Source organism: Balaenoptera acutorostrata, chromosome 8 (genome assembly GCF_949987535.1).
Source record: "Balaenoptera acutorostrata chromosome 8, mBalAcu1.1, whole genome shotgun sequence".
Classification (NCBI taxonomy): domain Eukaryota; kingdom Metazoa; phylum Chordata; class Mammalia; order Artiodactyla; family Balaenopteridae; genus Balaenoptera; species Balaenoptera acutorostrata.
In genome coordinates this window covers 65333544-65477722 of record NC_080071.1, presented here as the reverse complement: position 1 = coordinate 65477722, position 144179 = coordinate 65333544, and the positions used below count along the sequence as shown (strand labels likewise).

General features: G+C 40.8%; 2 protein-coding genes across 7 annotated transcripts; one reads left to right on the top strand and one right to left on the bottom strand.

The window, feature by feature from the left end:
* Positions 1–30449: 30449 nt before the first annotated feature.
* Positions 30450–31814, bottom strand: LOC130708699 (uncharacterized). Its single transcript, XM_057551356.1, has 2 exons — positions 31454–31814; positions 30450–31204 (listed from the first exon to the last, which is right to left on the bottom strand). The coding sequence occupies exons 1-2, from the start codon at positions 31812–31814 to the stop codon at positions 30774–30776; spliced, it is 792 nt and encodes a 263-aa protein (XP_057407339.1). The 3' UTR covers positions 30450–30773.
* A 215-nt stretch (positions 31815–32029) lies between these two features.
* KLF7 (KLF transcription factor 7) lies at positions 32030–143746 on the top strand. Of its 6 annotated transcripts, none has more exons than XR_009008987.1 (5): positions 32038–32588; positions 72683–73316; positions 125630–125753; positions 137502–137965; positions 139052–143746. XR_009008987.1 is itself a non-coding variant. In XM_057551072.1 (5 exons), the coding sequence occupies exons 2-5, from the start codon at positions 32487–32489 to the stop codon at positions 137551–137553; spliced, it is 912 nt and encodes a 303-aa protein (XP_057407055.1). In that variant the 5' UTR covers positions 32038–32141; positions 32349–32486; the 3' UTR covers positions 137554–143746. The 6 variants fall into 6 exon arrangements, 4 of the variants coding, with proteins under 4 accessions (XP_007190664.1, XP_057407055.1, XP_007190665.1 ...); XR_451778.2 differs by having other exon boundaries at positions 138580–143746; XM_057551072.1 differs by having other exon boundaries at positions 32038–32141; positions 32349–32588; positions 137502–143746.
* Positions 143747–144179: the final 433 nt, after the last annotated feature.

The following is a 144179-nucleotide window of genomic DNA, read 5'->3' as shown; positions in this document are numbered from 1 at the left end:
CTGATGGGAAAGGCATTTATTGAATGCCCACTGTGTACCAAGAAATAACAGTGGGAACTACGAATGATACCAAAAAATTAATACAGTAGGTTTGTGCCCCCATGGAATTTATAATATAATCAGAAAGAAGGCATTCATAGAATGATCAAAGAATATAATTACAAAACTAGTAACAGGAAGTGCCTAAATAAGATATAGTTGTGTCACAAACAGTGCAATAGCTATATTCTTGAAAAGATGAATGGGTACTAAATCTTGTGAAGTGCTGAAAAAAAACAGCTATTTATAGGAGTCCTTTATGGTAAAGTGATTTTTTTCATAGTCTAACTTATTGATATTAAAATTTCTAAAGTGTATGAATGGGTTCCTTGATGTGGGTTTTATACTTTGGGCTCCTGGGCCAGGAAAAACACCAAGTTTAGGAGTAACCTTAGAAAGTTTCCTCAATTAAATGAATTTTAAATGAGATGTTGAAAATGAAGGACATGAGTTGGTAGTGATTTTAGAGAAGGCCAACTCTCCTACATGCTCAAAGTAGAAAAACATAGCATCAAGTCTCTATTTCCTTCCTGAGTGGATATTGCATGGCATAGGGAGAGCTGGTGCTAAGATGCTCGTGTTATTTACAGTGGAGTTTTATAACTGGTATAGGAGTACTTTCTTGAACATCCCTTCCTGAACTGCATTCTGATATATTCTGTATTCAGCACATCAACGGCTGGAGATCTTGTGTGTACATATAGACACTTAGCGGCCCTCTGACCCCACATCTGGACTCCTAGAGGAGAAGCAGGTACTCTCAGGGCATCCCAGGTTATTATGGTCAATGGGACACTGAGTGCAAGGACCAGAGAGTCTCATTCATTATGGAAATTCTTTTGTTCCCATGACTCCTCTCTCTGACGGTCTTAAAAAATGGCAGAAATGCAGGAAAGTTCACTTTATTGAGATCTCCATTTTGAAAAGCGATGATCTGGATGGACAAAGTTCCTCCTAATTCCTTCCTAAAAACTCTTAAAATGTCCCTTGAGTTTGTACCTCCCTTCAATTCTCAAACTCCCCTGGCTGTTTGGATTTTCTTTGCCAGATAGATAGATAGATAGATAGATAGACAGACAGATAGATAGCAACAACCTCTTAGATGTTTATTCTAATTTTCGCCTCTCTTTGGTCCAACTCTTTCTAAAACCTGCTGGAATGCAACTGTCCTCAAGTGCAGAAACCATCATGTTACTCCTCTGATCAAGAATTTCCTATTGCTTACAATAAAGGTCCACATTCTTCACTTTAATATCAAGGTCCCTAACAAATGCCCTCTCACTGCAAGTAAACCCCTATCTCTACCCCTCTCTTTAATCATCAACATTTCTCCTTCCTCTCTACTCTCCGCTATCTCCTAAGTAAAGTTCGTTTCTTCCTCTTCTGTGGTTTTCCATGAGATATCCCACTGCTCGAAAGCCCTATCACGTCTCCCTTCCAAGCCACACCTTTCAAAGCGTAGGTTTTTTAGATTATAAATTTAATGTGGTTGAAAGAACTAGCTATGCACTTAGACACCTTGTTTCCCTGGGACAATGGCTCCAGCGCCTGACAAGGAGGGATCATGGAGGACTGAGGAATGCTTGTGTAGGAGCCCCAGACATGGCAACAATGGAGCCCAATGTCCAACCCTTGCCCGCACCACCCCCTCCTTGGCAGGGAGCCGGTGTTGGCCAAATGCAGACATTAGTTCTGCAGGGCTGAGAAGGAATAGAGGATACTTTCCTCAGACAAGACCAAAAGCTGAGAACCATGAGCAGGGGAGCAATTTAAGCTAAAAAGGTACAGGAAAAGCCTATGCTCAAGCCCCAGAAACACCATATCCCAACAACCAGTTCTGAGGTCAGAGGGCAAGGGTCACACAGCTGAGAGGTGTGAGGCGAGAGTCAGTCAGCAACAAAGAGTCCCTGGGAGCTGATGGTGTCTTTTAATGGTGGTGGTGGGGGTGGAAGGTATGTGGTGTGGGACAACCCCCAGCCCCTTCCCAAGGGCAGTGACAGGGAGCACAGTGACAGGAGGCTCCCTTCACGCTCTTGGCCTCTGGGGACTAGAGTGCTCCCTTGACATAGACAACCCTTTAGTCGGCCAGGTAAACATTTATAACAGGGATTATTCCATCTACCTGATAAGGGAGCTTAGCTCTGTGAGACTACAGGCCAGATCTGTCTTATTCACCACCGTGTCCCCAGAGTCGAGCAGGCTGCCTGGTACCATTTCTAATCAGTTTGTAGCTGCTGAGTGGGTAAGGTAGTTGAGAAAATTAAATGAAATCATATAGGGAAAGGTGCTATGGGCTGAATGTTTATGTCCCCTTAAAATTCATGTGTTGAAGCTCTAATTCCCAATGTGATGGTATTTGAAGATGGGGCCTTTGGGAGGTGATAAGGTTTGGATGAGGTCATAGGGGTGGAGTTCCCATGATGGGATTAGTGCCCTTATAAAGGGAAGAAGAGACCAGATGCCTGTCAGTCTCTTTCTCCTTGGCCATGTGAGGGTACAGTAAGAATGCAGCTGTCTACAAACCAGGAAGCAGGCTCTCACCAGATACCAGATCTGCTGGTAGCTTGATCTTGAACTTCCGAGCCTCCAGAACTATGAGACATAAATGTTTGTTGTTTTAAGCCACCAGTCCATGGTATTTATATTATAGCAGTGTAAACCGGCTAAGAACAAAGGGCTTAGCCAAAAGTGAATCACATATTTTGAAAGGCTAGTTTAATGACATTAATCTGTGAACAGATCTAACTTGAAATCCCACATCCATATCTCAACAATGGGTAATATTTTTGCTATAATGTGATATATGTACTCCTAAAAAAGAACTTGTGTTCTGTAAAAGCCCATACCCAAAATAGCAGCACTTTTGGGAAAAATAAGATTGAGGCAGACCGACTAACACTGAGGTAACATTGTAAACAAAGTACTAATAAAACAGTAATTTCAATCAAATTTTAGTATTTTATAAATCAGTCATACTGTTTTCTTAATAAATATGCACTACAGCAAATATAAGACTTTAAAAATGAAGGTGGCTTGACGAAATGGATGTTCAAGGAAGTATTGAGTCTGTAGATAATGGTACAAGGCCAAAATACAAAAAGATTGGGGAAAACTGTGTAAATAATTTTTTTTTGCTCTGTCTTAGAAGTCAGTAATCACTTCTAAGACAGAGCAGGGTGGACGGACCACTACTGTATTCCTCTGTGACTTGTTGCATTGAGCTAGGCTAATATACTTTGCATCCAGCTGCCATTACTGTGTGACACAAAACATTAATGTGCTGGCAGAAAACTCTGTGAAAAATCAGTGTGTCACTTATGTTCTATTAACACAGTTCCCTTATTTACCACTCTTTTACATTCTGAAAACATGTTTTAAAGCAGAACAGACAAGATTTTCACATTTTGAATAAACGTGGACTGGAGAATTATTTCTCTTGACCATCATGAGTTTTACATTGAAGAAGGTTCATAATGGCTTATAGAAGTCTTTTGTGTGGCCTACAAAATATTTTTAAAAGTTTTGAATTGGTATGTCCAATATTCAAACATTTAGAGATTTTATGTAAGAAAGTGGATTTGCTGCCCCTTATTCCTATGCGGCAATAATTTGGCAGCCTGGGTAGAGGCTGCCTCCATTTAAAGAGTAGCTCTATTCATGTATTTTATTTTACCTGCATGGTGCTGTAGGCATCGGGGTTGGCAAGACTGGTTATACCTTTTATTCTCCAGGTCTCTGCTCATATGCATGTGTGTTCATAAGTTGGATATTTGTAATTTAAGGAATGCCCGCATTTTATTTATATCCACAGTCCTTTCGTAGATTTTTCGTTACACTAAGATATATACTCTTTAATTTAAAAGTGACCCAGATCCATACTAAACAGGTCACAGGTAAGTGAGATAAATGAATCCCAGAAATAGAAAAAGAAATAATGAGTTTTATAGGCAAATCAAACATTATCCTCCTAATTATCACAGTTAGATGCTTAAGAAAGATCTGTTGATCACCTTTGAGCAGTGAGTATTTTAGTGTATTCTTTTACATTTAATTTGACTTGATTGCTGTTATTCTTGTGGAAAGACAAGTGTATATAATGGCAATGTAGTTTTATTAGTTGCCTCCCACACAATTGCTTTAAAATAAGCTAATTCTTCATTGCTACACCTTAAGGTTCTGTTATTATTATTATAAACACACACAGAGCATAAAGCCTTTAATTTTTGTGCAACAACTGTCTAATAATTATTTTTACTGTTGATCTTGTTATTGAGATGAAATCAATACACATTTACATAATTAGTTTTTATTTTTCAAACAAGACGATGAACACTTCTCTATATTAATCTAGAAGATAAAAACTGGCACTGGGCTACTTCTCAATATAATTCTTATGTTTAAAATGTTTTGCCTTGGAGTTTGGCATTTCTTTATATGTGATTCTTTTTTTTTTTTAATTAATTAATTTAATTTATTTATTTTTGGCTGCGTTGGGTCTTTGCTGCACGCGGGCTTTCTCTAGTTGCGGCTAGTGGGTGCTACTCTTCGTTGCAGTATGCAGGCTTCTCATTGCGGTGGCTTCTCTTGTTGTGGGGCATGGGCTCTAGGCGCGCGGGCTTCGGTAGTTGTGGCTCGTGGGCTCAGTAGTTGTGGCTCGCGGGCTCTAGAGCGCAGGCTCAGTAGTTGTGGCGCACGGGCTTCGTCGCTCCGCGGCATGTGGGATCTTCCCGGACTCGAACCCATGTCCCCTGCATTGGCAGGCAGATTCTTAACCACTGCGCCACCAGGGAAGCCTATATGTGATTCTTATGGTATGTAAACCACCCCTCTTCTCCGCCACCAAATAGAATGAATAATCAAGAGCCCTGTTTCTGTGTTTGACCATGGAAGGGTTTGTATTATGTTTAAGCCTTATTTAAAACAGTTCCTATTCCTTGACTTGAATTTAATGGATGTGTGTTCACTGCATTAAATTCACCTTGTTCTTTTCCAACAATGATTGACAGCCTTAAGACCAGTAAGTTAAAGGCAGGTTGCTCAAAGATGGCCACTATTCCCTATCAGGATGTCAATGGTCTATAGAAGATATACAATCCATAACCTTGGTTGTAGCTTTTCAAACGAAGAGAGGAAATAAAGAGAGCATAAAAATATAAATATATTAAAATATTAATGTAGCAGGTTCTTTTCTCCTTCTGATTTTCTTTGGTTAAAAGATTATTGACACCAATTTGAGCAGTCATCTAGCATGAGATAATTAAGTGGATTATAACTGAATTTTTGCAAGTCATTATTAATTTAATACCCTACCAGACCTGGAAGCTCAACTTACTCTTCCTTTTGGTGTTATTGCTAATTAGTTGTGTTTTCAGGGTCAGAAATAGTCAATGCAGTTTTTTTCTGTCCTTCCACCACTGAAGTGTTATATAGATAAATATTTTTATAGAGTTTAGTTGTTGATTCTATAGGATAGTTGATTTACAAGGTTGTGTTAATTTCTACTGTACAGCAAAATGATTCAGTTCAGTCTTATATATATATATATATATATTTTCATAATCTTTTCCATTATGGCTTATCACAGATATTGAATATAGTTCCCTGTGCTATACAGTAGCACCTTGTTGTTTATCCATTCTATATATAATAGTTTACATCTGTTAATCCTAAACTCCCAATCTATCCCTCCTCCAACCCGCCCCCTCCACACACACACACACACACACACCCTTGGTAACCACAAGTCTGTTCTCTCTGTTGGTGAGTCTGTTCTAACAAGAATTTCTACTCTCACCTTTGGTAATTTTATTCATGATTATTAAATAAGTTCTTGAATAGATACATGACTTGCCAGTAAAACATTAAAAGTAATCACTTTCAAGGAATTTCCAGCTGGGAAGGAAGCCTGTAAGCGTGCACAGTACGCTGCTCACTACTGCAAGTCTTCACGACCGCAGGGACACAGCAGACACTGTCAGTAACCACGAAGTTACCGTGAACCCCAGGCTTCTGACACGCTAGCCTCTTCGGAGAGAACACTTGCACTGGGGGTTAGGAGAGCTGTTCTGCCCTTTACAGTGTAAATATTTAGTCCCCCGCCTCTTACCACAAATGGTTTGGGACAACTTACAACAATATTGCAACAATAATAAAGCCATAAATAGAAATAGTAAGTCAGGACAAATGAAAAGAAAAGAGAACCAGAAATGTGCCAAGTCTGGGGTTAGCAGAGTGGCTGTTGTTGAACTTGAAGTCAGAAGGACAAGGTTACCACCTAGGGTCCATCCACATCCTGGTGGCCTTGAGCAAGATGCTACATCTCTTTGCACTGTGACTTCCTCAACTAGAAAGTATAGGGATTACAATTCTTAGATGATTTGTGAACTATCATCCAGCTTTAAAATTCCAGGTTTCTAGGATTTAGGGCTTTCATGAATCATTCAGCTGAATATAAAGAAAAAAATGATTTTAGGGCTGAGGGTGTATCTTGTAAGTCTAGACAGTTATCTTGCAGATGAGGGTACTGTTGTTTGTGGTGTAGACAGTGCAGGAGAATGCAGAAGTGTGGACCCTGTCTCCCCTGGTTGGGGGAGGGCCTCAAAGCTGACCATGCTTTCATTTCCACAGGGATAGCCTGTGCAGTTAACCCCAAAAGAACAATGTCCTCTGCTTTGCTCTGATCTGCAAAGTCTCCTTTCAATTTTAGATGCAACTGATTTTTCAGATTTATTTATTCGTTGACTTAGATATGAATATCTGACATTTCTTTTAAACGAAAACTCCTTTATAGTTTTTATACAATGTACATAATGTTTTTATATTACAAAGATATTGTAAGTGATACGGAAGAGTAAAGGCAGAAAGTAAAAACAAAAAAAGGAAACAAGCAAAGAAAAACCACACTAAATCTCATAACCCAGAAATCAGAATCATTGATTGCTCAGGTAAAGATACTCTGAGAATAGATAAATAGAAATGTTTTTATAACGCTGGGTCATATTATACTTACTATTTTAAACAGGAAGAATCAATTTTAATTTAATTCAAATTTAATACAAATGAAAAGAAACTGAAGTGAAACAAAGGGAATTACTGAACTTAAAAATGAATGCTTACTCCCAAATATTTGTTGTGGGGAGGAGACCTCTGCCCTAGTTTATCCCACACATCTACGTTCACTTATAAGGAGGTACAGAGACCAAAACATTTAATGCTGAACTCGTTCCCATCACTTGATTATTTTCTTCTACTGTGATATTTCAGTGCAACCCATGACTATACCTTAGAGTATAATTCCAGTTAAACTTGTGTATTTGGACCACTGGTACCATGGGGAAAGCTACCAGCGAGCCAAAAGGAAAGAAAGCCCATGTGTTTGTGTTTAATGTCTGACCCTCAGGGAGTTTCTAGAGAGATGATATGGTGACCCTGAGTATAAGCAGTGCCTGGCACGTGCTCCTTTGCACAAACAAAGTTATTTACTTCCGAAAACTGGCGAGAGGCAGTGTGATCAAACAGATGTGCTGAAGGGAGCCCGAGGATCTGCCCCCCGTGGGGCTCTGCCCGATCTGCCCCACTCAATAATTCAGTGGTTTCCAAGGCAGAGAGGACACAGGAAAATCTGTGACAAGAAGACGAATGTTGAAGTCATTCTTACAAAATCTCTATTTTTAGTGCATGCTTTACAATGTACGTAATATATTACTGCAGTGAAACAAGTATATATCACTTACAAAGAAATGAATAAAAAGATATACTTCAAGGGTGCAGGCTTAAAATTTTCTTTGAGGTAGGTGTGCCCAGTCAAGGCCCCTGCATTAAATGGTGGGAGCAGTGCCAGTCTTTCTTTGCACCTCTGTCTCCTGATTTGTAAACGGAAGCTCTTCTCCCTTTTCTTTCTGCCCCCTCCCTTGCAGAGAAGTTGGGAGAGCCAAGGAGAGCACTGTTGCCCTAAAGAGCAAAAATTCCATAAACATTCTGCATTAACTGGGGTAATTTAATTCAGATTAAAAAATTGTTTTACAGCACTTATTTTAGTTCATATGTTAATGGTCTCCATTTCCTATGTTTAATTCATGTTTGTGGGCATTATCCCAAATATATATTCTGAGTTCAGTTAAGAAGCCAAAAAAAATGTCTAGGAGAGACTTTTCACTGTACCCGACAGATTCGTATTAAATCCCTGTGTCTTAATATATGATTTAAGGGGAATAACATAAATGGACTCTGAATTTCTCCCATGTAGCTCATTTACAAAAGTACCTCGGCTTGCTAAGAATTCGCCTCTTGTTGGCCATTAGAACACTTACTAGAATATTTATTAGTTATTAACACAGAAAGTGTGTTTGCATGTGTGTGTGTGTGTGTGTGTGTGCACGCACATACTGAGAGAAACATAGCTCTCTAGGCACTTATTGGTGGGGCTAGCTTAGACTGTAATAGGTAATAGATGAATTTTTAAAAATAACTAAATTCAAGAGTGAATTGATGTGAGAGTCCGGAGTAGAGCTGATTGGTTGACTGGGGCAAAAGCGGAGAGAACCACCATGCCTAACATATCCTGTGTTTCTGGGATTCAGAGATGCAATCCCCAAGTAAATCCAAGCTGTAGAACTAGTTATGCCTGACACCATGGCTGTATCAGTTTGCTTGGGCCCCATACAATGCACAACACACCGGGTGGCTTAAACAACAGAAATAATTTTCTCATAGTTCTGGAGCCTGGAGGTCTGAGATCAAGGTGTCAATAATGTTGTTTTCCTCTGATGTCTCTCTCCTTGTCTTGTAGATGACTACCTTCTCCCTGTGTCTTCACATGGTCTTCCCTCTGTGTGTGTCTATATCCTAATCTTCTCTTCTTTTAAGGACATATTATAAGAACATATACAATGTAAGGACATACAAGTCATATTGTAATAGGGTCCATCCTAGTGATTTCATTTCAACTCTCATTTTACCTCTTTAAAGACCCTATCTCCAAACATAGTAATTCTGAGATACTGGGAGTTAGGACTTCAACATATAAGTTTTGGGGGGACACAATTCAACTCATAAATAGTGGCCAAGGTCAGCTCAACAGCATTCCAGATAAGTTACAGATAAATTCACACTGAATAGTAGCATTTTTGGCCAGGACTATCTTTATACACCATTGTGAAATGCTTTATTGTGTGCTGTTAAATCAAGTTTGTTGCTCACCATGCCAGAAGTGGCCCTACTCCAGAAATGAATGAAATGTTTCCTGTGTCTTTTCTGTAATGAGAGATAGAGAGAAAAGAAAATTGGGGATAGTGCTGTCAGGTGCTATTATGAGGTATTTAAGAGTGCCAGTTTTAATTTATTTGTAGGTTTCATTTTCATGGAAAGAATTTGATTTCTACTTTAACATAAATTTGGTTTATTTTCCTCCTGAACTTGAACTCTTTAGAATACAGAGAAGAGGGTCAAAATACAATTGGTTTGCTAAGCTCTCACACAGATTCTCTTGCTAACATTTGCAGTATTTTCCTTGACTGACCAAGCACTTTTCTCCCTGGAAAGTAAACAGCAAACAGCTATCTATGAAATGGGTCAGAGCAAATATATTTGGTCAGGTGCAGGATAAATAGATCGTAGATTGACTAAAATAGCCCTAAGCAAAACAGAACAAATCTCTAAGCCACACACATCCAACCTGAAGACTTTCAAAGGCAAAACAAACAAACAAAACAAAAACATCTAGTGTATTCATGACTAGTGCATATTTCTATTTAAAGTATGTTTCTTAAAGTTTTTTTCTCACAACTGTAGATGACCAGACTAGCAACCTACCAACCCAAAACCATGAGCCTGACAGAATTCTTACAAACTCTGATATCCCATGATGTCACAGACCAGAGAGGTGGTCTAGAGATTCTGGAACCCTCAAAATCACAGAGAACGTAATGGAGTGATTGCTGCCTCAAGAGATAGGAGGAGAATAGGAGAGGTTGATAACTGAGTCTGGCATTTCAGATAATGATGAGTATTCTTTTAATAACCAGGAAAGAATTTGAGAAAATATATGGACAGAATGTATAGAGAAAGAAAATACTAACTTGTAAAGCAAAACAAACAAAATCTGTCACCTCCACCAAAGATGAAACAAAAAATTCTTTATTTTGTGCTTGCAAAGACAATTAGAAACTTAACAAATCTGTTAGGTATCAACTTCCAAAAACCTTTGGATTTTTACCATTCTATTTCAATTGTATCAGTTTCTTAGCAAAACCTGATATCATTACAACTGTCAACTGGGATCATAGAATTCTAGAATTCAGTGGGAAGTTAGCAATTATCCTTCCTTGAAACTCCCTTGGTTTTGATGGTATCAGTCTATCTTGGCTTTTCTTCCACCTTTCTGGTTGATTTTTCTCAGTCTTCTGTGCAGCCTCTTCCTTCTCTGTCCATCCTCAGATGTCAGTGGTTCAGTCCTTCTAACTCTCTCTGGGTGATCTTATTCACTCCCATGTCTTCTGCTATCATCTTTTTGCTGATGACTCATTGTGCACATCTCTCTTCTGATTCACGACCCAGAAGTCCAGCTCTCTACTGCCCATCCCCACCTTGATAGTGCTTGATAAGTACTTTATATTCAAAACTGAACATCCAGACTGAAGTTTTCAGGGGTAGCCAAGCCACAAGATGACCCCTCATGATTCCCACCTCTTGATTTTTATCTTGTACCCCTTTCCACACTGGTTAGGGCTGACCTGTGTAACCAAAAGAACATTGTGGAAATGATGAAGAGTGCCTTCTGAGGCTTAGTCATAAAAGACATTGTGGCTTCTTTCTTGCTCTCTCTTGATTATTTGCTCTAGAGGGAGCTTGCTACTATGCTTGCTACTATGTCATGAGGACACTTTGAGACAGGCTGGGACCTGGGACCCTTTGCTGTGGTGCTGCAATGCTTGTACCTGGACAAACCTCTCCTCCAGCAACAAAATACAAAGAAACTCTATGGGACTAAAAATAACTGCATGCATGCCCAGTTGGGGCAAATTCTGGACAAAAGATACAAAAAGACCAAAAAACCCCAACTACCACTTCTGAAGAGCCAGGAGCAAAAACAGGGTGTTGGGAGCAAAAGCAGGGTACTGAGCATGCCCCCTGCACTCAACACCACCAGAGGGGGTGGGCAAAACACCTAAGCCACCCCTCCGGCCCGACCCCTGGACACACCCCTACCCTCACTCCATATAAGGAACAAGCTTGTCCCCCCACCCCACCCCAAGCGAGCAAGCAAGGGAAACTGTTATTTGTTCTCACTCCCCCCTGCTGCAGCAGGGGTCCCAGTAAAGCCTTGCCTGAATTTCTTGTCTGGCCTCTAGTCAATTACTATTGATTGGGGAAGGCCAAGAACCCTGGTTGGTATCAACTCAACCTCCCCATGGAGAGGACTGTGAGGTACGAAAGATGCCCCCTACCAACAACCAGCAGCAACTTGCCAGGCATGTGAGGGAGCCAAGCTGGAAGCAGATCTCCAGTCCCAGTCAAGCCTTCAGATGACTGCAGCCCCAACCAACATTTTGACTGTAATCCCATGAGAGAACCTGAATCAGAACCATCTAGCAAAGCCACTCTCAAACCTTGTGTCACAGAAACTATGTGAAATAATGTTTATTGTTGTTTGGGGACACTAAGTTTGGGGTCATGCAGCAAGTGTATAACCAATATTCCAACAAAGCCTAAAACTCCTCCTGTGTCCCCTTCTTCAGACATGTACACCACATTCTAATTTCAATAACTCACATAAGAAATAATGAGGACCCTGTTTAAAATAGTGGCAATAGATGTGGCAGAAAATGAAAGGACTAAATAGAAATTAAGGAAGTATATGATAGACTTGGTGATAGGCGGTGAGGAGGTAGAGAGTGACAGGAGTTTAGGATGAGAGGTTTGTTCATCGGTTTGTGTTTTACTATGCTCAATTCCAAAAGGAATGAAAGAAAAATACAGCCAAATAACCTTTAATGAGCTAGGTCTTCATACCTCACTTTGCACAATTTCTTCACAGGAATCAGATTTTAAATATCATGATTGAAGAGGGAAAATAGCAAGAGGGGCTTACCTTTAGGGTAGATCAACAATAATCTTTCATGCTTTCATAGTTCTGTTCCTACCCTTGAAATTTCCCTTATACGCATTATCTCATTTGCTGCTTACAACAATATTGTGTATTAGCTCAATCAGTCTTTATGCAAATATGCGAAATATTGTGACAGAAGACCCAAATCAAACTGGCTTAAGCTGAAAAGGAATTTTATTACTAAAAGTGTAGGAATAGGTACAGCTTCGGGTCAGTATGATTCAGTCCTCAACAAAGCTGCCATAAGGATCCCTTTCTTGGCTCTGCTTCATTGATTCCTCTGGGCTGGCTCATTGTTAGCCTCTATGTGATATGGCTCAGTGGCCTTTGGCTCCCAGTATGACAACACTCAACACTCAGATTGATTAAGCTAGAGCAAGTCTCTTCAGGTAGCTTCTAGGGAAGTCCTGAGATTCAGTTCACATAATCCAGGGAAATATGAAATTCTGATGGGCCACACTTAATTCACATGCTTCAGCTCTGGAGCTGAGAATGAATGAAGTGCATCCTGAAGCTCATGGGCTATGACTGGAAAAGAGGTAGTTCTCAGAGGAAAATCAGAGTAGGATTACCTATGCAGACAACTTAGGATGCTAGAGGACCAAAAATCAATAGCTGGCCTCTAGAACCATTATATGTAAATGCAGGGAGCATATACCTGATGCACAGTCATTATCAAGAAACAATGTTGTTAGGTCTAAATGTGAAAACCGCAGCAAAAAAAGCACCTAAGCTAGAGTTAAAACCCAGAGAGCCTGCGTGTTAGATTGATTCGTGCCGCTTCTACCCTGCCCCTGCTAAGGTGGGAGGTTAACACTCTCACGGGTTGCAGATAGTGGATGCTTGCCCTCCCATCTCCACCCCATCTACCTTCTCGTTTCAGGGCTGGTTTGAATCATCCTGTATTCTAAATGCTGACAGTGGAGGTCATGGCCATGCCCATATACTGTTATCTCTGAGCCTCCTGTGACTGCAAAGATCCCTGAGACTTGCAGAATAGAAGCAAAGTTGAAGGTGGGGAGTTGGCTCCAATGAATCAGGCAGCAACCTGGCGAGAAGGGACACCTCCACCCGAGCACAGGGATCGGAACGGATGGCTGAGCAATGGATATATTGCGCATCCTTCATTAGTACTGAGACTACTTCTAGCTTTGAGTCCCAGGGAAGGGAAACTTCCTTCTAATCCCACAGCGGGGAGCACAGTGTCAAGCGGGGATACTGCAGCAGAGTTGCAGCAAAAACTCTGAAGTCGTGTGGGAAAGTATGTTTCCAAGGAGGGGCCAAAATGATTCTTCATAAGCGAGTGCTGGGAAAATATGAGTAAGAGGTGGATGAAGCAGGCAAGGCATGATCACTTAGTCATAGCATCACAAGAACTCTACTCAGAGTCCTTACAAGATTATCCAGTAAATGCCCTGGCTCAGGTGGGTCAGCTTTGAAACCATCCAAAATACCCAGTCTTCCATGCTATGGTTAAAGGAATTTGGAAAGGAAGATTCCCTAATTTGGAAACGTGTTCTAATGCTGAAGGACTCTTTCAATTGAAAATTCTTTCTTACATATTACTGTACTCCATTTCCTGTCTTTAAAGAGAGCTAAATAATTTGAATACAGGAAGTGAATTGAAGGATCAATTTTTCATGACTGTTTGACCTCACATTTTGTTATCTGGTTTTTTAGTGCCCTGACTTTTGCATCTATAAATCAGAAATCATAAGTCACCTCCTTTATGGGAAGATAATGATGAGAAGATATGCTATAAAAAAGTATATTGAGCCTGAAAGACAGAAAGTACTATTTAAACATGTGTATTATTAAAATCTCCATTATTACTAATAATCACAGTTATAGTAACACTCTTATATGCAGGAAGAAGAGAGTAATTTCTAGTTTGAGCAAAAATGTACATACACACAAATTAAGAAAAGATGAGTAGTAACACTTAGCTGTCACTGGATTTTGCATTTGTTATAAGGAAACAATTGAGAATTTCTATCTTTTGGAGTGTGTATTTGTGTGTGTGTGGGGGGGACTGTACAAAGAATTTGAAAAAGAATAGATACATGTATATGTATAACTAAATCACTTTGCAGTACACCTGAAACTATCACAACATTGTTAATCAACTATACTCCAATATAAAATAAAAAGTTAAAAAAAAGAATAAGCAATATTTTGCATTCAAGGCCAAAGCCGGAAATTGGGGTGACTTCAAGTTTTGTTCATTAATTTTCATACCTTTCTTACAATAGCCCCCAGGTTATTATGAGAGGTTAAAACTAATCTTTTATTGTCTAATTTGGGAGCACTTTCTGGTGTGGATGATCATAAATCTCTCAAAAGGAGTATTGCTCACTTCTTTTAAGAATTAATGGTGATTCCTAGGTGGGACCAAGATAGTCATGCATCATACCCACAAGCATTAGGTTTTTCCCAGCAGAGACGCTCAAAAGAAGTCTGGCAACTTTTGTAGTTGCCAGCAATTTCACGGTTACTGTCTGAAGCAGAAAGGGTACATCATCAGATTCTTCCTTCTAATGCAATCTTGTCTTCCTGGGATTTGTAATATTTTTCTACTACGGATAGGGAATATTTTTTGAGAGTGCACAGTCATGTTAAAGTAAATACCCTGGAGAAATACTTTCAATTAAAATTCAGAAGGTTTAAAAATCCAGGCTAGAAAGGATTTCCCTGACCTACAAAGCCTAATAAGATTTTTCCTTTCCATTTCTCCCTCCTCATCCTCTCTAAGTGTGTGGAGCCGTCCTGCTTTCTTACCTGGTGGCCCCATTTAGCTCTGCCCTCTAGACATTTAAGTCAGAAAATGGCTTTAAGGAATGTTTTGAGAAAACCTGACATACTGATCTACTCTGAAACTCAATGAATTTTTTTTTTTAAGCTGGAAAAGAGTAAGAAACCACAAAAGCAAAGCAATAGTAAAATCTTTTAGTCAAGGAAGAAAAATCTGACCAGGAGATGAAGAGGTAGAACTTGTGGTGATTAAGGGGATTAAAACAAGAAAAGCTTGGAAAGCATGGATTTTGAGGCCTGAAGAGGGCGCAGGTAGCAGGTGCAGCTGTGGCACTCCTGTTGGGGTGGCCCTATCTTCTGTGGGGCTCGGGGCAAGTCATTTACTGTCTCTGGGACTCATCTACCAGATGGGATATGGATGCCTAGACTGTAGAATTTCTTAGTGTGTTACACATAGTACACTACACAGCTTGGGCACATAGGTACTCACTTATTTGGAGTTATCATTGTAAAAAATTAAATGCCTGGGTAGGAAGGAAAGAAAATATCTTTTTCTGTAATTGTGTTCTTATCAGGATTATGGTGAAAAGTATAACTATTCAACTGAAATTAATAAAACATACAGTTTAGAAGCAAAAAGCAGACATGTAGCAACTGAAATGAATTTAAGGGGGTAATAGTCCATTAGAGATCATTCTTGCTCGGAGGCAGGGCTGGGACGAGGGTGAGGCAGGAGACAAGCCCAGGGCAAACATTAAGAGGTGCTGACCCTGCACTGCCTGGTGCTGAGTGTAAGCGCCTCCTTAAATTTTCCCCCCGAGTTTCCCCTCCTGCCTTATTCTAGTCCTTGTCTTCGGAGACATCCGCCTGGCTTGTTGGTAACTGCACCTTGCCCTCTCCCCAGTGCTTTCTTTCACACTTTCAGTATCTGGAGAAACAACAGTCACTGCTGTCAGACTTCTTTAACTTCCCCAAGAATTCCAAAAGAGATCATTACAGGATGTGGCGTGTGAAAGGGAACAGAGGTGCAGTTAAGACTATAAATTTTAACTGCAGAGATGATCTCATGTTCAGTCGTCAAAGAAGTACATGGAGGGACTTGCTAAAATTTCCACTGTTGAGGGTTACAAGTCATGACCTCATTTCTCACCCTAGAGCCTTAGTATAAGCGCTAAGAATAGCAAGCAGGATCTTTTTTATTGGCTTGTCAAGAACACCACTCGGGGCTGGAAGACCCAGTCACCTTCCAGAACAAGCAACAAAAGGGAGTTGGATGGCAGTTGGTGGACAGCCTCCAACATACGTATTTTTCTTAGACATTGTTTTCCAGAATGTCTGCAAAGTTACGGTACTTTCATTATTCAATTCAGTCAACCCTGTTTTCAATATAATCATTCGTAAACATAGCTTGATAATAACTAGCAGTTTGACTCTGGATTAATTGGTATTATTTGATAAAATCACATAAAGCCAGTTCTTGGAAAATGTGATATAATAGGATGTGTTTAGCTATAAATAACAGAAAACCTGCTACAAGGACTTTTAGCATAGGGGTTGATTTGTCTCATGCAACAAGATGAAGAGTCAAGCAGCTCCTAATGTTGGTTCAATTCCTTAGTTCTCTTGGTTTTTTGCCCTTAATCCCAATAAGGCTGGGCAGCTCCAGCCACTGAGACAGTGTATAAGGCAGAAAGAAGGAAGGACAGTGGAAAGATGGCACGCTGTGGCCGTCCCCTTTTATGGGGAAAGCAAAGTCTTCTCCAGAAGCCCATACTCTCCCCATGTTAGGGTTGAATTGTGTCCCCTTAAACAAGGTATGTTGAAGTACTAACCCCAAGTACCTCAGAATGTGACCTTATTTAGAGATAGGGTCTTTACAGAGGTAACCAAGTTAAAATGGGTCATTAGGGTGGGCTCTAGCCCAATGTGACTGATGTCTTTATGAAAAGAGGAAATTTGAACACAAAGATGCGCTTACAGGGAGAACAACATGTGAACAGGAAGGCAGCCAACGCCAAACCAAGGAGAGATACCTGGAACTGATACTTCCTTCATAGCCCTTGGAAGGAACCAACCTGGCCAACACCTTGATTTCAGACTTCTAGCCTCCAAAGCAGTGAGATAATATATTTCTGTTGTTTAAGCCACCCAGTTTGTGGTGTTTTGTTATGGCAGCCCCAGCAAACTAATACATTCCACAAGACTTCTATTTACATCTTATTGGCCAGAAGTGTGCCCCTGGCCACCCCTAGGTACAAGGGAGGCTGGGCAAATATGTATGTAGCTGAACATGGTCCACCCAAAGCATTAGGATTCCGGCAGCAAATTTAAAAAGGAAGTTGGGCATTGGGTAGATAAGCCAGAGCATTTTCCATAGGTGAGAGAGTATTTGCTTGGTGGTGCTAAGATGGGTAGCTCTCCCTCCAACACAGCTCAGAGATTTGAATTAATGCTTTGGCGAGCTGACCGAGCAGTGGCAAGAATACAAGGGGTCTGCACACTAGCACTGACGTTGCCACTACTTGCTATATGGTTTCAAGTTGCTTTAGTAACTAAGCTTCAGCTTTTTTATCTGACAAATGGGAATAATAACCTATATTCTGAGCATTTTAATGCTAGATAGAACTGTTGTGAGGACCAAGTAAAATAGCAGATATGAAAGTACCTTTGAACTTACATATAGTATGTTGTAAATAGTCTGTTCAGATATAAAAGGATAATTAAGGAGGAGGTAGTTCAGCTTCTATGTCTTGGAAATGAAGGAAAGTTGAAACAAAACAGACTTCTCTTAGAAGTTAGAGGAAGTGAAAGGGGAATGGTGGTTCCTCTAAATCTAATTCTTACCAAAAAGAAGGCACCAATTGATGAAGTGGCAGTGACACCACAGGAAACAACCCCATTATCTCAGAGTAAATAGGAGTCAGGCAGGTGGGTGTAGCCAGACGGTACTGGCTCTAGGCTTCAGGAAGCCATTTTTAACAAGTTCAGAAAAAGAGAGGTGATGAGTCCTTGGCCTATAACAGTGCTTCTCAAACTTTACATGCACACAAATCACCTGGGGATTTTGTTAAAATGCAGATTGCAATTCAGTAGGTCTGGGGTATGGCTTGCCCTTCTGCACGTCTCAGGTGTTGTCAGTGCTAGTGGTCCAAGGATCACACTTTGAATAGCAAGATCTACATCACTGAAAAGGAAGCTGAACCCAAAAAGGTTAGGAATTTTTCAGAACTGAAATTCTGACAACATATTGATGAATGACTCTACTAAGGAAAAAATTGTAAGGAATCTAAAGATACTGCCTTGACTGTCTTAGGGTAGCTTCAATAAGCTCAGATTCTAAAAGAATGTGTAGAAGTTGGAAGGAGAGACATATAATCAAGGAAAATTATAAACAAATGGTATAGACTTGTCTAGAAGGCATTAGAACAGAGTGAGCTGTTATTTAAAAGTTATTTTAATGTTATTTTAAAATTAGTTAAATTTTAAAAAGCAATGCTAGTGTATCCAGGAGATAGACCCATAGCCAAGAATCCTGTTTTCCTTAGTACCATGTGTATCCTTATAACAATCTATTTGGGGGTTTACCAAAATCCCCTCCTGGGTCAGATTGTATGTTGAATCTTGACACCATTTCTTAGCAAAATTCTAGAATTAATTATTAAACCAATAATTTGTATGGACCCAAAAGGAGAAGCCACAATACCCCGGAACCACCATCTATGCCCCAAGATGGAGTCAGGCCAAATAGCCCAGTGTCCTTGTTTAAGTGATGACCTAGCCAGAGGTAGAGGGACTGTGGACATAGTACATCTATGCGAAGCAGCCAATGAAATCATTCATGGTATCCTCATGGACAAGATGAAAGATATGTGTGATAACCAGTCCACTGACTTTATAGGTCCCCTAAGTGGGCTCAACGTGGAGGGTAGTCTCTAAAGGGTTCAGCATCCTCATCTTGTCTGTATAAATTGCCCTCAGAGATTTGAGGGAGCAAAGCCCAGGGCAGTGACTAAGCATGCAGACTTAGGATTCAGATTTGGCCTATCACTTAGGAACTATGTGGTCCAGGGTTGGTTACTTAACCTCTCTGTACCTCCGGTTTTTCATGTATATAATGGGTATACAATTAGTACCTAATTCAGGGTATTATTATGAGCATGAAATAATACATGTAAAGCACCCAGAACAGTGCCTAGCACATGGGAAGCTTCCTATATGTTAGCTGTTATTATTAGGCCTATCCAATTTGTAGGTGAACATGGAATTGAGAGGAATAGCAAATGAGTTAGATTATAAAATCAAGACCCTTTTAGATTTAGATTTAGATTTTTTGACAGAAAGGAAACTTGAGCTGAATATAACAAAATTTTCCAGTGAATAACCATATATTCATCTAGATTCTACCATTACCATTTTGCTATACTTGTTTTGTTACATGTATATCTAAATATCACCTTTAAGTAGTACAAAACACATTTAAAAATTTTTATTGTGATATTGTCTTTAATGTACAGGATATCTAGTAGCATATTTCCTAATTTCCAAACACATGGGGACTTTACAGTTATCTTTTGCTGTTGATTTCTGGCTTAATTCCCACTATGGTAAGATACTCTATTCTGCATAGTTTTGCTCTTCGGAGTTTGCTGAGACTTGTGTATGGCACAACGTATGGTCTCTTTTGGTAAATGTTCCATACGCACTTGAAAATATGTTTTCTATAGGCGTTAATGCCATATTCTCTGTTTGACAATTAGACATCTTGTTGATCAAATTCTTTATACCCTTACTGATTTTTGTCTGTTTGTCCTATCAGTTACCAAGCAAAATTAAACTCTATCAGTATGATTATATATTTTTCTACTTTTCCTTTAATTTTTCCATTTTACTTTATCATTTTGAGACTATATCATTTTGAGCCTACATGAATAGCTTTAGAAGTGTTCTTTCTTTTTGGTGGACTCATAAACTATTCTTTTTATGTCTAGCTTATTAACTTAAAGTCTAATTTCTCTAATAGTCTCATATTTGTACTAATTATTCTCTTTTTTCTCTCCTTTCCTAGATGAATAATTTTATTCCTCCCCCTTTATTAGCTTGTTATTTAATATTCTTAAATTATTCTTTTAGTGGTTACCTTAGAAATTATAACATTTCTCTTTGATTTGTTAAAGTCGGATACACATTTGAACTTTTTACATGTCCTGGGACCATGCAAGGGGTATGAGAATATTTTAACTCCAATTACTTCCCTACTTTTGTGCTATTTTAATTCCACATAATTTAAAACCTCATAGACCTTATGATTATTGTTTTATAGAATCAATATTTATATTCACTCTTCCCCACCTCCCCATCTCCGTATCTTCATCTGGCACCATTATCTTTCTGCCTTCAGAACTCTCCTTAGTAATATTTTAGGGTTGGTCTGCCCCCAGCAATTTTTGAAGGACATTTTCACTGGGTATAGAAATCTAAATTGACAGTTATATTCTTTCAGTACTTTGAATATGTCATTCCATTGCCTTCTGTTTCCAATGTTTCTGTTGAGAATAAAGAGTTCAATCTTATTTTTGTACTCTTGAAAGTAAAATACCACTTACTTAAATGCTTTTCAGATTTTTTCTTTGGTTGTCAGCAGTTTTTCTATGAATTGCTTAGAAATAGTTTTGCTGTATTTATCCATCTTGGGGTCTATATCCCTTTGTAGTCCGTGGCTTTTGATGTCTTTTGTTTAATTTTGGAAAATTCTCAGTCATTATCCCCTTCTCTCCTGTTCTCTCTTTTCTCTTTTACAGAATCCAGTTATACATATGAGAGAATGTTTCATGTTGTCCCCTTGCCATTTGTGCTCTTTTTCCTTTTCACCATTTTTTGCATCCCCAGGCTTTTGCCTGAATATTTTCTTCTAACCAACTTCCAATTCTCTCTTTATCCATGTCTAATCTGTTGTTAAACTGTGGATTAGGGTTTTGTACAGAAACAGAACCAATAGGAGATATACATATAGATATCTATATCTATATCTATATATCTTGTCATTTAATTTCGTGATTATATTAATGGCAGTTATTTTAAAGTGTCAAAGGAAACCATGAACAAAATAAAAAGACAACCCATAGAATGGGAGAAAATATTTGCAAACGAAGTGACCGACAAGGGATTAATCTCCAAAATATACAAACAGCTCATGCAGCTCTATGTCAAAACAAAAACAAAATGAAACAAAAAAACCAAACAACCCAATCAAAAAATGGGCAGAAAATCTAAACAGACATTTCTCCAAAGAAGACATACAGATGGCCAAGAGGCACATGAAAAGATGCTCAACGTCACTAATTCTCAGAGAAATGCAAATCAAAACTACAATGAGGTATCAACTCACAGTGGTCAGAATGGCCATCATCAAAAAGTCTGCAAACAATCAATGCTGGAGAGGGTGTGGAGAAAAGGGAACCCTCCTACACTATTCATGGGAATGTAAATTGGTATAACCACTATGGAGAACAGTATGGAGGTTCCTTAAAAAACTTAAAATAGAACTACCATATGATCCAGCAAGCCCACTCCTGGGCATATATCTGGAGAAAACTGTAATTTGAAATGATACATGCACCCCAATGTTCACTGCAGCACTATTTACAATAGCCAAGAGATGGCAGTAACCTAAATGTCCATCAACAGAGGAATGGATAAAGAAGATGTGGTACATATATATAATGGAATATTACTCAGCCATAAGAAAGAATGAAATAATGCCATTTGCAGCAACATGAATGGACCTAGAGATTATCATGCTACGTGAAGTCAGACAGAGAAAGACAAATATCCTATGATATCACTCATATGTGGAATCTAATATTAAAAATGATACAAATGAAGTTATTTACAAAACAGAAACAGACTTACAGATTTTGAAAACAAACTTATGGTTACCAAAGGGGAAATGAGGGGTGGGAGGGATAAATTAGGAGCTTGGGATTAACATACACACACTACTGTATATAAAATAGATAATAAATAAGGACCTACTGTATAGAACAGGGAACCCTACTCAAAATTCTGTAATAACCTATATGGGTAAAGAATCTGGAAAAGAATGAATATATGTATATGTATAACTGAATCACTTTGCTGTACACCTGAAACTAACACAACATTGTAAATCAACTACACTCCAATAAAATTTTTAAGAAATTAAAGTGTATGTCTGATAGTGACAATGTCTGGATTTCTTATGGGTCAATTTCTACTATCTGATTTTTTAAATACTGGTTTTGGGGAAGTTTTACCTTTTTATGCCTCTTTCTTTTTAATTGAGTGCTGGACATTAAGTATAAAAAATTTTGTAGATTAGTTCAAGGTTCTGAATTATATTTTTGCAGAGAGGATTTACTCTTTTCTTCTGAAGGGAGCTTGACTAGGTGCAGACTACTTTACTCCAATCAAGTATTGTGATATGTCAAAGCCAGACTTCAGTCCTGGTAAGGTATAGCCTATTTCTGCCCTCCACACCTTCCCTCCCTCAACCTCCTGGTCAACTCTAAACTCTAAACTCTAATATTTATACTTCCAGCCTTTTGAATTTACTGAATCCTTTGCTCATCTTCCTTTTCAGTTGTGTTTTCTGCTCAGCTTCATAGCCTCTCAGCTTTCTCTTAGGTAATTACTTCCAGTGGGATACAACCATGCTGATTTTTTAGTTTATCTCTTTGGGTCTCCTTTCTTTCCAGGATCTAGGCTTGATGAGTTATTGCTGCATTGTTACTTCATAATATAATTTTTATATTTTGTCCAGATTTTCCAGGTGTTCTTTGGCATAGGGGAGGGCAGTGTTTATCCAATACCCGCTAGTCGACCTTTGCTGGAAGCACACATGATAATTTTTAAGCTCTTTCTAATATACAGCGAGTGCTGAGAATATTGAGTTTAAGAGTGCTCACTACCAGAAGTGATGTTGAATCTCACTTTCGCTTAGATTTTAGCTCAATAATTCCTTATTATCTTGTCAGCTCATCAAGACTTATATCCTAGCATTTTGGTTGTTTTTACATAGAGGGAGTCTGACCCAATAATCTAGTCTGCCATATTACTCATGTTACTTTTTATTTAAATCTCTCTTCACTTAACATGTTAGTTCCAGAAGGACAAGAATCATATCTCACTCATCCTTATAGTCCCATTCCCCAGCCTAGTGCTTGACAAAATAGGTACTCAATAATTGTTGAGTAAATGAAATGATGTGGTTTTAAATGAGACCACCTGGGCACATCTCAGTGGGTCCACCAGAACTGAAAAATATGAAGCTCAGTTTTGCCAGTTTAAAAACCAAATGACTACATTCACAGAAAGAAGATTCTCCGAATTTGTTCACGCTAGGCAAATTTACAAGGAAGTAGTTTATAAATAGCAACATACCTTGATCAGTGCTTAATGGGAGACACACCTGGAATGATAATGGATACCTTCTATATTTCTTCTTCCCTTATTCTTTGGTACTTCTGTCTTTTCTGTAAGGCTAATAGTTTTCTGTATTACGTTTCCTGTGTTTTAATGTCTTTATTCATACTTCTCCTCTGGAAGTAGAAGAAATAATAAACAAGTAGGTAAATAAATAAAATCGATACTACATGTTTACAAAGGGCAATCTTGTATAAGTCAGTCCACTCAGAAGACCAAATTATAGATCAGAAGGTTGCCATGGTAAAGACAAGTCAGAAAGGGGAAATTCAAGGTTGCCAAATAACTTACTTTCAAGCTACTAAAGTAGATCTCTTTCTATTCTAAGTGATCCTTAAAGGTCATTTAGCATCAGGACATCCTCTACCCCAGGTCATTATAAAAGAAACTCAAATTTAAAAAATTCTATTCTCCAGCTTCCTTTTTGCTAACCTTCCCAGAAAAGTCTGTTATTACATCACTTTGTGAAATGTTACAATATTCAAGATTACAGTCTCTCTTAAAATGTAACAAATGTAACAGTGGCTGTTTCCTGATAGACTATGTAGTACCTTATTTAAAAATATACATTATCTCTGAATCACTCTGTAAAGTGGGTTCTTTGACAACATATCTCATATACTTTATGTAGATTTTGGTATTTAAAAAAATTTTTTTTAATTTATTTTATTTAATTAATTAATTTATTTATTGGCTGCATTGGGTCTTTGTTGCTGGGCATGGGCTTTCTCTAGTTGCAGCAAGCTGAGGCTACTCTTTGTTGTGGTGCAAGGGCTTCTCATTGCAGTGCCTTCTCTTGTTGTGGAGCACAGGCTCTAGGCATGCAGGCTTCAGTAGTTGTGGCACATGGGCTCAGTAGTCATGGTGCACGGGCTTAGTTGCTCCGTGGCATGTGGGATCTTCCCGGATCAGGGCTCGAACCCATGTCCCCTGCATTGGCAGGCAGATTCTTAACCACTGTGCCACCAGGGAAGCCCAGATTTTGGTATTTTAATTACAGAGAATTTTGCCAGGAGCCTTAGATCTTCTTTTTTCTTTCAACCATATTTGACATCATTTGAGGTAATGCCATTTCCTCCTGCTTAGGTCAACCTAACAGAAGCCAGCACAAACAATAGTGTCCTAACAATACCGGAGAAGGAGTAATATTGTTTTTAAATTTTACTGAAAATATTTTGTATGATCTTTTTAAAGTTAGTTTTAAAAAAATTTGTGCTTATCATAACAGATACTAGATTCTCTATAGGGTGATCAGACACATGTTCCCTAAGAATTTATCATCTCAAAAGGGCAATGATGCACATGAACATGTGGAAAGGACAATAACACTTAAGAGGGGTTTAACAAGAGCATCCTCAAGATCAAGAATTGGTGTTGCAGAAAAGCAAAGGATAGGTTAACGTATGGCACAGAGGAGTTGGGTTGAATCTCACATTTGGGCAAATTGGGTGGAAGGAGTGAGCCTCTCTGAGTTATACTCACTGTTGGTCTTCATCAAATGGGATTTCCCTAGCTTCCCAGCAAAGCAGAGGAGCATGTCATACATGGGGACTAGCTTGGGCATGACCAAAATGTGATGACGCTGATGATTGCTTAGAACAATTTTTGAGCATTGCAAAACAGTAGGGGGAGATGATGAGAGCTGGGAGAGGGTTGTGAAGCATTCTGAGGTGGACACTGAGGAATTTCCTCTGCCCCCTCCCATTTGGACTGCATAAATGGAAGTTTAGGGCATTTGCCTTGTTTACGCCTGAGAAAAGCAGTAACCAGTATTAAAAACTATGACTCAGCTGACTCTTCTAACCATTCAGATAAGCATCCTTCTGGTAAAGCAAAGTTGGTGAAATTCAAATGAGCAACCAGTCAGCAAAAAGACTGCTGCTGACATTATTAATCTTCCAAACTACCCAGATCTATCATCCACATAAAAACTTATCATTGGGCACTTGTGGAATAGGTATCCCTCACTTAAAGGAATGGTCATTGTCAGCAAAATTAGCGGTCCAGACTTTCTATCAAATCAATCTTATTCTCTCATTGATTTCCATTACCAAATCTGAGATGCATTCTGCTGTTAAATCCCATTAAATGTGTACCAAACACTTTCGAAATGGCATGTGTAAAAGAAAAACGATAATATCCTGATAAAACATTGACAGTGATATTTATATATTAATAGTAATGCTGTGCTGTATTCACCATGTCACAATAAAAATTGTTCAGGATGAAACATAACACAATCCTACAAACTGCCTCACACACTGCAAAGGACAATAATCCCTAAAACATTAGCAACTTAATTTCTCACTAGCTTCACAACTGTCTTGGCATTTCTATCATTACATAGCCAAAGGAATTCTTCTTTTTATTATTTAAAATCTTTTCTCATCTTCTACCAGTCTCTTTTCCAAAATCCTTGTCCAGAAACCCCTGAATAGCTTGTGATGCTATTCTCAGATGGGGAAAATTAGCCAGCCAGACTCAGTCATAGTGGTTTATCCCAGTGCCTGCTGGGATTTCCCCATCATTGGAGCAACGGGGCATCTCCTGGAAGGAATATTGTTGAGGGAAGCAGTGGACCTGTGAAAGTAGGACTAGATACTTCAAATGCTTTTTCTAAGTTCTGAGATACAGCTCTACCATCTGACATTGTTTACAGTGGTAAACATGTCTGTGTTTACCATGCTATTTTCAACCTATGCACTTTGCATAATATATGTTAAATGACCAAATGTTTTGCATAATATATGCCGAATGACTGAATGTTTTGCATAATATATGTTGAATGACTGATTGAATTTAGATGATGATTTTGTTTTTCATTGGAGAATACTGACACTTCTAAGTGCTCGTAGCTCAGGCTGGAAAAGTGGCTACCGTCATTAATCTCCATAGGAATTATGCGCCATAGGTCATAATGGCATTAAACGTCCAATGTTCTAAGGTCTGGACAGGACATTCTTGACAGTGAACTTTTGCTGAATTCTTGAGTTCCTTACCTTTATCATTGCGGTGAGTCAATTTTTTATTAAGCAATAAATAGCCTGCCTTCTTGCATCAGAACAACATGCCCATCACTGTTGATGCACCCCAGGTATTCCCCTTAATCCTTTTAGCATAGCCCACTGCAATGCAAAGTCAACATTCAGGGTTGACTTTACCATCTGATTAAAAAAATAAATGTTTTTGTTAAACTATAACATACCCACAGAATTCTGAAGAGTCAGTGGCAAGATTGGGATGTTTTCTGGAGATCAGCAGGCTACGTGCCAAGAGTTTTTGGTTAATTCACTGAGAAAAGGGTTTTGCTGGTGGAGGTGTTTGTTTTTTTACCCATCATGTCCAGAAACCTCAACATGGAAGAATCTCAAAATTGAACACACCCAGGGAGTCAGACCCATGCTCACTGAACTCATGAGGAGCACACGTACAACTAAAAGGACTTTGTGTGAACAGAAACAACCAGAACTGTCACAATGACCACCAGGCTCCTGTGGTTGTAACCAGCACATTCTTTCCCTGCAGGCAGAACAAGTGGGAAGCCAAAGTATGAGCTGAAAGTAAGTAGAGAATGAAAACAAGAAGAGATGTGTATTCTCAAGGAATATTTTGTCCAGGACATGAGAGGCCTGAGGAAGCTGCCATTTTTTTTTTCAATCATGAAATAACTCTCTGGTTGTATGTATGTATGTATGCATGTCATTGTATGTATGGCCACATACCTTTCCTTTCAGATTCTAACTGTCTCTCAGAGAGTCTTCGGCATTCTTTGGCATCTCCATCTCCATCTCCTTGTCACTCTGATTTTCTCTGATACAAACAAAGCCTGCTCCCTAAGCTCACACTTTGTTCCACTATAGTAAGATTGTAAAGAGAAGCAAAAGTCAATGGTATATGAAAGTATTATTAATGACATGGCCACTTATAAATTAATCCCCCATTCAAACATCTCTTTTAAACACCTCCCCCACCCCACACACACAATGATGGTGAACATTTACAGCACAATGCATATACATTCAGTTCTACTGCAAATCTTGCAAAAGGTGTAAGGTCAGTGAAAGTGAGGTTGGTAAAACTGGCACATGAGGATCTATGGAGTTAAACACATGAAGGTAAAATCAACTGGGCTGATGACTATATTGATACTTCAGAAGAGAATAGTTTGAATATCAAAGAATTAATTGAGACCCTTGGGAAAACTGAAGAAACTCTGAAACATTTTTACAAAAAATGATCCTCTTTTTTATTATTCTCTGAAAGTCAAATATGAAATAAAGCATGTTGTAAGGTGCTTCACAATGCATAGGAGAAAATTAAGCCAACAATAATCATCTTGATTTATTATTTATTCATTCTATAACTAGCACATAGTTGTACTTATCAATTTTGTTCAATATAGGATAGAATAAATGTGTTTTAAAAATGTTGAGTTTTATTTTCAAGACAAGTCCCCAGCCAACCTTTTTTCACTAACTGCTCTGAAATTTGGTCTGTGTTTTAAGTAGATTTACTTTAAGGAGGCTTTCCCAGTGCTAATCACAATAGGATATTAAGGACTTCCCGTACTAATGACACAGAACTTTTCTAGTAGTAACAGTCTGATGTCTTGTTTCTATTTGCATATTGAATTTTTACTATTTTGTTCATAAAATATCCTCATTTGTTAGTTCTTGGGGGGTAACTTGTTATTTACTCTTAGGTGTTTCCTATAGGATCACTTCCAAAGGGTGATACTTTTAAAAGTATCATCAGTATCTTCTAAGGCAACACATGTGGAGGACATAGACTTTGGAGTCAACTTGGAGCCAGACCTATGTTTGAATCTGCTTTTGCCACTTAAGAGACATATGACAATGGGCAAATTATGTGCCCACTCTGAACTTTGGTATCTTCATCTGTGAAAATGGAGCAGTAATAGCTCCCTCACAAGATTGTGGTGAAGATTAGATGTGAACACGTGTAAAATGCCAGGTACAGAGAAAGCATTCAGTATGCAGTAGTTGTAGCAGTGCTCTTTATTTTTGGTTTGTTTGGCTGCCAAATTTCCCTTGTGATCTTAATTTGTTGATTATTTTGTACATTCGGATTCTTTCCATGTGCTTTGCAATGTGAACCTAGGGTCTCTAGGCTATTAAAAGTAGCTAAATATGACTAATACTGAAAATATGCCTTTAGGAGCGCCTTGTTACATAAATCTCTCAGAATGAGTTCTAATCTATAAAGCTTTGAAAAAACTCATAATGAGGTTTTTAGGATTTACATCGTAAAATTTTGGTTGAGTTCTTCTATAAGTTGGATGGCTGATATTTACATGTGAAAAACGTCAATGGAAGCCTCCCTCTCCACACCCAAGCAATTTTTTTTTTTTTTTTAAAGGATTTTCTTATTTATTTATTTATTTATTTTATTTTTGGCTGTGTTGGGTCTTCGGTTCCTGCGAGGGCTTTCTCCAGTTGCGGCAAGCGGGGGCCACTCTTCATCGCGGTGCGGGGACCGCTCTTCATCGCGGTGCGCGGGCCTTTCTCTATCGCGGCCCCTCCCGTCGCGGGGCACAGGCTCCAGATGCGCAGGCTCAGCAGCCGTGGCTCACGGGCCCAGCTGCTCCGTGGCATGTGGGATCTTCCCAGACCAGGGCTCGAACCCGTGTCCCCTGCATTGGCAGGCAGATTCTCAACCACTGCGCCACCAGGGAAGCCCCCAAGCAATTTTTATAAACAAGTCTTGACTTAAAACCAAGAAGCTCAAGTCTTTCACCTTGCAGAGAGCCCCATGCAGAGCACAGTCTTGGAAGTCAGGTGGTCCTGGATTTGAACCCCTGTTTGGCTGCTTCCTGGTTGTGTGACCTTGACCAACTTAGTATTTCCAAGCCTGGGTATCTCTATCCATAAAGTTGGGGATAATAAAAATACCTACCTTGGGGCTGTCATGAGGATGAAATGAGACACAGCATATAAAATGTTTATGTGCCCATACAGCTTGGCACATTGTGCTTAAAATCTTCAAAGTTAACAGGTATGTCATATTTTGTTGAAAATGGTAATAGTGTAACACACAAAAAAAACAAAAAACAAGTTCAGTTGAGTCTCAAATTATGTTCTTTGGTCTTGCTTTGCTTTTTGCCTCTTGCATTTCCTACATTTAAGATCCTTTCCCTCCCCTGGGTGGTGGTGGGATGAATTGGGAGACTGGGATTGACATGTATACACTAACATGTATAAAATAGGTAACTAATAAGAACCTGCTATATAACAGAATAAATAAAATAAAATTCAAAAAAAAATAAATAAGATCCTTTCCCTCCCCTATTACTCCTGAACATGTCTTCTGCCCCAGTACTTCTCAGTGGTCTCTTCCCCATCCCCACACACAATCAGCATAGCATGTTGGGTTGCAGGGGAAGACCTTATTCCAAACTGGCAAGAGGTTTCTACCTTCTTCTTCTCTAAGACTGGTATATCCCCCTACAAGTCTGATTGGTTCAGATATTATTTAATTTACTCAGCTAAAGTCAGGAGGTAATGATGGCTAACATTTAGTATTCACCTATTAGCACCAGATACACTATGCTAGGTGAGTTAACAAACATTATTTTATAACATTTTGACTGTTCATAACAATCAGGCAAGGCAGATACCACTTTTCCTGTGTCTGAGAAGGGTAGCCAGAAGGTCTGAGCCAGTAATTTGCTCAAAGTCACACAGTAGTAAGTGGCAGTCTCAATGGCCATAAGGATCAAGTTAATGCATTAATTGGTATGTGATGGCTCTAAATGGTTTTCTGCTTCTGGGAAAGGCCCACGCAGACTTCTCATACTGGCACTTATATGTGTGCTATCATAATATCACTTTAATCGTGTAGGACTTTTACCCTTTTCATACCATTTATCCCCTAGCACCACGAATGTGTATAATACATAATACTAAATGTACCAAGATCCTTGTACATTCCATGCACACACACTTACAGTACATTCACCAATTATACACATACGCTGGATGCTGGAGATCTGACCAACAGAATTCCAGACATCAAAAAGCAAATAAACTAGACTTTTCTCAACTCAATAATTCCCGTTTAATTTCCCCTGGCAAATACTGAATTTCAAACTGTGTTTGTTCTATAAAGTAGAACTTTCGAAATATTGTGATATGGAGTCCCACATAATCAGAAGGAGAGACAGTTGAGAAGGGCGATTAAGGTGGATGTGTTTCTTCCATTATGAATTGAATTTAAGTTTCTCATTTCAGAATAAGTACCAAATTCTGCAATGATTCCAAAAGTGGAAGTTCAGCTCACACTGCATTTTGGGGAAGCTTTAACCACACTAACCATTTAAGGTCAAGCAAACAAGCGGTCAACCCTCACAACGTGCGTAGTTCAGCTAAGAGGTAATAGGGTCTCTATCTATACATCTCTATATGTTAGCGCCATAACGCAATCCGGGTCCTCCTCTCACCACCGCAGCTAGGCAGACGGACACCCTCTCTCCAAGCCACATGGGAAGTCTCACGTTTAAGCCCCCAAGCAAGTTGCCGGCTCCTGCCTGCACCCCGCGTCTACAAGGATTCCCTTTATTGTCTTTAACACACTCTCCAGCAAAACGTCCAGATCCAATCATCTCTAACTGCGAGTGTGACCCCCGCCCGGTCCCCGGCGCCGGGTCAGAAGGCTGGGCGGGCGGGGCGGGGCGCGGCGGCACGCACAGGGGCGCCGGCGGGGCTGGGGGCGGGGACTGCGCGCGGCGCGCGAGGCGGGGGCAGGCCGCTGTTTTCGCGTATTCCCCTTTGTTCTGCTCCATTGTGTGGCGCTTCCTCCTCTGGCGCTTCTTCTCTGCACCCTGGCAGCCTGTGGGGAATTCGTGAAGGGGCTTTTGGTGACTTTTTCTTTCTTCCCCCCTCCCCCCAACCCCCCGGTTTATTTTTGAGGAAGTGAGGAACTCCTTTGCGCTGCCCCGCCCTCGCGGTTCCCTGCCCCCGGGCCTAGAAGGGAGGCGGAGTGGGAAGCGGCTTGCCCTCCTCCCCAAGCCGGCTTCCTCGTCCTCCCGCCTCGCTCTTCCTCCGGGAGGCGTCCTAACCCCACATTCTGGACTTTCACCTCCTGACCGGCCGCGTCCACGCCAGAACGGCGATACGCGACCCTCTCCCCTCTGAGGGGCGCAGGCTCCGGCCGCCTGGGGCTCCACCTGGCGCCCAAGGGAAGGTCGGAGGCCGGCGTGCGGCCCGAGCCCAGTCGCCTCGGCGTCCCGCGAGCCGGTGCAAGTGTCGCCGCTACCCTCCCAATCCCTCGCGCTCGCACTCCCCGGCCACCGCACGGCCTCTTCGGCCCCCTTATATAGCCCTCTAAAAATAGCTCGCCTCGCACCGCCTTGTAAGGCAGCAGGGAGATTCGCAGCGTGCCAATCCGCGCCCGCCGCCAGGGCCAAGCCCCGCCCCAGGCCCTGCTCCACGCTGCCCATTGGTCCTCAGTGACTTCATGAGCCCCCTGTTTACCATACATGGTCACACGCGGCCTAATGGACGCCCTCCTCCGAGATCCCACGGCTGCGCGGAGAGCCGGGCGGAGGGAGGGAGTTTGGGGAGGGGGAAGAGCAGGAGGAGGAGAAAAGGAGGAGGGGGGGTGGAGAGACTACAAACTAGCAAGGATGGGGGTGGGGGTGGGGAGGGAAGGAAAGGGGGGGAGAGAAGCGATCGCGAGAAAAAAAAAATGCCACCTCCCAAAATAAAGAGCAAAGATTGCATTAGGAGCGAACAGCGCTGCAGAAATAGATGGCAGCTTCGTGTCAGTGAGTTTGCATCCCCCTTCCTGATCCACGAGCTGGAGTGATTAGAGCCCTGGAAGGGAATTGTTACTCCCGTGAAGTCCCCTTTTCCTGGCAGCCGTCTGCACTGTACACGCTGGATGCCTCTCTCCATCCACCCCACTCAGTCTCTCCTCTCTCACCTCCTCTCTCCCTCTCTTCTGCATTGATTTTTTTTTTTTTCCTTTTTAGTTGACTGAAACAAAACAAAACAAAAGGGCCACTGGATGTCTGCCTCCTTGGGGGGTGAGCCAGACAGACTGACAAACAAACAGACCCAACTGTGTTCGGGGGAGGGTTTCTCCTCCCGTTTTGCCCGGCAGCAGCAGCATGGACGTGTTGGCTAGTTATAGTATATTCCAGGAGCTACAACTTGTCCACGACACCGGCTACTTCTCAGCTTTGCCATCCCTGGAGGAGACCTGGCAGCAGGTGAATGATTTAAATTACTTGTGTAAATCGTGTGGTGGCGGCGGAGACGCAGGGGCTGCGTTGGTGTGGGCTTGGGGTTGAATTTTGTTTGTTTGTTTGTTTAATTCCCCCCCCCTCCTTTTTGGCTGTCTGTTGTTTAAAATGTTTTTGGAAACAGTCATATGCTTACCTCTCCACCCACCCCCTAACCCCTTAGTGTGCTGAGCTGAGCGGCCGGTCCGAGCTGCCTGCGTTTCAGTCACCAACACACATCCTTGCGCACACGTTGTGCGGCTCACTGCCCCCCAGCAGAGACCTGCCTAACTTCTGGGGTTCGGAGGAGCCGGGTGGGAAGGTGGTTTGGGGCTTTACGAGCCATCACAGACAGGTACCGCGTCCCTACATGCAGGAGCTCTACCTCCTTGGTACCTTAAATCCGGTTCATCTCTTTCAACTGGTGCTAACGACCGTCAGATGGGGGGAGGGGGTAGGAGCAAAGCGGAGTGTTTTCCTAGTAATTAGCGAGTATCAGTAAAGAATAGGAACTTGATTTTGAGATTAGAAGGTGGGCAGGAGGAAGAGGAGCCCAGTGATAAAGGATACTCAAAGATATCTCGGAAGAGGATGGGAAGATGTATCTATCTCATGCTGACCGTGCATTGTAGGTTTCCCCAGTGCGGTGTCTTCGGAAGGAGAACACCCTCTGTGGGTGTCCTTGCTTCTCTTTCGTTTGGTGTGCCTCTCCACTTGCACAACCTCCGACAAAGGGTGGTGTGTGCTTCCATGCCTCTGACTTCGTTTTAGAGGACTAGTCAAGAAACTCCTAAGATGCTGAAGGGCACCGATGCCAAGTTGGCTAGGTGTCCCAGTGAGGGGGAAGCGGGGCTGGTGACAAGTTCACTGGGCTTTGTGAAGTGGAATAAAGAAAGTGCTGGTTAGTGGAAAGTGCTAGATCTGCTGCGGAAACAGTGGTTTTCTCAGTAAGGATTAGGAGCTGCTGAGGGGACATTCTGCAGGAAAGATGGTGGGTGGGGATGGAGGGACACGAACATTCTTTCAGAATTCTACAGTGTGCATCATGGAACGTGCAAGAAGACAGTTCGGATTTGCACATTGGAAGTGTGAACGTGCACAGTCCATCTGGGAGAAATGTGCTTGCCCTTGGGGAGGGCGGCAAGAGGCTTGGTGTGTGGCTGCTCATGTAACTTCTCTGCTCCGTGACAGCAGCTTGTTAAGGCTAATGAACAGCTGAATTTCCTCTGCCAGGATCCAAAGCGGGATTTGCCAGTTTGAGCCTGGGATGTAACAGTTGCTGTTTTAGCGAGTGAGGTTTGGCTTTTGGTATAAAGAGCCTATCCTGTGTACCATTGTTGCTAGTTGCTGTTCTCCCCTGATTTCGAGGCTGGAGTTTCTCCAGGTACTGGCCTCTGGTGTCTGTGCTTCCACACATACATTCCTGCCCAAGGATGCTGGCAGATGTGTTTGACTTTGTCTTTCTCTAAACGCACGCACAGCTCACATGTTTCTAGCAGAAGGCATTTCTCCAGTGCATCCTTTCCCCCATCCTCGATGAGACTATCTCAGGAAGGGTCTCAGTAGAGCTTTTTCCTCCTTTTATTTCACATGCTAATTAAACCAAAAGGTTGCCAGAATTTCATTTTCTGAAATAGTCTTCATTTCACACTGTCAGCCCACTGGTGTTGAATCGGTTGCCTATTAACAACTGTCTAGACAGGTTAGGGAAGAGAATCTGTTGATTTAGTCAGCCTGCCCAAGGCAGCCCTTGTTTGTGACTAACTGTTAAGCAGGGTTGGAGGGAAGAAAGTTGGCTTTATTTGTTACAACGTTCCCTCCTGATGAATCACCCAACTTTGTTTTGGTTCAAGATTTCACAGTAGTAAAGCCTGCTTTGGGGGAAGGCCTCTCCAGAGGAAACCTGCTTTTCTAGATCTGGTTAGAGCATCCTTGAGAAAGTCTAGATATGTAAAGAAACATCATTGGTTTGATAATGAGAAGATGTATTGGATCTTTTGTTTCCTTAGAAGCCTTCTCCGCTTCCCACCCACCTCATCCTTCATCTCACCTCCTTCAGGGCATCTCTAGCTTAGTTTGTATCTGTGGGCAAAGAAATTTTCACCCCCCTATTTCTTGCCTTAATCCTCTCCTACTGCCAACTGCCCTCAGCTTAAAACCCTTTGCCAAGCTCTTTCAGAGGCATGCTTATAATCCATACTGAAACATAACTTGTGAGGACACGGTCCTAAATGAGATATCATTCCAAGGAGCTTTCTTCTGTGGACTCTGTAGTCACAGATGCTTTCTGTAAAGGTGATTGTGACTCCAAGTTCATGCTGATGACATAACCTCCAACCTCTGTCTCTTCCTTCCTCCCTCAACCTGCCCCCTCCCTCTTGCCTCTTCTGAGTATAAAGGAGGGAGTGTGGTTATATGCAACTGTTGGTTCTAAATCAACCATCACATGGTGAAATTTTAAGGCTCCTTTGCTCAAATCAGCTCAAGAAGGTTGCTACAAAGAACCCCAGGCAGGAGGAAGTTTCCTGATGCTCGGGGGTAATCAAATTTTAGAGGTCAAATGAGGAGCAGTTATTAGATGTAGTCCTGAAAGTGAACAGTGTACCTTGAGGAGATGAGCCAAGTACAGAGATTCCAATAGTCTGATTTGGTTCGTAAGAAAGAGTGGCTTGGATGATAAACTCAAGAACAGCTGTGCATTTGAAAATTAAGGATGGACTCTTTGGAGATTTTATTTTAAACTCAAGTCTGGGGTAATTGTTCTGCTTAATAGTCAGTGAGCTTGTCATGGCCCTCCTGTCACAGGGGTCGTCATTTTGACATTGGGTTTTTGGGCAATAATGTCTTAGCCTCATACGGCTCCAACTATGAAAACCATTGTTGGTGTAATTTTTAAATCCACATGGACATCCTACATTAACAGCTCTCCATTCCTGGGCCCTGACTGCATACTTAAGCATTTGGCCCAAGTAACATCATCCTTGCCTGTCATATAACTGTAAATTACACTGTGCTTATGTGGTCTATTATTTTATGGAATTCCGCTGACGCACAACTCTTAAGGCTACCAGCCTTAAGCTCTTTGGAAACTTGCAGGAAAATTTCCAAGAGCTGTCTGAGCAAAAGTAGGAAAAAGTCAAAGGTAGGACAGAAACTAAGAGTAGCGTATAGGGTACCACTTGATGATGGATAAAGGGGGACCCATTCATGAGTTTTGTTGCCATTAGAAATCATGATTTTTCTGGACTCACTGCTGACTTGGAAAATAAAAAAGGATTTGGTACAATACTGATGGTTATTTTTCTTTGGGAAGCTACAAAGACTTTTAGAATTTGGATATATTCTTTATACCTAGACTGCTATTTCATGAGTGCAGGTCAAGTAATGATGTTCTAAGTCTTATTTGCACTTAGCTTTGCTTCATGCCATTGAGGAGCATGGTATGTTTACTTGAAAACTCTTATGGAATTATGCTTGTTGTTAATGCTGATTCATAATTGGCAGATGGGGTCAGTTTCAGGCCTCCTTTTTGCTCAGAGAAAATTTTCCACTGCTACTGGAAACAAATGAATAAATCATAGAACATTCTTCCCTCCTCCCCCATTCCCCCATTGTTTTAAACTAATGGCATACTTGGCTACTGTAAGAACTACAGTGTCCCCATAACACTGCAATTTCATCTTGGTTTCAGGCACCCTGAAACACTTTTTACAAGGGCCTTTGGTATGAAGCATCTCTAGGGGACAACTTACAAAAATGGTTGCCTGCCAAGAACAGCCTCATGGTGCAAGGGATGGGATTTGATCTGTGAGCTACATCGCTTCTCCTACGTTGGGATCTTGCCTTTGCACTGCCTTCTACAGGCCCGAGCAGCCGGGTGCTGTCTCAGCCAGAAAGACAAAGCAAACTGTAGGGTCCCTGCATCCGCAGGTTTGCCTCTGTCCCCAATTTGCAGAAAACCTTGTCATGAATTAGAATTTCTTGGCAACAGCACCACCCAGGGAAATTTGTAGACACAAAGGAGCCTTGCTAACCACACTGAAAGGATAAAATAGCTGGCTTTTTTTTTTCTTTTTTGTATGTGACTTGTGTGCTCTTTAGTTACCATAACTCTATTTTTTTTTTTAAATTTGAAACAGTGACTTGATAGATGAAAAAAAAAATCAGAACTGCCCCTGTTCTCCAGATTTTCTAAATAAGGATGCAGTCACTCAATAAATGTAGCTTTACAAATGAAAGCACATGTGAATGCCATCTATCACACAGTTGGCCTTTCCATGTTCTTTTTAATTTTAACTTCCATGTTCTTTTTAATAGATACATCTTTGTGTAGATTTAGGGACTCTCAAACATTATCACTCAGTCTACCTGTTTGCAGTTCGGTATTTTAAAGTGAGTGAATGTTACAACGCAGATGTTTTTACTACATCTGTCTTTAGTTGGGGGGATAAAGGAAGTGGTGACTTCTTTGTTCTCCATGAAACTCCCACCCCCACTCCCTACCCTGAGGAGGATGTGATGTTGGGGTCCAATCCATTTAAAGGGCAGAGCAGAAGATGTGACACCTCACCCTGAAATGATTTATGTATGGGGATGTCAGAGACCTTCAGCGTTCAAAATGTGCTCTTCCTCTCTCCCAGCCCATTCTAAATATAAATGCCAGTGGGGGCTATTTGCCTCTCCACTTAAATGGGAATAGTTTAGAGAAGGTCCTAATGGAGCTTTCAGTAGCCATTCTCTTATAAATCTTCAGATTCTTCTCCCTTCAGAGAATTCCTGTATTTTAACTTTTTGAGTACAAGAAGGCAATGCAGTCTTCTTTAATCACTGTGTGCTTATTTGGGAGAGAAGACAGTTTCTTCTGGCCAGTCCGGACTGGCTCATGTTGATAGGATAGCTGGCCAGATGGGGTGGCAGACACCCGCTATCTCTGCAGTTTGTCAGTAGTGTGCAACGGGTTTTAAATCACCTTTGCTGGACTCCATGATTGGTGAATGCAGAGAACGCCTCTGTGATTCCGGTTCACTCAATCTATCAGTTAGCATGTATGTTTGGAATTGGGATTTGCTGAAAGTTTAGGACAGCTCCCCAACGTAACCTGAGCGGTACCAGAAGGGTGAGGGGTGGAGATTTATCTCCCTACAAATAAACCCCTTTGTTTCCCCAAATTAGCTGAGTGCTTGCTTAGCATTAACAGGTGGAAATGTTTTAACCCAAATTGCCAAATCTTACCTAGTACAGTGATTAGGAAGCTCTATAAGTACTAATGGTGTTAAAGTCGGTGGAACGAGATACAGCATCTAATCATTAATGTTACATGCAACATCCACAAGTGAAGAAACACTCCTCCGCCCAGTTACATTGTGTGCTCATTTTAGAGCGTCCACATGAGAAGCTGTCCTTACTCAGTTTAATTTAAGTGTTCCCCAAATCAAATATTGCATTACTGGAACAGGCTTTTACCTAAGATTGGTCATGATCTTGTTGCTCTCCCTTCTTGTTCCTTGGCCTTCATTTTCTGCTGCTAATTTGGAGAATCATTTCTCCTGCCTCGAATCCTTTTTGTTTTCCTCACTTGGTATTTTGCTGTGACCCTGAGAACGTGGTCCTGCTAAGTGTATTGTGTCCGTTGCACTCTCCATTAGAGCAGCTTCCAGCTGCCCCACCCACCACATGCGTGACATAGACGTGGACAGCGGGGGGTCAGCAGCAGCTTTGTGATCAGTCCAGAATCAGCCTGCTTGAGGTGGGTGTGACTTCTGATTTCACAGTGATACCATTCCTGACTGAGCATTACTGGAACAGGCTTTTACCTAAGATTGGTCATGCCTCTGAGCTGGTGGAGGCAGTCAGTCACACCTTGTTGGCTTTTCTCTGTTTATATTAAAATATGGAAAATATTTCACAGTCAGTACTTCATTCCTTTGCTCTAGTTATGTGCAAAATACTGTTTGGGTGATGCGAATTTGAATTGGATATAGTTCTGCCCTCTATGAGCTTGACTTCAGTAGGGGAGAGTGAGCATGTCCAGAGTTAAGTAATACAGTATTAGAACAGGATTGCCAAAAAAAAAGAGATTTTAAGTCCAGTGTTTGAACACTGACCCATGCCTCTCTGTACTTACCCACCTCGTTACAACCTTGCTTATAAAACATACTTGAGATTTACTAAGTTTTCTTAGGTTTTTTTAGCTAATGGTGTAATGGGGCTGGTGGCCCTTTTAGGGCAGATGAGTCGACAGTGTGAATGAATACACATGTCCGTAATGGCCAGGAAACAGCATCCATGTCTGTGTCATTCGGAAATGATGATAGGTAATTAAAATAATTAATGCAATATCTATTTCTGAATATGGGTTTATTGACATTTCCTGAGGTCATATTGAAAGTCAGGCCCCAGGCCTTGTACCAAAGCTAGACCCAGAGAATCTTAGAATTTCAAATCCTGAAAGGGTCTTGGTGTCTTTAACTCTAAAACACTATGCTAGGACCAAATGATTGTTGAAGCCAGATGAGGCATTGAACCTTCCAAGGTCACCCAGCTGTTGTTAACATGGATGGTGGTCCCAGGCCCAGTATTCTTTCAGATGCCCAAATCAGTTTGCTTGCTTTTCATCACACTGTTCTGTATATACTTTGAGTCACTTCTTTTCTTTCCTCCTCTCTCTTTCCCCCTCTCCCCTTAAAGGGAAGCGAGAAAACCCCCATTTTACCTTGAACAATACTAGTACATGGAATTTTGGAATTGTCTGGGCCCTAAACCAAGCTATTGAATATCTTGGAGAAAGCTTATGTGTGTAATTTAATCTCTTTTCCATTTTTAATAATGTGTGGTAACCTGGAAAATGTACACTGTACTGAAAAAACAAAACAAAAGCCCCCAATTACAACTCCAGCCTTATGAAAAAAAGTACTGTCACTTAAATGATAACAAACGGAGTGAGACTAAGGAGGGTGCATTGAGATGTATGCGGTAGGGAGTTGGATGGATGATAGAACTGGGGTTTTATGTGGAAAGCGTCAAATGTGAAGTTTTGAAATGCTTTGTCTCTGACAACTTGCCAACAAAGGGACTGCGTGAAACTGTAGCAGTTATCATGTGCCAATTCAGAAAAATCTCTCTTGAAGTGTTTTAAAATTTCTTGAGAGGGTTGGATGGGCAGTGAGGTGGTAATGTTTCACAAATTTAAACAAAAAACATTGCACATTGTGATAAGCAGTTGGGAAGAGAGTCAACTTCTGTGCGGTTTTTAAAAAGTCCTTATGGGGTGGGAGGGTGAAGCCAAGGCTCAATTTTCACAGTGTCCCTAGTGAGGAGAGGAAACGCAGGGCGCTCTTCACTCTGCTCAGTGACTTTTGGCCCTTCTCCACCCAATCTCTAGTGTAGTTATGATGGTGAAAATTCTCTCTTGGAACTTGGCTCACAGATTGGTTTCACCTCTAAGATCTTAGAAACTGAAGATTTCTTCCCAAATGGAGACTTCTTTATTTCTTCAAAGCTGTAATCTACAACTCCAACTCCAATATTTTCCTGAGTTTCAGGCCCACATTTTTGAACTGGCAACCTGGGGCTGACACTTAAGGCTTTTGAGGTTGTCCCATGAAGACCTCAGCTGAATATGTCCCAAAGCTTGAACTCATCAACTTCTTTCCTCCTTTTCCTGGCTTCCCTGTTTCTTTTATTGAGTTGACCTTTCTTCTGTGATCCAGGTTTGAAGGTCCAGCCATCTTTGGCTCCTCTCTTTCCCTTCACTCTGATTGGTTGAAAACTCCCATTGATTTGGTTCTTACAGTACTTCACCATGGTCTTCCACTTTCTTCTTGCTCTGCCATTGCCCCAGGGCAGCCCCATCACCTCCCCTGGACTGACTTAACTACCTCCATCACCATGTTTCAAACTGTCAATGGGGCCTTCTTTTACATACGATGAGGCCAAACGTCTAAGAGTCATGATGTTCCAAGACTGGGTCTAGGTAGTAGTCACAAATTTCCCCCTTTGTTACCATGTGCGGTAACCGCCATCCAAATCGAATGACTGTACTTTTCCTGCTTCTCTCTTCATTTATGTCATTTCCTTCAACCTTTTCCTTTTTCTTCCTCTTTGAGTCTCTTTGTCCAAATTCTACCCATCCTTTAACTTTCAGATGGTTGCCACATCTTCCAGGAAACTCCCTCCCTTTCCCTTGGCCAACAGTAATTGCTGCTGTTTCTATACTCTTGTGTAGAACTTTTTATTTCCTCATGATGCTTTTCAGTTTTGTCCTGTAGTATAGTTTTTCTTTTCTTTTTTTTCCCCATTGCCTTATTTTTCCAGTTAGGTTGTATGATTTAGAGCAGAGTCCATGCCTTGGTTATAATTTTGATAATAGACTTTTAATACATAACCCTTCAGGTTCTTAGAAAGCCTTGCACCTGGTAGATACTCAATAGATATTTAGGGCTTATGATGTGACTTAAGATTTGACTATGTCTGTAGTAATGGTTCACAACTGTGGCTGCACCCCAGACCAATTAAATCAGTATTCCTTTGGGTGGAACCCAGGTATCAGTGTTGTTTTGTTTTTGTTTTTTTATAAATTTTATTTATTTATTTATTTATTTATTTATTTATTTTTGACTGCATTGGGTCTTCGTTGCTGCGCATGGGCTTTCTCTAGTTGCAGTGAGCAGGGGCTACTCTTCGTTGCAGCGTGTGGGCTTCTCATTGCGGTGGCTTCTCTTGTTGCGGAGCACGGGCTCTAGGCGTGCAGGCTTCAGTAGTTGTGGCACATGGGCTCAGTAGTTGTGGCTCGCGGGCTCTAGATCGCAGGCTCAGTAATTGTGGCGCCCAGGCTTAGTTGCTCCACGGCATGTGGGATCTTCCTGGAACCCGTGTCCTCTGCATGGGCAGGTGGATTCTTAACCACTGCGCCACCAGGGAACTCCCTCAGTGTTTTTTTAAAGCTTCTGGGTGATTCCAACATGCAGCCAAGGCTTTGAGCCATTAATCTATAGAGGGTTAATATCAGAGATATCAGAGTTGCAGGTGGCTACTACTTATATGGAAATATTTCATTTCTTATATAACTTGGAATCTAAGTGTAATAGAGGTTTATAATAAAGCAGGACAGTGGTGGGTGTACTTCATCCAGCTCCTTGGTTAATAGCAACTGTCCAAGTGTTGTTTCATCTTTCTTGTTTTACTTTCCCTTACCCTAAAGTGTTTCTCATTTAGCTCACATTTCCTATGACCCACTAGAGGTTTGCTTAACCTGGTCAAATTCCATTTCTGGTACCTTTGTGGTGGTGGGCATTAAACTCCAACCATGCCGTGCTTCAAATAATTCATTCTCAGCAGGCTCTCGACCATGATTTTCCACTTACCTCAGCCTGCTCTGTGGTTTTAAAGGGATGGATGCATGCACGAACATTTGTAGGATGATGCCAGATAGGCATTAGGTAGCAGCTCTACATATTTCTTCCTGACCTCACTGTTTGCAAGTAGACTCTGTTTATAAAGAATTTCAAAGGACCCATGTTTCTAGTAAGAGGAGCAAAAATAAACTGTGGAAGAATTGCCGCTGAGGACATTCAGGCAAGGAGGCTGCCTCCTCGTCCATAGAAGGCTTTAGCTCTTGTGGTAATGACTGTGGGCATGTGGCGATGTTCACAAAGAAGCCTTAGAAATGCCTCTATTTCAAACTGTGATGTTTGCAAAAATGTATGTACTGTAGCTACATCCTTTCATCTATAAACTGTCTTTGATGGGGGTACGGTTGGCAAGAGAGAACATCATGAGAGGAGCTCAGAGCTTAGGGTTGAAGGATGTCTTTTGGAAAGCTCAACCCAGCCGTGAAAATGGCAATTAGCTGTGGAGCAATTGCTCTGCAAGGAAGTGCCCGCCTGCTCCTGACCCCGCTTTCACACTCACCTTCCAGAGCCGAGGTAGCAGGAATTCAATGGAGTGGTCACAGTGCTGGCTCTTATTTTTGGAGAGGCGGCAAATTCGCTCATCACACAAAGGAGTGGAAATAGATTGCCCCATCCCTACCTTTTGAGCTCTTAGTGTTTGTTCATATGGCCACTGTAGACCCTGTTAATAGAGCACAGTTCCTGCCTAAGGGGTGAAGGGTGTCTTCTGTGAGGGGGCCTCTGTGCAGAACCGATTCTCCAGTGAGCTCCCTGAGATGCTGCTCAACGGCAGACCGCGTCTCTGGCTTTGCTTTCTGCGTTCCAAGATGGCTCGGCCCTCCCCTGTGCACTTGCCTCCCTATATCGAGGTTCTTGCTTTCTTTGATATGGACCAAGATATGATTTCCTCTGTGACGGAGATGTTCATGTTGGCTTGTGAGAGTCTAACAAACATCTGTATTGAGCTTTTTTTCTTAAGGGCTCAGGGTGTTTTGCTCAGGATCTCTTGTCATTGGCACATTCTTTTTGTAACTAAGGAACAGACAGGTATTACAGAATTTCCCGTTCAGAGGTGAGAAAATTGGGGCAGAGGAAGATGAAGCAAGTTGTCTTAATGTGGCCGCAAAGCAAATGAGTTGCAAAACCAGTGGTGGAACACACTTCCCTCTTCCTTCTTTCCACTTGGCTATTCTGCCTATTATCATAATAAGCATCATAATAATATCTAATATCTGTCAAATATTTCCTAGAGATGATCTCATCTGAGCACTTTATGTGCATCATTTCATTTAATCCTCACACCAACCCTGTGAGATACATATTCTTCTTATCCCCACTTTACAGATGGAGATGTTGAGGTTCCAGTTATTAAATGACTTTGCCTAAAGTCACACAACTTGGAAGTGGTTGAGCCAGAATGCAAACCCGGGCAGTATGCTCAGGACTCCGAATTTTTACATTTATATGGACTCCTAGTTAGGCAGGAGACACCAGGGCAAGAGCCAAAGGTCATGGCCTGGGACTCAGTGGAACTGTACGGGTTTGAACAGCTTTCTGGTCTGCTTTCTGGGCCTTGGTTTTCTCATCTGAAAAAGAACTGGGTTGTGCTAGGGCTCCTAATGTCGTAGTGTTTGTAGTAGTCAAATTACATGAGGCGTTGGAATCAGGCAGAGCTGGAACCTTGAGAAAGTCACCTAACGTCTCTGAGTCTCATTCTGTCATGAGTGGAACGGAGTTAATAATGCCTAGGTAAGGGCAGGCCTGTTGGCTCTCTGGCTCAGTGTCTGGTACGTGGCATCCACTCAACAAATGCTCTTTCCTTCCCTGTTTTCAACCATCCTTACTCCCGTTAACTCCGTTACTGTGTCACAGTGCAGAGTGACACAATGCTCTTTTTCCAAATAGTATCACTGGTCTCTCTAAGATCCCAGTGATTTTGGAGTGTCTAAGAGAAGGTGAATGATGAAAGGCCAGGCCAGGGAGAATGCTGGGCATTGGACATGGTGTTCCTTTATCCATCCCACAAGAGAGCTCTCACGAAGTCACTGGTGCTTAGAAGTGGGGAAATACTAGCAATATCCATTGCCCCCCCAAAACTCAGCCTCCTTTGATATCCTTGGAATTTGCTTGACTTGCTCACACAAATGTCCAACTCGTTCCCTTTCTTTCCAGTCTTACTTCTGACTTACTTCCCTTAAGTTTTTCCAGCATGCGGCTATTTTTCTTTACGAGCCAGAATTAGGCACATATACTATAATACAGTGCTGGTTACTACACCTGCCTTTTCTGCCTTACCTGATGACTGAGCTTACAGCAGCTTATGAGAGTGAATCTGGTTTTATGAGATCTATAAATATCTCCAATAGGATTTTTATTTCATTTCCCCCCCTTCAAGTAAGACATAATGGAAGCAATCACATACACAAGGAATATTCTTTCTGTGATAAAGTGGGTGTTTTTGAATTGGCCTCTGAAAAGCAATAATTTGATGTGTTTGTTCATGTTGGGAGTTTTATGGGGGAGGGGGAAGGATCACGCATACGCTGCTATAAAACTCGAATGTTATTTCCTCATGTTGAAGGTTTAGCCCAGCACCTATGGGGAGATTTATGTCGGAGATGCCAGCCCTGTGTGCAGACTGTATTTCCTCCTCCTGAGGAGTGTGCATTTGTGTTTTCTTAGACACATAGAATCCAGGGAAGGAAAGTCCCATTGGCTGGCAGGAGGGGGCTCCCAGAAAGAAGGTTTCCAGTTCTTTGTCTCATCTGTTTCCAGCTGCCCCAAGGGAGGATGTTCTCATCCTTCTCTGCACTTCGTGGATTTCCTAGGAAGATCTCACACCACTTCACTGTATCTCAGTGAGATTTTTTTCCCTTGGTATTTCCCTTTTTAAAAAAAAGAGTCTTAAACTTATCCAATTTTTAAAAATGTACTATTCCCCAGTACCAAGTATGGAAAGGATTTTCCTTACCTTGCTCTTTGAGGAGTGTCTAGAAGGAACCTTGAACATGTAACTTTAAAGAATCCATTAAAAAAAAAAAAAAAAAGCCATGAGAGTTCTATGTACCTCGTTTTTCCTGTCTGGAAAACGGAAGTCAGGAGCTCCATTTGCCATCTTACTCAGGACCATTGTAACAAAGTTAATTATGGATTTAACAATTGTTTTTGAAAAATTGAATATCTGACTCTGACTACTTAGGATTTTTTAATTTATTTTTTTGGTACAACCTCTCCTTGCATACATACATCTTCCCCCAGTTCTCAGAAGCTTTGTGTTTAGCTAGATGATAATATAATTTGGCCTCTGAAAGAATAACCCATGTGAACTTAGTACACCTGAACCAAGGGCATGCAGGATTTTTACCTTAATGTCATTTCATTTTTTCTATTTAACTTCATCTCAGTGTGTAATATAATCCTATCATTTTGGCTCTGCTACCTACAAACACTATTCTGTGCTTATCATCAAATAATGTGACTTCTCTGGTCCTCAGTTTCCTCATGTGTATATAGTAGTGTAGAGTTAGGAATAGTCAGCGATCAGAGATACAAACAGGAAGGTCCTGGGATAAACTGGCTTCACGAGCTGTTTTATTTGGCCAGCATACATATTTCAATTTCTTTTTAATTGGAATGCTTTTAGACAGATATGCACTCTTCAATTAACCTTGTCTCCACTATTTCTACCTTGCTTAGTTTCTGATTTCTGGCCAGGTGAGCATGCATTTGGGTTTGTGACCCTCAGACTGGCAGCTCTCTAAGTCACCTTCCCCTCCAAAACGCTGTGATTCAGGGACAACCTTTATATATTTATCAGTCTCAAGCTGGCTTGATTACTACTCTTACCTGGAATCCATTTTCATTTCTTTTTAGATTTCTCTGCCTTGTTGAATGTCTTTGGGATTCTGTTTTATAAAGCAGATTCCAAATTGCTTCTCAATTCCTCCTAGTCATCTAGGTTCTGTTGTAGATCATCGAAATCTGGGTTGGAAAAGACCATCTGGTTTACCCCTCTCCCCGCCTGGGCTGAGCAGTGTCTGCAGAGCATGTTTATTACTTATTGGTATTTGCAACATTTTCCAATTTGGAAACTGACTCTATGTTTCCTGAGCTTGCAGCCTCTTCTTGGTGGAAATGGGAGTGAAATGGGACAATACCAAACAAAAAGTTCTTTTGGTCTAACAGCCCTCATTAACAAATGACTGCCATTGTCACGGTTTCTTTTGTCACTCCTGAGACCCAACTGGTCAGTGGTGGGAAAAACTCCTTTTTGTGGTAGAAAAACATGTAACCATTTCTGAGGTTTCTTAGTCTTGACATAGAAGCATGTTGTACAGAACCCCATTAACTGCTTTAACTGCTTATTTTGTGTGGAAGTAGATTTTATATGACTTGTTTCACTGAGGAAGTGATGCTTTTTGTGTGAAGAACTCCAGGGCATTATAATAAAGTACTTTCCTGAGAATCAAGTAATTTGCATTTTTTCCTACGCTTGGCACTCAAATACTGCCAGCAAGGCACTTGGCCTTCATTTTCTAATGCTTTCAGGATGCTGGTCTACATTAGGGGTGTTTAAAAAAATTTATTCTTTTGTATTGGCTCCCTGATATTACTAAGGATATCATTTAGGTTGACCAGCTGGTGATTTTCAGGGTCATTCTTTTCCTGTTAAAAAAACCCCGTCATTCCATTAAATTACTTGATGCAGGGTGTTTCTCCTTTTCTCCAATCTCCAATTACTTTTTCTTTCTTTCTTTCTTTTTCTTTTTTAAAAACTCTGAGTGTTAAGTAAAGGTCCAGGTTCATTATCTTGTTAACATATATATTAATTAATTTTTTTAACTAATAGCTGTTTATCTTACTGTGTGAATTGGCAGCTATTAAAATATTTCTGAAAAAACATCCCTAGAAAGGAAGAAAGAAAGAAAGAAAAGAAAGATAGAAAATAAGGAAAAGAAAAGGAAAAAGGAAAGAAAGACATTATGTGGGCTTCTAATGTCCTTGCACAGTTCTTCTGTGAAAGAGAAGCAGAATGCAAACCATTTGTCTTCCTATCCAGGATGTGCTGCCTACATTTTCCTCCTGTTTTTGCATTCATGATCTCTTTTTTTATGCTCCCTATTCATAGAGACTAGGATTTTACAGATATTAGAATTTGAGGACCATTAGACATTTCACTGCAATCTGTTTTCTTCTCCTCAATCTGTGGGTAACCTGCCTGAGCTTTAGAGAACATTATTTAAGTCCAAGCCAGTATTGGACCATCAAGAACTGTGAGCCCCCTTTCAATATTTTATTTATTTATTTTTCAAATTTTTATTGAAGTATAGTTGATTTACAATGTTGTGTTACTTTCAGGTGTACAGCAGTGATTCAGTTATACATACATACATACACACACACACACACACACTTTTTCAGATTCTTTTCCATCATAGGCTATTTTAAGATACTGAGTATAGTTCCCTGTGCTATACAGTAGGTCCTTGTTGGTTATCTATTTTATATATAGTAGTTTGTATATGTTAATCCCAAACTCATCATTTACCCCTTTTCAGTATTTCAAATGCATTCTCATGTTAACACAATGCGTGGTATAGCATGGCTCAAGGCAGTGCTTCTCAAAGGGTGGGCTGCACTCGTGGGCTTCATGAGCACAGCCTTAAATAACAACAGAACCACCTTGGGAGGCCTTACTATTCCCTTTTTAGTTTTCTTTCAATCCTTCTGACTAACTCAAGGCGAAAGACTCAGCTTTGTGGTAGTATGTCTTTAAGGCTTGATAATCTTTTCTTCTCCTCCGCCTTCTCTGTCCTGTCCTTCCTCCCTCCCTTTGTTCCTTACTTCTTGCCTCTTTTTCTTTCCTCCCTCCCGCCCTCCCTTCCTTCCTTCCTTTCTTTCTTTCTTTCTTCCTTTCTTTCTTTCTCTTTCTCTCTCTCTCTTTCTCTTTCTTTCTTTCTCTCTCTCTCTTTCTTCCTCCCTCCCTCCCTCCCCCCTCCCTCCCCCCTTCCTCCCTCCCTCCCTCCCTCCCTTCCTTCCTTCCTTCCTTCCTTCCTTCCTTCCTTCCTTCTGACAACAGATCCCAGACCCAGAGATTTTGACAGGCAAACATCCAGCTAAAAGTTAATAATATCATTTTGGCTTTATTGTTTTTAATTTTATGATTATCTTTTATTGATGAACATTTACAGGAAGAGTATTTTAAAATATATTCAGCCTTAATACATAATGCCTTAGTGAGGCAATTAAAAATGTAAATAATAGGGAAATGATTATACAGATGGAATGCTGATTTGGTAAAAATGTATGAAGGTGGAATGAAATGAAGTTTGAGGAATGCTGGTGTGGTAGAAAATCAGGGGACTTGGAGTCAGAAAACTGGAATTAGGCCTGACTTTGTAAGTATAAACCAGGGCAAATTGCTAAGCTGCATTTTCCCATCTGCAGTGTGGGGTTTATAATAATAGGATTCTTATAATCAAATGATATATGGCTGTGAAAGTGCTTTGTAAACTGTCATATGCTATATAATGTTATTGTTTTCTATTCTGTGACAGAGGAGGCTTTAGTTTCAAACCTTAAACTAGCACTCCTTGTTGACATTCTTCTTCCTTATGATTTCTATTTAGTGTTCTCAGCAGGGATATAATAGCTTCTTACTTGTTCAAATGGGGCTATTACTTGTGCCTTAATTATGGCACTTTGAAAAATCTTCCTATTGGTTTTCTAGAAGTGGGGACATAATTTCTAATTTCTTTGTGTGTGTGTGCTAGCTTTTAAATAAATTTTGAAAAAGTAAACTTAGTATCTATAGTATGTCAGAACTTCTAGATTGAGATAATACATTTAGCTTAATTGATTTTTTAAGATAAATTTTTAAAAGTTAAAATATTTTACCACACTCATGAAACAATTGTGTGCATTTGTGTGTGTATGTGTGTTGGTGCCCAAGGATGAAGGAAGTTTGGATTTTGTGTAGAAAGGAGAACCCTGGGGACAGTTTGCTTCTGAAAGTGGAAGTCTGGGTGGCTAAAATGACTCATTCACAATGTCTGTCACATGTTGTTAGATGATAAGAAGATGGGGACTTGCCTGGATAGGAAGTCCTAGACTTACCGGGACCTTTCAGCTGACTTACAGGGAAACCCAGCTTCTGCTACACAAGGATTGGAGTGACAGAGCAGCATGCGTGCTGTCTGGGACATGGACTTTTATCCTGCCCAAGACAACCCTGGTAGGAGGTAACTGTAGATAAGAAAGGAGGTTGATCTCTCTGACATGAGGACCACACTATGTTGGTCAAGCTCCATGAACGCTTCAACTCAGGATGCTCAGATCTCCATGCTGCTTAAGACAGGTGCCCTATTGACAAGAATTTGGGGGCCTGGAGCGTCAGGTCCAAAGGCCCACTCTCATACTGCCTCATCTGGAGCACTGGTGGGAATGAGGGTGCATCTGGATCACTGTCTATGAGGCCACTTAGGGTTTTAGCCCATCCCTGTTTGGGGGGGTTGAGTAGCTCTGTCTTTCTACGTTCCTTCAAAGCGAAGGCTTGCAGCTTTGATGGTCCTGGGGAGCAGCCCATGTGGAGGCTTGGCATGGGCCTCTCTTGCTCTGCCTGCCTGAGTCAGATGGCAGCCACGACCCTCCCCTCTCCCTAGCTAGAGTTGGAGGGGGTCCCTGAAGCTCACAGCTGCCTCTTTGCCCTGGCTGCAGATTTTCAAGGGGAAGTGGCGATGGAGAGGGAGAGGAATCTACTTCTGTAGGGGTTTGTCAGGACATACCTTTGGCTCAACCTCCCACATGAGAAATTTGATTCTGGGGTCAGGAATGTGACAAAACACTTAGGTATGCAGCTGGATTTTTGCCATCAATGTGATTTGCAGGGAAGTGTGACCATAAGATGCTTGAGATCATGAATTGGACGGACTCCCCATCTGGAGAGCCATACCTTTCCCTGCAAAATTAAATATTTATGTACTTTTAAAGTTTAGTTTTGATTTTTTTAAAAGAGGATAGAAGCGCACTCAACTATTAAGAAAAAAAACATGAATTGCTTCAGATCTAGTGGTAACATTTTCAAGTTTGCAACAAACAGCTTTATTGGAAAACATTGTTTTGTTCTTTAAAGAAAATCAAACCCATCCTAAGATGTTTCAAGACCCGGCTGATGCTATAGTCCTGGCCCGTGAACACCATGGAAGCAGCAGAGGCTGGGGCTGGCGTTGGCGCATTATATTATCAGAGAGCTTTGTCGCCATCTGTTACTCCGTGTCCTCTCGCTTTCAGGTTCCTCCACTGTGGCTTTCCCCGTCAAGTGCAAACTTATTTCGTTTTAAAAACACTTTTTATTTTGAAATAATTATAGACTCATAGTAAGTTGCAAAAACAATACAGAGTCCCGTGTTTCCCCCAGTGGCGACATCTTATTCTATAGCTGTCAGATGACTTAACTTCATTTTGAGGCACTTGCTCTGAGGGAGTCGGGCGGGTGTGGTAGGAGGGAACACCTTGGAAAGCAGGGTGACATCCTTTTGGGGCAAAGGGAGCTGTGGGCAGGGGGCAGAGGGGGAATCGAGAAGGAATCCAGGCCATCCCCCTCCCCAGCCGCTTTGTACCTGGGACCTCTCAGCTGTCAAAATGAAAAGCCAATTACCTTCTGTGTAAATGAGGAAAAAGAAGAAATAAAACTGTCTCTTGGCTGATATGCATAACATTTCAAATAAAAGGATATACATAAGTACTTATTGACAGTTTTGAGGAGAAGGAGGAGAGGGTGCTGGGAGATAGAAAAGGGAGATTTTACTTTTTATACCTTTTCTGTTCTGTTTAAATGTTTTTGACCTTCACGTATGGTCATTACTTTTAATTTTTTTAAGGCAATCCTGGTGATGGAGTGATGGGCCACTTACATTTTCCTCGTGTTATACATATATATATATATATATTTTAGTCTTATGTTCGTTTAAAAAATACCAAGCCTCTTGAGAAGATCAATAATTATCAACAATTTGGACTGTTGACAGTTGTCTATAATTATACCATGATTGCCGTTATTTTAGTGGGGCTCATAAATTAACCCCATCTCTCCCCTCCCTAACCTATTTGAGAAAACAGATACGGGAACCAGAGAGAGAGAGGTTAAATATCAGGTCTAAAATTGATAAAACTGGGTTTGGACCCCGCTGGGCGGTACCACGTCACTCTGGCTTCCCAGTATTTACCGTAGCCCTCCCGCTGGTGGCCTGCGGGCTGACCCGGCCCCGGGAAGCGTGTGCTCCACAGAACAGCAGGTTGCCAGCCTTGCCTGCCTGCCTGGCCCCTCCGTGCTTCCCCCGCGGCAGGTGGCAGAACCTTCCAGGAAGAGGTCAGGGCAACAAGAGAGGAGCACGGGCTCCAGTATGTTTTCTTTTCTTAATGTTTTTTCTCCCAGTATCACTGATCACTTTCTGTCTTGGGCAGGAGTGAGGGAAGGAAGTAAAAAGAAGTTTGGAAGCTTTACTTCCAGGATGTCCTGGGAGATATTTACTTCTGGAAGAGGGAGCCCTGTGCCTCTGTGGAATTCCAGAGGAGGGCAGGGAGAAGCCCAGCATAGCAAGGGGAGGGGCTCAGGATGCAGAAGGAAGACTGGAAGCAGCAGTGACAGTTTTACATTGGCCTGACTCAGGGGCGGGGCTCAAGGGTCCATTGTCTTAGGCCCTTGTCCTCGAGGAACGCTGGCCGGAAAGGAACCAGGAGCAGTCAGGGAAAGGGAGTGACCCAGAGTGTGTTCGGTTCTAGTGTGTCCTGAATTCCCCCGACCTCACCCTGCAAGTAAAAATGGAAAGAATTTGAAGACTATAGGCAGGTAGCCTTAACAGAAGAGTGGCGGAGGTGGAGAGATGAGAACAGAAGAATCTTGTGTCTCCAAAACACTCTGGTTGTGGAGACTGCTCTGTCCCTTACCTCTCCACCTGCCCACTTACCTCTCCTCGGCCACTTCGCGTCAGAACAGAACTCACTCCTAGTCCCCGAAGTCAGCTGGCCCTTGCTGATCAGAGTTTGTCATCCACCAACAAGGGGTGAAGGAGTCGGAATAGTCACACTCGTCTGTAGTAAACCATTGGGATTCTTGAGAAGGAAGTAGAGAATGCTCAGTTTTGTAGTTGTGCTTCATTTCTCCTCTGTGAGTTTTGTTTGGTTCTCTTTCTTTAGGCTTTTCTCAGCGATGTCTTGTCCATGAATAGTTGTTAGTTGTTCTTCTTGTGAAGCCTGAAACTACCTATATATTGCCATCTTAGTGATGTCACTCTTCTGGTTCTTTTTCTTTAATTTATTCATTTAATTCCTCTCTTTCTCCTTCTCTTCCTTCCTTGAGGGCTTTGGATGTGCCAAGCATTGTGCTAGGCGCTGAGAATGTAGTAGTGACCCAAACAGGTATTGTCCCTGCTGTCATTGGAGCTTAGAGTCTAGAGGCGGACCCAGAAGATAAACAGATACATATGGATGTATGCATTGTGATTGGCATATAAGGAAAAGAACAGGGTGTCAGGAGAGAACATTTCTTCAGTGACTTTCCCAGTCACATCTGAAATAGTTAAGGAATTTTCCTATTCATCTCATAGCTTTTTTTTTTTTTTTTTTTTTAATGGATATTCTGAGACTCCTTTTTTTTTTTTTTTTTTTTTAAAGGATTTTCTTATTTATTTATTTATTTATTTGTTTTTATTTTTGGCTGTGTTGGGTCTTCGGTTCGTGCGAGGGCTTTCTCCAGTTGCGGCAAGCGGGGGCCACTCTTCATCGCGGTGCGGGGACCGCTCTTCATCGCGGTGCGCGGGCCTTTCTCTATCGCGGCCCCTCCCGTCACGGGGCACAGGCTCCAGACGCGCAGGCTCAGCAATTGTGGCTCACGGGCCCAGCTGCTCCGTGGCATGTGGGATCTTCCCAGACCAGGGCTCGAACCCGTGTCCCCTGCATTAGCAGGCAGATTCTCAACCACTGCGCCACCAGGGAAGCCCCATCTCATAGCTTTTTTATATACTTCCCAAAATGTTCTTCTCAAACCTTTTTCCTGGAAGTGTATAGTTACCACTCAAAAAGGAAATCTAAAACGGAACAGACATTTTGGGTTGAGGATACTTACAACCTTTAGACACCTGTATTTCATGTATTACTAGTCTCCTCCCGGGTATATAAATTCTCTTCTATGTGTGCAGCTGGAGTTTTAACATCGCTAAACAAAGAGGTTGTCATGCTCTGTATCCTATATGTATTGTTACTGTTTGAGTAAGTATATTTTTCTTTAAAGGGTTTTTTTAACCTCAACTCTTTTTTCTAATAGATTTATTTTATTCCTTTCATAGGAAAAAAAAACGAGGGAAGTAAAGAAAAGGAAAAGCTAATGGGTCTTTTCATGTCACACAGCAAATCATGGCAGGCAAGAGATTTTGACTAAGCATGTCAGTTAAGGCTTTAATGATATGTTACTGTACAGCACTTCCTTATAAAATCTGTATATGAAAAAGCAGTAGGTAATTTATGGTCATCAGTGGTGGCAGTTTTAAAAATATACAGATACGATGAACATTCTGTTCCTTAAGTTCTGCCTCAGGATTGGTGAGCTGCCATTGCGTCCTGTTGAGTGATGTGAATAATATCGATAAACATATCGGGTCCTATTTGTCTGATTCTGGCTTGGTACATAGCTAAAGGGAAAAAAACCTTTCTGGGAAGAGTGATGCTTCTTTAACAGCAAATGGATTGAATTGATGTAAGTATGATTTGCAACAGGGGATGCTTAACCTTCTATCTAGAATCAAATGCCGGAATTAGAGACGCTGAAGACAACAGTGACTTTAACAGCAGTAAGACTTTTGCTTGATCTGCGTGATTGGAAGAAGGATTTGGGGATAAAGATGTATCTGAAAACTTAACTTTGCTTACCTTTAACATCTGCCAGTTTTCAGCCTTGCAGTGACAGTTACTGGCATTACCGAGGGATGGTGGCAGGGTACTGGAGAGACCAAGGTACACCTTCGTGTGAAGGAAAGCATGAAATGAACCTTGTTCATCGGGTGTGCATGAGATTTGTTGACACTGACTTGGTGATGGAGGCAGTTGAATTGGGTCATGTGACCTGTGAGAGGGAAGCAGTGACTCCCAGCTGGTTGGGAGTCCTAAGCAAATCAGAAGGGACACAAGCGTAGGGCTGGTGGTTTCATTTCCATGCAGGTATAACAAAAGCTCTGTATTTTCTTCTGGTGAAAACATTGGAAAATGTTCATTTTGGTACTTGTAGGTGACCCAGGAAAACAAGTTGAAAAGTTAGCTACAGTGGGATGCTGTAAAACTTGTGACTCAACATTTGTATGATGTTTTTGAAACTTTTGCCTTGGGTTAGCCCCCTGGCATGACTTTTTGGAAGTCTGCACTAAACAATAACTCTTTGTCATTCAGACCTAGCTTGGCCTACCTGTACTTCCTTCCACTATGACAGCTCCTTGACCAAGGGCAAGATTTTTATGGGGGTGGGGGAGGTGCTATAGCAATACTGGCTTCATCTGTAGAGCTTAAACGCATTTGCCTCCTGAGAGTTAAGATTTTAATGAGGCATCCTTTCCCTTGGAGCCAGCCTGCCTTTCTGCCGTCTTTGCTCTCCACCAAGGCAGAGAGCAAAGCCTTCTGTTATGATATTGTGGAGTTAATAATGCTGCTCTATTGATTTTATGAGGCTCTCAGTCACAGGGGAATGTATGGGGGATGGGGCCAGCACTCACAGTGCGCTTCCTCCAACTCTCTTTCCAGCCCTGGAGCTTTTGTTTTGAATCTGGAAGCTTCCAACCAGGGCTGGATTTCCAAAGGTCAAATGTGCCTGCACATTTTGTCCTTAATGAGCTAGCTTTGCCCTGGAGCCCTCTCTGAACTTGCCAGCGTTCAACCTGAGTGGTAGCAGCAGCTTCATGACCAGATCCAATTGACGTTCCACCCTTGCGAGGTGCCAAAAGGAGCCACCTAGGGTTATTGGCCAGGAGAATGTGGTCATAAATGCATGTCTACAGGAATGGGCGAGGTTTCCTCTTTGCTTAGAAAGCCAGAAAAACATCAACAGAAAGGGGCTACAAAGGAAAAAAACACATCCAGGCACTGAATCTTTGGTCCCCTCACCAACAAAACAGCTGATGGTTTTAATGAGGAAATTTCACTTTTTTTAAAAAGGGGAGATAATCATCTTCTTTTTTCCTCTTGTTTTTTCTCTTTTATTCCACATTTTCTTGTCTTCCTCCTCTTCTTGCTTTAAAGGTGACATACACAGGTCAACTGATATCTGAGGAAATGATGTTTCTTTTACTTGATGATGAGAATTTCTTAACTCAGTATTGATCTTTTTGCCTTGGCTACCAGGAAACTCAGGGCTGAATTTAATTCTGTGCATGATCCAGTAGCACTTTTTTAAGCTAAGATTTCTTTTTGGTAATATTTATCTTCTTTTGTTCTCATTTTAAGGTTTGTTATATGTACGTCTTAAATTAGTATGAATCTGAAACGGAAAATGCCTTAGATGAGTTTGTAAAACATTTGGGTTCAGGAGTATTACTTGGTAGCATTAATATGACCATTGGGCCTCACTAGTATCTTTTGAGCTCTTGATCTTTCCCTGAATTATCACTGAGGATCTAGAGAAACAGCCATTGCTGTTTAGTAAGTATACTGGTAAAGCTGAACCTAGAACAAACCAGCAACGTCATTGTCAGCCAAAAACTGTTTGCATTTTCTAGGCCCTGGGGATGCATTTTTTGCTGCCCCTTTACAGATACCCTGTGTATCAGACCCCCTAGACTGCTCACCCTTTTCCAAGCACACAGTGGGGCTTTCATGTGTCTACATCATTGCTCATGTTGTGTGCTCTTTCTAGAATGTTATTGTTCCCTTTCTACATTTGACAAAAGCTCACTTATTTTCAAGGTCTAGCTCAAATGTGACTTCTTCATGTGGCCTTCACTGACCTCTCTAGGAGAGTGAGTTGGTTCCTTTGCTGTGTTGTCATAACACGTTGTTTGTCCTAGCTATTGGTCACACATATACCCTGTTCTCTTTAATTGTATGTGTTTCTATGCCTCTGTCCTTACTATACCATGGGCATCTTATAGGTAGATATTGAGCCCTAGGATTCCCCGAAATCTCTAGCAAAGTGTCTGATGTAAAGTGGAGGCTCAGTAAATAACTGTTAAATTAATTTAAAAGAAGTACAAATACAGTACCTGCCCCTGAAAGGCCAACAGGGTTCAAATGGGTATAACCTACATATCGTAGCGGAGTTCTTCCTCCCTGGCCGTTATCCTGCTAAGACAAAGTTACCAGTCTGATCCAGTCACCCTTGAGAAGAGCACAGAATGATAAGTAATAGTGACTCCTAATCAAGATTTTTAAAAAAATTCATTTAGGAAGAATTTATTGAGCAGCTGTTGATTATACCGAGCACTGTGCTTAGCCCGAGGGAGGTTTAAAACTTGGTGCCAGACCTCCAGGCTCTTGTAGATTTGTTAGCGCTTACCCTCTCCTGCTTGACTTTTCGTGGTGACATCTCTGCAGATTTCCCTTTCTTGTGTCAAGATTCTTCTTGAGAGCAGGGATTCCAGCTGCGTGGTGCTGGGCAAGAGTAGCTGAGCAGGAGACGAAGGAAGGTGCTGCTCATTTGTGATTTCCTCCAGCTGGGTCTCTCCTCAAATAAGCAATTTCTTAGGAAAACTTGGTGGAAGTGTTTACCACAGTTCCCACCAGTCTCTGCTGTCATATTCTTTTCACTAATGTGTATTAGCCTCCTGTAGGTGTTTGAGTTTGTGAATCCTGACCTAGATTTATCAGGAAGGGCATTGATAACTACTAGAGGAGGGGATCCTTAGAAACAACACCTGCCTACCCCAGCATCTCAAGGACAACTATCTGGCCCTGTTTCATGGGACCTCACCTGCGAGGTTGGGCAGAAATTGCAGTCCAGAATCTGAAATCGAGATACCTGAAGACTCCTATAAACAGAGGGATCAGAATAGTAAATTCCATCTTCATCATGCCTTGCTTCCTTGAGGCAAGCAAGATTTGGTCACGAGAAACCAAGGATCAAAGAGGAAGTGACTTCAGGAAGGCCACAAAGCTAATTACATAGGAGGAGCTGAAAAAAGTCCTCCTGACTTTGGTCTGTGTTCTCTCCGTGACACCACATTGCCTTTGATTTTATATACCTATAAAAAGTCCCAAAGTTAAAAGATTTTGATATCCCAGATTGATTAGGTACCCCCTCCCAATAAGATGCTAAATTACTTGATTTTTAATAAAGATGGTCTTCCACAACTACACATTTCTGAATGGCAATAATAATTCTTTCTTCTTAGTTTACTACCAAATGATGATAGATAAAACCACTTTAAAATTAAGGTTTAGGTTCCATGTAGGGAGCAGGGCTAAGTGTCAGTTTTGCCCTTGTGTTGATTTGCTGCCCAAAGTTTGATGGATCCCCTTGGTTAGAGGTATGTCACCTGATAAGAGCTACTGGCATCCAGGATTTTTACACAGAAGTGAAATGCTTGCTGTTCATCTGTTTTCCATTACTACTATTTTTCCTCCTCTTCTTGCTGCTTCTAATCCTTCCATGTTCTTTTTCAAGCTGCATTTTCTATTTGAATCTCGAACAAAAGAAATGAGTGATTGATAATACTGGTGTTGAAAATGGGCTAAGATCCAGTATTCTGAAGGGCACTGGGTTGGGGGGGAGTGTTGAATCTGGTTTAGTGAAATATGCATTTTTATGTTTATTAAAACTAGGAATTTTTTTTTTCAAATGTTGAATGACAAATGCAAATACCCCCTTTAAAAAAAGTGTATCACTTACAGTTTTCATATATTTGGTATTAATCCAATAAACAAGTAAAATTAGGTTCTTAGTAAACTGTAATTATAAATTTTCTCAGTTCAGATCTTAAAAAATGATACTGGTTCCATTTCTTTCTATCTCAGTGATGACACTTGATGTTGACAGATTGGAATGACTAAAATACTATTTACTTTTACCAAGATTTGGAACAGTCAGAGAAAACTCAGAAATCTCTTAATAAAGGCTGTTGTCAAAACTAAGACCTCTTTTTGTTCTCACCAGGAGAAATTACGTAGAAATTACATACGTAGCTGAAAAGTTTGTGAAGTGAAATTTGGGATCGGGTATTGTGTTTACAATTTGGAAAGATCCTGAACCTTTTTCAGGAATCCTGTTGCTTCAAGGTTACTGCAGATGGTTTGTTGAATTTTTTAGAATGTTTTGAGATCGTGGTAGAGGGTTCAGAGTTGGACCAGAAAAAAAGCCTAAGGGAAAAAGGCAAGAAACTTTTGGTTCTGTTTCTGGTCTATAGTGTGGCTATAGAAGTATGGAAAACCCAGTTTTCTTTACTAGCTTGGGTTCCCCATCAATAGGATGGGGATTTTAATCCTTGTTGTCTAGTTGGTCTCACGGGGGACTTTGAGGTTACATGAAAATATTGACAACCATTTTCAGAAGCTTTTCACAAAAGAATTCTCTGTAAAAAAAGGTATATGTCATTTCATATGGATTGGATTGGAAAAGTCCCAGTTTCACCTGGCTGCTATAGTTATGATTTGTTCCCGATTCTGTCAGCCTGTTTTCTAGAGAAAATGGAAGGTTTCTATAGATCTCTGATTCAGTGAATCGTGGGTTCAGAGCTCAGAGTATGCTTTTAAGAACAGCACAGATAAAGCATCCCTGCCTTAGCAAAAGTGATCCTTTCATTCATATAGTTGTTTGCAAATCCTGATAGTGGGGATGGCATTTTAATTTTATTTTTCCAAGAAACACATTCAAGAACTCAATTTATATACACTAATATGTATAAAATAGATAACTAATAAGAACTGCTGTATTAAAAATAAAATAAAATTTGGAAAAAAAGAACTCAATTTATTGAAGATCAAACCAAATATAAGCAAATTTTATGGCAATTGCAGATATAGACACAACATCAAAATATCTCCTAAATTAAGGCTGTGGCTCTGCTGGGGCCCACATTCCAGGATTCTCAGTAGAGAAAACATGTTTTCTTTATAGGGGAGTTTTATTAGCAGCAATGTTCCGGTATGTGGTTCAGGTTAATTAATGATGTAGTCACACTGGTGTCTTGCCATGAGTTTTATTCCAGTAAGTAGGGCCCTAGGAAGTCTCATTGGCATATCCTGTCATGCCAAAATGGAATCCTTAATTTGGACCATTAAAATACATCTCAGTGAGGTCTGTCAACAAGGTAGTTTAAGAATTTTTAATGTGGATACTACCTTACACTGTGAATTCATTCACCATAAACTATTAAGTAGCATGTGCATTGGTTTCAATGAATATATGCCATTCTAGAATATTTTGTTGGCTGAGATGATTGAGATGATTGAGACCTCAAAGACCCAGACCACCCACAAGCTCTGGTAGAGTTGACCTTCAATTGTGTAAGGAGATTTGTACTAAGAACCACCTTTTCCCCATGAGAGTTTCTATTAATTTTAAATCACGGTGGCGTTTTAAAACTTAATTTTATGTTGTGCATATGTAGCAACCTTCCTTGGAGGTTGAAACAACAAAGCAACTGGATTGGAAATTAGATTTTCCCCCTTATGCTGCTAATGTAGTTCTTGTTCCATTGGGATTTCCCTTTGCATGGGCTGATGATTTCTTTGAAACTGTATGGAAATTGGTTCAGACAGGAACAAAGGGGAGAGGGGATGGCAGTGATGATTCAAATTAGTGTCTCTTCTTCAGTGAGAGTCTGGTGCGCCTGAAAGTGCATGTCTTGCGGTACCAGGCGAGCCACCTAAGGTTAAATGAGATGCCAAAGCTACTGGAAACCAAACTTCAGGGCCTCAGTACTTGATTCCTCCCTGTCCAGTTGGGTTGAGTTGTTAATTTGAAATCTGCAACATCAGAATGTGGTTCAGAAATGGGCCAAGCACAATTTTTCTTTTCTTTATGTGATGGAAAACCTTCTCTTTCTTTCTCCTTCATCTTTTTCCAGCCATCATGTGAAAGCTTCCTATTGCCTAACATAACAAACAGGAAAGGGAATGACTTTGTGACTCTGGGAACAATGACGGGTGTAGAGAAAGGCATCCGAAAGACATGAAAAAGAATCTACATTTCATTGTCAGTGGCATGTGCACACACACGCATACATGTGTTCATACACACACAGGGACCCTGTACAGCTTATATTCAATATTTTCACCCTTAGCTCTTGCCTAGTTTAAACGCCATACCCTCTTAATTGGATTTTGGCTTCCTTCCAGGTTCAGTGTTTGAGGGCTCTGTATCCGTGAAATAATGATACTGAAATAAATAGCATCTCTCAGTAGAGATATCTTTTTATGTAGAATTCTTAAAGGGAATGGAGAGGAACGAAATGCTTTGTGTTTAGGAATTTATGGGAAGGTCACCAGAATGGGCCAAAACAGGAGTTTCCAAGGACCTCACCTATGTAAGTGAAGTGTGCGGCTATTTAGGATGACAGAAAACATGAGTCCTCCCTGCCTGCGAGATTTGAATGCACTGTTTCATCGAAATATCAGTGAATGTGGGATGCCCATGTTGGGAACCAAATGGATGTGACCCTCAAGTGCTTCAGAGACCAGTGGCCAGAGTTGCCTTTCTCAGGGAGGTCCTTTTGGGTAATAGAAATGGGAATAAATGATAGAAGATGGTTGAGCCTCTATCTTTAATCTGTTCCCTCAGGGCACCAGTTAACAAGAACCTGGTTGCGGAGGCCAGGAGAGGGTGGGTTTGTTCATCTGAGCGACACTTGGAGCACATGATGCAATACAGACTCCTGAGAAGAAATGCCCTCTTTGCATCTGTTTGAAATGGGCAGGTGTGAGGACCCAAGACTGATCTCTTTGTCTTGAGCAGAGATTCCATCTTACTGAGTCTGATGAGTATGAGTCAGTGAGTGCTTTCTCGGTGCTAAAATGTGAATGGAGGAGAAACATCGATGGAGCCCTCTGACCTAATAAGGTAGACATTTTAGGATAGCTTTCCTGGCTGGTGAGACCAGCTAACGTCCTCCCTGGAATTCCGGATTGACTAATGGCTTCATTGATTCATTTACCCATTAAACTAGTATGTTTAGATGCCTTTTCCAGGCCCTGTGCTGGGTGTGGAGATTCATTGGCACATAAGCCCAGGTCCCTACTCTGCTGGAACTTCCCTAATAGTAGGGAAAGATGGGCAATAAACATGAAAACAAATAATTTAGATCTTTCCAGGGCTTGGTAAGTAACTAAAAAACAAATAAAACAAGGTAGTCTGAGGGAGAATGAATAGGGTGTTTGGGTTAGTTTATCTAGGCAGATCAAAGGACTCTCTGAATAGGTGGCAATTAAACCAAAACATAACAGATTAAAAGAAAACAGGTATGCCATGACCTGGGGAGTCTGGATTCTGGGGTGCAGGAATAGCAGGCACTATGGCTCTGCGCTTGGTGTGTTTGTGTGAATGGGAGGGGGGTTAAAAGGTGAAGAAAACAAGACTGGTTCACGTAGGATCTGATTTGCATGGCGAGGAAGTAAGTGTGATGGCAGGCCATTGAAGGACTATTGGCAAGAATTTGAGCTGGAAGGGGTCTTTGAGAGGGTGGTTCACTCACTTTGCGAGAAGGAAATGAACTCCCTGCTCAGGGTTAGTAGTTCAGTGGGAAGGGAAGAGGCAGTGTTGGAAAGGGAGGTGTTGAATCTGATTCCCAGGCCAGGTTCTTTTTACCAATACAAAATGAGAGTTGAACAGCATCTTGTCCACTTGTGTTTATGGCTTCTCTTCCTGGTGGTTTCTGGAGGCCAGAGGAGAAAAGATGAAGTGGCAGGAGGAAGAGGAACACTCTCTGAGAGGAGGAAATGGCTTTTACTTCCTACACAGGGCTGCCCTATGGCCTTGTAGGAATCTAAATGTGCCTCTCATTTGGGAATGCTGGGTGTATCCCAGACAGTAAGCATTTAAACTTTTTTTTTTTTCTTTAATGAAAAACATTGAAGAGCCAAGTAAATATCACCTGTAATTAAATATTAAAATACTGCTGAAGCCTACAAGGACTGTTGTTGGTTATGTATGCATACATATTGTTTCTGGTGTTCTTTTGGTGAAGGAAGAAGAATTTTGGGCTTGTATCATACTCTTCGACCCATGCCTGACCAGAATTGTGATCAAATGTGTTGACATTTTGACTGAATTGTTTGTTTGAGAGTTGCTTCATTCATTCATTCATTCATTCATTCGACAAGACAAATGTTTGAATCAGGCCATGAGTCAAAAACAAGTCCGGGTGTCTTTGAGGAGCCCATATTCTAGTGAAGATTATATTTAGATGCTGGCGAGGCTCATATCCATGGTGAACCAGAGAATTCATTTCATAGTATCTGTAAACCTGGGTTAGTGAGTGTCTTAAGCTTCATGTGCGAGGCCATGAGGTCCCTGTGAAGAGGCCAAAGACCACCTTCTTCTGGGTTTTGCAGCCTCCTTCATTTCACCAGCCAGTTGGGCAGCAAAGCCATTGGTCTGTTCCTTCGAACCTGTTCTGAAGGAGCCGTTCCCATGTTTCTTTACCCTTCCACCACTATTTCATGGCCTCCTGGAACTCCAGACTAGTAGGTTCCTGAGAACCCCCATCCATTCACCTGGTAGGTGAGAAAACAGCCCAGTGAGGTCGATCATGCAGCCGGAGTCCCCTGCTCACTTAACCTTTTCCACTCAACAGCTTTGCTTTATATTGATAATTATTTGGTGTTTTTATCTTCCCTTTCCGTGCCCTTGATATATTTATTTCCTTCTTAGATGTGTAATGAAAAGAACACATTATATATTGGCTATAGCATCCACAGTGTGTGTTTCAGGCCCTGTTATAAGCACTTGACACTTGAGAGTGATTGAACTCTCACACACTTCTGCGTTGTAGGTTCTTCTGTTATCTCACTTTACAGATGAGGAAACTGAGGCAGAGGGGTCAAGTAACTTGCCCAGCAGTGATGTGAGCTAGTAAGTAGTGCAACCTGATTTTGGACCCAGGCAGTCTGTCTCCAGGGCCAACTCTTAACCCCCTTGCTTCTGCCTTTCAGGGTACACAGGGCCTGTTTCCTTAACTGGGGTGTGCAGCACAGTGGCACACCCACACAGGCACCTTAAATATTTTGGGAAGTTGATTCCAAGGGCCCTGAATTAAGTAAATGTACAGCCATCTATGTCAGGAACAGCGGCTTAGGGCTTGGTTTCATTATGTCTTTGGCTGTCACTTTTCGAAGTCTGAAGAGCAAAACAAACATTCCTCTTAGTGCCCTTACGTTGTCTTCAACATTCCACAGTGGAAGTTCTTAAACTCTCTTGGTTTTGAAAAGATCCTCTGTGATCACCAGCCACTAAATTGCAACTGCCACTGAGGGCCCCGATGGGATTTGAACCTGTTGTTCTTGGGAAATTCAAGCTTCGAGTGGGTTTGTGTGTGTGTGTGTGTGGGGGGGGTGTATACATTGTACACCTGGGCAGCTGTGCTTCGGGGTGAAAAACAATCATGTATGTATATGTATTTTTTATGGGAGGTAGAGGAAGGATATATTTAATTTACCCGACTGAGAAGGATATAACAATGGTCCAGAAGGGAGTCAATGAATTGAGCTTGCTTTAAAAAAAAAAAAAAAAATCCCAGTAGCCTGAGTCAGCCTGTGCAAGTGATTTGGGAGAGGAAGGGGAGATGATGTCATGGGTTCGGCATGTTCCGATCTTGGCCACTCAGTGCAGAGGGGCCCGGGGAGTTTGGGGAGGGTGTGTGCGTGTGTGTGCAAAGTTCACAGGAGCGGGTAGGGGGGTGAGTAAGAGCGGGTTGTAAAACAGGATTAATAACCCCTTGTCAGACCTTTCCCTGTTACTGTGTTTTGCAGTAATTTTGGTTTGAATGAAGGCTCTCTAGCCAATTAATGTTTATTTGTTTCCTTTGGCAAGACCCGTTGGGGGAAGGGATGAGATTGGTGAATTTAAAATTTTTGTTTTGTTTTTGCATTTTGGAAGAAGAGGCAAGTAATGTGAGTGCGGGTTTTCAATGAAGGCTCCCCTGCCCACCCGCCCCCTCCCAGCCCCAATCCACCCCTTTAAGAGGCAGGAGGCAAGACATGGCCAGCTGGTGCCTTGCACTGACACAGGTGCAGAGGCAGTGGGGGGGGTGGCGAGCCAAGAATAATTACAGGTTTCTGAACCATCAGGCCCCTCCTGACACAAGCGCTCATCGCAAAAACTGCTCTTTATGGAGAATTAATGGTGAAGCTGAGCAACTGTCAGGGTCATTGTTCTTGCGAAGCATCACTCCTCAGGGGGGAGGCCTTCTCCCGAGTCCTTGGGCTCTCATGAGTTGCTGGAGCAGGGTGCCCTTCTTCTCGAGCAAGGACTGCTTGGCCCTCTCCTGCACAGCGATGGGCTTTTCCTTTGGGGGTGTCTCTTGTGCATTTTGTTTCTTTTTTAAACCACACTCTCAGCCCAGATCTGGGTCTTTGCTCTAGCGTAGGATGGTTTTTCATTGACTATTAAGGCATGAATTTTATTTCGTCCATGGAAGTATAATAACTGAAGCAGAGACATCTAATGAAACTTATTTTCAAGCTCTAAAGTAACAAATGGGGTTTCCTCCAGTGTGTGTCAAGCTAAATGGAGACTTAGCTGGGAAGTAAGTTGATAGTGGACCCCAGCGTGTTCTGTGACCTAGCTGTGACGAGCAGCGGTGTCTCTGCACCACTCAGAAGTTGAATTTAGTTATAGTTCAGTGGCCAAGTGAGAGCGAGTGACCCTCCTTAAGGGCTGATGGAGGGTAGATGCAGTAATTGTAGGTAGAGGCCAGAGTGATAGACTTCTCATTGGTGTATTCTGAAAAGTAACATATGGAAAAACAACCCTGAACCAAGATAGGACGGCCTCTTGTGCATGGGCCACCTTATCCCTAGTGGACACTGAATTTTAAGGGTCACAGACACTGTGAAGGAGGAAAGAGCTCTTCCAGGTTGTGGGAGGCCTGGGGGACAAGGAGCACAAGACCTGGGCCCCAACTCTGCACAGGTTACGTGGCTGTAAAATTCGCCTTAACTCTTAATTCGGATTTGAGTTGTTTGGTGTTTGTTGGTTTGTTTGTTTTTAATGCGCTGCAACTAAAGAATCTCTGGGAGATGAAAGGGGTATTTGAGGCTGTCTATTTCAAAGACGTCACCCTCTCCCCAGGTCTTTAATTTTGTCTCCTTTCTCTCCAGTCTCCCCAAAGGAAAAATATACAACAAATATTTTCTTTGTATGTTGAAAATCGTTGGGGGAGGAGAAACACTGAAGGGGTTTTTGGTAGAGATTTCCCAACTTTCATGTTTGTTTAGAATTCAGTTAATTTGCATAGCACTGTCTCTCAGAATTTACGGATTACTAGAGGGAAATACTTAATTTGGTTCCAGCTCCGGCAACCAGCTGATGTGAGAGACAGTGGGAAGGAATGGCATTTACACTGGTTACAGTAGTCGGTGGTTTTGCGGAGTTCAGCAGTTCTGACAATGATGGGTAATACTGTTGTACCTCTGGGGTGTGCTATTGATGTGGATTCTTTTTTTTTAACCTAATAGCTAAAAAATGCAGTAAGAGATTTTCACTTATACCATATACTTGCTCACCCACAATTTCTAGACAGAATTTATTCTCTCCTAACCTTCCACCCAAATATTTTCTGACAGTGAAAGTCAAGAAAAAGTGAACGTTTGTTTAAAATCTATCTCTAGGTCTTACAAGTTTGATTCTTGTCACTGGTTCATACCTCCTCTCTGCCACGAGTTAGGTTCACTGTTACATTTCTTCTCCTCAGAACTGGTTTGAAATGTCGAAACCCAGGGAGATGGGCAAAACGTTGAGGTGCCTGTTATGTGAGGTTCTCGCATAGGCTTACTGAGTTTATCAATTATGGTGCTTCCTTTCCCTCCCCCAATCCCTCAGAAAAACGGTACCAGAACTCTGGCCATGCTTTCAACTTCCTTTCCCATCTTTCAACTCTGACCTAATTTAGAAAGACTAGAAATGTGTCAGAACCATTACATCATACCATCCTTTGAAGAGGGGGAAAAAAAAAATCACAAAGTTCCCATAAATATCAATCTTTGCAATCCTATAGAGTTTTCAAGTTGGCTTGGAGTTAGAAGAATAAAGATTTTGCCAAAAAGTGTGAAGTGTGAACTTAGTTAATAATATGTTAGAAAGAATGAGTATTTTAGAAGATTGCTTTACAAAAGAAGCACAAATTACCCTACTGTCAGTGGCTTGTTTTGTGTCACTTTGAATTTCCATTCTGGGTTGTGTGTGAATTTCAGAGCACAGAAAAGTAATTAAGCTCTGGGACACTCCCAGGAGAAAGGTAAGAGGTTCGTCTCCCTGTTTCTATACTTTAGACTCTTTGGGGACTGTGACACCACGGTTAATAGCACGTGACAAAACCACACATAACAAATGTCAGGAAGGGGCTCCCATGGGCAGCCAAGTGCAGTTCACCTGCGTGTGCAGTTACCTGGGTGAGCATTCTTTTGGGAACCAAAATTCACCCCTTCCTTGCTGGAAGCATCGGCATCATCATTATCATCAACATCAGTAGGTCAAGGTCTGATCTCAGAAGAAGCATGACTTTGCAAGTTTCCATGAAGGAGATTGCTGGTATCTCCCCATATTTTTGCCTCTATGTTCTTTCCCCAATTTGTTTGATCTCTTTGTTCTTTTAACTCTTGGATCTTTTAGGTGAATGAAATAGGTGGAATACTTGGAATGAAGGACAGCTGGCTAAAGGGAACACAAATGACTGATAATTGATTATGAACATAGGTAGTAGTGTAGGTGGCAATTTATTTCAATGACTATATTATTCCAGAAAGTAATCATTAGCAAAATGCCATTTCTTTTATTTCTTCTATTTCTTTTTTGACTCACTAACTCAAGTATATGTGGATCCAAAGACTACAAATAACTACTCCTAATGACACAGTTATTGAGTGGTGGCAAGAATATTGGACCAATGGCTTTGTCTTATGTTCTAATTAAAAGACAGAAAAAAAAACTAGAACTTTTTATGTTTTAAAAACATGGGTATAGTTTCAGCGGTGGTGATGGATGGGGGTTGTGAGGTAAGCTTATTTTTTAGAAAGTTCTTACAGTGGTACGCCACTTCAAATACTTAGACATATCTGCCATCTGAGATAGCAAAGTTAGAATTTAGCTCTAAAAGATTATTTTTATTGTTTGAGACCTATGTGATTTAAACAATATGGTCATTGCTTTTAAGGGGATCATAATCTTAATAAACCAGACATGCTACCAATTTATGGACCCTTAGGTTCATTTTGGAGACACCGTTTAATTGTCCAGGATTGAGGAGGGTTGTCTTTCAACACTTGACAGCCAGCATATTTTCTTAACTCTGTGTTTCCTAAACCAGGCTTCCTGAAAGAGATAGACTTTATGCTGAACTTTGGATGAAAGAACGATTAGTGGGAGAGAAAATGAAAGATTGTGTCAAGCATATGGGCATGAGGGGAAGTTAAGGAGAGGAAAAATAGGTGAGGGAAACCCTTTAGGGGAGGGTTTTAGGGGAAATGGCAAAAGCGCCTGGAGATATTTGCAATCTTGACTGGCAAGTTTCATGTAAATTATGATGAGATAAGGACAGGTTGAACAAGAGCCATTTGGTAACCTTGGCATCATCATGCCCACATATGACCAAGTTTCTTACATATTTCTTGATCCTGTGAAAGTAACTACCTCTTGCCAACAGCAGGGAGATTTTGGTGAACTTAATTTGTCCTGCAAGACTTGGATTATCCTGTTTTCTGTCAAATTCTGCCTGTGGATCCTATCATAGAAGTAGCAGGTATGGCAGTTAACAGGTTTGAATTTTTTTCTTTTTTTAAAATTAGGTCTTGGATTATCATTTTAATAAGCATGTTTCAACAAGAAGGCTATGTAGAGAATGGAGAGAGTATTTTAAAATGTTTCAGGGTGATCATTTCAAAACCAAGTTCAGGTGATATTTGTTAGGAAACTAGAAGAAGCCATGCATTTCGAAATTGGGATATCGGAGAGCCTTCACAAAACTCATCTGTAACTCATAAATCATAAGAAAGTCACTTTGCACTTGGGTGCGTTTCATCCCCATTGCTGACGGTAGTGGATTTTTGAGAAGGTAGAGGCTGATCCAGTGGCTCAAGCCCTAAGTTGTATTGTTAGGTCAGGCTGAGGAAAGCCTCATTTCTCCAAGGTGGGGTACCAGACAGCCATGATTTATGTCATTAAATTGACATCTGCTGACGCCAATTTGGAGTTTGCTGGCTAGTGTCATTGGAACAGAGTAAATCTCTGGTTCTGGTGGACAAACAAACATTTGAACTCTGTATCGAAATTTGCAATCTGGAGACACTCCTAGTGTGCCGATGGGCATTTCTTTTCTCTCTCTGTCTCTCTCTTTTGAAAGTATTTAGACTTAGAGTAAGTCGCAAAAATTGTACATAGCGTTCCTGTATACACTCTTTGCAGCTTCCCTTAATGTTACATAATCATAATACAAGTATCAGAACAAGAAATTAACCTTGATAAAATACCATTAACTAATTTATACACTTTATTTGAATTACATTATTTTGCCCACCGGTGTCCTTTTTCTCTTCCAGGATCCAGGCAGGGATCCATTGCATTTAGTTGTCTTATCTCCTTAGTTTCCTGCAATCTGTGACAGCTTCTCCTTTGTTCCTCATGACCTTCATACTTCTAAAGAATACCGGCCAGTTATTTTGTATAATGGCCCTCAATTTGTATTGGTCTCATGTTTTCTCATGATTAGATTGAAGTTAGGTACTTTTGGCAAGAATGGCACAGAATAATGTTGTGCCCTTTTCAGACTGTCATGTCCGGGGAGCATGATATCAATATGCTGCTAAATTTCATCATATGGTGAAGGTGGTGCATGCCAGGTTTCTCTACTGTAAAATTATTATTTTTGTCTTTGTGATTAATAAATGTCTTGTTGGGGGAGTGCTTTGAGACTAGGCAAATATCTTGTTTCTCATTATACCTTCATCTATTAATGTTAACATCCATTGGTGATTCTTGCCTGTACTCATTACTACTTTGTTGTTTGACTAATGGCGATTTTCTATTTTAATACTTCTATTTCAATACTTCTATGTTTATTAATTGTAATTTTATTATAAGTAGGAGCTGATCTATCTCCTCCATTTATTTATTTATTCAACCATTTATTTATATCACTATGGATTCATGGATATTAATTGTATTCCATGGGTTAGAATCTTTTATCGTTATTCGTTTTTGTTGCTCACATTGCCTAGATTTGGGCTTTGAGAACTCCTTCACGTTGGCTCATGAGTCTTTTTGACATGCCTCCATCACTTTATGAGCACTTCTTTATCTTCTGATACGACCGTATATTCTGGCCTCATCTTTATTTTCTTTGCCTCAGCCTTTCAATCAACTATTTCTCCAAGGCACCCTGGTTCCCTTTATTGGATAGTGATATTTAGAAACCAAGATCTTCATGCCAGGTGTGCTCACTGCTACTGGAGTGTCTTTGCTTGTAGACTCTTCTCATTGACAGAGCTAGGAAATACATGTATATATACACATACATGCATATACACATTTATTTCTATATATACCTCTGTGTGTATATGTATTAAAATCTCTGAGTAAATACTGATACCTTATATTCCAATTAAACATCATAGGCATTTCTTAAGGGAGTTCTTATAATTATTTTTCAAAAACATTGGCGATAAACTGCCTCTTTTGCTTGGAAATAATCTAATATTGAAATCCTCATCCTTAACATTTTAATCTCCAACACTCCTGATGAGTTTCTGGTTGACCAAGTCTTCTTTTCTATCTAAGCTTCATCACCACCAAATATTACAAGAAGTAGATTTCTCAAGACAAAAATATTCCATAATGATTTCAGAAGGCTACCCAGCACATTCTGATGGGTACTCATGCTTCTCTAACTCTCAGATGGAATAAGAATGCCTTGTATTAGGATTGCAAGTGATGGCCTCTCTTAAGTGGTCCAGATTTTCCCATATTTTAGTGATGGGAAGTATCTCCATCCTTAGATAATTAGTGTGATCCATGTGTTCTGGGATTCAAACTAGGGCATACTGGGTAGGTTATTTTTTATCCTCCCTGAAGAGTGTGTAAATGCATTTAGAATATCTCAGTTCCTTAGAACTCTGAATGTGAAGAGATCTGAGCTTCCTAATAATCACAACAATTTCTTAGTGACTTTTGATTCTTTGAGCTAAAAATATGTAAGATGACATGACATCCAAAAGCTCTATCCATAGACACTGGTGACTGTGGGTGTGAAATAATCCTTGTGTGTGTGAGGCCGGGAACTGCCTCAAGGACCTCTTATAACCCATGATTCAGCTGATTTCTACCTGAAACATATCTGTGTCTCAAAGGTTTGGTTCTGCTCTTTGGGCAAAGCTAAAGGAGCATTACAATTATGTTCTAGAAGACATGTATTAGTGGTCGTTTCTAGGATTGCTAGCCTCAGCCTAGTCCAGGTTAGGGTCAGCAGGTGGCTTTTGTAGAGTGGAGTAGAATAGAATGATCAAAATAATAGCATAAAGTTGATTTTATCTTTGTTTGATAGACATTATGTACCTGATGGGTACCAGACACTGTACTTGGTAGATGATGGTTTAAAAAGGGAAGGGGAGGTTTAAGGGAGGTTTCAGGGCTAATATCTTATAATTCAGAAGTGAATTGGCTGGGGCTAACACTGAGGGTTTCAATATTGGAAAGAAGTAAATGATAATTTTTAGCAATGAGATGGAAAAATGAAAGGGAAAATCTCTGAAACATAGAATTCAGAAAAGGGGCAAATAAGGATAAGACAAATTCCTAGACCTGAGAAGGTGGTAGTACTTGTTTCGGATATAAAGTGGTGGGAAGCTACTCAGCAAGAGCTATTATTTAATCAATAAGCAAAATATAATCAAACTTAACTTTTCCAATAAGCTTTACTTGATTAATACCTCCATAATATAGAGTACAGAATTCATTGTCCACTCATCCCCTAAGAACTTATCAACATACTTTATTGTTATGTTATTTGGTACCACTTTGCTTATAAATTCATGTAATTTTTAGCTTGTAATTGTTTATTCTGCATCTACATCACATGGCTCTATCACAGTCTTCTCCTTCTAACATACAGAAAGCCTTGCACCTTGCTGGGAACACAGTAGTTGAGTGAACACGTGTGACATGAGGGTTGAATGAAGATTGGAACCATTCATTAGTTTATCCTATTAAAAATCAATAGTGAGACCCAAAGGTGATTCATTGTTAAAAATCTGCTTTTCTTATTCAGTAATGCAGAGTTTTACCAGAAGGCTGATTAAAAACCAATCTTTTGAAATGTCACCAAAATAAAATCCTTGACAGATACAACGCAACTAGGTATATCATTAAAATAGATTCTTAACAGAATAAAAACCTAGAATCAGAACACTGGTTGAAAACATAGAAGCTCTACAGAGGCAGTACATTAGGAGCTAGTCACATTTAAAATTTGCCATCAGTGTTTCTTTGTTGAAGCCCCAGAAGTTAGAGCAAATTGAACTGATAATATAAGTTAGCACCATGGTTTTCTACCAGATTCTGGAAGAGTAGGATTAAGTGAGGAGAGCTTTTAGATTATAAACTTAAAATCCGCTTTGGCCATAAAAGCGCTTCCCCCATTACAAAGACTTACATGCACCATGGATGAAGATTTGTTGAAACTCTGAACCTTTCTGGTTTTTTTGGTTTCTTTTTCCTCACTTCTTTACCAGGTGAAAACTTTATATTGAAATAGATTGTGTCTTATCTTTAACAATTCAAATAGCTATGATTGAACTTATTTTTATCATGGAGTCAGAGATGTCAAACTATTGTAATGGGACTCATGCTCCTTGACACACAGTATGTAGCAATTGTATTTTGAATAACTTGCTGTAAACAATGGGGGTTTTGTCATGTGCATCAAAGGTTTTATACAAGGCGTTCTTTAGAACAGTGTCCATTCCTGCTGGTTAGGGAATCCATTCCCAAGGCAGGGCTTGCTGTTGGTTCAGCTCATGACTTAGTTTGGGTGGGTATGGTTTATTCTTCAGGTCAAGTTGGAAAATTGGCTTATTTTTGTGACTTGCTAAAGTCTATTTGAAAAATTAAGTTGGACTGTGGGGAGTCTTATCTCGATATGAAAACCTTGTCTGATTCTATTTGCTTCTTGCTTGCGTGGGAACTCCTAGGGAGGCTTAGAGCATCTCACCTGCTGAATTGGATTGTGGAGCATGAGACCATTTTAACATTAAATGCTCTCAGGGAACTTGATGGTGTGAGACAGCCCTTCTGGGCTTCTAGTTCCCCATTACCTATAGATGTGACCCTTGTGAACCCTTCAGAAGTGTCCAGGGAGGAAATAACAAGGTCAGACCTTTCAACAAGAGAATTTCAGATACGAGCCATGAAACATTCTCTGTTCCTTCCTGTATCTTCTTCCTCAGCCTGTCAACATGTGGTCTTATGGTGTTCTTTGCTTCTGATGGCTGTTTCTCTCCCTCCCTCCTTCCCCTCTGCAGACATGCCTTGAATTGGAACGCTACCTGCAGACGGAGCCTAGGAGGATCTCGGAGACCTTTGGGGAGGACTTGGACTGTTTCCTCCGTGCTTCTCCTCCCCCGTGCATTGAGGAAAGTTTCCGGCGCTTAGACCCCCTGCTGCTCCCTGTGGAAGCGACCATCTGTGAGAAGAGTTCGGCAGTGGACATTTTGCTCTCTCGGGACAAGTTGCTATCTGAGACCTGCCTCAGCCTCCAGCCAACCAGCTCTTCTCTAGACAGCTACACAGCCGTCAACCAGGCCCAGCTCAACGCAGTGACCTCATTAACGCCCCCCTCGTCCCCTGAGCTCAGCCGCCATCTGGTCAAAACCTCACAGACTCTCTCAGCCGTGGATGGCACAGTGACGTTGAAACTGGTGGCCAAGAAGGCTGCACTCAGCTCAGTAAAGGTGGGAGGGGTGGCGACAGCAGCGGCAGCCGTGGCGGCAGCTGGGACAGTTAAGAGTGGACAGAGCGACAGTGAACAAGGAGGGGTAGGGGCTGAGGCATGCCCCGAAAACAAGAAGAGGGTTCACCGCTGTCAGTTTAACGGGTGCCGGAAAGTTTATACAAAAAGCTCCCACTTAAAGGCCCACCAGAGGACTCACACAGGTAGTGGTACAAGTTGGCCGCACGTGGTTTCTTCTTTTTCCTCCTTTAGCCTCGTGGTGGGAAGGGCTTCTCTCTGTTCCGAGAAGTGGCATCCATGCCAACTAGGAGGTGTAGAGAGGCAGGTGGGCCTGGGTGGGGAAGCAGGTGACTCACTCGTTACCTTAGGATCTCCAGGTGTCCTGAGCACAGGACATGGGTTTGTCACTCACTGGCTCGGAGACACTTTCAGAGGCAATGCCAACCACGGTGTAGAATCAGACACTACTGAGGATGCCTGAACAGGGGCTCTGGTGGTGTGACTCACAACCGTACGTGATATGTGCACTTGTCACTTTCCTGACACTTTTCATGGTTTTATCAGTGTAATTTTGCAGTTTGGATCAACACTGGAATCCGAGGAGGTACATTTGAAATTCACAGTTGAACAAGGTAGCCAAGGTGTCCCTATTCACTCTTTTTCCAGCATCCGTGATTTTTCATCAAAGTCACCAACAGCAGGAGGGTTTCAGAGTTCATTAGAGGTGATCATTCTATAATTAATTGGCATCTCCCCTTTTGCATTGTTCTCTGGCGCATGCTTTAATGGAGAGATGGCAGAATTGCTTTTTAATGAGCTTGTTACTGAGAAGTTGCTAAAGTGATTACATTGCTATGTGTGTGGTAAGGGCGCTGGGGACCGGCGGGGACTGTATATTTTCCTCAGGACTTCTGTGGTGACTCCCAGGAATCATGTTGATCTTGGGAGCGATGGGATAATTTGGAAGAGTGGGGTTTGCAGAGAAAAGAGTGAGATTAGCATTTTCCTTGAATCTGGTCTTTGTTCTCTGGTTTGAGTTGGAAGCTTAGGGCTGGTATCTCTTCTTGGGGTTAGCATCGTAGGAGCAATTACTGTCATTGGGGGTTTTTTAATGAGTCCCTGACAGTGTATTGCTGGTATGGTTTTTGCATACTGCGTGCACAGTACAAGCTGAACAGGGAAAAGCTCCGAAAGTATAAACAGCAGAATCAGAGTGTTGTCAGGGAGAAATAGGTGATTGGATCTAGGCTGGGAGATGTGTTGGTGAGAGTTCTTTTCGGGCTCACTGCTTGTCCTCCGGGTACTCTGTGGTGGTTTGTGGACTGTGTCACCAAGGAAGTGTACAATGCAAAGTTCATTGGCTGGAAAATCAGGAAAACCTGGGTTCTATTCTAATGCTATCACTAACTAGCTTTGTGACCTTGAGCACATCGCTTTACCTCACTGGCGGCCTCATTTTCCACATCTGCCAAACAATCCGGATCTTAAGGCCCCTCTCAGCTTTAATGTTCTGGGGGGAGGGGGTCTGCGAAATGTCTTCATGCAGGACAGAGGAGCTTCCCTGAGGTAGGAGTGCATAATGTGTGACTAGAAGCCATCACCACCGTGAACCTGGAAGGTACTCCCACGGGAGGATGAGCGTGGACATTGCTTCCTCACACCACAGGACTTAGGCATGCTCTCCTCTAATTCCGAACTGACTTTCCCTTGTGCCCTCGCTTGGTTCATGGGAAGGTCCCCTAAGGTAACTTTTGAACCCGTGGCTCAGGTTCGGGTGCCACTCAGGGTTCCCACTGGAGATTGGGTTCAAGTCCTTCAGTCCACATACATCAAGGCGAAAGCTTCCTGCTATTTTCAGCTTTTTTTCCCCTCTCTCTGATATTGTCCTGGAGGTCATTTTTATTTATATGTCTTTCTTTCTCAAGTCAGTGAGTAAAGTAACGAGAAGACACTGCAGTGCTCCCAGGCTTCAGCCATGACTCATCTCCTGTTCCCCGCAGGAAACCAGAGAAGGCAGGATGAGGCAAGAAGGCTGAGCTTTGTTGGGGGTGTGGGATTCATGCTTATGAGCACAGTTTTTCATTAGTGACGTGAGACAGGCAATGTCCCGCCTAGTATGGAGACTGGACGGCTCTGGGGAAGCAGAGAGTCTTTTTTGGGGGTGAGTCCAGAGCATTTTCTTCTTTTCCCTCTCCCCTCTTTCCAATGGATGTGTTAGAAGGATAACTCTGGGGAGTGATGTGTATTTTGTGCTTTGTTTTTTGGGCATTTTCTGTTCAGAGTGATTATCAAGGTGGAGCTCATTATGTTTCCCAGCACCTGCAACCCCTTGCCTTATAGTGGATTAAAGTGGAAAGACTCCTCCCCGTGGGGAATTTACCCAAGAAGGCACCATGCATTATTAGAAAGGCAGTACTGCAGAGTGGTTAAGAGCAGGGCTTTGCAGTCAGGGAGACTTGGGTTTGAATTCTGGCTCTACAACTTCCTAGATTTATGACCTGGATACATGATGTATCTTCCCTGAGCCTCAGTTTCCTCACCTGTAAAATAGGGATAATTTACCTCCTAGATTGTTTTGAAGATTAAATGAGTAAACATATGTAAAATACTTGGCAGATGGTAAGAGCTCATTAAGGATAGTAATAGGGTTGGTTGTAGTTGTGACTATTGCCGATGATATTGATTAGCAGTGATTTTGTACAAAAACAGCTTTATGTAAACTAGAAATAAACCACTTAAAGTTAAATGCCACCAAAAAACAAGAAGCTTTTCTTTCCTCACTTCCATAATTTCAGTGTAGGGGTGATGATACAAGGACATTATTCATGGAGGGTGAAATTGAACGTGCAGGCATTGGCCCGTTGAAGTTGGCAGTAATGTAGAGCATGACTTTCCTAAAACAACACATGAAGCAATGGCCTCGCACCCTCCAGAAGCATTTTGCCAGTAAAACCTTCTGCAGAGACAAGCATGGAGGGAAAAGTAGGTGCTATAAGAAAGAGAAACAGATAGGAGGGGAGGTAAAAGTGGAGATGGGGGATGAGGAGAGGGAATCTGAATTAATTTGGATGAAATGGATGAGAATCAGAAGTATTTATTTGGAATTGGTGTGAAGGGGGCACATGGGGAACTGAAAAAACAAAAGTGATAATTTATGTGGTGTGGATGAACTAAGAATAATGAAAAAAGCATGAAGGATGGAATCAAATAAAGTGCAAACATATCAAGGAAGTAGACTAGTAAAAAGCTTGAGGGCCAAGGTATAGGGTGATGGGAATTCAGGTTGGAGACGAGTCTGCTGCTAGAAGTGAATGGAGTAGGGAGAGCCACTGACCAAATGTTGAAATGAAGTTTAAAAAAATGGACTCTGGTTGGATTCAGGCAAGCTGTTTTAACACAGGGCTCACTTTAATTCAGTGAAAATATTTTCTTATCCTTCAGCTGGGGAAGTGTTTTCGGACATAAAAAGAGAGAGAGAGAGAGAAAAAACCATCCAGGAGAAAGATGGGAAATATTGGCATTTTGTTCTCTAGAGTTATATATATGATCTATCTCTTCTATGTGGTAATATGTTGAAAAAGAGACACACTTGGAAATGTGAAATAAAATGTGTGGGTCTCTGTCTATGCATAAAGAAACAATACATTGTTGGTAACATGGATTTCCTTGCATTGAAGAATTTTTAAAAGTGTTATTCATTTAATCTTTATACAGATAGGATTTACTGAGCTGGAAAAGATATGCTTCTTCTTCTTCTTCTTCTTTTTTTTTCCCTTCTGTGGCTGATTTTTGAGGATGCTGAATCCTTCAAACTTTTTGCCCTGGAGGATGTTAGGCAATGAGGTGGTTTTTCTTTTTTCCAGGTAGCAGATGTTCAAGTTGGTAGCTAGGGCACAGATACTGGTTGCCCAAGGAGGTGAAGTGAGGGATGGCGGAGCCAGGCTGGGGGTGGCAGAAGATGAGGCAGGGACTGGGACAAAAGGAATATTGTGAAGTAGCAGAATCTTAGTGAAAGGAAGCATATAAAAATGGACATATGGTTTATTCATTGGGAAGAGCACTTAGTGCTGGCATGAGCGTAAAAATGTCCTTTAGCAGCCAAGCCATTACAGACCTTTCTCTCCCACTCTGTTTTCTGGTCTTTGTATAATATATTTTTCTTTCTCAATAAGTCAACCATTATGTTCATAGTTTTATTCATCTTCTTGGAGACAGCTAAATAATTCTTATATTTTGACGCAGGGGAATACCTCACTTTCAAATAAAAAAAAACACTTTATTATGCTTATTTTCAGCAAAAATCAATTTGTTAAAATGTTAGTAGTTTCTATTCAAAATGAGAAAGAATAATATTCTACATTTCTTCTCGATCACTACTGAGTAGGAAAGGAAGAAAGTCTGTGATTGAAATGGTGCTTTGTGTTAAGTGAGCAGACTTTTCTAATATGGAAATTCATATAAAAGCATGTCCACATTTACACTATTAAGATGAGTCAGGTTGGTGAAGTCCGGACAAAGGCCAGCAATGAAATCTTTGGTTGTTGGTCACAGAGGAGGGAGAAAAGAGGCCACGTCCTCTCTTGTGCTACTTGGAGAACTCTCTATAGACTGGAGTTGCTTTAGCCTAATCCATGGGTGGTGATCGGACATTCTAGATTTTGCACTGAAAAATATAAAAGTATGCTTTCTAAGTGAAAAGATAAAACGAACGTGCAATTTACTTAGCATTTTATATCTGCTTTGGGGTGGTCATAGTGAATCAAGATGTGGCACAATCTCTAAGTTTAATTAGGATTTAGGGAAATTGTTTTTAAATGGAAAGGTGGGTAAAAACATTACAAACAAAAAGATGAGTGTAGTATTTAAGAGGCAAACAAAAGTGCTTATTTTATACATATAGTGAAAGTTCTTTAAAGTTTGAAATATAATTTATTTTACTTATTCAACAAATACTTAAAAACACTTGCTATATGCCAGGTATTGTTCAGAGTATTAAGAAACAAAATTCAGTTGAGTACATTTTAAAGATCTTACTGGCTTTATTCAGTGATTCATGAATTGGGAAGCATCTCATCTAACAGATAGAAAGGAGCTCTGAAGCACTATACAAAACAAAAGACTTTTATAGACAGAAGGGGGCTAGACAAGGAAGTTGTACCAGCAAAGAGCTGATTGTTTGTGGCAAGGTCACCTTCCTTTAGGGGATGACAGGGGTCTATCAGGCAAATTACCTCACTAGTGCTGATCAGGTAATTCCAGATTGACTGGTTTAAGATTCCATTCTTGGGGCGGGTGAACCTATATTAAAATTGTAAGTTTCAGTTTGGTGAAGTGGGGCTTAGCACAAGTGACTCCATTTTGGGCCAGTTGTCTCTTTTTTTAACAATTCTGCCCTTCTGATCAGACTCAGCCTGAGAGATGTGATCAAAATTTAACGCATTAATGCCACTCCCAGCTACTGCTCTGAAGATCTCACAGTTTTTGCTGATTCTCTGTGTGCTATTCACAGGTCATGACTTAAGGTTCACACTTTTTAAGTTGGTCATTCTCTTCATCCCTTTTCTGACATTTCAGTCTTAGGGTATTACTTGCTTGGTGGTTAGTGGCCATGAACATGCACTTAAACGTGCATTTAAAGTGCACCAGGAAGACTACTATGATTATTGTAAGCAAGACAATTCCCAGTATCTGGAGTGCACTTCAGAGCCATGCTCCCCAAGACCCAAACCAATCAGAATCGAATACGTCAAGGAAGACCTCGTTGAAGGAGTCACTTTTTAAAGCCAAGTGGCTTATTCAGTGATTTTATGTAGCTGAGTTTCAGCTTCCCCAGAAGTGTTAATCCAAGTGCAGCAAGTGGTATTGGACGCAACACAGACGCCTTATTGTTCAGCTAGAAGATAATCAAGGGCTATCCCATTATCAAGAACAACCTTGGTCAGAGAGTCTAAGGAATTTTCTTGGGCAGCTGTTGCTTTAGCAGTGGATTCTGCAGTACTTTCAAGAGTTAAGGAAGGTTCCTGATCATAGTCTCATTTGTACTCACTCCTAACCAGGGAAGTAGGTGCCTGCCAAAGGAAGCGAACCCTGAGTCCTGAAGCCTTCTGATAGGTCCCTTCTAACTTGACAATGTAAATCAGGGGAGTTGACCAATGAGGTGCCTCAGTTTGATTGTGGATGGTTAGGGGCACAGTTAGATAACCTAAGAGGCATTGCCTGGTTATGTACCAGCCATCTAGGCATGCATAAGCCCAAGGAGAATGATAATCACCACAGACAAAGATTAATCATGTCAGGGCACAAACGATTCCCATGAATGTGGCACTGTTAACGGATTCATTTGCAGGGATCGTTGCACTTGCCCATTCAAGCCAGGGGTCAGTTAGTTTTTCAGTGCATTTGGAAAGTAAATCTCCTCGCCCCAAATAAAAGGTTGTTCTAAATTTCTTGAAGAAATGGGTGCTGCTGGTAAGATCTTTTCATGATTGGGGTAAGATCTGATTTAGATAATCATAAGGATGTGAGGATGCGAATATACTATGGTTTGTCTAGGTGTTGTGTCTAGTTGGGCAAGTACAGCTATAATCAGAGAAAAGTAAAAAGGCACTGAATGTCCTGGCCATAAAAGTTAGACCCTCTAAGTGACTTCTAAGGGGGCTTCAATTGTAGTTTACAGGACATTAGGAATAGAAGAAAAATTGGTCGCAGGAAGGACCAGGGGGTCTCTAGCATTATGGACAGGTTGGAGTTTTTAATGGCAAATCCAGCAGTCTAAAAGGTTATCCCCCTTGGTAATGGCCTGGGAGATATGATGGTGTTGTCGTTCCAGGCCAATGCCACAGTAAAGGAAAGAAAGAGAAGAAGAAAGGGTTTTTAATGCTTAAAGTATGAAGTCTTGATTCAGCATCTTGGGTGGAAGCAGTCTGTACTGATGTCAGCTACTTCTCTTCCTAGTTAGTTTGACTTGCAGGTCTCCAGAGTTTGCCCAGGAGCAGATGTCAGGTAGAGCCTTCTTCAGCTGTGAGATATGTACCCAAGGTTCAGTGCCTTCTAGTTTTGCAGCAGTGTCAGTGGTCAGGAGCACTTGGTAAGGTCCTTTCCATGAGTCTCACTTTTGCAAAAATATCAGAGTAAAACAATAACTGCCTGTAAATTATAAAAGACTTTAAAATGCCCACTGTTAAGATCTGATCATTTGCTAAGGAAGTGTATTTATTTCTGTGATATACATTTTAAGATAGTAACTGGAATTATGACTGATAACATTTTACCAGAACATTTAAGATTTCCAGGAATTTCATACGATTTCTGGAACACTTATAACAAATACGAAATAGAGAAGACTTATTGTTACCTATTGGACAATGCTTCTCATTTAATTTAATGTATCAAATAAGCCTATTTAGTTTAACATCTTTCTTTTTATGAGGAGAGAGAACAAATCTCTTGAGATGTTCCAGGGGCCCTCTGGAAAATCCCAAAGAAAGTTTGAAGTCAAAAAACTTCACTTAGAATTTGATTTGGGGGGAAGTGTGTCAAAAATATCCATTTAATAGTGACAGTAGATATTGTTAAAGGCAAATACAGAAGGTTACATAGTTGTAAGCAAAACTTAGCTCTTTTAATATTGAGAAGATTGGGTTTTCTCAAGCAATCAAAGACCTGATAAAGACAGTGTGAAGCACAGTAAGTTACTGTGGTAAGACACAAAATCTTCACGGTCCAGGCAGATTACTTAAAAAATAAAGAAAATTTCACAATCCGTTATCAAAAGTGGACTAAAAGTCCAGTAAAACCTTGTAATTTTAACAGAGAAAACCAAATTCTAATTTTGTACCAGTGTACTTTTGATATTAAAACTCATTTTTTTAAACTTAAATAAATTCATTCTAATCTTAGCCAGCCTGACTACACATAAAATTTGTTTCCCAAGGTTCCTTTTCCACAAACTTTCTACAATTTTGTCCTATTTTTTTTTTCTCTTTCTCATTTTGGAACAATCAATCATTTTACTTTCCTTACCTACTTTTCATACACAGTTGTTTTCCTTCACCCTTATTTTTTTCTAAGTAGTTTTAATTACATATATTGATAATATTGAAAATAAGGAATACATCCTTAATTCATATTGAAAACTAAGATGTAAGAAATTGTAGACTGTCTCTTATATGGGCATTCTGTGGATTGGCAGATTTATAAATACATTTCATAATTTCTAGAAGTATATTCTTTCTCATAATAAAATTTCCAATGTGGCAAAAAAACCCATGTCTACTAATAAACCCAAGTTTCTCAGTAATAAGAAGCTAAAAGTAGATAAACCTATGTTCAGGACTAATGTTCCAGTATTTAAATGGAAATGATCTAGATAGTCAGTGACTATTCATCATTTAATTTAACTTAGCAAAGCTCTAAGGTTTCAAGTTACCGAAAAGATTGGGGAAACTATTTAAGTAGATATACCATAAACCATAGTTATTGCTGGAAAGTGGAAGCGCTTACCCACTTACATCTACTTAAATCACTTGTTCTTAACAGTTATGTTTAGATTACTCATGAAAATTTTATCATACCAAGTTATTTTTCTTGCTGAAAAATTTTGTAACGGAGATAACATGAACTTATTTGACTAGTAAACCCAGGTAGAATAAAAGTTGTATGTCTGCATTATTTTCAATGTTGATAACTCTAAAGACATATCTATTTTAATTAAGCCAACAAACTTAAACTAGCTTTTATTTACTGAAGATTATCCTAGGTCATGTGAACTTGAAAAACATTTCAGTTAGTTTTCATATTTTTGAGACTATGTTCAATTTATATAACATTTTTTTATAACATTTGTTTTTAAACCAATTAAATGGAGCCGTTTACAAATTAATTTTAGCAATACCATCCAGAGGTAGAAAATACCACACATCTACAACACATATACAGTTGACCCTTGAACAATGTGGGGTTCAGGGGTGTCAGCCCTCTGCATAGTGGAAAATCTGTGTGTAACTCATCATCCGCCCTCTGTATGCACGGTTCCTCTATATCTGTGGATTCAACCAACTGCAGATCATATAGTACTGAAATACTGACTGTTGGAAAAAACCTGCAAACAAGTGGATCCAAGCAGTTCAGATCTTTGTGGTTCAAGTGTCAACTGTGTATATAGACACACATAAACATACAGACAGACTCAGAGACCTTAAAGCTTCCATTCTCAAATTTTAGCCATGAATTAGGTACAGTAATACAAAACTCACTAGTTATATAAAGTAAGTTGGATCAAAATTGTGTGTTTGGCAGACGGAATAAGTTAAGGCTCAGATGGCTAAAGCTTTTCACTAATATTTGTGAAGAAGACACTTAAGATTTTTCATTTATCTTAGTTCCAAATAACTCCCTACCCCCCTTTTTTCCCTTTGATAAGAATTACCTCCCTGGAGTTTGCATTTCAAAGAGATATGGCCTAGATACGATTTCCTGGAGATGACCTGGTAGAACATTTACATCTCAAAGGCACAGGAAAAGAATGCAAGTTCTTCCAAGAAGGACTCTTGTTTCATAAGGCCAGAATTTTTACAATACCTACAAGTCTTTTGAGATGAATAGGGGAGGTTTGGGGATTGGGCTTCGAATTGTTTCTAGAGCTGCATTTTTGGTTTTGCAAAAATTTGTAAGATAGGGGCAGTTGCTTTTAATTTCTCAAAGAAGTGGATTGTAGCCTAAATGATTATCAAGGGGTTGATTTGCTTATTCAACCACATTATCTTCAATTTGCTTTTTTATATTGGGGAGAGGATTTCCAACTAAGATGGAAATGAAAATTTATGTTCTGGATTTAGAGCTGTTTGCCTTCGGAATGTTTTAGTAAATCCTTCCACAAAGGCATCAGAATGTTTTTTGTTATTTTATTTTTTTCCTCCTGGGTACATAGTTTCATTTCTCTTAGGGGAGAAGGTTTAAAAATTTTTTTCTATCAGGCTCTGAATATCAGCTTCCAGTTTGGCCAACTTCTGATCACAGAGCTACTTAAAAAATGCTTTCAAATGTCTTGTCAGTTTTCAGCTGAAACACGCAATAAATATAAATAAATAAGATGAAATAAAAAATACTGGCTGTATTGAACAATCCTATGGACTCAAGAGGTGTCCCCAAAGAGGGTGCAAAAGTTATTACCCTCCCAAGATCCAGAGCCACTCCCAAAGATAGTCAAAAGGAGAAAGAAAGAAAAAAATAAAGACTTAGACAATTCCCCTGAGGGCTGGCTGTATACCCAAGCTGCAAATGGAGTCTAGCCCACATTTCTGTCCAGCCATATCTAGCAGCACATGGGATATAACCTACATTTCTGCCTAGTCATATCTTGAGGCCCTCAAATTGACAAGCCAAGTTCTCAGGACGTAAAATAAGACAAACAAGAAGGTAACAGCTGTCCTTGGGAGAGAAAGGATCAATAACCAGTGGATCTGGATTTAGAAAGGAAGGGGCAATGTGAAATTTTATTTTCCTCTCCCAACTGGGCATAACAGACAGAAACTCAGGAGAGCTCCCTCTGCTAAGAACTCTCACTCTTCGCTGGCTTCTGCCAGTTTCCCAGGATCCCATCTGCAGGCTGTAGTATCTACCAGAATTTGACAAGGTTTTTCCATTAATTTTAATTTTATTTTTCCTTGGCTGTTTAAGGAAATAATGTAGCAGTTTACCAGAAAATCCCTCAGAGTCCTCTCAACTCTGGGAGGGGTGCATATGGGGACCTTCCTTTGAGGGTAGATATGGGGGTGTCTGTATGGCCACTAACTTGGCAGACTTATTCACAGTCCTGTAGTCTCTTCAGAATGGAAAGACAATTCAGACAGAAGACAGTAGAATGAATGCTCCAGTAAAGGAGGGTAGAGGGGAGCAGTCGGAGCTGTGTCCCTCATATGGTCTTTGGTTTTAGGTACCTCTTGAGTCTTTTCGTTAGCCTTTTATAACAAATCTTTCAGTGAAGGTATTTTGGAACTTTGGAGCCTTTTGGAGCCTCTGCATGCCAATTACAGTAGGTATCCCATTCTGTTTGTTTGATTTGGGAACCCTTGTTTTAAGGCACGCTTTCTTAAATGATCATGTCTAATTGGAACATTCCCTATAATGGCTGTTGTAATTCTAGGTTGTCTTTAGTAAGGTTTTGCCATTGTTGTTAAGATATTTATAGCTTCCGGGACCATCGTTCTTAGACATAAAATAAGCAGGTGTGCCAGAGGTAGTGTACTCAGTTCTTTGAAACATAAGGATCCCAATTTTTTTTAGCTAAGCCTTGGGTCTCTCGGAGCCAACATTAATACCCAAGAGGGATGTGGCACTGGGTTGGGGATTGTGTGGTGTTTTACAGCATACCTTGTTGTGTGGAAATTTTCTTGGGATTGGCAGGTGACCTGGTGTCAATCTAACCTGTTTTGTGACCAATTTATCCTAACACAGGAGTCTTTTGAGTTAGGTGACAAGCGCTCTAACAGCTTTTAAGTGCTCCACCATACCCATCAATTTTGTGACTTTTGTCTTCTGAGATTCCCATTAGCAATAGTCGTTACCTCATATGCACACTAACATACCAGCAGTAACCAAAGAGATGTTACTGCATACTGGCCAAGAGAAGGTGCTAGGTGGACACCACCAGCTGTTCCCAATGAGGAGCTACAGACTAAACTAACAGTCCCTAATAAATGGGGATTGTGGACTAACCAAGGGCTAGGGACTTGGGTTCCAGGTGGGACCATCTGCCAGCTCACGCTTACCCACTAAGCCCTGGACTGGGACCGTGGTCTAACCAAGGGCTAAGGATTGGCACTCGGTTAGAGCCTCCTGTCATACCAGACTGGCCCATTAACCCTGCACTGGAAAGCCAATTGGATCAGGAGCTCAATGCAAAGAGAGCAGAACTCAGAGCTGAGAGTAACTTACCCACAGCCCTTGAAAATAATGAGAAAGACAAAGAACTCAAAGGGTTTACAGGTACCAGTGCCTGTGTTTCTTGTTACCTCTGAAGCCATCAGAAGTTTCCTTTGGATCCCACCACTGCCTCCAAATCTGTTAAAAAACAAAATTCAACTGAGTAAATTTTAACGATCTTACTGGCTTTATTCAATGATTCAAGAAATGGGCAGCATCCCATCTGGCAAATAGCAAGGAGCTCTGAAGAGCTGTACAAAATGTAAGACTTTTATAGGCAGAAGGTGGCAGGACAAGGAAGTTATACCAGCACAGAGCTGTTTGTGGCAAGATCATCTTCCTTTAGGGGGGATGGCAGGGGTCTCTCAGGCAGATTACCTCACTAGTGCTGACCAGGTAATTCCAGATTGACTTGTTTAAGATTTCATTCTTGGGGGAGGCTAAAACTATAGTTAAGTTAGGTATTAAGTCTTGGTTTGATGATGTGGGGCTTAGCACAAATGACTCCATTTTGAGCCTGTTGTCTTTTTTTTAAACAGAAATCTTTTACAAATATAACCCTTTAAGCCATATTAATCTAATGACACAGGTGCTATTCTTATTTCACAGAGGAGAAAAATGAGACCAGGAGAGGTCAAGTAACTCATCCAGTGTCACAGAGGTCCTAGATGGCTGGGCCAAGATTCAAATTAAACAGTATTGCTGCAGTCCGAGCTCTTAACTTCTGTGCTAACTCATGAGGGGAAAAGAAGTCATACAGATATTTTTCTTCATAACCCATTATTCAGAGGAAATGAGAAACTTACAGTTTAAATACAAATTGACAATGAAAACTACTTTAAGTGTCTTCTAAATAGGTAAGAACTGGGAGAATCCTTAAACATACTGCCTCATCAAGTGACTAAGAGCCAGAACAAGGAAATTACAAAGGAATGATCTTCCGTTTCCAGGCCCATTATTGTTACTGCAATAGTTACTATTATTATGGTCATTATTATTAAACCGTTTTTTTTTTTACTTTAAAATTAAAGAGAGACTTTCTTATAACGTTCCCAATTCACTCCCTAAAATGACAAATGTTAATACTCTATCCATATGAAATAATAAAAACAAGCATTATCACATATAGTGGAAACTGAGGACCAAAACTATAAAAGTGCCTTAGTCCAGGATATACAACCTGCCACTGGCACAATTAAAATTTGTACCGTGTCCCTTAGGCTTGCATTCTGTTTAGTAGAATTTAGTAGTATCCTTATTTACTTTGTTCATTCAGTCATTCTACAAACAGGTATTAAGTGCCTGTAGATGTCAGGTGCTATGCCACAGAAATGACCAGCAGTTAAGAAGGGAAGAGCCAGTCAGCTAAGGAGTTCTAAAGGAAGACAGGGCATTACATGAGATCAGGGCTCCTGTCAGTGGTCAGAAGCAGCATGGATGCTTCAGAGATACGAAGTCGCTCTTCTCTTTCTGGAAAGGGTGTTTTTTATTGATGCTGTTCATCTTTTAAAATGATGCCAATGTGATAATACACTAATTTATATAAAATAGAAACCCTAATTCAAGGTCAGGCGTATCAGCAGGATGAAATTAAATACCTCAGTCTGGAACTGTAGGGGGCCCATCGACCACTTTCAACCTCCTCAGCGCCGTAGATAAGAATTCTTTGAATTTATACAATAGCAACTGAAATAGGGCAATTTTAAGACATTAAAGGGCCTTTAATATGCTGAGACACATGGCTGCTAATGAAGTTTATCCATGTGTTGAGGCAGAAACTCATTAAACCTCTATTATGGGATGGAAACTAGCATAAGGGTTAACTGTTCAGTTCACAAGGTGGAGAGAGTTTAATAGGAGGGTTTGATAGTTTGGATTTAGCATATTCAGGGGCTTAAGAGAAAGAGTTCGAAAGAAGGGGCGTGAATGAGGTGGTGAAAAACAATTGATGGGAGAATTTTATGATTCAGGAAAATCTTAGAGCTTCACCACATGATAATTTAGCAATATGCTAGCTCTTAACATTTATGAAGATAAATTTAGGTAAACATATATTGAGTAGAATGGCTTAAACTCAGCATATACACAGCAAACACATTTATTTTATTATTATAATATGGTAATAACTATAGGCTTTGTGGGATGCCTATTCCAGATGTCCTTTTAATGGATAATTGGTAGTCACAAAGTAAATAAATATGTTAAAATAAGAATTGAAGAGAAAGAAAAAACCATGAAATTAAAAAGTATTTCACCATAAACAATATTTATTGAACACCCACTATACTAGATACTGTTCCTTCCCCCACCTCTGAGAACCTCATTTTTTGATGCAAAAGCCTGAAATATGGTTTCATAAAGCCATTATATTTAGAACCTGATTTCAAAAGAGAATAGAGCATGGATTGGGGATGGGAGGTAGGAAGAGGGAAAAGAAAAGAGGAATCTCATTTCAGAAAAGGCAGTGGAAGTAATCGAATTTTATAAATTCTAAGATTTAAAGGTTAGGCCAGCTCTGTTTGCTAAAGAGGAAAAGAGGGTCATGAGAAGTCTGGGCAAATGAAGGAATGGCATTGGGAAGGCCAAGTGTGAACCTGAAAAAAACTGTTCCCTTTAATAAATAATTAATGTATAGATGCTGTTTCTAATACAGTAAGAATATTAATAACCATGATCATTATGGTTATCCTGTATTATATTGGGAGGTTGGAAGAAAGTTAAACGGAGCTTTTTTTTAAAATAAATTTATTTATTTATTTATTTTTGGCTGTGTTGGGTCTTTGTTTCTGTGCGTGGGCTTTCTCTAGTTGTGGCGAGCAGGGGCCACTCTTCATCGCGGTGCGCGGGCCTCTCACTATCGCGGCCTCTCTTGTTGCGGAGCACAGGCTCCAGATGCGCAGGCTCAGTAGTTGTGGCTCACGGGCCTAGTTGCTCCATGGCATGTGGGATCTTTCCAGACCAGGACTCTAACCCGTGTCCCCTGCATGGGCAGGCAGATTCTCAACCACTGCACCACCAGGGAAGCCCCTAAACGGAGCTTTGTACAGAGTGCAGGCAAAGATAATATTGTAAGAATTAATTGGTGGTAGGCAATAGTTTTTTTATGTCTCCTGAAGTTGAAACAGTAATGGAGTGATTCTGTTAGAATCAGGAAACAAAGGGGAGTTCAAGAAAGTCATGTGTAATAAAACCAAAACCAAAACCTTTTTTTTTTTAAGCTTTGGAATAATCCTTTTGAAAAAATTAGTTGAAATACAAGGACAGATGAAAAAGTATTTGTAAAATGATGTGCCTTTCTTTGAAAAATATTCAGTTTGAATTTTGTAGAAATTGTAGTTGAAACCTTGAATATGGATCATGAGGAAACAACCTTTTCATATAAAGAGGTTAATTCTGGTAAGCAGATGGAACTCTTTGGGAATCCAGCCTACTATGGATATATGTGTAATGGGACTCAGAGCCAGGCTATCAGGTACCAAATGGAGAGAGCGTGACCCTTTAAACCAGGCAGTTTCAATTTGTCCCCAGTCTAATGGAGGCGATCTGGATGGCGGCAAATTTGTTTTCTAAAAATCTCAGTTCCTTCCTTCTTCATGCCCCACCAAAGAATCTTATACTTGATGCTTTCCTATACTGAGTCACTTCCTGCCTTTTTTAGCCTTCCTTTACCCTCCCTTACATCAGGAAGGATCTGGTACACTATTGATTGGTGGATTACATATCCATCAACCAGTATAAAACACTGAAATCTTTTATTATGTTTTGAATCTTCAATTATAGGAGACTTAATGGAATTTCAGGAATGTGCAAGCAAGTAGGGAGTCAAGATGGGGGCGCGTTGGAAGCTGGAGCAACATTCTCCACCTCCCACTCTTCCCCCTTCCCCTGCTACTGGATTTTCTACATTTTCTAAGAGTAACCTCTTTTCAGCCATTTTTTAAAGTAATATACTGACAGGACAGTTATTAAGCTAAATGTTAATAGAAGGAAGACCATTCAAAATAAACAAAAGTTAGTGACTTTTTAATGTGCTGGCTGTTTGGCCAACCAGTGACAGAGTCACCCCCCCCCCCCCATTCCTGCAGTGTCTCCATATTTGGTTGCCAGTGTTAGGACCTGACTAGCTTATATAATGGAAGTCAACCTACTTAAATTATTTAAGGGTGTCTGCAGAGAGAATATACTTTCTGTGGTCTGTCCCATATCTATGTTCACCTTGCCTCCTCCTTTATTATCTGTGCTTATTGAGGTGGGTGAGTTGGGGACTGACCCAGGATGGAAGCCAATAAGTTTTGGGGGATGGAAGGCCAGGGCGCCCCATTACTAATTCCTTATGGATCCTAGGTCCAGCTTTGTCTTAAACCAGGCATACTTGGCAGACTTTCTTCCTTTTTGGACTTTGCATCTTTTCCTTTCTTCCCTTCAAAAGTTACCTGCAGTCAGGTTAGACTCCTTTTATTTTATTTGCAAAATAAAAATGCACTTACAATTTAAAACTCATTTTATATGATAAGCCACTCATCTGGTGTCAGCAAGCATATACTTTAGACTTCTTTTGTTGTTTTTGTCTTCAGAATGTATCCTCTTTCCATTACTGTAATTGACATTTAATTTACGGAATTCAGTAAAGTAAAACAGTATTATGCATACTGTTTTCAAGCAAACAATATAAAAATTTTAAAAATCCCAAATCTGTTGGGATACAATAGTTTCAACCATTCCACTAGGTGAGCTAAAGTTGACAAAAGCCATCAATCCTTTTGTTGTGGGCAGGAAGCCAGAAGCCATCCTCAATGGAGAAAGTCCTTTTCCTTCATGGAAGAGTGTTGCCCAGTGAAGTGTGTTATGGTGTCTAATGTCTTCTTCTGGAGCCCTTGGAGTTTTCATAGCAGGGGAATTTTGTAAGAAGGGTGATAGATTGTTCCAATATTGAAGGTACTGTTAAAATGAGACAGGTTCTAGGAGTCTAAAGGATGCCCTAAAAATGTGAAATTATATAATCTGTGCCCTGATGACTAGAACCCAGGAAAAAGGTTGACGCCACTACATATTCTAGTATATAAGATGGGCAGTGTGCAGTTGGAAATATTTTAGAATAGCTGCACGATAGTCATGTTTAAATGTTTTCTGTCTTCATTTTGTATGTTCATGAGGTTTAATATCACCTCACTGGAATTCATTACTGTGATTTTGAACTTACAACATGGCGTTTGAATCCCCTTAGTGTGGTATTCACACACTCTTCACCTGTACTCAACTTCTATTGTAGAAAGGAAATAATGATTCCTCATACCGAATTCTCAATTGGTCATGAGCCTATTGAACGTAGTATCAGTATTTTAAAAAGAGCAACAAAAGATACATCTCCCTTCTCTGATACAGGTAATAAGACATTTTATGTTCCCAGTGTTCAGGAGAGAGTGTCAGAAAATCAATATGAATAAATTCAAGTACACAGAAGATTCAACCTATTCGAAAATATAGTGTATGGCAGAATGATGGTATGCATTATTAAATGTTTCTTGCTTCACTCACATGTGAATAGTAGCATGAAGAAAAGGTACCATAGGCTACTTATAAATTTAGGCAGAAGGCGATTTGCTGGCTTTTTGTTTTTTTCGTTCTTTGTTGTTGTTGTTTAGTGTCTCAAGGCTTACAGCTAATCTGAATTTGAAACTAAATACTGTCATTACAGAAGATTTTTTTCCGAGTTCTTCCAATTTCTCTGGGGACAAAATAATGGCTGCTTGAAGCAGTGGAGAAACAGTAATTAGGGCAAATAGTAATACTGTGCATGATTGAGGAAAATGTGAGGAAGGGAGGGAGAAAATGCAACAGACAGACTTGTACAGCCTGTTACTAGGAAACCACATCAGCATTAAATACAGTGTGCTAATTGGCTATCCTGTTTCTGCCTGGGTACCAGCCTGGGCCTGCTACACAGCTGTTTCTGCTCTTTCTGGTTGCTAGGTAACTGCATCAATTTTTTTCCCCCTCTTTGTATTCTGGAGGCTAATTGGCTACTTCTGCTCCTGGTGTTGCTGCTGGGTACCAGTCTGGGCCTGCTGCTCTGCTGTTTTCCAAAGGGATTTAATGGGGGGAGGGGAGGAAAAAGGGAAAGGAAGATATGCTGGCAATTAATGGAGCATAAGTGCAAATTCTACACAATGTCTGGCACCTGCGTCCCTTCAGCCTGCTTTCTCAACTAAATCCTTTAGCTATGAAAACACATTAGAATCTTGAAGTCTTTCTTCTCTCTGCTTACCTTTTGAATATAGTTTAAAAGAAAAAAGACGTTTGAAGACTTATTACTTCAATGATGGATTTGATCTTAAGAAAGAACGGGCAAATTATTACACATCTATAGTTGATATGGGCACTAATAGAATTTGTGCAAACATGAACATTTCTAACTTAATAACAAAGCAGCATCTTTAACATCTTAAGGAGAGTACCACTTTATCTCTTAAATGGACCAAATTCCTTTGTAGCCGTTCTTCTTGATATCATACATAGTATAAAGTAAGAAATCAAATGGACTAAAAGCAACTATAGGATTTTCCCAACTGTTTTATTCATTAAGAAAGAGTGAAGGGAAGCTTCTAGACCCATGCCTTTCCATTATGGATTTCATTCCTCTGATGTGCAGAGCGCATGTCCTAAGTACTCTTTGGTGATACATTGCATTTACATAGAAATAAGCATGTTTGCACACCTTATTTTTCTTTCCTTATAGCAAACAAACAAATGTGGTGCAAAGTAAACCTAAAATCAGTTTTGTGGTTTTTTATAAAAAGTGTAATTACTTTCCATATCATTTTTATTTCCTATCTAAGTAGAGGTTTCCATTTCATCATTATTGAAATTCTCCCTGGAAGTATGGGGAGGAAGATTCTTCAGAAGTGAAATGATGCTTCAAGGAGGTTTCACTTTAAATGGTTGGGAAAGTATATGTAAATTGAGGCCCCTTGAAGAGGCAACTTCATCCCCTTGGGAAGAAGCTGTTTTATTGAGAAAACTCAGAACATGTTGTGTGACTGCGCACAGAAATAGTTAGCAGAGGCAACTCTTACTCAACGCTAACGGCTAGTACCGGCTTCCCATACTAATGAGATCTACCCTCCTCTATTGAAAGTGAAGCAGGAGAAGCTCTATTCTGAGCAACAGCCCTGCTGCTAGTAGATCAGATCAGGCTCTATGGAATCATTTCTGTTTAAAGTATCCTTAAAATAGGTAGAAGGCCTCAAACTAGGCTAGGATGCTGGAGAGAATAGTACAGTGTTCCATAGATCTTAAGGAAACCAGCTAGCTGTTAGTAGAGATCGAACTGCAAAAGAAAACCTTATTATCAGAGGATAACTACAGAGCAGGTATAGTATTATTTCTGCTGTCTCTATTAAAAGGACCATTGTTAATCACTCCGAAATATTATGGGTCATCTGCAGTCAACTAAAGCAGGATATGGAGGAAGAGTCCAAGGAAGTCCTGGCTGTTTTTGTCCATTCCTCTTATCTGTGGATTGGACGTATCTGCATCCTGGCTCTGGTAAGACCTGAGAAACCAAGGCAGAGGTCTTGGAAGACTGAAGCAGTCATGATTAGCCCTAGCCATAAACAAACACCGGGACCCACTTCCTAGCTTCTTCTCTTCCTGCTCTTCAGGCAGGCAGATCTTTATTCTTCTCATGGCTCCCTAGTGAAAGCAATAGTGGGAGTGCAAGCATGCTTTGGGGGTTGAGGAAAGGAGATGTTCCATGCAGCTGCTTCAAACTTTCGATTCTCCTCAGTCACAAAAAAACCTGCTTTGCTAATTCTCATCTGCACGCAATGTTGCTGCCTCTTGTATGAGGTACATCAGTTGATGAACCTGGAAAAGAGGAATCTGATGGCTGCTAGCTGCCCAGTAGGGCTGCGGCTAACCCATATCATGCTTTTGTGTGAATCAGAAAAAGGTGCGCCTTCCGTGGGGCAGATGTGGCCCGTGCTTGAGCAGCAGAGCTGGATTCAGCCCTCCTCCGCCCTTCAGCTGGCCACCCTGTGTGCACAACCTCACATGGCTGCCTACTCACCACGGGAGCTGATCCACTCGGCGGGCCTTCCCTGACCCTCCAAGAACTTGAGCAGCTAATGAGGTGCCGGCAGGAACATGAAAGTCGCATGACTGTTCGGGGTGGGGGTGGGTATTGGAACCTCCTCTCAGTGGCGGAAGAGGCCGCCCATTATGTGTGAGAGTGAACCTTTTAGCCCAGTCGCACTCCCCAAATGTGAGATCATTAGTTGCCTAATGCTCTGATTCTCAGCTTGGGCCTATTTTCCCCCTTGGGGCATTTGGCAATGTCTGGAGACACTTTGGGTTGTCACATCTTGGAGGGGGATTGCTACTGGCATCTGGTACGTGGAGGGCAAGAATGCTGGTAAACGCACTACAGTGCACAGGACGGCCTCCACAAAGGAGACTCATGGGGCCCAAGCGTCCACAGGACCGAGATTGAGAAACCCTGGCCTAACGCAACCTTAGCCGTCCTTCGCTCCTTCTCTTTGGGTTCCTCTGCACCACTTGCAAAATATTTCCTCATCCTTTTAAGACTACCAGCCAGGTCTTGCCTTTCCTTTTGTGCTCTTTTTTTTTAAAAAAATTATTTATTTATTTATTTATTTATTTTGGTTGTATTGGGTCGTCGTTTCTGTGCGAGGGCTTTCTCTAGTTGCGGCAAGCGGGGGCCACTCTTCATCGCGGTGCGCGGGCCTCTCACTATCGCGACCTCTCTTGTTGCGGAGCACAGGCTCCAGACGCGCAGGCTCAGCAGTTGTGGCTCACGGGCCTAGTTGCTCCACGGCATGTGGGATATTCCCAGACCAGGGCTCGAACCCGTGTCCCCTGCATTGGCAGGCAGATCCTCAACCACTGCGCCACCAGGGAAGCCCCCTTTTGTGCTCTTTTAAAAATTGACAGAATATAACTACTGTGTAATGTATTATTTCTTTTGGGTCTTAGAAGATGTTCTATTCCCCCACCCCCCCCACTTATGATATAGGGAAATCTCTCCACCTCTCCCTGATGCTTAGCTTTCTAGAATTAACATTCATGATTGTAGCTCCTCACAAGCGACGTCCCCTCCCCTCTTGCTGAAGGCTCCTGACCTGTAATAATTTGAGCTTTTGCTGAGGCAGGGATTTAAATCACATGGGCTGCCAGGCTGGTAGGTGGGAGAGAGGCTTTTAGCCAGGAAATGGGTCCAGCTGACCAGGCACTGACGATCATTTTCTACCCGTCCTCTCATGTACAGCAGTCTAGCCAAATTGTAACAATTGTTTCCTTATTATCAAAGAGAAGGTTGACTGTTAGGGCAGAAATAAGGCTGAGAATAAATATTTTCAGTCAGAAAATGGACCTTTTATTGGGAAAACTGTATTATACTGGTATGTGCTACCTCAGTGCACTTGCTGTCGTTCACTGTCTGGTTCACACCAGCATCGTGAGGAAAGTACCGTGAAGCATTGTGAGTTCCCAGGGAGAAAGGTGCTACCTCACGTAAAAGGATTTTAAGTGACATTATCTAATGGACACATACTTCATGCTAGCATTTTGTCAGGAGATGTGAATTATGCATTGGCCCTTTCAGCTGCAATCACATGCATAGAAAATAACATTGTCAGACATGTCATCCCAAGATACAATGGACAATATGCTATTATAATTGTGTGGCATTGTCCTTGCTGTTTGGAGATAATACTGCTGACATTATTCCTCTCATACATGTGAATGTGGCTATAGGGAGGACGTGACATCTGTGTCTTTCACACAGATTAGCTTATCCCTTGCCACTTGGAGAGACTGCGATTAGTGGGCTGGCCTCCTGGGGTCATGGTAAGTGCCATGTTTTGGATCACAGTTGTTATCGGACCTTAGTTTTAGGTCCAGTAGGGAATTAGTAATATTTATCTTGATGACCTGAAGAGGCAGTGGTTATTTAGTCAGCTTCCCAGAGCAGATGTACTAAAGAAAGGGTAGGCTGAGGCATTCCTGCTCAGATTGGCTTTGGAAATGAGAAGGCAGTTGGGGACCAAGCCTGGATGGCTACTTAACACATTATTGCTTTATCCAAGGAAGTAAGCAATAAGATATCACTTGTATTGGTTGTCATAGCTCACCAAGTGCTTTTACATACCTCATTTGATTTAACCCTCACTTACCTGTGGGGTAAATGTTCTCATTATTCCCATTTTAGAGATGAGGAGACTAAGGCTCTGAGAATGATTTTTCTGTGATGAACTCTACAGCATACCCCATTCTGTTTGTCCTTTGGAAATCAGTTATTTTGCGGGGATGGGGCTAAATTCAAACAATATAAATGAGTTTAGTTGTGTTTATGGTTCAGCAAAATAAATGGCTTAACGTTTGCCATCCTTCTTATCTCACACATATGCTAAGTAACAGGTGAGTTGTTATATATCCAGTATGACAAGTTTAGAATAGCTAAGAGAACTGAAAGTTTGTCTAATCTATTCCTATATTCTATTTAGATTGAACTTAAGAATCTTTAATCTTGGTTGTTTTTTTCTATTTTAAGAAAGAAAGCTTTGAAGATGCCAGCAAGTGCAAGGCATTGATTCTTGAAGTGATAGCTCGGTACTAGCGCATTTGCATATTTTAGAAAATGTATGGAGAGAAATCATAAATGAAAACTTCTCCTGACCCCTTACAAGAATGCACCTTAGTCCTCTTTCCTTACTAAACTGGAAAATCCAAATGGAGTGCCTTAGAGAAGAGGTGGGAGAAGCTGTGGATGGATGGATCTTGGTGTGTAGGTTACTCGTTGCTGTCTTAGGTATACCAGAGCTTTGCTTGGGGAGTTTGAACAAATAATTTGTGCTCTTATTTTTATTTGTATGATAATTATGGAGTTAAAAAGTAATCCTGTTTATCCCTCTTTTGCCCCACTTTTTGGAGGATATTTATGGACGTGTTAAACGTCTTAAGGAGAAAAACACTTGATCGATACAGTAATTATAAATCCCCTAGTGGGCAAAGATCCCAAACTCAGGTGAAGATTCTGCTGCTGTGTGCAGCCATCTCCCCTCTGTATTCACAAAAGCACGTGGTGAAGAATAGCTGCTTTCTAGCATTCTGCCAAAAGGATCTATAGGAACCTCTGAGTGACAAGCACTTGCATTGTCTTCTGGAGAGCTGAAGAAAGAAAAGGTTTTAACACCAAAAGACAAATTCCTGGAAAGTGGAAGGAACCAGCACACATGAACCCTGAGGGCTCTACTTTTTGAGGATTGTTTGCCTGTAGATTTAATTTTGTCTGATCTTGGGTTCCTGTGCATCTTCATATTTTCAAATTTACTTCCCCCTTTTATTCTACCTGCCAAAGAAATAATCGTAACAAATCATTAGAACTGGCAGGGCCCTCATCCTCATTTGATATGAGCTTCTTGTTTGCTTAGAATTTGCTGCTAAGCATTAGAACGCTTTCTAACCCATGTGTGTCTTTTCCCCCCTCCCACAGTCAGATCTTGAAGCTTTTCCTGTGGTTTTCCTTGGTGTCCATCTTTTCCACAAAGAATGTTAAATAAGCAATGGCAGGGACTGGAAATAATCCTTTCAACTAAGGAAAACCTTTCATGCATCTTTCCCACTAGTGTCATTGCACGAGTTAGAAGGACCATAGGCACAAAGTTTATGGGATCAATTACAATGAGTTGACTGTTAAACATTTTTTTAAAAATCTGTTGTGAGAAGAATAAAGCAATAATTAAAATTAACTGAACAGCTTTTGCTCTATTGAGGCGTTAAACCTTTGTGTAAACACAATCATATTGTGCAAACATGGGTCTTTTCACTTGGCTGATTCAGACAGTGAAACCGCTAAAGTTTTGAGGTCTCGGGGTCAAGGGCCCATTTTGGCGTGGCTTGAAAGGTCACCTGCTCATTTGTGTCTCTGCTGCGCCGCACACAGGGCCGTGAGCAGGTATGATTCCTTGCCCGCCGCGGCACAGAGAGGAGCTGGCAGATCTCAGGTCTGAGGCCGGCACGTGAAGACAGTGTGCTGCCCACGGGGCGGGTGTGGGCACCTGCTGGCCGCTGGGGCCCAGGCAGTGAGCCGGCTCGAGTGTGGAGAAAACAGCAGTTCTAAAATATAAATGTGTTTATTATTACACTGGGCCCCATGCTATATGATTTCACACACACTCATATTTGTGATTTATGGCCACAGCTTCATATGGAGGAAAAACTTGCTAATTTACCCAAATTGATGGGGAGGCCTCTGAAGATGATCAAATTGGAAGGAGTGGGGTAACGGAGAAAAACTGGTCTCCTAAAACAACCAAAAAAAAAGTGGCTGCTGTGTCGGAGGCATCCTTTGTTCATTTATTTTGATTAGCAGAGCTTTGCCTTAGTTATTCATGATAATGCTTGCCCTGCAAGGAGTGTCCCTCCCCTGTCCTGGCAGCCTCGGCTTGGTGCTGGGTTCTCCGTGAGGTTAATGCCAAAAACACCCAGCCCAGCTTTTCTTGAGACGGTGTCATGCTTTCACCTGTGAGAGGTGAGACAGGTGAAGATTGGGAGGTTCACACACACCTGCCGCCCGCGCCTTTCTGGGAGACGGATGTCGAGTGGGTTGAAGGAGGGGAGGCCTCAGCCCCGGTTTGAGGCACTACTGTGCTAATCAGGCTGCTTGCTGGTGCTGTACCTGTGTCCCTGCCCTGAATCCTCCCAAGGTGGGTGGTGATTTTCCCATCTCAGCGAGGAAAAATAGAGGCCTAGAAGAGCCCAGGGATACCCAGCTAATAAGGAGCTAAGCTGACTTGAAGTCAAGATCTGACTCCAAAGTCGGTTCTCCTGCAGTATTCTGCTGGAATTTTCTAGGAGAGAAGCCAGGAAGGGGCATAGGAGCAAAGACCCCACCCAGCTTCCACCACAGCCCATCCCATTGGCTGTGCTTTCAGCCCATTTCCTGATCGTAGCAGCAATAAACATCATCGTTTCCGACAGCTTTCCAAAGTGATTCTTGTCTTGGCAGAATCTTGAGTTACTTGTTCTGGGAGCTCTTCAGAAGGAAAGCACTTTGGAATGGCATACGCTAGTTCCAGAGCACTCAGAGCGTCCATGATTCATGCCTCTTGCAGAAGAACTTCGTGCAGGCAGAATACTGCGACCTCGGGATAACTTGATGGGCTATTTTTACTTGGATGTACAATTACTAGAGAGTGGATACTGAATGGCCCACCCACTCTATTCATAGCAGAACCTTGGGAGTCATCCCTGTACACAACCTTTTGTTTCCCCCTTATTCAATCATTTTCTATAACTTTTTGGCATTACTTTCTAACTATGTTTTGTATTTGTTCACTTCTCTCCTTCTCTGCTGCTAGGAGCAATGCCATCCATGTTCCAGCCACAGTCTTCTCTCTCCCAGACTGTTGTAGAGCCTCCTAGAGAGTCTGCCACAACATCAGCTTATTTCCCTCTGCAGCCCATTCTCCGTTTTGTAGCCAGGGTGATATTTTAAAGATTCAAATCTGATCGTGGTATGCCTCTGCTTAAAAGCTCACAGTAGCTACCATTGTTCTTAGGATAATGTCCAAATCCTTACATGTGGTGTGAAAGATGACTGTCCAATAGAAATATGTAATACAAGCCACATGTGTGTTTATATATACATATCCTGGCAGCTTTATTTTAGAAGCAATTAATTATACTAATTAATTAATTTTAATATTAGACTTTAAAATAATTTCAACATGTAATCAATATTAACATTTATTAATGAACTACTTTACATTTTTTCCCATAGTAAGTCTTTTTTTAAATTTTTAAATTTTTATTTTTGGCTGCGTTGGGTCTTCGTTGCTGTGTGCGGGCTTTCTCTAGTTGCGGTGAGCAGGGGCTACTCTTCGTTGTGGTGCGTGGGCTTCTCATTGCTGTGGCTTCTCTTGTTGCGGAGCACGGGCTCTAGGCACGCGGGCTTCAGTAGTTGTGGCTCACGGGCTCAGTAGTTGTGGCTCGTGGGCTCTAGAGTGCAGGCTCAGTAGTTGTGGCACACGGGCTTAGTTGCTCCGCGGCATGTGGGATCTTCCCGGGCCAGGGATTGAACCCGTGTCCCCTGCATTGGCAGGCAGATTCTTAACCACTACGCCACCAGGGAAGTCCCCATAGTAAGTCTTTGATATCCAGCATGTATTTTACACTTAGAGCACATCTATATTCAGATTGCTCACATTTCAAATGCTCGGAAGGCACATGGGACTAGTGGCTTCCAGATTGGACCGAGCAGTCTGGCCCCTTACTGATTTCTCCAGTCCCATTGTGTTGCTCTCTCCCTGCAGGACACACCAGATCCTCCTCTGTGGGCTTCTGGGCTAGGTGTGGGAGAGGATGTGGCAGAGAGGTAGGAGTTTGAGGAGATAGCCCAACACAGAGCCATCTTCAGTCTACCTTTGGACCTGCAGAGCTTTCAGGCAGTCGGAGGTATGGGTTAAGAATGAAGCCGTTGCTTTTCTGTTGGCCTTGGGGGTTTCCATTTTGGTTTATCTAGGGCTGTGTCAGGCTAAACTGATGCTTTTTTGAGAAAGTGAAGGGAATTAAATGGAAAACCACTGGTAAAGTTGATATGTGGTGTCACCTTTGCCTGCCTACCCCACACAGAGGTCCTGTAGGGAGTAGTACCATTATATGAGCTAAAGATGAGACTGTGGGACTTGACAGGGGTGAGTGAGGGGTAGTTCACATCCCTGGCTTCTAGTCTCAGTGGATAATATTCCTTCACTTATTCATTTTTTAAAAGTTACAACAGCTACTGTATGGGTGCCTCTAAAGAGTTCTGGCATTCTTTCCAGTTGAAAGATTTATTTTATCAGAAAATATTTCCAAAAGGAATATGAACATTTATTTTTATTGTTGGCATTTAAATAAGAGGCAGAGTGAGATAAGGGTTAATCACGTGGACTCAAGGTGAGCCTGCCTGGGTTTAAATCTTGACTGTACCACTCATAAGCTGGTGAACTTGGGGACTGGCTTAATTTCTCTGACCCTCAGTTTCTCATCTATAAAATGGGGGAGGATGATAGCATGTATCTCATAGGGCTGTTGAGAGGATTAAAGGAGAGAATAACCTTGAAGCCCTTAGAGTGCTGCAGTGCCAGCCCATAATGAGTGCTGGGTAAATATTAGCCAGTAGCCTGTTTCCCCAGGATTTATAAAATATCATCATCGATTGAGGATTGACGGAATTGGGCCACAAGTCTTGGCTCAGGATGATCATGCAAGATGTTTTCTTGGGAAAGATACATTTATTGTCTGTTTGTGTATAATGTTTTGTGTTTTTCTCTCTCACTTGGTTTCTGCTATATGTACATCTATGTGAGGAAGGAAAATAGAGACATCTTATCAGGATTTGATTCTGCCGTACGTGTATCTAACAGAAAGAGCCGAACATATTTTAGTGGATGAGGTGTGTGGCATGGTGAGATGTATACCATATTTAGTGGTACATGGACTGTGAGCTATTTTTCTATTAAAAAAAGTTGTGCTGTTTGGTCCAAACCCTTTGTGTTTCTAATCAGTGACACAGTGCAAGTTGAGAAGTTGGGGCTTAGGGTGACATCTCTGATCATTAACTGAAAGACTAGCACCAGGAGGTGGTCTGCTCCTAACACCATACACTGATCTCTAACCACGTTAGCTAGAAACAGGTGATTGCAGACCTTTTGTTCACCAAGAAGGTACATCCGGCTACTGGGTGTTGATATGAGCCACCTTGCATAAAGAAAGATGTTTGTTGGGAATATTTTAATAATAAGTTTGCTTACATAATACAAAGCACTTGCCCAGCCATCATCTCTCTTCATACTTCATAAAAGTCCTGTGAGGCCAACATCAAAGAACAGATTAGCCCCATTTGTTTCTGGTTTTATGTTTATCTTAGTATAGTATTTAGTGCTTATTATCATTGGTGGATTTGTTTATTGTTTGGTTGCTCTCTTCCTTTTATATATATATATATATATGTTCTTTTTTTTTCCTTTTTCTCTTTTTGTAAGTGTGTATGTGTATGCTTTTTGTGATTTTATCTGTATAGGTTTGCTTTTACCATCTGTCCTAGGGTTCTGTCTGTTTGTTTTTTTCTTTCTTTTTTTTGTTTTTTGTTTTTTCTCTCTTCCCTTTCTTCTGAGCTGTGTGGCTGTCAGGGTCTTGGTGCTCTGGCCGGTCGTCAGGCCTGAGCCTCTGAGGAGAGAGGGCCGAGTCCAGGACATTGGACATCAGAAACCTCCTGGCCCCATGTAATATCAATCGGCGAGAGCTCTCCCAGAGATCTCTGTCTCAACACTAAGACCCAGCTCCACCCAACGGCCAGAAAGCTCCAGTGCTGGACACCCCATGCCAAACAACTAGCAAGAAAGGAACACAACCCCACCCATTAGCAGAGAGGCTGCCTAAAGTCATACTAAGTTCACAGACACTCCAAAACACACCTCTGGACGCGGCCCTGCCCACCAGAAGGACAAGATACAGCCCCACCCACCAGAACACAGGCAGCAGTCCCCACTACCAGGAAGCCTACACAAGCCACTGAACCAACCTCACCCACTGGGGACACACACCAAAAAGAACAGGCACTACAAACCTGCAGCCTGCAAAAAGGAGACCCCAAACACAGTAAGTTAAACAGAATGAGAAAACAGAGAAATATGCAGCAGATGAAGGAGCAAGGTAAAAATCCAGCAGACCAAACAAAGGAAGAGGAAATAGGCAGTCTACCTGAAAAAGAATTCAGAGTGATGATAGTAAAGATGATCCAAAATCTCGGAAACAGAATGGAGAAAACACAAGAAACATTTAACAAGGACCTAGAAGAGCTAAAGAGCAAACAAACAATGATAAACAACACAATAAATGAAATTTAAAATACTCTAGAAGAAATCAATAGCAGAATAACTGAAGCAGAAGAACGGATAAGTGACCTGGAAGATAAACTAGTGGAAATAATTGCCACAGAGCCGAATAAAGAAAAAAGAATGAAAAGAATTGAGGACAGTCTCAGAGACCTCTGGGACAACATTAAACACACCAACATTTGAATTATAGGGGTCCCAGAAGAAGAAAAGAAACAGAAAGGGTCTGAGAAAATATTTGAAGAGACTGTAGTTGAAAACTTCCCTAACATGGGAAAGGAAATAATCAAGTCCAGGAAGTGCAGACAGTCCCACACAGGATAAATCCAAGGAGAAACATGCCAAGACACATATTAATCAAACTATCAAAAATTAAATTCAAAGAAAAAATATTAAAAGCAGAAAGGGAAAAGCAACAAATAACTTACAAGGGAAACACCATAAGGTTAACAGCTGATCTTTCAGCAGAAACTCTGCAAACCAGAAGGCAGTGGTAGAACATATTTAAAGTGATGAACGGGAAAAACCTACAACCAAGATTACTCTACCCGGGAAGGATTTCATTCAGATTCGACGGAGAACTTAAAACCTTTACAGACAAGCAAAAGTTAAGAGAAATCAGCAACACAAAATCAGCTTTACAACAAATGATAAAGGAACGTCTCTAGGCAGGAAACACAAGAGAAGGAAAAGACCTACAATAACAAACCCAAAACAGTTAAAACAATGGTAATAGGAAAGTAGATATTGATAATTACCTTAAATGTAAATAGAGTAAATGCTCCAACCAAATGACACAGACTGGCTGAATGGATGCAAAAACAGACCCATATATTTGCTGTCTACAAGAGACCCACTTCAGACCTAGGGACACATACAGACTGAAAGTGAGGGGATGGAAAAAGGTATTCCATGCAAATGGAAATCAAAAGAAAGCTGGAGTAGCAATTCTCCTATCAGACAAAATAGACATTAAAATAAAGACTATTAAAAGAGACAAAGAAGGACACTACATAATGATCAAGGGATCAATCCAAGAAGAAGATATAAAAATTGTAAATATTTATGCACCCAACATAGGAGCACCTCAGTACATAAGGCAAATGCTAACAGCCATAAAAGGGGAAATCGACAGTAACACAATCAGAGTATGGGACTTGAACATTCCACTCTCAACAGTGGACATGTCATCCAAAACGAAAATAAATGAAGAAACACAAGCTTTAAATGACACTTTAAACAATATGGGCTTAATTGATATTTATAGGACGTTACAACAAAAAACAACAGAATACACTTTCTTCTCAAGTGCTCATGGAACATTCTCCAAGATAGAGCATATCTTGGGTCACAAATCAAGCCTCGGTAAATTTAAGAAAATTGAAATCGTATCAAGTATCTTTTCCGACCACAATGCCATGAGATTAGATACCAATTACAGGAAAAAATCTGTAAAAAAATACAAACACATGGAGGCTAAACAATACACTACTAAATAACCAAGAGATAACTGAAGGAATCAAAGAGGAAATTAAAAAATACCTAGAAACAAATGACAATGAAAACACGACTACCTAAAACCTATGGGATGCAGCAAAAGCAGTTCTAAGAGGGAAGTTTATAGCAATACAATCCTACCTCAAGAAACAAGAAACATCTCAAATAAACAACCTAACCTTACACCTAAAGCAATTAGAGAAAGAAGAACAAAAAAACCCCAAAGTTAGCAGAAGAAAAGAAATCATAAAGATCACATCAGAAATAAATGAAAAAGAAATGAAGGAAACAATAGCAAAGATCAATAAAACTAAAAGCTCGTTCTCTGAGAAGATAAACAAAATTGATAAACCATTAGCCAAACTCATCAGGAAAAAAAGGGAGAAGACTCAGATCAACAGATTTAGAAATGAAAAAGAAGTAACAACTGACACTGCAGAACACAAAGGATCATGAGAGACTACTACAGGCAACTCTATGCCAATAAAATGAACAACCTGGAAGAAATGGACAATTTCTTAGAAAGGTACAACCTTCCAAGACTGAACCAGGAAGAAATAGGAAATATGAACAGACTGAAATTTCAGACAAGCACTGAAATTGAAACTGTGATTTAAAATATTCCAACCAACAAAAGCCCAGGACCAGATGGCTTCACAGGTGAATTCTATCAAACATTTAGAGAAGACCTAACACCCATCCTTCTCAAACTCTTCCAAAATGTAGCAGAGGGAGGAACACTCCCAAACTCATTCTATGAGGCCACCATCACCCTGATACCAAAACCAAAGATGTCACACACAAAAATTACAGACCAATATCACTGATGAACATAGATGCAAAAATCCTCAACAAAATACTAGCAAATAGAATCCACCAGCACATTAAAAGGATCATACACCATGATCAAGTGGGGTTTATCCCAGAAATGCAAGGATTCTTCAATATACGTAAATCAATCAATGTGATAAACCATATTAACAAACTGAAGGAGAAAAACTGTATGTTCTCAATAGATGCAGAAAAAGCTTTCAACAAAATTCAACACCCGTTTATGATAAAAACTCTCCAGAAAGTGAGCATAGAGGGAACCCACCTCAACATAATAAAGGCCATGTATGACAAACCCTCAGCCAACATCATTCTTAATGGTGAAAAACTGAAACCATTTCCTCTAAGATCAGGAACAAGACAAGGTTGCCCACTCTCACCACTATTATTCCACATAGTTTTGGAAGTTTTAACCATAGCAATCAGAGAAGAAAAAGAAATAAAAGAAAAAGAAATAAAGTCCAAATCGGAAAAGAAGAAGTAAAACTGTCACTGTTTGCAGATGACATGATCCTATACATAGAGAATCCTCAAGATGCTACCAGAAAACTACTAGAGCTAATCAATGAATTTGGTAAAGTAGCAGGATACAAATTAAATGCACAGAAATGTCTTGAATTCCTATATACTAGCGATGAAAAATCTGAAAGAGAAATTAACAATCCCATTTACCACTGCAACAAAAAGAATAAAATATCTAGGAATAAACCTTCCTAAGGAGACAAAAGACCTGTATGCAGAAAACTATAAGACACTGATGAAAGAAATTAAAGCGATACAAACAGATGGAGAGATATACCATGTTCTTGGATTGGAAGAATCAACATTGTGAAAATGACTATACTACCCAAAGCAATCTACAGATTCAGTGCAATCCCTATCAAGCTACTAATGGCATTTTTCACAGAACTAGAACAAAAAATTTTACAATGTGTATGGAAACACAAAAGACCCCAAATAGCCAAAGCAATCTTGAGAAAGACAAACGGAGCTGGGGGAATGAGGATCCCAAACTTCAGACTATACTACAAAGCTACAGTAATAAAGACAGTATGTTACTGGCACAAAAACAGAAATAGAGATCAATGGAACAGGCTAGAAAGCCCAGAGATAAACCCACACACGTATGGTCACCTTATCTTTGACAAAGGAGGCAAGAATATACAATGGAGAAAAGACAGCCTCTTCAATAAGTGGTGCTGGGAAAACTGAACAGCTACATGTAAAAGAATGAAATTAGAGCACTTCCTAACACCATACACAAAAGTAAACTCCAAATGGATTAAAGTCCTAAATGTAAGGCCAGACACTATAAAACTCTTAGAGGAAAACATAGGCAGAACACTCTATGACATAAATCACGGCAAGATCCTTTTTGAACCACCTCGTAGAGAAATGGAAATAAAGACAAAAATAAACAAATGGGGCCTAATGAAACTTAAAAGCTTTTGCACAGCAAAGGAAACCATAAACAAGACAAAAAGGCAACCCTCAGAATGGGAGAAAATATTTGCAAACGATGCAACTGACAAAGGATTAATCTCCAAAATATACAATCAGCTCATGCAGCTCAATATAAACAACCCAATCCAGAAATGCACGGAAGACCTAAATAGACATTTTTCCAAAGAAGATATACAGATTGCCAACAAACACATGAAAGGATTCTCAGCATCACTAATCATTAGAGAAATGCAAATCAAAACTACAATGAGGTATCACCTCACAGTGGTCAGAATGGCCATCATCAAAAAATCTACAAATAATAAATGCTGGAGAGGGTTTGGAGAAAAGGGAACCCTCTTACACTGTTGGTGGGAATGTAAATTGATACAGCCACTATGGAGAACAGTATGGAGGTTCCTTACAAAACTAAAAACAGAACTACCATATGACCCAGCAATCCCACTACTGGGCATATACCCTGAGAAAACCATAATTCAAAAAGAGACATGTACCACAATGTTCATTGCAACACTATTTACAATAGCCAGGACATGGAAGCAACCTAAGTGTCCATTGATAGATGAATGGATAAAGAAGATGTGGCACATATATACAATAGAATATTACTCGGCCATAAAAAGAAACAAAATTGAGTTATTTGTAGTGAGGTGGATGGACCTAGAGTCTGTCATCCAGAGTGAAGTAAGTCAGAAAGAGAAAAACAAATACCGTATGCTAACACATATATATGGAATCTAAAAAAAAAAAAAAAAAGGGTTCTGAAGAACCTAGGGGCAGGACAGGAATAAAGACGCAGAGGTACAGGATGGACTTGAGGACACGGTGAGGGGGAAGGGAAAGCTGGGACGAAGTGAAAGAGTAGCATTGACATATATACACTACCAAATGTAAAATAGATAGCTAGTGGGAAGCAGCTGTAGAGCACAGGGAGATCAGCTCTGTGCTTTGTAACCACCTAGAGGGGTGGGATAGGGTGGGATAAGGAGGGTGAGAGGGAGGGGATATGGAGATATATGTATACATATAACTGATTAACTTTGTTACACAGCAGAAACTAACACAACATTTTAAAGCAATTATACTTCAATGAAGATGTTAATTAAAAAAAAAGAGGTTAGCCCCATTTTGCAGAGGAGGAAAGTGAGACTCAAAGAGTATGTAACTTTCTAAGAGCAAATAGTAAGTAGTAAGGGTAAACACTAGAACCCAGGTCTCCTGATTGTGAGTCGTGTGTGTGTGTGTGTATGTATGTGTGTGTGTGTGTGTGTGTGCGTGCGCATATGTATTTTCCACTGAACTATACTTGCAAACATGATACTCCATTTCCAGAAGTTCTGGCAACCTTTCTGAATAAAACAAAAAGTGAGATTGAGATGTGAAATAATGCTTTTACTGCAAATTTTCCATTTGGGCATGTATCATTTTCATTCATTGCTTTCTGTTTACCCTTTGAATTAATAAGAACATAAATGAAGCTATTTGTGACAGAGACCCAAGCTAACAGAGGCTTAAAAGAAGATGGAAGATTTTTTTCCCTTTCACATAAAAGTCCAGACTCTGAGGCAGGTGTGCTCTGAGAAGTTTTCAAAAGCCCAGACTCCTTCTGTCCTGTTGGTCCCTCCCCCATCCCAAGGGTTTCTGTCCTTAAGGGATCACCCATGTCCATGCAATTCAAGATGGCTACTCCCAGGCCTGCTTTATAGCAACCTAGTTTTCATGCAACTATTTTGAAAGTGGGAAGGGGAGAGGATGTCCTAACCTTTAAAAGTACAGCTTGGAATTGCACTTATCACTTCCACTCACATCTCATCAGCCAGAAGTTAGTTATATGTCGATATGCAACTGCAAAGGAGCTGGGAAGTAGAATTCTCATTCTAGGTGGCAATGAGCATGACTAAAATCTGGGGATTCTCTTATTAATAGAAAAAGGGAGAATGAGTATAGAAGGACAACTGGCTGTTGCTGCTCTGCTCTGAGTCTTAAGAATAGCCTCTTTTTAAGACATTTAAACATGAAGCACTTCAGTTCAGAAATTCTAAAAGTATAATATGGTAAGAAAAAAAATCCTAGTGCGTTTTAGTTTGTGGCACATTGCACAGTCAAAATAACTGCAGGAAAACTAGCTTCCTGTGGTATTCCAGAAGTTCTGAATGGAAATTTAATTTACATTTTGCATTTTATGAGAATATTGCATTATTGGCATAATATGAAGTGACTGGGAAATGAATAACTTTGAGAAAGTAAGCCTATAGGGTCAAATTAACCACATCTTAATATTCTTGCACTTTTTTCTTTCCAAAGTATCAAGTCACATTGCACTGACATTTTCATCCCAAGATGAAAATTTAGTAGAAGAATGAAGAGAAAAGTATTTTGTAGCTGTGGGTTTAGCGCAGACAAAATTAAGGCTGTTTGAGGTTAGAGGTATATAGTCTGACAGATTGTGTGGGGATGTTTTTACATATGTGGGTGTCAACATGTTTGTGCTGAATTGTTTGCAGATTTGGGGGGGAGGTGGTTTTGTGTGTGTGTGTGTGTGTGTGTGTGTATGTGTGTGTGTGTTAATGTAGACTCCATGGGTGGCTTCAATCATTGTGTTTTCTTCCTAATTCCTATTACAAAGCAGCAGAAGGAGGTTGTAGGAGGATCTAAGCTACAGTGCTTAAAGGAAGGTTTGAACTAAGGACTAGTCATAGATGCATGTTTGTTCGATCAAGTTAACTGACGGTCTTTGAAATGTCTCCACTGTTTTAAATAAGTCTTGGAAATACTAAGGTAAATAAACCTGGCCTCTGCCCTTGCAGGACCAGTTGGTTTTGTGAGGCAACAGCATGTAAACAAATCACTCAAGCAGTAAGATAAGACTCTCCTGAAGAAGTTATAGGATCAGAGAGGAAGGGGCACCCAGTTCTACCAGAGTTGGTCTAGAATCGCTTCCCAGAGGATATGCTTTGTGAGGTACTGGTGCCACACATTAGGCTAGGCTCTGATGATACAGCTATGTAAAGACGTGAACTCCCACTTCAAGGAAATCAGTTTCCTGAGAGGGGGGTGGCTTGTCATCAAGGCCCACTAAGGATGTGGGTCTTACTTCTTTCCAGTCCATTCTTGAAATTCTTCTTCATATCCTCCCCCTTCACCTCAGCTGTGACACCCCCCTGTTCCTCATCTGTGGCCCTTTGCACCTGCTGTTCCTTCTCCCTGAAATGCCCACTACCCTTGTCCCTGGCATCCTTCAAGTTTCAATGAGGCTTCTCTCTTCTGGGATGCCTACCCTGAGGGTCCTACAGAGTCTAGGGATGGCCTTCTCCACACATCCACGCACACGCACTGATCAGACACATCGAGCTTTTGTTGTTTGTGTGCACGCGTGGGGCTTCCCCACCTGGAAACCCCTCTAAAACAGAGACCCTTTACTTTTTTGCTTTAATCTCCAGCACTGTCCTTGCTCGGTGCATATAAGAACCAACAAGTAATGTTGGTTGAATCTAGGTTGTCACACTGAAGAGCCTGATGGTATTTTCACCATCAGTGAGTTAGACCAGAAGTCTTGGTATCTGACTTTGCCTGCTCACTTGTGGACAGAGATGAGGTGTGTCGGAAACAATGCATGTTAGGGTTTGTGAATCTGGAAGGCAGGATGTTACTGTTGATTTCTGATTGATCACTGACCTGTTCATTAGTAAGTGTCATTCTGAGTGCACTATATGCACTGAGAATGCCTGAGCTGGTACTTGACAGTGGGAGATGACAAAGAGGCAAGCGAGAAAGCATCTAGCTCTGTTCCTAGACACATTGGATACTCAGGCAGGGCAAAAGATCAAGGCATAAAAAGATAAATATCTATAGGAAATAGCAAACAAGTGGCCAAAGAGTGAAAACTCGGACAAAACTATGGTTTTCTGAGGAGGAGAAATACCTTGGGCTGGGGTGACATGTAGAAGACAGACACATCTTGACTTGAGGACATCCCCGTAAGCAGGAAGGGCTGGGGAGGGCTGCTTGGGAATGTTGGAGAGTGAGGGGTTTGTGGAAGGAGTAGTGGATAGATAAGGGTAAGAAAAAAAGTGAGACGGTTTTGTGGACATCTTTTCCAAAGTACATAGGCAGTGGTATTTGAAGAGCATCTTGTGTAAGTTATCATTTGTCAAAATAAGAGACTAATATTTTCCTTTTGAGTTTTTTTTCCTTAAACTTCATACTTGGGTAGGTACATATGTGGGATGGTTTAGCTAATGGGGAAATTCAGTCTCTGGGAAAAAAGGGGGTTAATCTTGGGAGAGTTAGGTTATATAGACAAATTGATGTTTTAAATCTTGACTCGAAATCTCTAGGTAATTGGATCCATATCTATTCAACTTGAATGGTAGCTGGTCCAGGTGAGGGCCCATATCTCCATCATCTGTATGTAAGTGATACAATTTGGGCTTTTTGAGGATTGATAAAGTTACCTTTTTGTTTTTTAATTTAAGACAAATTACCTTATCCGGTAGTGATTTGCTTAGACCACTTCTCTACCATCTGCATTTGTATAATCAGGGAATAACAATTAATGATTGCGTTAGCTGAATCAGAACAAATTCAGGATGCTGACACTAGTCATTTGATAATTTCCAAAATCAGATCTAACATGGTTTTTGGATTATCCAGTCTTACGGTTTTCTATACCACTGGTCCATCTCTTTTCATATATATCACATATGTAGCAGAAAATTAACTCTGTACCCTAATATATGTGTTTCAAGCTTATATTATCCAATTTTTAGTTAGCAAAAAAGGAAAATTCAGTGTATCTAAGACAATAACTTAGGCATCATCTACTAATGTGATATGTGCCAGTTGATGACTACCATGTGTCCTGGATCCGGTGAGATTTGTTTTAGCCTCCCCTCCTGACACAGTGGTACTGGACCTCCATGCCTCTCTTTTTTTCACAAATCCCAGATACACAATCCTCTCCCACTGCCCTCAGGTTCTCCCAAATCCTCACCAGTAGGTATCAGGCCTACTCTCATTCAAAGCTCTGTGCTACCCATTATTCTTTTTCTTACTACCTCCCTTCATGCTAGAAGAATAAATTCCTGCCAATACTCACTTGAAGTTGTATACCTGAGTTGCCAGCCTCTGAAATTCACTGGACCTCTGGGGGGAAGGGTTCCTGTTCTATGTTGGTTTGCTTCTGAAGGGCACACTCCTGCATTAGAGATATTATTACTTTCACAGTGGCTTGGTGATACTTTTCATATCAACTAAGCTTGGAACATGTTGATTGGGGCTAAAGTTACATTTTTTTCCCCTTCACTTTTAAAATTAAATTTTTTTTAAATGATTCAAAAATTAATAGTTTGGGCATGGTTGTGATAGTAATAGACTGTTCCTGCATGTATCCTTTGCCATCATGCTATATTTACATTTGAATGCAAAAATCAAAGATTGGCCATGAGTTTGAAATTCATAGTTCTTAATCAAATTCTTACCTAAATACATCACCTTGAATTGTGGAGACCTGGTTTACGGAGTAATATCTTTATTGCTAAATGTAGGAAATGCCCTACAAATTAGTTTCAAATAAATTCACATGGTGTAGTTATTGTGACAGGAAAAGAGACAAATGTTGTAACAAATTTTTTCTTCAAATTTAATTTCTATCTAGCTTTTAACTTTTATTGTAACTTTGGTAATCACCAAAATGTACTAAAATTTCCAAATTGATATTAAACTTTCCTTGAATTTATCCTTAAAAAGCTGATAAAAATAATTTTTAAAATTAATATTGGACAACAGCAACAAAAAGAAGCCAGTAAGAATCAAAGCAAAATAAGAAAAAATTAACCATGGTGCCAGAAAAACATTTAGTTCCCCGAATGGTCATACTTACCTATTTTACAGCTTGAGAACATGTAACTTCAGGTATGAGTGTTGAATTTTTAAGTGAGTTTACAATCTTTTGAGAATTACTCTCCTAAGAGTTGTGGAATTTTGTTTTTGTTTTGCTGGGGGAAGGGAATTAATTGTAACTTACTGAAAATATTAGAATGCTGTATACATTTTGATAAAATAAAAAATCAGTTTGACTTTGAGAATATTATGATACCCCTAGCCTTATGGGACACATGCTGTGGTATCTAAAAACAAATGTATTGGACTCACAGGTTGCACATTTGCAAAAACTCTATAATTGCTGAGAGCTATACTTGTTCCAGCATCTGTGATGGTTTCCCATTTTCATGACCAATCCAGTCTTCCTTCAGCATTTCAAACAAAATTCACCAAGAATCTAACAGTTCACCTCCAAAGGAACGTTTTAGAAAAAGTTAACAGTCATTAAAAATGGAATATGTCCCCAAAGACTTGTTTAATCCTGTGTATTTCCAGGCCGTGTTTCACAAAGCTAGGTGGGTCTGAGAAGTGATTCATTGCGATGCTTGGGCTCCAGTTTAAGTTTCATGGAGAAGCCCTTGTGCCCTTGCCCTGCATACAGAGGTGACAGAAGTCTCTGTTCCCATAGTCTTCTCTGGCCTCCTGCACACCTGCAAACTCCATTTTGATATCACCATCATTGTCAATACACCCTTTATCCATTTGGGACTTCATAATTGACCACTTTTATGTACTAGATTCCATTGAATCTTCATAACTACAAGAGAAGCAGGAAGATGTTCTAAAAATTCTTGTCTACGTGGTTAAGAACAGTAAATCCAGAAGAAGAAGTTAACTGACTTTACAAGGCTATATTGCTAGTATGTGGCAAAGCCAGAACTAAAAGAATCTGTTTTTGGATGACTAGTCCTTTTTCTCTCCACCAGACCAATGATTCAAGTTTCATCGAGGCATTGAGGGAAGCCTACCCTGAGGGTCCTACAGAGTCTAGGGATGGCCTCCTCCACACATCCACGCACACACATCGATCAGATGCATTGGGCTTTTGTTGTTTGTGTTCACGCATGGGGCTTCCCCACCTGGGAACTCCTTTAGTGCCGAGACCATTTACTTTTGCTTTAATCTCTAGCACTGTCATTGCTCGGTGCATTTTAGAACCAACAATTAATGTTGGCTGAATCCAGGTTGTCACACTGAAGAGGCTGATGGTATTTTCACTATCAGTGAGTTAGACCAGAAGCATCAGTATTTGACTTTGCCTCCTTACCTACAGACAGAGATGAGTTGTTTTGGATGATGTGTGTTAGGGTTTGTGAATCTGGATAGCAGGGTGGTAACATAGCTTTTTGGGCTGGGCATTGGTAAGAGTTTAGAAAGGATGAGCCCTTACACTTGAATTAATGGTGGGAATTCTACATAGAAGCTATATTTTAAACTAGTGCTGTCTAAAATAGAAATATATGCAAGCCATGTATGTGATTTAAAATTTTCTAGTAACCACATTTTTAAAAAAGTAAATAGAAATAGGTAATAGTAATTTTAATAATATATTTTATCTAAACCAATATATCCAAAATATTTTTTCAACATAAATCAATATGAAAAAATTATTGAGCTATATTTTACATATTCTTTTTATTAATAAGTCTTCCATATCTGGTGTATTCTATACTTATTGCATGCCTAAATCCATATGCTAAATTTTCAGCGGTTAAAGTTAAATACAGTCCTACCAAAAGAAGAGTATAAAATATTCTTTATATTGCTTCAGTTTTCAAATTTTAATTTACATTAAATTAAATCGGAAGTTCAGTTCTTTAGTTGCCTTAGCCACATTTCAAGTGCTCACAGCCACGTGTGGTTTGTGACTACTGTATTGGACACTGCAGTTGTTGACAGCTGTGGGATTAAGTCAAAATCCTTTCTCACCTCCCTCCATATTCTGAAGTAGGAGCTATACCTCATTAAGGATACAAGGTTTAAATTTTAATTTATAAATTTTTAAACAACCGTTTTAAGGTGGTGATCCAGGCAATGAGGAGTTAACCTAACCTACGCCAGTTATTATTTTATTAGTTATTTTAAAAATTAAAAAAAAGTAGAGTAAATGTTTGTATGGTCCGTAAAGTGTCTGGTGCTTTGCATAAATTCAGTAACTCAGGCCCTAGCACCTAGTTGGCTTTTGGGTGAGCAAGTAAATGGATGAATGAGAAAAATCAACATGGAGCATAAATAAATGAGTACATATTTTATTTTATGTAATAGTTATAAATGCTTTTGAAATTCTGGGAAATAAAGCCCTTGTCTCATTTTTCCATCACTCCCCTAATCTAAAAACCTTGGGAAAAAAAAATATTTGAAATTCAGCTGGAATCTAAGAGGAACTCTGAGACAGTTTTCCAAAGCAGAGTTAATAACATGGAGTATTTTTTAGTTGTAGCACATACACCCTGAGAAGGGACTGCCAAACTATGGAGTGATGTTTACTGGTTACTCTTTTTCCAGTTTTTTTTTAAAATGTTTATTTATTTATTTATTTATTTATTTATTTTCTTATTAGTCATCCATTTTATACACATGAGTGTATACATGTCAATCCCAGTCTCCCAATTCATCCCAGCACCACCACCACCCCCTGCCGCTTTCCCCCCTTGCTGTCCATACGTTTGTTCTCTACTTCTGTGTCTCAATTTCTACTCTGCAAACCGGTTCATCTGTACCATTTTCTAGGTTCCACATATATGTGTTAATATACGATATTTGTTTTTCTCTTTCTGACTTACTTCACTCTGTATGGTAGTCTCTAGATGCATCCATGTCTCTACAAATGACCCAATTTCGTTCCTTTTTATGGCTGAGTAATATTCCATTGTATATATGTACCACAACTTCTTTATCCATTCATCTGTCAATGGGCATTTAGGTTGCTTCCATGACCTGGCTATTGTAAATGGTGCTGTGGTGAACACTGGGGTGCATGTGTCTTTTTGAATTATGGTTTTCTCTGGGTATATGCCCAGTAGTTGGATTGCTGGGTCATATAGTAATTCCATTTTTAGTTCTTTAAGGAACCTCCATACTGTTCTCCATAGTGGCTGTATCAATTTACATTCCCACCAACAGTACAAGAGGGTTCCCTTTTCTCCACACCCTCTCCAGTATTTGTTGTTTGTAGATTTTCTGATGATGCCCATTCTAACTGGTGTGAGGTGATACCTTGTAGTTTTGATTTGCATTTCTCTAATAATTAGTGACGTTGAGCAGCTTTTCATGTGCTTCTTGGCCATCTGTATGTCTTCTATGGAGAAATGTCTGTTTAGGTCTTCTGCCCATTTTTTGATTGGGTTGTTTGTTTCTTTAATATTGAGCTGCATGAGCTGTTTATATATTTTGGAGATTAATCCTTTGTCTGATGATTCATTTGCAAATATTTTCTCCCATTTTGAGGGTTGTCTTTTCATCTTGTTTATGGTTTCCTTTGCTGTGCAAAAGCTTTGAAGTTTCATTAGGTCCCATTTGTTTATTTTTGCTTTTATTTTCATTACTCTAGGAGGTGGATCAAAAAAGATCTTGCTGTGATTTATGTCAAAGAGTGTTCTTCCTATGTTTTCCTCTAAGAGTTTTATAGTGCCTGGTCTTACATTTAGGTCTCTAATCCATTTTGAGTTTATTTTTGTGTATGGTGTTAGGGAGTGTTCTAATTTCATTCTTTTACATGTAGCTGTCCAGTTTTCCCAGCACCACTTATTGAAGAGACTGTCTTTTCTCCATTGTATATCCTTGCCTCCTTTGTCATAGATTAGTTGACCATAGGTGCATGGGTTTATCTCTGGGCTTTCTAGCCTGTTCCATTGATCTATGTTTCTGTTTTTGTGCCAGTACCATATTGTCTTGATTACTGTAGCTTTGTAGTATAGTCTGAAGTCAGGGAGTCTGATTCCTCCAGCTCCGTTTTTTTCCCTCAAGACTGCTTTGGCTATTCGGGGTCTTTTGTGTCTCCATACAAATTTTAAGATTTTTTGTTCTAGTTCTGTAAAAAATGCCATTGGTAATTTGATAAGGATTGCATTGAATCTGTAGATTGCTTTGGGTAGTATAGTCATTTTCACAATTTGATTCTTCCGTCCAAGAACATGGTATATCTCTCCATCTGTTGGTATCATCTTTAATTTCTTTCATCAGTGTCTTATAGTTTTCTGCATACAGGTCTTTTGTCTCCCTAGGTAGGTTTATTCCTAGGTATTTTATTCTTTTTGTTGCAGTGGTAAATGGGAGTGTTTTCTTAATTTCTCTTTCAGATTTTTCATCATTAGTGGAGAGGAATGCAAGAGACTTCTGTGCATTAATTTTGTATCCTGCTACTTTACCAAATTCATTGATTAGCTCTAGTAGTTTTCTGGTGGCATTTTTAGGATTCTCTATGTATAGTATCATGACATCTGCAAACAGTGACAGTTTTACTTCTTCTTGGAAAAGAAGATTGGAAGATTTGGATTCCTTTTATTTCTTTTTCTTCTCTGATTGTCATGGCTAGGACTTCCAAAACTATGTTGAATAATAGTGGTGAGAGTGGACATCCTTGTCTCGTTCCTGATCTTAGAGGAAATGCTTTCACTTTTTCACCACTGAGAATGATGTTTGCTGTGGGGTTGTCGTATATGGCCTTTATTATGTTGAAGTAGGTTCCCTCTATGCCCACTTTCCGGAGAGTTTTTATCATAAATGGTGTTGAATTTTGTCAAAAGCTTTTTCTGCATCTGTTGAGATAATCATATGGTTTTTTGTTTTTGTTTTTTTTTAAATTTATTTATTTATTTTTGGCTGTGTTGGGTCTTCGTTTCTGTACGAGGGCTTTCTCTAGTTGCGGCGAGTGAGGGCCACTCTGCATCGCGGTGCGCGGGCCTCTCACTATCGCGGCCTCTCCCGTTGCGGAGCACAGGCTCCAGACGCGCAGGCTCAGTAGTTGTGGCTCACAGGCTTAGTTGCTCCATGGCATGTGGGATGTTCCCAGACCAGGGCTCGAACCCGTGTCCCCTGCATTGGCAGGCAGATTCTTAACCACTGCGCCACCAGGGAAGCCCAATCATATGGTTTTTATTCTGTAATTTGTTAATATGGTGTGTCACGTTGATTGATTTGCATATATTGAAGAATCCTTGCATCTCTGGGGTAAATCCCACTTGATCATGGCGTATGATCCTTTTAATGTGTTGTTGGATTCTGTTTGCTAGTATTTTGTTGAGGATTTTTGCATCTATATTCATCAGTGATATTGGTCTGTAATTTTCTTTTTTTGTAGTATCTTTGTCTGGTTTTGGTATCAGCATGATGGTGGCCTCACAGAATATGTTTGGGAGTTTTACTTCCTCTGCAATTTTTTGGAAGAGTTTGGGAAGGATGGGTGTTAGCTCTTCTCTAAATGTTTGATAGAATTCACCTGTGAAGCCATGTGGTCCTGGACTTTTGTTTGTTGGAAGATTTTTAATCACAGTTTCCATTTCATTACTTGTGATTGGTCTGTTCGTATTTTCTGTTTCTTCCTGGTTCAATCTTGGAAGGTTATACCTTTCTAAGAATTTGTCCATTTCTTCCAGGTTGTCCATTTTATTGGCATAGAGTTGCTTGTAGTAGTCTCTTAGGATGCTTTGTATTTCTGCGGTGTCTATTGTAACTTCTCCTTTTCCATTTCTAATTTTATTGATTTGAGTCCTCTCCCTCTTTTTCTTGATGAGTCTGGCTAATGGTTTATCAGTTTTGTTTATCTTCTCAAGAACCAGCTTTTAGTTTTATTGATCTTTGCTATTATTTTCTTTGTTTCTATTTCATTTATTTCTGCTCTGAAAATTCCAATTCCAATTTTTGTTTGTTCTTCTTTCTCTAGTTCCCTTAGGTGTAACGTTAGATTGTTTATTTGAGATTTTTCTTGTTTCTTTAGGTAGGCTTGTATAGCTATAAACTTCCTTCTTAGAACTGCTTTTGCTGCATCCCATAGGTTTTGGATTGTCGTGTTTTCATTGTCATTTGTCTCTAGGTATTTTTTGGTTTCCTCTTTGATTTCTTCAGTGATCTCTTGGTTATTTAGTAACGTATTGTTTAGCCTCCATGTGTTTTGTGTTTTTTACATTTTTTTCCCGGTAATTGATTTCTGATCTCATAGCATTGTGGTCAGAAAAGTGCACACTTGAGAAGAAAGTGTAATCTGCTGTTTTTGGATGGAATGTCCTATAAATATCAATTAAATCTATCTGGTCTATTGTGTCATTTAAAGCTTCTGTTTCCTTAGTAATTTTCTGTTTGGATGATCTGTCCATTGGTGTAAGTGACGTGTTAAAGTCCCCCCTATTATTGTGTTACTGTTGATTTCCTCTTTTAGAGCTGTTAGCAGTTGCCTTATGTATTGAGGTGCTTCTATGTTGGGTGCATATATATTTATAATTGTTATATCTTCTTCTTGGATTGATCCCTTGATCATTACATAGTGTCCTTCCTTGCCTCTTGTAACATTCTTTATTTTAAAGTCTATTTTATCTGATATGAGTGTTGCTACTCCAGCTTTCTTTTGATTTACATTTGTATGGAATATCTTTTTCCATCTTCTCACTTTCAGTCTGTATGTTTCCCTAGGTCTGAAGTGGGTCTCTTATAGACAGCATATACATGGGTCTTGTTTTTGTTTCCATTAAGCAAGCCTGTGTCTTTTGGTTGGAACATTTAATCCATTCACGTTTAAGGTAATTATCGATATGTATGTTCCTATTACCATTTTCTTAATTGTTTTGGGTTTGTTTTTGTAGGTCCTTTTCTTCTCTTCTGTTTCCCACTTAGAGAATTTCCTTTAGCATTTGTTGTAGAGCTGGTTTGGTGGTGCTGAATTCTCTTAGCTTTTGCTTGTCTGTAAAGCTTTTGATTTCTCCATCAAATCTGAATGAGATCCTTGCCGGGTAGAGTAATCTTGGTTGTAGGTTCTTCCCTTTCATCACTTTAAGTATATCATGCCACTCCCTTCTGGCTTGTAGAGTTTCTGCTAAGAAATCAGCTGTTAACCTTATGGGAGTTCCCTTGTATGTTATTTGTCATTTTTCCCTTGCTGCTTTCAATAATTTTTCTTTGTCTTTAATTTTTGCCAATTTGATTACTGTTTGTCTCGGCATGTTTCTCCTTGGGTTTATCCTGTATGGGACTGTCTGTGCTTCCTGGACTTGGCTGGTTATTTCCTTTCCCATGTTAGGGAAGTTTTTGACTATAATCTCTTCAAATACTTCCTCAAGTCCTTTCTCTCTCTCTTCTCCTTCTGGGACCCCTATAATGCGCATGTTGTTGCGTTTAATGTTGTCCCAGAGGTCTCTTAGGCTGTCTCCATTTATTTTCATTCTTTTTTCTTTATTCTGTTCCGCAACAGTGAATTCTACCATTCTGTCTTCCAGGTCACTTGCCCGTTCTTCTGCCTCAGTTATTCTGCTATTGATTCCTTCTAGTGTAGTTTTCATTTCAGTTACTGTATTGCTCATCTCTGTTTGTTTGTTCTTTAATTCTTCTAGATCTTTTAAAAACATTTCTTGCATCTTCTCAATCTTTGCCTCCATTCTTTTTCTGAGGTCCTGGACCATCTTCACTATCATTATTCTGAATTCTTTTTCTGGAAGATTGCCTATCTCCATTTCATTTAGTTGTTTTTCTGGGCTTTTATCTTGTTCCTTCATCTGGTACATAGCCCTCTGCCTTTTCATCTTGTCTATCTTTCTGTGAATGTGGTTTTTGTTCCACAGGCTGCAGGATTGTAGTTCTTCTTGCTTCTGCTGTCTGCCCTCTGGTGGATGAGCCTCTTTTTCCAATGTTAGGAAAGCTTTGTGACATTTTCTCTCTCAGTGTCTTTTTTCCCCAGGTGGTTTAAATTCTCTAGTGTTGCTGAGTGTGATGTGAAAGCAATTGATGGGTCTTTGCTGGTTTCCTCTAGATGTGCTAGGTGATAATATAAACCCATTACAGAGTACCCTTTCTCCTTTCCATTTTGCTTTTTCATTTCCTGATCTGCAGAATTTCAAATTCCTAATCCAAGTCCTAAGGAGACTAGGACCCTAACATGCCCGATAACAGAAATCTAGTAGCTACATTTTTTAAACAAATAAAAAGAAATAGATAGAATTAGTTTTAACAGAAACCTAGGTATGTCAACGTCCTAGTCTTCTTAGGAAATGGATTAGGGACTTGAAATTTTGCAGATCAGGAAATGAATGCAGAAAATTTGCATTAGCAATGTTTATTTTCAAGAGACTTTTAATGCAAGATTCTGACACCTGTTCGTATTTCATGCAACAATCTATATCTTAAAGGCAAATGTATAGTGCAGTACGTTTGACATATCACTTATGCTCTCCCAAACCCATCTTCAGTGAGAACCTCTACCAGTGAGTTCCGTAAAATGACGCACTTGGTTTCCCAGAGGGGATGTTGCTCAGGAGGCTGATCCCAGGGTTGAGATGAAGGTTACAGGAAGATTTTCAGGATACTCCTTTTTTAGGCTCAGGCAGATAGGGAAGGAGTGGGAAGTGATCTTTGATGGTGCAGGAATAGTTAATCCATTGTAGAGTTTCACATTGTAGTCCCTGTCACAGAGGCGTGGCCAGGTTTAAACAAGCAAGCAAACATTTTCTACTCTTATGCCAGTTCAGTACATAGAGAGCGACTGAAATCACTCAGGCTGTCCTGCCCCTCTGCTGTACCTGGGTCTTTGTTGCAAATCAGGATGCTTTATTCATGCAGTGTCTTTTACAGGATCGAACCAGGCCCTGCTTTAGTGCTGTTGGTATCACAGTGAACAAAAGGGATGCCTGCATGAAGCTTATACTCTCCTAGGGGAAGCAGACAGTAGTGCACACAAACAATATGCAGTCTAATTTCAGAGTGACTAAGTAGTATATAGAAGATGACAGAATCTGCTGTTCAGCAGAGGATGGGGAGGGTAGGTCTCTCTGAGGTGGAGACATTTGAACATTGACCTGAATGAAGTGAGGCAACAAGAGTGTTCCAGGTAGCAAGTGCAGAGGCTCTGAGGTGGGAGCAGCCAGATAGGGTGTGGGGAATCAGGTTGGCGGGGGCAGATCATGTAGACTCTATACTACAGGACCTTATAGGCTTTTGACTTTTATTCTAAAAGCAATAGGAAACCATTGGAGCATTTACACTTTAATATCTTCTTAACCATTTTGGGGTCATGAACTTCTTTGGCAGTCTGGTGAAGCCTGTGTGGAACCCTCTGCAGAATAATGTTTTTAAATGCATAAAATAAAATCCAGGGGATGTTAAAGAAAACAATTATATAGAAATATAAAGATTGAAGTCCCCTGTAAGGGACACACATGCTCTGATTTACATTTTCAAAGGGTTGTTCTGACTGCTGCAGCGAGAATAGACCGTAGGGGCCAAGGATAGAAGCACAGAGACCAGTGAGCTTGGAGCCAAGCTGTTTTCATCTACCCTGTAGGGCAATGGTCTCGAAATAGGGTTGTGCAACACGGTCTTTTTGAGTGCAGGAAGAAAAATTTATAACTTCTATTTATATTTAATTGACCCTAATTCTTTTAAATTTCTATATTGAGTATATGTTTTATAATATCTTAATATATTAGGACATTAGTACATGTATATAATTCATGAATAAATCTACATGTATTGGAGGTACATGTTCAAAAGGTAATGGTGACAATATATTTTGATCAATCAAATGTGATGATTGTGATGTAGGAAGAGTTACTCTGTAAGAAACTAAAAAAAAAAATGCCACACTGCTTTAGACCACATTCCATTTCAGAGGCCATTTTGTGGGGAAGCATGAATTTGTGCCATGATTCAGCCTTGCTAAATGTCAGTCCTGTTTCTCAAGCATCCTTAACTCTCCTTAAGAGCCCTCATATGGCTATAAATCTATTTACACCTGATTAGACCTACTATCACGTCTGACGTGACACATACTCCCCCAGGGAAATGTTTCCTGGGGTTAATAACTTCCAGAAAGGAAAAGTAGTTCTTGATGTTCCCCCTAAAATTCAGAGGATTCTGAAGAGCGTCTTCTACTGCGGGCCCTGTGAACCGTGCAGGCACTGTCGTGCTCTCCTGTACATCCTCTTTGTCACGTGCTTGCCTTCATTCACACACTCCTTCAGGACTTGAGTCCTGATGTTTGAAGCCTGTCTCCCATCTGCCTGTCTCACAGAGACCTCTCTTGAACATTTTTGTTCACTCTTGAGATGCAGTGAGCCAAATGCTGGGCATTCTAGGTGCCGCAAGTGTAGCGTGGGGCAGGGGTATGACATTTTCTGTTTTATACCCAGGAATAGGACCTGGAGTGGAGCAAGGAGAGAAGGGAGGGTGAGGCAGATGAGCTGATTTTGCATGAATCTGCTCAGTTATTACTGAACTGCCTTTTTCTTTTCTTTCTTTCTCCCTCCCTCCCTCCTTCCCTGCTTCTCTATCTCCCACTCTCTTTCTTTTCCTCCCTCCCTCCCTCCCTCCCTCCCTTCCTTCCTTCCTTCCTTCCTTTCTCCCACACCCCTTTCGCCCCCTGTCTTTTTTTTCTAAAAGACTTTGTTTTCTTTTATAAAGAAAGCCGTTCTTTTCTAAAGAAGGAAACCCAAGCCTTTCATAAAATGAGCAGAAATCCTCAGGTACGGTGTTAGGATAAAAAATAATGCGTTGTGGGTGTAGGTTGTTCTGCCCCCAAGATCCAGCAGTCAGGTGTTGGTGTCTGGGGGATGTAATCTTGGCCATGCAAAGCACTGACGGAAGAATTTCACTGACTTGAGAGTAGATATTAGTTTGTGGAAGTGGGTACAGAACCCAGAAACTAGGCCAGCCTAGCCACACTATTTGTGAGCTTTAGATAGGAAATTGTATTCCCAATTCTTTGTATTTTTTCCTGTCCCTCTAATTTCTGAACTCTCCCTGTTTCAGGCACTACTCCTTCATTTGGCTGAGTTCTTTCTTGGTTATTTTAAATTTCTTATTAGTGAGTATTTGCGGAAATGGCAACTGGTAGGTCAATTAATCAGGAGCTAGAAAAATAACTTGATGAATCACCGTAGTATAACTTGGCTAAACGAGCAGGGCACAGAGGGTCTTGTCCTTAGTGTTATTCTGTATAGCACCTGCTGCAAGCAGGAAACAATGTTAGGTGACACGATTCAGAGCTAAGTCAAGCTGTTTGTAGTTTCTGTCTGTGCAGTGGCAAAAGGGACACAGCCACTGGAAGGACACTGAAATAGCTACTGGGAAGAGGATGGTTGGTTTGTGCCAGGAATTAACAGAGCATCTACATTATTTTCTGGGAAATAACTAAATCCTTGATATTATTTGTCAGAATAAAACAGAACAAAACTGGCTAAAAAAAATTCAGCAAGGGGAAAAGCAAACACTTTGAAATTTTTAAAAAAAATACCCAAAGACATCTACTTTAATCTCCCTGATTTTCTCTCTGTCCTTCCTGTGTCCTTCAGAATGTGGTTGCCTATGATGGATGGGTCTGTTCGATTGTGGGATTGATTTTGGGGACTGGCTGTCTCTGCTTGTTGCTGTAGGATGTCATGGGATTTCCAGATGCCTTGTTGCATTTGGGGTATGCTTGGTACCCAAGGTTCCAGGACCCTCCAATTTTACTTGCATTTGAAGGCCTTTGGGGGTGGAGGGTATTTTGAATTTCTGAAGTCTTTGGTGCCTCATTCTCCGTTTCTTGTTGTTTGTGCCAGATTTCCTTGAAGTAACAGAGCCTCGTGGGTGATCAATAACATTAAGTAAATGATGCCAACAGGCCTCTCTGAGAGGGCACTTCTCTCTCCTACTTGGGTCTCTTATTTCCCCTTCAGCATCCCACTCATTCAGAGCAGATCTAAAGAGCACAGTTTTTCTGGTCCATTCTCCATCAGTATACTGAGAAAATACTTAAAACTTAAAAAGACTCTCTGTTTTCCAATATTTAGTTTGCCCAGAGTGACTCCAGACCCAGCTGTCTGGAGCCTGAGCCCTGGAAGTTTGTACTGACGGCCAGTGAGACCTGTCTCCTCAGCAGCCTCTGAGAATATAGGCGAACGGAGAGGAAAGGGGGTTCAGATTAATTGAACATTTACCTTGTGCCAGGCTCTGGAAATGCCTTATACACAACAACTTATGTGAACCTCACGATAAACACAGGCATCTCACCCCCATTTGACAGATAAGGACACTGAGGCCTGGTGTCTGCAACGAATGAATAAGATCCCAGGTGTGCTAACTCCAAAGCTGACTTGACCCCTCCGCTCTTCACCTTCTCTGCAGCAGGCGCATTTTTCCAAAATTGTGGCTTTAAGGATCCAGAAGGTGAACTTTTAACACCGCTCAGTGATTCTTTTTTTTTTTTTCTTTTTCTGGTTTCCAAAACTGAATGGGTTTCCTCCTGTGCTTCTGGCCCTCCTTCATGTCCTCTTGGTTCGATTGAAAAGAAATGCCTGTGTTTCTCATTCCTCTTCTCCATGGGTTTTACAGAGCAGCAGCCCACTAGGGCACCAATTTAATGAAATGAAATTTTCAATCATGTTTGGTTCAATTCTAGGTGATACAAATAAAGGATTGTGAATGCTTTGTAGTTAGGTTCAAAGGGAAGGAAAAAGGTGGAAAGAAGAAAGTGGGTCAAGTATAGTACCTGGGCAATGTCTCCTTAAGTGCTGCCTAGTGAAGGTTGAGCTATTAAAAATGGAGAAATAATGGGGCAGCCGTACTACTTTGGCACTTGTGTATCTGGAAATTTCAGGTTTGGCGGTTTATAATACTTACCTATGCCAGGCGTTGTTCTAATTTATATATAGTACATATGTATATTAATTTATCCTCTCCAAACCCTTTAAGGTACATATCTCTAAGAAGACAGAGGCACAGAGATGTTGATTAACTTGCCCAAGGATAGACAGTTAAGGGCGGAACCAAAAGTTGAGCCTAGGAAGGTTGGCTTCAGAGCTGTTGACTGCTATGCTAACCAGCCTCTCAGTTACAGGACTCAGTAACTCTCATGATTTCAAAGATCATTTTTCTTCTTATTAGAACCAGCCCACCATACAGTTGGAAGGGTAAATATTTGTCATGTTTGAAGACAGACGTTGATGGGTTAAAAAAAAAGGTCTTAGGAAAAGTCATGTACTTTCTCTTCCATATTCCTCCATCTGTATTTACTGTGCGAAAAGGTCACTTGAGCACAGAGCTCGAATTTCGTGCTTCTAAGCAGCTTCACCGTGGCTGAACCCTTGCTCTACAAATTGACTTTAAAAATATTTTGTAATAATGTGTATCACGCTCAAATATGAACGCTCTGGAGTCATTAAGTGATGAGCTTCTTAAATAGGACTTTTGCAACTGTATTTTACATAAATGCCGGGAATCGTTAAGTGATTTTTGTTTTACTCTCAAATCGTAGCCTTTCCTCGTGACTGTCCATCCACTTACATTTACTGGAAGGAACTGGGGTTCTGGGAGACCTGAGCTCTTTGCCTTGTCAGTCAGCTGCCTGGCTACAGTGTGTGGTAGGAGGGAAGAGAGGGGAGAAGACTAAAAAGGCTGAAATGGTAAATTACTGTAGGTTCTGGAGAAAAATAGAATTAGAAGCATTTGTGGTTCAGATGAAAATAGCACATTTCCTTTCTGCTTGGAGTCGGGGGGAGGGGGTCAAAGTGCTCCAGGGAATAGAAAATAAATAAAAATTGATCCCTCACCAGTTGAAGGAAATGCTCTGACTCTGGGAACTGAAATGACAGCTCCAGATTTGAAGATCTTGTGAAACCACTTTTGAAGGTTAAAAAATAAAATAAAATAAAATAACAACAAGAAAAACACCAGGAGACTTAAAAAAAAAAAAAAAAAAATGTGACATACTGTGTTAGGAAATGCAGTCTTTCAAGAATGATTTCACAGCCCTTTTCCAAGACTGTAGAATAGGTAGCAGACCCTGATCAGGTGTGTGCCCGTTTTGTTCCTGTCGCTGACCATGGTCATTCCATCTCTTCTTGCAGGTGAGAAGCCTTATAAGTGCTCATGGGAAGGGTGTGAGTGGCGTTTTGCACGAAGCGATGAGCTCACAAGGCACTACAGGAAACACACAGGTGCAAAGCCCTTTAAATGCAACCACTGCGACAGGTAAAGAAACTTAGAAGCTGCTGGGACGGGGAAGGGAGATGCTGAAATGGGTGGGACGGGGGGCTGGTCGTGTGCTCTTGCAGAGACTCAGGCCTGGGAATGCCTTTTACTTCTCCATGGAGAAAACCAATTAGATAAGTGTGCCTCCTTGCATGTAACCAAGAGATGATATGAATTCTTGGGTCAGTTACATAAGTATTTAATGAGCACCAGAGCTGTGATAGTCACTGGGTATCAATAAGACATAGCTCCTACCCTCAAGGGGATGATGTGACAGATAATTTTAGTATAATAGGAAAAGTGATAGGATAGAGAATGGTCACCTGTAGCTTCTGATCTTTTTATTAACATCAATACTATTTTTCCTCATCCTTAATAACGTGAAAGAATAGAAAGCCTGCTAAATGGAGGGAAGGTTAGTTATAAGGCTTTCCTTCGAAGCACTATTAGAAATGAATTTGCTGAAGAGAGTTCCCATCCTTTGAGGGGCCTGAACCATCCTTTCTTCTTTGAAAATAGGTACAAAGGTCTAAAAGTTGGTGAGGCTTTGAGAACTTATCCTATAATTCAATTTCAAACCTTCAGCATTTGATAGTGGAAGAAAGAGCATGTAGCAGCAGATACTACGCAAGTAATAGTATCTGACAGCCCTGGCATTATCAACCAATAAACCCCAAAATGGAGACTCTGCAGGCCAAGGTGAAGGCAGGATTAGGTTTAGACATAATCAAATAATGGGCTTGCATCTGAGCGTGTTAGCCTTCTAATCCTATTTCTGTGTTTAAAAGGAAGCTTAAGAAAATTAACCATCTTTTTAATGCACTACTAAAGGTCTCGGTTATGATGAGAAAAATGCTTCTAATACGATAAAAGCCCTGAAAGCCTCAGGGTTCCCCGGCTCAGCCAGCAGTTCGCAGGCTGGCAGGAGGGGAGTGCAGGATGTCTGCAGAGGCCTGGCTCTCCGTCGGAGGAAATGCGATGGTTTTCACATCCTGCCCCCCTCATCACTGTGCCGGCACCTCCCTCACCAGACCTTCCTCTGGAGTAGTGCCTGTTTGTTTGGAGAGCAGGGCAAGAGTGGCCAGATCTCATGGGTGGCCAGTTGGCTTGGAGCTCCTTTAAGATGCTTATAAAGGAGCATTCAGGTTTTTCCTCCTTTTTTTTTTTTCCTTTTTCCTGAAGAGGCTATTTTCCTCTTATCTTCATTCTTGAAGAACTAAATAAAGCCCCCCATGCCTCCTGGAGCCCAAAGATAACCTCCCACCCCAGGGCTGAGGAAGCACATTCCATGAAGCTATTGTCTCTCATTCCCTTGGAGCTCTCTTCTGCTACCTAAAAACACAACCTGTTTTTTCATTTCTATCCCATTACCTCAAAGTCCCCCTAAATGTATGTGAATCAGCAGCTGTTCTTCTACAGATTATATTTCAGTGATGTTTCTCCTTATTTGATATCTTCTCTCGACTCCCATCCCAAGTTCATTCCTCTCTAACCCTGACTACTAATAAAGAAGTTATATGGATGGTGACTCTTTGACCACAGTCCTTTGAGGAAGAGCCTTGTATCAGTGGGGATGAAGAGGATCCTTTGTGAGTTATCAAAGTGTGGTGGTAGTAGGTGCACACGAGTCGCCTTGCCCTGTAGGGCGGTGAGGCTATTCCTTGGAGGTGGTGCGCTATGGATGGCCATGATCCGGGGAAATTGCCCGAGTTAGTATTCCTCTCTTTAGTCCACCGAGTTACTAAGCAGTATGCAACTGTCCAGCACTTGACACATTAGGATTAAAGCTGACCATTTGTGTGATTTATATGGAGAAATATTTCAAACCGACCGGATATTTCAGTGAAGGAGATGTCAGGGATGGGTAATTTGGTTAGTCTTTTGCTTTATTTTCCTCATTGAAATATACTCTGGTTTCTGGAGTTAGAAATTTGAGGAGCAGGTGGTACAGATTCTGTGACGTGGTATTTGGGGGAGCTGGTGAGTAGCTCAGCGTCCTGTGACATGGGCCAAGAGTCAGTGCATTTCAACAGGGTCAGAAATCAGGGGGAAGAGTCTCATTCGTGTCTCCTGACAGGCAGCACCTTGTACTTCAGTTGCAGGAGTTATGCTAAGAATAGAGCAGGTCTGGGAGGTGGCACGGGGAGTTGGAGTGGTCCCAAAGCCTATGGAAGGAAAGCCTGGAGTGACCGGGGACTTGGCATTCCTTAGAAGACTTTACCTTCAGAAACAGAGGGCATCTGTAGCCCTTAGCAGGACACTGAATCCTATTGGTCCCAAAGGGTGTATGAGCCCAAGAAACCTATCTCTTGCCTCGTATAATTTAGCAATCAGACCACCCTACTTAGAGGCTGAACTAGGATTAGGGTTTCTTGTCCTTAAAGCAGGTACCAAGTCTAACTTATACTTTTATTTTGCCTGAAGGGTAGATTAAAAATACATGAGTTTTTGTTTGTTTTGCTAACATTTAAAATTGCTAAGTGCCACAGAAATCTCTATTCCTGGCTTTGTCTGAAAAACTCGGAAGATCCGGTAACGGTGGGCTCACATTCCCACGTGGCCGTGATTTTCTGGCGCTGAAGAGTCATCACTACCTTTCAGTGATGGCCCTGTGGTCACTCATTTCTCACTGTCCCTCCTCCCCCACCACAGTCTCCCCCGTGAGAAGGCAGAGCGTCAATCGCCGTGTATCATCACACTTCTCGTTATGTCCTCTCAATCCATGCCTTATCAGAAGTGGAATCACGTAGTTTAACATAGTTTAACTGTGTGTTTCTTACACTTCACCCATTGCACCCATTTACTTTGTCTGCCTGGCCCCTGAAGACGCTGGGTTTTGTGACCTGTGGCTTCAGGTTTGGGTTAGAGGAGAAAACAGTGAGGCGGCTCTGCCGTTCTCTTACCGTCAAACTCAACAGTGCAGCCCACTCGGTGATCAGCTGCTTACAGGGCTGAATCTTGTTTCCCAGCCCATAGAGCATGAGGCTGCTGATGGTGGTAGTCAGGGCTGTTCCCACAAGTGCTCATATGCAGATACAATCCAGGGAGACTGCTCCCGGGGTAGTACCTCCAAGATCCTGGGAAGTTTAGGGGAGGCATTTTGATCTTTGATCTCTAAGTCAGCTCAGTCAGTAAGAGGTGGTGACAAATACCAATCCGTATCTGGCCCTTCAGTGCCCTAGAGGATTGCTATCAGCTTAATGCCCATGTGACTTTAGTGGGCCTTTTTCATAAGCAGCAGAAACTACAATAGGGGTTTGACTAGTTCTCTGTAACGAACAAATTTCAATCATTAAGGACCTTCTTATTCAAGGTCATCTGACTGCTGTAGAGTCACAAATACCCTCTGGGGGTATATTACCCTTACAATTATTTGATTCTGCATTTCTAGATGCTGAGTTTATTACTTTTTACTTTACTATTCCTATGTGGAACTCAGTAAGTATAAATTAATAAATATAAATTAATCATGACTAAGTATCTTGCTGGTGTACTGGATTTAAATAAAACCTCAATGGTGAGGGACCTAGTCTAATTTTTTTTTTAACGTCTTTATTGGAGTATAATTGCTTTACAATGGTTTGTTAGTCTCTGCTTCATAACAAAGTGAATCAGCTATACATATACATATATCCCCATATCTCTTCGCTTTGCATCTCCCTCCCACCCTCCCTATCCCACCCCTCTAAGTGGTCACAAAGCACCAAGCTGATCTGCCTGTGCTATGCGGCTGCTTCCCACTAGCTATCTGTTTTACATTTGGTAGTGTATATATGTCCATGCCAATCTCTCACTTCGTCCCAGCTTACCCTTCCCACTCCCCATGTCCTCAAGTCCATTCTCTACGTCTGCGTCTTTATTCCTGTCCTGCCCCTAGGTTCTTCAGAACCTTTTTTTTTTTTTTAGATTCCATATATATATGCTGGCATATGGTATTTGTTTTTCTCTTTCTGACTCACTTCACTCTGTATGACAGACTCTAGGTCCATCCACCTCACTACAAATAACTCAATTTTGTTTCTTTTATGGCTGAGTAATATTCCATTGTATATATGTGCCACATCTTCTTTATCCATTCATCTGATGATGGACACTTAGGTTGCTTCCATTACCTGGCTATTGTAAATAGAGCTGCAATGAACATTTTGGTACATGACTATTTTTGAATTATGGGTTTCCCAGGGTATATGCCCAGTAGTGGGATTGCTGGGTCATATGGTAGTTCTATTTTTAGTTTTTTAATGAACCTCCATACTGTTCTCCATAGTGGCTGTATCAATTTACATTCCTACCAACAGTGCAAGAGGGTTCCCTTTTCTCCACACCCTCTCCAGCATTTATTGTTTATAGATTTTTTGATGGTGGCCATTCTGACCAGTGTGAGGTGATGCCTCACCTCACATGGAGGGGAGAATATACAATGGAGAAAAGACAGCCTCTTCAATAATATTGTGATGATCATACGGTTTTTCTCCTTCCATTTGTTAATATGGTTTATCACATTGATTGATTTATGTATATTGAAGAATCCTTGCATTCCTGGGCTAAATCCCACTTGATCATGGTGTATGATCCTTTTAATATGCTGTTGGATTCTGTTTGCTAGTATTTTGTTGAGGATTTTTGCATCTATGTTCATCAGAGATATTGGCCTGTAGTTTTCTTTCTTTGTGACATCTTTGTCTGGTTTTGGTATCAGAGTGATGATGGCCTCGTAGAATGAGTTTGGGAGTGTTCCTCCCTCTGCTACATTTTGGAAGAGTTTGAGAAGGATAGGTGTTAGCTCTTCTCTAAATGTTCGATAGACTTCACCTGTGAAACCATCTGGTCCTGGGCTTTTGTTTGTTGGAAGACTTTTAATCAGAGTCTCAACTTCAGTGCTTGTGATTGGTCTGTTTATATTTTCTATTTCTTCCTGGTTCAGTCTCAGAAGGTTGTGCTTTTCTAAGAATTTGTCCATTTCTTCCAGGTTGTCCATTTTATTGGCATAGAGTTGCTTGTAGTAATCTCTCATGATCCTTTATTTCTGCAGTGTAAATTGTTACTTCTCCTTTTTCATTTCTAATTCTGTTGAATTGAGTCTTCTCCCTTTTTTTCTTGATGAGTCTGGCTAATGGTTTATCAATTTTGTTTATCTTCTCAAAGAACCAGCTTTTAGTTTTATTGATCTTTGCTATCGTTTCCTTCATTTATTTTTCATTTATTTCTGATCTGATCTTTATGATTTCTTTCCTTCTGCTAACTTTTGGGTTTTTTTGTTCTTCTTTCTCTAATTGTTTTAGGTGTAAGGTTAGGTTGTTTATTTGAGATGTTTCTTGTTTCTTGAGGTAGGATTGTATTGCTATAAACTTCCCTCTTAGAACTGCTTTTGCTGCATCCCATAGGTTTTGGGTCGTAGTGTTTTGATTGTCATTTGTTTCTAGCTATTTTTTGATTTTCTCTTTGATTTCTTTAGTGATCTCTTGGTTATTTAGTAGTGTATTGTTTAGCCTCCATGTGTTTGTATTTTTTACAGATTTTTTTCCTGTAATTGATATCTAGTCTCATGACATTGTAGTCGGAAAAGATACTTGATACGATTTCAATTTTCTTAAATTTACCAAGGCTTGATTTGTGACCCAAGGTATGATCTATTCTGGAGAATGTTCCATGAGCGCTTGAGAAGAAAGTGTATCCTGTTGTTTTTTGTTGGAATGTTCTATAAATATCAATTAAGTCCACCTTGTTTAATGTATCATTTAAAGTTTGTGTTTCCTTATTTATTTTCATTTTGGATGATCTGTCCATTGGTGAAAGTGGGGTGTTCAAGTCCCCTACTCTGATTGTGTTACAGTTGATTTCCCCTTTTATGACTGTTAGCATTTGCCTTATGTATTGAGGTGCTCCTATGTTGGGTGCATAAATATTTACAATTGTTATATCTTCTTCTTGGATTGATCCTTTGATCATTATGTAGTGTCCTTCTTTGTCTCTTTTAATAGTCTTTATTTTAAAGTCTATTTTGTCTGATATGAGAATTGCTACTCCAGCTTTCTTTTGATTTCCATTTGCATGGAATATCTTTTTCCATCCCCTCACTTTCAGTCTGTATGTGTCCCTAGGTCTGAAGTGGGTCTCTTGTAGACAGCATATATATGGGTCTTGTTTTTGTATCCATTCAGCCAGTCTATGTCTTTTGGTTGGAGCATTTAATCCATTTACATTTAAAGTAATTATTGATATGTATGTTCCTATTACCATTTTCTTAATTGTTTTGGGTTTGTTATTGTAGGTCTTTTCCTTCTCTTATGTTTCCTGCCTAGAGAAGTTCCTTTAGCATTTGTTGAAAAGCTGGTTTGGTGGTGCTGAATTCTCTTAGCTTTTGCTTGTCTGAAAAGCTTTTGATTTCTCTGTCAAATCTGAATGAGATCCTTGCTGTGTAGAGTAATCTTGGTTGTCGGTTTTTCACTTTTATCACTTTAAATGTGTCCTGCCAACCCCTTCTGGCTTGAAGAGTTTCTGCTGAAAGATCAGCTGTTAACCTATGGGGATTCCCTTGTGTGTTATTTGTTGTTTTTCCCTTGCTGCTTTTAATATTTTTTCTTTGTATTTAATTTTTGATAGTTTGATTAATACGTGTCTTGGCGTGTTTCTCCTTGGATTTATCCTGTATGGGACTCTCTGTGCTTCCTGGACTTGATTGACTATTTCCTTTCCCATAGTAGGGAAGTTTTCAACTATAATCTTTTCAAATATTTTCTCGGTCCCTTTCTTTTTCTCTTCTTCTTCTGGGACCCCTATAATTCGAATGTTGGTGCGTTTAATGTTGTCCCAGAGGTCTCTGAGACTGTCCTCAATTCTCTTCATTCTCTTTTCTTTATCCTGCTCTACGGTAATTATTTCCACTGTTTTATCTTCCAGGTCACTTATCTGTTCTTCTGCCTCATTTATTCTGCTATTGATTCCTTCTAGAGAATCTTTAATTTCATTTATTGTGTTGTTCATCATTGTTTGTTTGCTCTTTAGTTCTTCTAGATCCTTCTTAAACATTTCTTGTATTTTCTGCATTCTATTTCCAAGATTTTGGATCATCTTTACTATCATTACTCTGAATTCTTTTTCAGGTAGACTGCCTATTTCCTCTTCATTTGTTTGGTCTGATGGTTTTTTACCTTGCTCCTTCATCTGCTGTGTGCTTCTCTCTCTTCTGATTTTGCTTAACTTACTGTGTTTGGGGTCTCCTTTTCACAGGCTGCAGGTTCATAGTTCCCGTTGTTTTTGGTGTCTGCCCCCAGTGGCTAAGGTTGGTTCAGTGGGTTGTGTAGGCTTCCTGGTGGAGGGGACTGGTGCCTGTGTTCTGGTGGATGAGGCTAGATCTTGTCTTTCTGGTGGGCAGGACCAGGTCCGGGGGTGTGTTTTGGGGTGTCTGTGAACTTATTATGATTTTAGGCAGCCTTTCTGCTGATGGGTGGGGTTGTGTTCCTGTCTTGCTAGTTGTTTGGCATAAGGTGTCTAGCACTGTAGCTTGCTGGTCTTTGAGTGGAGCTGCGTCTTAGTGTTGAGATGGAGATCTCTGGGAGAGCTTTCGCCGTTTTATATTGTGTGGACCCGGGAGGTCTCTGGTGGACCAGTGTCCTAAACCTGGCTCTCCCACCTCAGAGGCACAGGCCTGACACATGGCCGGAGCACCAAGACCCTGTCAGCCATACAGCAGTGAAAATCTGCAATCTTTTCCTCTACGATCAGGAACAAGACAAGGATGCCTCCTCTTAACTACTTCTATTCATATAGCACTGGAAGTCCTTTTTGGACAGAAAGAGCTTGCTCCTGGATTGTCATAATGACTTGATGATGATCAGTTAACCAAAATTTGACTTATTCAGGAAGTCTGGAGTGCAGTCCTGTAACAGTTATATCCTAGGGCAAGTTATTGAACTTCTCTGTATATCAATTCCTCATCTTCTTCAACTGTTTTATAAAAATGTTAGCCACCCCTCTTCAGATTTATGGTTTTCAGTAACACTGTCTTGATCTCTCAAGAATGATGGTGCTGATAAAGAGTTCAAAGAAGTAGTCATAAGAATGCTTGCCAGAAGAATGCTTGGGAGAAGAAAGGAGGAACTCAGTGAGAACTTCAGCAAAGACCTCTGAATGCAAAGGCCATACTGCCTGTGGTTTATCTTCCCATATTTCTGTAGGTCAGAAATCCAGCCTGGCCTGGCTAGGTTCTCTCCTCAGAGTATCATAAGGCTTCTTGCTATGGTAGGCCTGAAGTCCTATTTCCTTGTTTGCTATCAGCCAGAACCACTCTTAGCTCCTAGAGGCTGCCCACATTCCTTGTCCTGCAGTCTTCTTCATCTCCAGTTCAGAAACCACCTAGTCCAATTCTAAACATCATGTACTTCCTAGAATTTTAACAAATAATGATGCTAGTTTGATTCAGGAGGGGTGCAGTTACGTTTCATACCATGTCAAAGATTTGGTTTACTTTTTTCTGAAAGAACTTGAAGGGTAAAGATAGTTGCTTGTACATATATTGCTAGATACCCAGCACGGGCTAGGCAAGTGGTAAAAGCAGAATAAAAGTATGGAACACATACATTACGGAGTGGTAATTTCAAATGAAGTCCTATATCAAGAATACTGTTGTCCTGTATGTTCTCAGGATATGGAAAGGAAAGGAAAGAGGTTTTGTACTGCCATGACTTATACTTTGCTTCTTACTGTCTCAAATCCCCATGTGCCTCTTTTGGACAGGCAGGATTCTTAGTACCTGCTCTGTTGCTTTCTTATAAGTAGGTCCTTACTGCTCAGGCCTGACCAGATTAACTTCTGGATTAGTTTTCTAGCTGCTGCCATTACCAATTGCCACAAATTTATATCACCCTTATTTGTCTTTATAAATTATTATCTTACAGCTCTGTAGGTTAGAAGTCCAACACAGGTCTCACTGGGGACAAAATCAAGATGGGGGCTGTGCTCTGTTGCTTTCTGGAGTCTCAAGGGGAGAATCCATTTCCTTGTCTTTTCCAGCTTTCAGCTTTGCCCACATTCCTTGGCCCCTGACCCCATTCCTTCATCATCAAAGCTGTTGAGTCCTTCTCATGCTGCCATCTCTCTGGTTTTCTCTTTCAATTCCCTCTTCCACTTTTGAAGACCCTTGTGGTGACACTGGGCCTACCCAGATAAATCAGAGTAATCTCCCTATCTTAAGATCAGTTGATCAGCAAATTAATTCCATCCACAACCTTAACTCCCCTTTGTCTTTGAACCTAACATATTCACAAGTCCTGGGGATGAGATGTAGATATCTGGGGAGGGCCATCCGTTATTCTGCCTACTACAAACTCTTTAAATTGACAGCTCAGCTTGACCTTCTTTTCAGCCTAAAAAGCAGATATGGCTAAGAGCATGTGCTCTGGAGTCAGGCTACTTGGGTTCAGATTTTGGCTTTGCCTCTTTTTGATGAGTATCTCATCTGGTAGTGGGGATAAGAATGGTACCGTCTTTATATAGAGTTCTTGTGAGGATGTTAACTTTAAAAAGGAAATACCTACAAAAAGAACTTCCTGGCTTAGATCTTCTTCCTCAAGGCTGTTGAGATGAAGGACGGAGAAAAGAAAGAAGGGAGGAAGGGAGGGAGGGAGGGAAAGAAAGAGAAGAGGCAGTGGGCAGTACTAAGTGTGCCTTCAGGACAGGACAGAGTCGTGCAAGTCAAATACTAAATTCCCTGCAGGCTGTATTGCTTTTTCTTGTACCAGTGACATCAAGTACTTGCTTTTAAAGAAAATTTATCACTGTTTTATAGTAAATCAAATCCCCTTTCTGTGGAACTCTAAGGGATTATCCAAGTATCTTGCTCATACCAAATCAGAGCCTGAAATAAGTGGTTATAGTTAGAATTACTATTATTCAACACGTTATTGGATTAGATCATTTTCTACTGTACTTTTCCCTTTTTTTTTCATTTTACCTTTGTTCTGTTTTGCTTCATTTCCTTGAGGTTCTATCCTGCATGTGTACCTGTTTACGAAATGAACACAAAAGGTGTGTGGAGAAATGTTGGGATCAGGGGATAGGGCTGGTTTTTGTTTGTTTGTTTGTTTTAGGAATGAACAAATACAGGGAAATTCTGCACTGAACAGGAAACCTTGCTAACCTGAGCAGGACAGCTTGCTAACATCCCAACAAGAGTTTTGGACTGTGAGGGTATCTCAGGCCTCAGGGGATCCTGGGAACATTCTCCCAAGTAGGAGGGTGGCCAGTTTCTAGAAGAGGATCTGAGGGAGGACGTACACCCAGAGCTAAGAATGACTGCTGTCTGAGGTGCTGACTTCACTGGGATTCCAGCCAGAACCTGAGATTGTATGTAGGCTTTGGGGATATGGAAATGGCCACTCTATTAGTTATAAGTACAGAACCCTGATTCAGACTGGTGTTAGCTTCCAAGGGTATTTATTAGCTCTAATAACTAAGAAGAATAGAATTGGATTTGTCTTTTGGCTTGGCTGGGTCCAGGTTCTCAGATGTTTTTCATCAGGACTAGAAACTCTCTCTTCCTTTCTACCCCCGGCCCCATTTTTCTCTGTTGACTTCGTTCCCAAGCAGGCTCTTTCCCACATGACCATATGGACACCAGCAGCTCCGGGCTTCAGTATTAGTATCTTAACCCCAGTGGAAAGAGAGCTTCTCTCTTCCAATAGTTTCAGCAAATGTCCCAGAGCTGGCTCTCGTTGACCTTTGTGGGTCACATGACTGTCACTAAGCAGATCACTGTGGCCAGAAAACTTCAGCCTTAGGAGGAGGGTCAGGCCCATACAATTGAGAATGCAGAAGAGTTGCTGTCCCGGGCAAGATCAAGTTGGTGGTGTCAGAAGAAGGGGGAAGGAGTGAAAACAACCACTGCATCAGCTCTGAGGCTGACAAAGGCACTCAGCGGTGGACCTTGGGTAACAAGAAACAGTTCAAAAGAGTGGGCTTACAGATCTGCCTGGGTTCTCACCCCATGGCTGCCACTCACTGGCTGTGTGACGCAAGCCTCAGTGTCCTTAGCACATGCACACAAAAGGGGTGCAAAGATTTACCATGGAAGGCTGCTGAGGATATTACTGGGGTGAGATTGGGGAAATAGCCAGCACGTGCCTGCATATGATACCATCCTTAATAAACATGAGCTTTTTCTCGACTTGAATATAGAATGTCTAGATAGACCTGCAGGTATCACAGGCAGCATTTCTGGGCTTCCATTGTAAAGCTTAGGACTGAAATCTGGGTGTTGAAATGTTAGAGTTTCATCATTCAATGGTACAGGCTAATCATTCTTTATTTACCCTATACGGGCATGACATGTCATTTCCAACACACTTTTACATTCGTTTCTTCTTTAATAATGACAATTTCAATAATAATAGTTAATATTCATCGAGATCTTACCATATGCCAGAGAATTTTCTAAGCACTTTACATAGATCATCTCATTTAATCCTCACAACCAATCTATGAAGTAAGTGCTGTAATTATCCCCGTTTTATTGAGGAGGAATTCAGGCACAGAGAGGTTAAAGTGCTCAGAGTCACACAGCTATTGGAAGAGCTGGGATTTGAACCCAAGCAGTCTGACTCCTGAGCTCACCTTCCCTACACACCTTATTTCTCAACACATACGCACTGCCTCTCTTCAAGGTAGGGCTAATCGTTTTCTAAGGGGTGATGGAAGTTGAGTTCTTTACCCAGATCTCTCTAATACCCTCGTTATTTTTATGTTTCCTAGGTGTTTTTCCAGGTCTGACCATCTTGCCCTCCATATGAAGAGACATATCTAAAAAACCTAAAGGCCACAGTTGCCATGGCGCCAGCCGTTGTCTGAAGGAAATGCCATGAGGCAGGGGGCTGGACTTCAGGCGGGGACCCATTGCCTCGCAGAAGAAAGTTCTCACTTACTAAACCTCTGTGTACACACACGCACAGACACACACAGACACGCACACACGCACTCACACATAGACACACACACACGCGCACACACACACTGTCATGCACTCAGCTATATTTAAAATATATACGTCTATTCTTTATGCCTTGCCCTAGCCAGATGGTAGAAGACGAAGAAGAAGGAAACCAGGTGAACTCAGCAAGGCAGTCTGGCTGCTTACTTCAGCACTATTGGAATTATTTCCCGCTGTTGCCAATGGAAATCAAAGAAAATGGATGTGACGTCTCTGCAGGTGGACGGCAGTAAGAGGGGCTTATTTAACTTGCTTCTCAGTGCAACTTGATAGGAGAATACAACGTCTTAAAGTTGCATATGTGTAGCACTAATGTTTCTTTTTAAATAGTTGGGGGAAAATGACCTAGAAAACCAAATTGCAGTTTGGTAGCCAAAATTAACTCTTGGTTTATTTGTCCTTTGTGTGTGAAAAGTCCTACTATTCCGTGCGTCCGACTTCCTCACAGAACTGTTGATCAGTTTTGGTTCTTCTTAGTACTATTGAGATCTATCCAGTTGATACCAACGGCCTTAGCGGCGGCAGACTCTGGAATAACTCCTTACACCTTTCTGGCCTGCATTTCTCTAGACTTCACTCTCCAGGGAGGAGTTTTCTTTTCTTACTTTTTGACTCTCTTGCACACCATATGCACTAGGGATTCTGGAAACTTCTAGCATGACTGCAAAGTGGCCAAGAGAATAAAGTCCTTGATGATAAATCACAGTATATCCCTTGAGCCTCACCTTATTGCCAGTGCTAGATTTTTTCTTTTTAATCTCTGTTTTTTGCTAACGAAAACTTGAAAAGCTTATTTGGAAGCTTAAATGTTTTATCTTTTCTCCATGGACTAAACCTCTCCAGGACACTCTCTCGGCACCTGGATGTCCAGCTCTCGAAGCAGCCAATCAGATGGGACATCACACTTTTCTCATCCCCCTTGAGGCATCCTGACCTCAGCTTACAGTGATCAACCCTGTGCTGTATGTCATTGCTACCCTATAACCAGTTTCAGCATAGATGTTGCTAGTCTCAAAGGGCAGCTGCATATTTAACCTAACTCTGGGTTACGACCTGACAAAAAGCCAAAAATATCACTCTTTCCAGGAGTGGGGAGAACAGAGGATGCCTCCCAAGTCTAGTGACTTCAAAAACCATCACCCTTTCTTCCTCTCTCATACCCACTGAGTCCTATCACCCCACTTGTTAAGACACACAGTTCAAAATGCCATTGTGGGAATGAAGGGTGGACATTTAAAGAAAGGGTTGAGATATTTCTCTCATGCTCTGTCTAAAAAGAGAGACATATTTCTGATTTTTTTTTTTTTTTGGCTAGGCCCACCATGACTTGTGACCTAGAGCACCCGGGATCCACAGAGGCCTCACTCTTACTCTGCAAGCTGACGCCGAGGGGGTTACATGCCTCACTTTCCATCCCACACACACATCCAATATCGGCCTCCATCTACCCGCATTCGTAGCTAGCTGGCACTGGCCTCAACTCCAAAGACTGCCTTTAGGACCATTAAATGGCCTATGCAAGCAAGCGGGGTGGTTTTAGGGCAGATTGTATATTTTGTATATTCTGGGACCATCCCTTCAAGACACGTCTAAAAAAACAAAAATGGCATTTGGTCCACCCATGGTTGCTGCTCCTTCATACCAGCTGGCTCCCCTCCTGCCCTCCTTGACTGTTTGACTCATTGACTGTTAAAATGCCACCCCATACCTATTTGGGATGCAAAAGTGAAGTCTTTGAAAGGAAATAATAATATAAGAAACACAGATGCATTTATGACAGCAACCTTCAAGATCCTTGGCATTTGGTTTCTCAGCTTTCTGCAAACTTTGATTTCACTGAAATGTTGAAACTACTCGTCTGAGGGCAAAGGAGCCTCCTTATCACAAATGCTGTAGCTGCCAATTGGACACTTGGGGCATTCTGAGGTCTGGCCCTTAACGTTTTCTTTCCCTTTTTCCTTTTTTCAATTTAGACCAAAAAAAAGAAAAAAAAAGAAAAAAAAAAAAAGAAAAATGAAACAACAACAACAAAAAAAACAGCAAAAAAAGAAAAACCACCCTAAACACACATACACACAAAATCTGCCCATTTGCCAGAGGCAATTATGTATATGTTAGTCGGAGGGTATTTTAAAAAATCAGTTTTATTCCAAAGATTTAAAACTAGACATGACTTAGAAACCATTTCTGGAGCACTGCTTGCTGACAATCTCATAGTTCTCGACTGCATTCGAGTGCATTTGTAGCCAGTCCATCAGGGCGGACCATGGGATTATATTTGAATGTGTGGTGCATCCTTTCTCGATGAAGGATGTGTGAGGGACCTTGACCCTCAGCTGTATTAGACTGTAGCGCCTCCAGTCAGTGCACTAGATGAAACTTTAGACACCCCAGGTTTTGTTGGTTCGTTGATTTCCCTTTCTAGAGCAGCCTCCAGCATGACTGCACGCACACACCAGTGATGGCGTTAGCCATGGCTGCCGCGATTTACAAACGTTCTCTCCCCAGCTGGAGTTGCTCTTGCCTCTCGAAATGCTATTATTATTAAGGGTTTATAATACTTAATTTAATTTTTGAACTGACCAATGCAAGGCTCTATTAAAAAGAAAGTTTAAAAAAAATGCAAAAGAGTAATCATTGCTTGCTCGCTCCCCCTTGTCATCTGTGGTCTTGAAAAGATCTCATTTGAACGTGGCAGAACAAAGGGCGTTTGGTCTTCATCAGCGTCTGAAATGTTCGGCAGTTTCTCTCTCTTTTGTATCAGTGAGGTCCTTTGTAATCTGCTCGTGACCTTTCTCTTAGCAGGGTGCACTGAACCTCGATGGTGGGGCTGGCTTGCTTGCTTCAGGTATTTGTTGACTGTGAGAATTGGCCTGAGAATTTGGTGGGCGCTAAGTGTATGGCTTTGAAACTGTTCTTCTCTAGCCCGATTGACACCTCTGAATGATAACCAGTCCTGTCCGTGGTGGGTGGGGTGGGGGGCAGTAGCCCCAATCATTTTGGAAATGGATTTGTGATCAAGTGTCCATCATCTCTGAAACGGCAGAGATGGTTGGAAAGAGCCTGCTGGCGTGAACAGGCTTTCCAAGAAAAAACCTGAAGCTAGTTCGCTTCCAAGAGGACAGGTTATTTAGAACAGTGCTTTAATGGACCTTTGAAATACAGTAAACCGCTTTCTCGTTTAAATTGTTACCTCCCAACATTCCAGGGGATCTCAAATTTGAAAGGAAAAACCTGGCATGGTGTTTCTTGTGGTTGTCCTCTCAAGCTCGGTTTATCCAGGGTTCAGAGTTTGACATATAGGAAAAGAGTGTTTCGAAGCCATTGACAGTTTTCTTTATTTCAATTTGTGCTTCTTTCTCCTACCACACGGCTGTAAGTCAAAGATGTGGAAACCTGAAATTATGATGCTGCTCCTGGCTACTGGCCTCCTGCCCCATTGATGGTTCATTGCCCAGCTTAATGCCTGGTGGTGATGAGTATTATGTCCAGGAAAAGAGATGTTTGGATTCTATGACAGAGCTGCATTTTATAAAAATATCGGAGACCCCCAGAATGAACTTCATGCTGACCATTTCCTTCCCCTCTCTGTGCTCTCCCTTGCAAAGCCCTTCAAGTATCCCCTCTCCTCCCCTCCTGCACCTCTTGTGCCCTTTTTACATCTTTGATTGCCTGATGATAACAGGGTAAAAAAAGACAGCCAACCTCACGCATGATTAGCAGAACTGATTCCTATGTTTTAAAAAATCTTCTTTGAATCTAGAAGCCAGAGAAGATTTTTTTTTAAGGATTTCAGTTTGAGATAAGCTTCCAGATTAGCCATGTCTGTTTGCATCAAAGGGGAAATAAATGGGACTTTCAGGGCGGCTCAGCCAGTGCATTCAGAACATTCTGCCTATAGCCCCAACTCCTGAATTCTACGGCAAAGTCAAAAGAAATGAACTCAAATGGCAAGAACAACAAATCTTAGTGATTAGTTTTATTGGTTCAAAATGGTTTCCTCTATGGAAGTCACTTCATAAAATATAAAATATAGTGCAAAGTGCTTTTGGCTTTTCTTTTGCATGAGTTGGTTTTAGGAGAAGGAAGAAGGTTGGAAAAGTCAGAGACGCAACATATTTAACTACAAAAATCAGGTTCATTGTTTCTTTTTAAAAAAAATCTTATGAGGGCCAGCATTTCTGGCCACAGTTTTGCACCCAGATCTTTGCCAAAGTGAAAATTCGTTAAGTAGAACCTGGTTGAAATCTACTTGCGGAAGCTTCCTCTGGCATCTTCCGGAAGTGGCCACTGCCAAGTGTGGGGTGGAGGGAGGAGGAGAGACTTTGCATTCCGGGTCTGGATTCCATTTCGGTAAACATGGTGATATCTCAGTTTGAAAAGGGGCTGGCCTGAGTATACATCGATGCCTCTTTGATGGCCTACTTTCCTCAGTGAGGATCTTTGGGAAGACTTGAGATGGAACAACGAAAATGTGTCAAAGGAAGCAAAAACTGCTTGTAAATGTGAGATCCCATGACGAACTGCCTGAGGCTTCAGGGTTTTCTCTTGCTTTTAACACTCGCTTAAATCTCCTCTGTTGATTCCTAATAGATCCTGGAAAAGGGAAAAGTAAAGCTGCAATTACCTTTCTTCCGTGCACCCTTCCAATATAGTACTGTATTCTTCAGGTGTTTTGCATTTACGTATAAGTCCTCGGGAAACAGGTATCAAAAACGGAGAGAGAAATCCTAGGCCGTCACTTCACAAATATCCCAAACGAGATACTCTTTTCAAACAGGGCTCCCTCTCGGCAGTCACGAGGGAAGGTTAATGTGTTCTTTGTTGGGGACTGTTTATACAATTTTTTTCAACTGTGAGCTTTGGAATCGTAAACTGCTTTGACTCCAGCTTCTGTCTACTGCCATAAAATGCACCCCACGTCAGAATAATGAGGGTGGTATGTGTGCACGCAGCTAGACACGTGTGCATGTGTACCTAATGTACCTTCGCAGAAGGAAAACAGTTAGGCTACTGACGTTTACGAGGAGTAGCCACCAGTGCCTAATATCTTTTGGGGGGGATGGATGCTTATAATTGCCAGTATATTGAAAACACACTGGGAGTTCCACGTAGAGGGGAGGGGCTGAGGGTGGGGAGAGGGGACATTTTAATCCTAGGCCTTTGGACCCGAGGCAGAATGATTTCTGCAAATCTAGGTCCCGAAAGGCTTTGGGGCTCACCGGCTGGTCCTCAACCTTTTTGTTTTTGTTTTTCTCAGCATGCATTTTCTATTTAAACCCAGACTTAGTTGAATTTCTTGATCTTTCACTTCTGCTTCATTCCAGGGAGGAAAAATACACCTGTTACGGCCAAGATCTCCTTGCTAACACAGAGGCAAAAATAAATGTTTAATGTTTTTGAAGCCTCCCCCTTCCTTTCCATAAATGCCCCCCAAACTCCTTCTCTCCTGTCACCCTCTCCCTCCTCCTACCATGCAACCTCCCAGCCACTGCCACTTTTCTTTCAACTCTCTATCATTCTCATAACAGTTGCTTGAAGAATTTTATTTTTGCACTGTACGTTTTCTTTTTGCCAGACGTGTCTAACAAGTGTGTTTGGAGAGACCTACTCCCAGCCCTACCCCTCCCACACCTCCCTCGGTCACATGCTCTCAGGCCTTCTCTGGTATTTATAATATATCACAGAAGTACCCAGTCTTATAGCCCTCGGTTATGCCTTTTTTTGACATTTTATTTTTTTTAAGCTTTTTATATATATATATAAATATATTACTTTGTCAAGTTTTTTTGCTGTACAAAAGTCTTAAGATTTAAAACTATTATTTGTATTATATGATGGTGGTATGTTAATGTTACAAAATTATTAATGAAGAAAAAATTTATTTTTGTTACTGGTCTGTTTCATAATTCTTTTTTAAATTGGTATATTGTAAGATATCTATGCAAAAAATGTTATGTGACGCATTTTTATTTAAGAATGTAATATGTGTAATAAACAGTAGAATGTGTGTGGCCTTGGAATGCCTTACTGTATTTCTCCTTAGCTTATCTCACCAGGGAGAAAAAATAATCCTCAAAGAGATCCAAATGGGTCCTTATATACCTCATGAGAGTTTTCTTTCTCAGAGAGAAAAAGGGAAGGAAGAAGATTGTATTAGGTCATTTTTCTTCATTTGGGAGGCTGTTGGGGGTATGTGTGTGTGTGTGTGTGTGTGTGTGTGTGTGTGTGTGTGTATTTTATGGTTTCAGTGAGGTAGCTCAGAGCCCAGATAAGAAGAAACACTAAAGGCAGTTGATTTCTTTAAGGGGAGGTAGAGAACAGATGGTTGGAGGTTATGAAAAGCAATACTTTAGAACGAGGTGGATTGTGGGATGTTATTTGTTTAGGGGGTTAGGAGCAGCTTATTGAAAGCAGTTTATTTGGTGAGAGAAGGGGAAAGT

Coding starts and splice junctions, on each gene's coding strand:
- KLF7 (XM_007190602.2), top strand. CDS start 32,487: ATGGACGTGTTGGCTAGTTATAGTATATTCCAGGAGCTACAACTTGTC. Junction 73,317..125,629: donor CCAGAGGACTCACACAGGTA/GTGGTACAAGTT, acceptor CTCTTCTTGCAG/GTGAGAAGCCTTATAAGTGC. Junction 125,754..137,501: donor AAATGCAACCACTGCGACAG/GTAAAGAAACTT, acceptor TATGTTTCCTAG/GTGTTTTTCCAGGTCTGACC.
- LOC130708699 (XM_057551356.1), bottom strand. CDS start 31,814: ATGGGCAGCGTGGAGCAGGGCCTGGGGCGGGGCTTGGCCCTGGCGGCG. Junction 31,205..31,453: donor TGGACGCGGCCGGTCAGGAG/GTGAAAGTCCAG, acceptor AATTCCCCACAG/GCTGCCAGGGTGCAGAGAAG.